Source organism: Mytilus edulis, chromosome 2 (genome assembly GCF_963676685.1).
Source record: "Mytilus edulis chromosome 2, xbMytEdul2.2, whole genome shotgun sequence".
NCBI lineage: Eukaryota > Metazoa > Mollusca > Bivalvia > Mytilida > Mytilidae > Mytilus > Mytilus edulis.
The window spans coordinates 92,698,250-92,842,428 of NC_092345.1; the positions used below are offsets into that span (position 1 = coordinate 92,698,250).

Genomic DNA, 144,179 nt, shown 5'->3' on the forward strand with positions numbered 1-144,179 from the left:
AAACAAATCTCAGGTTTCCGGTTAACATGTAATAATTCAACATAAATCTTAAATGGAACTTTCATCATTCAACACAAATGTTAGGTTTCTAGTAAACATATCATCATTCAACACAAATCACATGTTTCGGTGAACTGCCAACATGACATCTTTCAAAAGCAATCTTGGGTTTCTGTGAACATGCCATTATGCAACACTTATGTTGTGTTTTGGTGAACATTTATTTTCATCATTTAACACAAATCTTATGTTTCTGGTGAAACTGTCATTATTCAACACAAATCTTAGGTTTCTGGTGAATATGTCATTATTCAACACAAATCTTAGGTTTCTGGTGAATATGTCATTATTCAACACAAATCTTAGTTTTCAGGTGAAACTGTCATTATTCAACACAAATCTTAGGTTTCTTGTGAATATGTCATTATTCAACACAAATCTTAGGTTTCTGGTGAAAAACTGTCATTATTCAACACAAATCTTAGGTTTCTGGTGAATATGTCATTATTCAACACAAATCTTAGGTTTCTGGTGAATATGTCATTATTCAACACAAATCTTAGGTTTCTTGTGAATATGTCATTATTCAACACAAATCTTAGGTTTCTGGTGAAAAACTGTCATTATTCAACACAAATCTTAGGTTTCTGGTGAAAATGTCATTATTCAACACAAATCTTAGGTTTCTGGTGAATATGTCATTATTCAACACAAATCTTAGTTTTCAGGTGAAACTGTCATTATTCAACACAAATCTTAGGTTTCTTGTGAATATGTCATTATTCAACACAAATCTTAGGTTTCTGGTGAAAAACTGTCATTATTCAACACAAATCTTAGGTTTCTGGTGAATATGTCATTATTCAACACAAATCTTAGGTTTCTGGTGAATATGTCATTATTCAACACAAATCTTAGGTTTCTGGTGAATATGTCATTATTCAACACAAATCTTAGTTTTCAGGTGAAACTGTCATTATTCAACACAAATCTTAGGTTTCTTGTGAATATGTCATTATTCAACACAAATCTTAGGTTTCTGGTGAAAAACTGTCATTATTCAACACAAATCTTAGGTTTCTGGTGAATATGTCATTATTCAACACAAATCTTAGGTTTCTGGTGAATATGTCATTATTCAACACAAATCTTAGGTTTCTGGTGAATATGTCATTATTCAACACAAATCTTAGGTTTCTGGTGAAAATGTCATTATTCAACACAAATCTTAGGTTTCTGGTGAATATGTCATTATTCAACACAAATCACATGTTTCGGTGAACTGCCGACTGACATCTTTCAAAAGCAATCTTGGGTTTCTGTGAACATGCCATTATGCAACACTTATGTTGTGTTTTGGTGAACATTTATTTTCATCATTTAATACAATCTTATGTTTCTGGTGAAACTGTCATTATTCAACACAAATCTTAGGTTTCTGGTGAAAAACTGTCATTATTCAACACAAATCTTAGGTTTCTGGTGAATATGTCATTATTCAACACAAATCTTAGTTTTCAGGTGAAACTGTCATTATTCAACACAAATCTTAGGTTTCTTGTGAATATGTCATTATTCAACACAAATCTTAGGTTTCTGGTGAAAAACTGTCATTATTCAACACAAATCTTAGGTTTCTGGTGAATATGTCATTATTCAACACAAATCTTAGGTTTCTGGTGAATATGTCATTTTTTACACTCATGTTAGGTTTCTTTGAACATTTAATATAATGACTCTATTCAACACTTATGATAGGTTAATTACGGGTAAACATGTCATCTCAGAGCATGTCATCATTCAACACAAGTCTTAGGTTTCTGGTGAACATGTGATCTTTCAGCACAAATCAGTAAAAGGTGTCTGGTGAACATGCCACCAATAAACAAAATTTCAGGTTTCTGGTAAACATAATTCAACACACATTTTAGCTAAACACGTCATAATTCAACACATTGAAATGTTAGTTTTCTGGTGAACATGTCACCATTTAATTTTAGGTTTCAGCCTTTTGGAAACATCATTGAATAGGTAATGTATGATTATAAAGCGTGTCTAGTCCTCAAAGAGACTTGATATCCTATATAGAATAAAACAGTTATTACATTTAAACATAGAGGTAAAATGTACTCGAGAAAATGTATAAAAGCTGAGACTACTAGAACACAAAGTAGTCTCAGATTAAAAGGGCACTATAGCTACGAGATTTATACAAGTTTAAATTATTTTTTTTTGCCAGTTTGCAGTCTGGCCAGTTTGGTTCAACCATTAATTAAAGTGAAATGGTCAAATATTTATTTGCTGTTAGCAGCCAGCGTGGTTCAAGTTCGTCAAAATAAGCTAAGAAATATTGAAGATGAATTATTGAGCATGTGAGCATGTGAGTTTTTTTGTTGCTAAAGTGTAAATTATAAATTTTATAGTCGACGCCCGGTGAATAATCTTCAATAATTGAAGGATCGCTATAAAGATCTATAAACCTAAAGAAGAAGAAGAAGAAGAAGATATTTCATTTATTTGGTTGGATGAAATCGAGTTGAATATTGGCGGGAAATATACTATCTCCCCTTAAACTGTCGTAATATATTGAACTATAACTAACTAGTTATATGTATATTTAGTAATACTCTATTTTTGAACTGCTTATTTTTGTGTTAAAATGGAAAATTAATAATAATAAAAAAATGAAAATAGATTCAAAAATGAAATTCTTAATAATTACGACAATACCGAATTTCAGCAACTGGTTTCGGTTTGATTTTCTTCAATATTTTGTTATGCCTTTTTTTATTGGGTTAGTAACTGCTATTATCAAACACATATTACTGCAATAGACCAAATCTTGCCATTGCTGTAAATAGCCACACATAATCTTTAGCTCAGCTCCTTGAACAACTCTGGACCATAATTTTCTAAAATGAAAAACGAACAAAAATACACCTCAAAAACTACTTTGTGTACAGACTTAATACCTGTTCAGTTGGGAAAGTTTAAAGGGCTCGCATCCACTAGATATAAAAAAAGTTAAATGCATTTTGCATTTCAGAAAGATAAAATCTTTTTTTGATTTTAAGGTTCATCTGACATAACCTTTTGGCTAAAATGGCCGTATTTACACCCCAAATTTTACTCTGAGTACAGACTAACCTATACACCTGCAACAGTTTTAAGGGATGGCAGGAACTAGATATATAAATTTTAAATGCATTTTATGTTTCAGAAAATTATAAACTTTTCTAGATTTTGCTATCCATTTTTTTTCGTTCCTGCAGAAGGTGCAAAAATTAACTAAGTAGTGAAAACGATTGAGAAGCTCCCCTCATATAATCAATGTTGTGAGTAGTATTGATTTAAATGGACAATAGATGGACAATAGACACCTGTAAACAATAGGTTATTTAACAGGTTTAAACTGTGTAACTGAGTGGACCGTATCAAATGAAACTCAGGTGTTTGTTTATTTTGCTATCTTCTGCAGACTGGAAAAAAATGAACATCAAAATCCAGGTAAGTTTTTAATTTTCTGAAACGTAGACTTCATAAAACTTTTATATATCTAGTTCCTGCCATGCCTTAAAACTTTCCTGGATGTACCAGTTTGTCTGTACTCATAGTAATTTTTGAGGTGTAAACACGGCCATATTTTTGTCGAGCCTGCAACTTTAGTTGCAGAAAGCTCGACATAGGGATAGTGATCCGGCGGCGGCGGCGGCGGTGTTAGCTAACTTCTTAAAAGCTTTATATTTTAGAAGGTGGAAGACCTGGATGCTTCATACTTTGTATATAGATGCCTCATGTTACGAAGTTTCCGTCAGTCACATGTCCAATGTCCTTGACCTCATTTTCATGGTTCAGTGACCACTTGAAAAAAAAGTTCAAATTTTTTGTAATGTTGAATTCTCTCTTATTATAAGTTATAGGATAACTATATTTGATATGTGCGTACCTTGCAAGGTCCTCATGTCTGTCAGACTGTTTTCACTTGACCTCGACCTCATTTCATGGATCAGTGAACAAGGTTAAGTTTTGGTTGTCAAGTCCATATCTCAGATACTATAAGCAATAAGGCTAGTATATTCGGTGTATGGAAGGACTGTAAGGTGTACATGTCCAACTGGCAGGTGTCATCTGACCTTGACCTCATTTTCATGGTTCAGTGGTTATAGTTAAATTTTTGTGTTTTGGTCTGTTTTTTTCATACTAATATGCAATAGGTCTACTATATTTGTTGTATGGATTGATTGTAAGGTGTACATGTCTAGCAGGCAGATGTCATGTGACCTTGACCTCATTTTCATGGTTCAGTGGTCAAAGTTAAGTTTTTTAGTTTTGGTCTTTCTATCTAATACTATATGCCATAGGTCAACTATATTTGGTGTATGGAAATATTTTATGATCTTTATGTCAGTAGCACAGGTTTCTTTTGACCCTGACCTCATTTTCACGGTTCATTGCACAGTGTTAAGTTTTTGTGTTTTGGTCTATTTTTCTTAAACTATAAGTAATAGGTCAACTATATATATTGTATAGAAGCATTGTTAGCTGTACATGTCTGCCTGGCATGGTTCATCTGACCTTGACCTCATTTTCATGGTTCATTGGTCTTTGTTTGGTTATCTTGGTTAATGTTAAGTTCATGAGACAGTTGTAATAAAGCTTTATACTTAGGACTATCTACATAATATCAATGATTAGTATAGAAGGCGAGACATTTCAGCGTGTGCACTCTTGTTCAATTCCTTATGATGAACCTTAATGGCCTGTAATAGTGGTCACTTTGTTTACTTGTATATATTGAATATTCTATTTTTGTGGAGAAATAGGTTAATACTAGTATTACTTATAGTTCCGTAACTCTTTCTCTGGAAACCGGCCATGAAATTATTCTTGTTAGGACTTCCTGCTTCTAATCTTGCACGTGCCTGTCATCCGGCCCGGCCAGGCTGGTTGTCCCTAGGAACTATAAGTATGACGTGACTCACCAGGTTCGGTGCAGTCCACACTTAGGATTTGAAATGAGCAGACGCTCATAATGTTTGGCTTTAAATATGGAACCTTTATTTAAACAACAAGTAGACTAGCCACCACCGTATATTTTATTCAGTCTTCTTATATGTAATCGTATGTTCAACCATAATGTATGTCTTCAAATAAACATCTTGTTAATATTTACGTGTTTTACGTAGTTTGTCCAATATCCCGGAACTTGGGGTAGACAACGGGATACGAAGCCAGTGGAAACTCCACTCCTGTTACAGGGCATTTTTTTTTCATTCAAGGTGTAAAAATAAACTGCTTTGTTCATTGTTGAAGGCTGTACAGTGACCTACAAATGTATAGTTGTTAAGTTCTGTGTCATTTTGGTCTCTTGTGGAGAGTTGTCTCATTGGCAATTATACCACAACTGTCATGTAAGTTGGGATACAACTTTGAGGTGCTCCCTCTCAGGTATTAAACAACTGTTTTGTATTGTATTCAACTTTGAATTTGAACTGTTACTATAATTGTATACTCAGATATGAATTTACATGTATAATGATAAGCCAACTGTAAAAGTCTTAGAACATTTTAATTATTTTTTAATAGTTTTTGAGAACTTAAACTTGTCAATGATAAAGCTATGAAAAGTAAAGAGAGAATATATTCGCACAAAAATTTCAATGCCAGGCTAATATCTCGAAAACAAGCATGGTGACCTATATATTTTTTTTGCTCTTTGGATTCCTTTATTAATCCCCTATCAATATTAACTAGTTATTTGAATAGTTAACATTACTTTGAAACTGAGAAGCGAACTCCTTAACTAATGCTCTTCTGACTTATAGCATGTATAGTATCAATTTTAAATTCTAGATTTTTCTAATTTCACCAAAGTACATCTTTAAAGACTCACCTTTGTGCCTGAAACAGTCCAATTCATCATATGATTTATTGTCATAAGTATGTGAAATTATTAATACTGAGAAATAAAAATAAAAAGTTGTCTATGGGTAAGAATTATTTGAATAATTGCATGTCTACAGTTAAATTAAAAATATTTTCAACTAATAAGATCAAATTTGAATCTTTTCCTGAATGATCACCATGTCTTTCAGAGTCATGCCTGCATCATTTTCCTCAAACAACTTAAATTACTTGTTAGCTGAAACTCTTGATATATTGAAAATAATATTTATGCTCATTTACCTTATCATCATTAACAAAATGGTGTTTGCACAGAACTTAATTAAAGTTCAGGAGCCCCCCAGAATGCAGGATTTTGCACCATTTAAAAACAAAATCTGGGGCTTAGAACGGCCCCCAGACCCCTTGCCATGAGGCTATGCAGTCCACAAACGTTGCCTGCTACTTTTATTATTTATCCTGCTACTTCAAAACCTAGTGATATCCCTGGTATTGATTGTCCTTGATTGACACAGACAATAGATATCTTTTTTTAAAACGTTACTAATTATATATTTTATTGCACACTATAGCTGTTAACAATTTGACAATAGATATCTACACATCTAATTATAGGTCAGTTAAAGGGTGTAACTGAGTGGACAGTATCAAAGGCAATTCAGGTGTTTGTTTATTTTTACACCTTTTGCAGAAACAGTATAATTTTTCTGAAACACAACATGCATTTAACTTGTATATCTAGTGGATTCCAGGCCTTAAAACTTTCCAAACTGCACAGGTCAGTCTGTACATGCACAGACTAGTTTTTGAGGTGTAAATACAGCCGTTTTTTGTCCGTTTGTTATGATGAACTTTAAAGGGATACCCAAGACTCAGTTGATTAAAGACAGACCAATATAAATATGTCTCGCATATAGAACTTACAATTCTTAGTTTTTTTTAATGATAATAGTTATCAAAGTTACGAGGATTATAATTAAGTACGCCAGACGCGCGTTTCGTCTACATAAGACTCATCAGTGACGCTCAAATCAAAATATTTATAAAGCCAAACAAGAACAAAGTTGAAGAGCATTGAGAATTCAAAATTCCAAAAAGTAAAGCAGGAATACAAAAAATCTAGGGAAGGAACTAAAGTTTTGCAGTCGTATGAACACTGGAAAATAAATTCTGACACATGTATTGGTTGGTGTTTTTTTCTGCCATGATCTGATCATAAATGATCTCTAATTCATGGTAGCAGGAACATATGTATTAGATGTACGTTTCTCAGATGGTAGTTGTATCCAATGTAGCCCAAAACCGACATATTATCATAAACACTGCTGCTGGAGATCATTATTTATACTCCCTTTGAAATGGGTCATCATCATTTAGAATAATGCTTTCACTTAACATTTGTTGTCTTAACAATCAAACACATAAAAAATTCCTTTTAATAAAATAAGTGCCAGGTTATTAGTGTTACATTCATGATGAATTTGTACAGTGTTTTCCTAGTGCTTTGGGAAAGGGGCCATGCAATTGGAAATAAATGTTCACAAATGTTGGCTTTGGGGAAAATACATGAGTCCCTTTTTTACCGAGGGTACACATCATCAGCAACTTGCTAGGGGGTTTGTGGACATGCCCCAAAGAATTAAAAAAAAAAAATCAGGTTTAAAATTCTGCATTCTGAGAGGAATAACTGTTTATTATAACTGCATGAATTGCAAACAAGATTTAAGAGATTTGCAAACAAAATATCATGATATGACACCAGTAAAATCTTGCAATGATGTCTATATATGATTGTGAGTTTTAGAGTTGTTATTTGGAAAAAAAGGATATTTTTCTTTTGGATTTGGGCCCAAATTCTGACCCAAATGAGGGTAGGAAAATCCCTGTTGTACCTGCATTGAGACATTTCATACCTATGCAATTTCACTCTGTGATGAGTCATTATGTTCATACTACCTTTTGAAGAAAACGTCTAATGTAAGAACTTAGAGTAAGCAAGTAGGTAGCAATGAAGAACTTTGGTGGTGTGTAAGAAAACACAAAGTAATTTCATCATAGAAAATACAAACAAGCATCTTAATTTAACATAAATTCATTATTACTTCAGTGAAAAAACATAAATTTTAGATACACTTCCTGATTGAAAATAGCTCTTGGAATCAATTTCAATAGAATAACTACTTGATATTATAGTGGTCCAGCTAGGATTTGAAAATAGAGGGTCACATATTTAAAAATGGCACTTCAGTGCTCTGACACAGCAATCATTTATTCCATAAAATTCCAAAGCAAAATGATCACATATTTCTACATTGCACCTGAGAGAACACCAGAAGAAAGTTATTCTCAAGGAGCACTCATAAATGTTTAGGCTATCTAAAAGTTTATTAAAAGAAGCACTAGTGCTGAATTATAAAACAAAAATAAGTCTTGTCTTTCATTTCAACATTGTTCAAATATTTTGTAAAATTTTGCTTGACCTTAGTTCAATTTCACTGTCAATATTTTGGTGAAAATTTTGGTTTTATATATTTAACTGTCATGACAGTACAGAATATTAGTGACTGATACCAGTAATGATATCAATGAATAGTTTTTTTTTTTTTAGATATAGTTGTTATATTATAATGTTTTGAAAATGTCTGGAAGTGGAGGGCTTACTGCTGAACAGAAAAGGAAGATAGAAGAAAATAGACAGAAAGCTTTGGCTAAACGAGCCCAGAAAACATCGCCAAACAAATCTCAGTATGGGGTCAATAATAACAGGACATCTGGAAATATACAAAAAACAGTAAATTTTCCACCATCAACAAACAAAACATCTGTTACAAGTACCTCTAAACCAGTGTCTGCAACAGAAGTACAACATTCTGGTAATTTGTTTAAAGGAAATAATGTACCAAGGCAGACCTCTTACTCGTCATCCTACAATAAGAATAGCCTTAGCAATCAAATTAATAAACATAGTGCGCATACTCTCTTTAATCAAAATGTAGTTAGTTCATCGAGTCAAAACAGTTCTACAGGAACATATAGACCATATACTGGTACTAGTGGTGGGACTTCAAATAATGCTAGTTCAAGTAACAGTTCAAATAAACCATTCTGTGGCACTTCTGAAGGGAATAATGCTTCAGGTTCTGGTCTGTATAAACCACCTTCTTCAACAACCTCACACATTACCGACTCAAAACCAACACAGAACTTTACAGGAACTCTTCCATCACAAGAAAAAACTGTAGATAAACAGAGGAATATATTTGGTGCTGGTGTTAAGCCAATCAAAGGACAATGTATATTGATATCTAGAGAGAGATTTGAAGTCAAAGTTGGTTATAGTCAGCCATTGATTGAGCTGTTTAAAAAAATGAAGACCAAAATGTATGGTAAGGATACATTTATAATTGTTAAATAATTGGAAACCATTTAAAAAAGTATTTTTGAGCGTCAAAACTAAATATCAAAATAAGAATTGTCACCATAATAATGTTTATTATGTTCTAAGATGAATTTAAAAGTGATCAGTGAATTACATATTATGAACTACTAGTATAAATGACATTTAGATGAGCATTTATTGTCTTATAAAGTCTGGTTTATTTAACTCCAACTTAAACTCACATGATAACAATCTGCTTTTGAAAATATTCATCAATTTTCATCTGTTTTACACTTGATGTTCCCCTTCATACACATAAATTAAGATGAAAGTATGTAAAGAAAATTAAATACAAGCAGTGTTTGATTTAAATTATGCTATTTGAATTCCCAATAAATTGCTGAAAAAGGATCCCAAGTTGGCAATACAAAACCATAAGTTGAAGAAAGACAGTATGAAATATAGAAAATTAATAGAAATAAACAATGAACAAAATATTACACATAAACTACAGTTGCTCTTGGAAGAGTGTTTTGTTTCTGCTACACCAGTGGCTACTGTCATGTTGTTGCACATGACAGCACATGACAAGTCTAAATTTAAACCTGATGGTTAGTCACATTGGTTTTATTAAAAGGAAAGTAGGATGGGATGGGGGCTACTGCAAATGAAATTAATTTACATATATTTAGAAACAGTCAACAGAATCATAATGATCATGATGAAGTTGTTAAACTTTCCAAGAGATGACATTACCTTAATGATACTCCATCTGCCTGCTGGTGCATCATAAAAATAGAAAGTTTGCAAACAGGAAACATGAAATGACGTCTTTTGTTGTAAAGTTCAGTTTATAAACAAACTCAATATAAAAAAGAAGTTGTGGTATGACTGTCAATGAGACAACTCTTCACAAGAGACCAAATGACACAGAAATTAACAACTATAGGTCACTGTACAGCCTCCAACAATGAGCATAGCCCTATATACCATATAGTCAGTTGTAAAAGGCCAAGAAATGACAATTTCTAAATATGTACTTTAAAATATGAAGCAAACCAAAACTGTATCTGTGGTATCCTCTTTTTAATTTTAGTGGAATATATTTGATAAACCATAATTGTGATACATTATGTAGAAATAACCTAACATTGGATTATTTGTTGAATGTTTTCTTTTGTCATTTTTTGTTGAAAGTTCGAACTATTCTGACATTCTTATGATGTCTGAAATCATAGAAAGCTGTGTAATTTCAAAATTATCTTGATACAAAAATGTGTATCTTTGCTTATAATATTCACTGTATTTTTTAGATGCTGTTACCAAAAAATGGACGTTTAAACTTGAAGAGTATGAAGCATTCAGTAAGTTACAAGATTACATATATTGAAGGCCATTCTTTTGCAGCAACTTTCAAATTGAAAAATATCATTTAAAATACGAAATAAGCAACAGGAGTTACATTGAAAAAATTCTCTACAAACAACAAAATTATTAACATTTACATGTACCTGTAAATAATATTCCATTGCAAATGTCAGAGTTTTTTTCAAGCTTATTGTTGTTTTTCTGCAATTGTTTAATATTTCACAGCAGTATAATGCTGTTAAATTATTCATGCCTTATTCTATTGATTTGTAATTACATTGTATCATAGATCAAATTTATTCATTCAGTGTATGTTCACTTGTGTAAATGTGTCTTTTGCTTGGGTTAAGCCATTTCAATTGATATTTTATAGTGTGTCTTTTTTATGTTGTGATGTTACACTATTGTTTCAGATACGGGTGAAGGTTTGGTACCATTAAAATGCTTAAACTGGCAATTGTTTGCACCTGTCCTAAGTCAAAAATCTGATGTTTAGTAGTTGTCATTTGTTGATGTGGTTCATAAGTGATCTCGTTTCTCTTTAATTTAGTACTTTTGTTTATATTTTTCAGTGAAGGAAGTGACAGTGTTCAGACCACATGTGACAATAGAGCCTTTACCAAAGGCCATTTTACAGGTGTTCAATTCCCAGTTAAAAGGCAATTACACCAGTAAAGACATCCCTAATGCTGACCTGTCTGAAGTAGACGTATCACTGGTCAACTCATTATTGTCCTTTCAGAGGGAAGGAGTCAAGTATGATTCTGTTTTATTAACCTGTATACTTTAGCTCAGAATTTTCTTAAAAACATAAAATGCTCTATACCATTTATACAGAAAATTGAAATATGAAATTTATAGATTCCTCAAACAAATGAATAATAGTAGATGCACAACTTCAACAGTTTGTAGCCTTATGTCCCACTGATGAGGAAGAAAACAAGTAAGTAAGTAACTTCAACATATGTGCAATATTCCCTTGAACATGTTGAAGTTTCATGGATCTGGGTTCAAACTGTAGGAGGAGTTGATGACACAAATTAGGTACCTACTTTCCTAGCTCACCTACCTGTCATCAGCATATTATAAGCTGGTTTTGGACCCTACCAAAAAAGAAGAAATTTATCGGTTGCTAAACATTTGCTGAAGACATGAAAGAAATAACTTCACGTTCAAATCTTAATTCATTACATAAAGCAAGATTTATGATTAATTCTTATTCCAATATTATACTGAAAAATAAAAAGTAAACATATTTTTGAAACCTTAGACTTGCACGAAGAACCTTAAAATACAGTAATATTTTGATTCTGTCTTGTGCTTTTAGTTTTAGTGTATCAAAGAATGGAAGGGTGTTGATAGCAGATGACATGGGACTAGGGAAGACAATACAGGCTATTTGTTTGGCATGTTACTACAGGGAGGAGTGGCCATTACTAATTATAGTACCATCTTCTGTTAGATTTGACTGGGCACAGGTTAGTTTATCTTGTAAAACAATTCAAAAAGAAAGGAGAGAGGATGAATGTACATGAGACAAAAGTACAATTTAATATTCAGAAATAACCAATAAATCAAAGGCTTTTATTGTAGCTTGAATTTTTTAGTGATGTCTTTAACTGCTCATGCCTTATTGTAAGATCAAACTGTTAGCTTCTATCAACTGATTGATATTCACAGGAATATTTGTAGGTTTCAATTATCAAGAACTGTTTTAGTTGATCTGTGTAAAACAAATTGTATATCATGTAATGGTTAATGGAAGTATACAGGATGGTAAACTTATTCTTTATTTTTTAGCAAATTAGAAGATGGGTACCAAGTATAGACCCACAGGAAATTTCTGTAGCAACAACAGGAAAGGACACATCATCTAATCGAGTAAACATTGTGACCTATGACCTTGTGGCCAGAAAAGCTAAATATTTACAAGATAAACATTTCAAAATTGTTATTGTGGTAAGCTTTGCTTAATATTATGGAACTGTTAATTCATTTCTTTTTCAGATGATTTTGTTATTGCGAAAGATTGTGACAGTGAAGATTTCTTAAAAATAAGAATGAATCATGACGGAAGAATTGGGTCATATTATTTGAGATGTGTAAATGCTTAAACAACTGCATACCAAATATAATTGATCAACTTTTAGTGGATCATATGGAAACTGACCTACAAAATGTAGTCACACAATTTAACAAGTCAACTATCCAAAGTTTCATAGCCAATAGACCATGTTTAAGGTGACATGGCCAAATAATCGCAATGGAAATGAAATGTGCCAATCCAAATACAAATGCATATATACCAAATATTATTGACTTATCACTAGTGGTTCCTGTTAAACTGACATAATCACAAACTATACATTGTTGAAGTTAACACCATTGAAAATAGCATGCCTTTGTCTAAATTCAAGTAAATGAAAAATAAAATGACCTAACTGATTGTGAATTATTATTGGTATAACTGAAACCTAATTTATATATTTTCAGGATGAATGTCATTTACTGAAAAATTACAAAACAGCAAGATGTAAAGCAGCATTACCTATTTTACAGGTACATTTATTTAATTGGAAGAACAATTTTTATTGGACAAGAGGATTATAATGATTTTACATCAGTTTGAACTTCACTTTTGTCTTAAAAAAACCTCATATTTTTGTTTGCCCCTGCTGTAAGTGAGGGGGCATTAAGTTTTACCCTCGTCCGTCTGTAAGTATGCATGTTTGTACATTGTTAAGTTGGTTTCCTTTCTCTAACTTTAGTTTATCAGCTTTAACACCTGAATGTTATGAAACTGAACAAAATGCTTATCACCATAAAATACAGATCAAGATTGACTTTAACCGCTCTAGAGTTATGCCCCTTTACAAATGGAAAAAAGCTTAAGCATGCCTCAACCAAATGATATGAAACTTATACACAATACTAATTAACACAAAATCAGATTCAGTACAAATTTGGATAGGGACACTTTTACCATTCTTCGGTTATGTCCCTCTGTATAACTTTATATGATATACGAGCAGGGGCATCATCTGTGTCCAATGGACACATTCACCATTTGTATTTTGCTAGTTATCAACCTGACGAGTTAAGACCTTTTCAAATTATTTTTTTACACTGCTTATTACCACAAAACACAGATCAAGTTTGAATTTTGGTGGTGTCACTTTTACTGTTCAAGAGTTATGCCCCTTTAAAAATAGAAAAATTGCTGATCTTTTCGTTTCCATTCACTAACTTAATAGATATAGAAAGATGTGGTATAAGTGCCAATGAGACAACTTTCCATCCAAGTCACAATTTATAAAAGTAAGCCATTATATGTCAAGGTATGGTCTTCAACACAGAGGGTTGGCTCACACTGAACAGCAAGTTATAATGGTCCCAAAAAAAATACTTGTGTCAAACCATTAAAACAGGAAAACCAACGTTCTAATCTATATAAAAAAAGAAAAACGAGAAAAACTTATTAACCACATCAACACAACAAACGACAACTACTGAACATCAGATTCCTGACTTTGGACAGGCGCAAACAATTGGAGCAGTTTTAAACATTTTAATGGTACCCAACCTTCACCCTCATCTAAGTTTGCCATAACTAAATGCTATTAAACTTATACACAATGCTTATTACCACAAAACATAGCTCAAGTTTTAATTTCTGTGGTGTCTATTTATCAGTTTCAGAGTTATGCCCCTTTACAAATGGAATAATTGCTGAAGTTTTCAATTCTTCTCTAACTTAAGTTATGAAACTTACACACAATGCTTATTACCACAAAATACAAATCAAGGTTGAATTTTAGGGATGACACTTCAACTGTTCTAGAGTTATGCCCCTTTACAAATGTAGAAATTGCAAAATTTTTATTTTCCATTCTTTTAACTTAAGTTTGCCACAACCAAATGCACAATGCTTACTACCACAAAACTCAGATCAAGTACAAATTTGGGTAACATCAATTTTACTGTTCTTCAGTTTGGTCCCTTTATAACTATATATGATTTGCATTGGAGGACAACATCTGTGTCCCATGAACATATTCCCCATATATTATAGTTTGTTCTTATGTTGTTTCTTTTACACCTCTGTCCAAACTAGTTTATCCATGGTAGCCTTTAAATATTTGAAAAAACTAAATAGTGAATCTGTAACCTATTTCCTATTCATAACTATTTTACTATAAGATCTTCAGCCTTTTTTTTTAAAGTTGATAACTGCTCACACATACAAAAAATAATTTTCACCCCAAATTATTTTAAGATCAGATGATTCATGAAATAATAGGAAATGTTAAAGGTTTTATGCATTTATGAAATTTGCAGTACAATTTGGGCTTGTTGTCTTTTTATCATGAGATTGCTTGCATTTTATATTGAAGGGTTAAGCTGCATGAAAGTTTTTTCTTACACAAACGTTATATATATATATAACAGTCAAGTTATAGCAAATGGACAAAAAGTGACAAATTATCAAGTAATCAGTTAGTAATAATCATTTCAATTTCAGAATGCTCACCGAGTGATATTACTTAGTGGTACTCCAGCACTTTCCCGACCATCAGAGTTATATACACAGATATCAGCTATTTCGCCATTCATGTTTAAGTTCCAAGATTTTGGTATTCGATACTGTGATGGTAAACATGTAGGTAGAAACTATTTATTGAAAATCTGAATCTTTAGAATTTGAATTTTAAAATTTTAAGTTTTGCATTTAGATATTGATATTTATTGCCCTTCCCTATGCCTATATCATCCTGCTCTGTCGATCCATAATTCTCGTATCAAGGCTTCAAAACCAGACAAGGCATTATCAGCAACGTCACAAGGTGAGAGGAGAAGTTATCAGCAAAGTCACAATGCAAGAGGAGACGTTATCAAGCTTGCTTTCGTCAAGCGTAAAACTGTCTTAGGCAGTGGGAAAAGACCGATTTTAAACAATAAACAGATAATCGGGTTGTCTTCGTATAGATATCCTAAAATATCAGCCGCGAGCCACAATGTGAACTTTTTTAGATATCAATGTGTAGAAAACCTGATAATCTATACATATTGTTTAAATAGAAGCCTGTCAATCTTTTAGATATTTGAAGATATAAATGTAAATACATTATCTCATGTACATCCACCCTGTATCCTATTTCATTAAATATTCCTTTTTATGACCCACCTTAAAAAAAAATAGCAGAGCGTTCATACTGTTAATATGACTCAAACTTTAACATGTTTAATAATAACCTTTTACAAACTCAAATAAACATGTTAATTTACTTGTTGACCAAAGACTTAAATTTCTATTGTTATACAAATTACAAAACTTTCTACAACAGTATACATGTATTTCATAAACGATTTCTGCAAAGTATATGCCTTATGAAAGTTGAAATAAAAATATTTAGAAATAAGATGAAAGAAAACTATTTGTTTATTCAATGTTAGAAATAATATTTATAGAAGTGTTTGTTGTTTTCAGCAACCATGGGGCTGGGATTTTTCTGGTTCCTCAAATATGGCAGAACTCCAGATACTATTGGAAGAAAAAATTATGATCAGGTATATTTTGGAAGATATTTACACAAGCTTCAGTGGGAAATTATAATCAGCATACTTTTTTATGTTTAGTCAAGAAAGGGAAAACTTGAAATGAAAATTGTTCTTCTGTTATCTTAACTACAAAATTATAATTTATTAAGTCTCCTTTTTTTTCCAAAGAATTATTACAAATCTGCCAGAAGGCAAGTCAGAACAGTTTGTAATGTTGCTGTTTGACACAAGGGTTGCTTTTTCATGAATTTACTTGATACAACAATGTTACAATTGTTGCACACTTTTTTCTCCCTTAAAGAGGTCATGCAGTACCATCCGTTCATGTTGGTTACCTTCTCTTTCTCTTTTTATTTAATTTATTTCAACATCAGTAAATTACTGTTGCCTTTGTATACACACTAATAAAACCATCTATAGAAAATATAAAATGGATAATATGAGGAGTTTGATGCATTGATATTTACTGAAAGGGGAACAGATTATATGTGGAAAAGCCTCCATTTTCACTTGATTCCTGATTTATCTCTACAAAAACATGTTTCACTCAAGAAAGCACCCACAACCAAAAAGTAGATGCGCTATTTGACCTTGAACTTGTCCAAAAGGCTACCATGACATGACAATTGGCAGACCATGGTTAGATCTGCTATTGCTTGCAATGGCAAATCTAGTATTTATTATTAATACTTTTAGGAGATTAAAGAAGGATGTTCTTAAAGAATTACCAGCTAAAGTACGACAAATGGTACTTTTAGATCCTGGTGCAATTAAAAGTACTAAAGATTTAAAGAAGGCTTCAAAAGTGATGGACCTAAAAAGTTTGAAGGTGAGGAAATATATGCTAATTGTAGATGGAAACTGTTTTCAGGAACACATTGTGGGTCATTGAAATGACACAAGGAGTTATTACTGTAGAAATAGCTGTATTATCTGTATACCTGACAGAAGTTGATCAGTTATTATGAAGTTGTTTTTTATGTTTGACTGGTTTTCAACTACTATGTAATCATCAATTTATTTCGTGGATCAAACAAGTCAACCCTGAATGAAAATAAATTATAGGCTTAAATGCAGTCTTTGCAAAAACACAAAAAAGAATATCCACAAAACTGCAAATTGTTCTCAATCCACTAAAACTAGTACAAACAAAAAAAATAATCCACAGTAATTAATTTCTAGCAAAAAAATATTTGTCAAAACAGTACATGTATCAAAACTAAGTAAAAGTTCTTCTTAGCAAAAGATTGACAGAACTACATTGTCTGCATATATATATGTGTGTGCAAGTGTGATGGGTAAATTAAGAAATAATTCATGGAAGCCATAGATTTGTTGGAAATTTACACATGGCCTGGGCCGTGATATTCGAATTTTATCCTGAGCGTTAGCGAGGGATAAAATTAACGAATATCACGGCCCAGGCCATGTGTAAATTTCCAACAAATCTATGGCTTCCATGAATTATTTCGATTCTAATAGGACAAATACGATCATTAAAAAACTGAAGCGACAATGGGTATACCGTGTGTGTGGCTGTTCTATTTTACCCACTGTTCGATAAATGTAAAACAAATTTAATAAACCTGCATGAATGATTTCTTAACTAACCGTTAGAAAAAAAAATGTGATTCCTTTTGTTACTTCTCAGTAAACCCAACATTTGCAATTTTAAATTTACATTTTTTATCGTAAGCTACCGTCAAATTCACTGTTGACATGTTGTAACCAAGGAGCCGCCATGTTGACTTGCTGAAATCAGTAAATGTGCGAATAATGCAATAGAATAGAAAACAAGCAACACCTACCTCAATAATTTATTTTAATGCAATTGTATCCGAGTTTAGAAGGTAAACGCAATAGAAAAACCTTCAGCTTTGACGTTTTCATACGTATGACGTCATGTTTTGAAATGACGTCATGTTTTGAAATGACGTTAATGCGCCAAAATCATTACTGGAATTTCGCGGAATTTTAATTTATTTTGTTTTTGTCCATTTTTCCGTTCTCTAATGTGTAAATTCTTTTTGTTATGCGTCAGAATCAGAATAAATGTTCTGTAGGGTTTTATTCAATTGTAATTGTTAACACAGCGAAATCCACAACCGTTTCCACATAGGTTACGATACATGTGGATTTACGTGGGAGGCATATTTAAACAGCCATTTGTGTACATCTTGGAGTCTGCGCTAAGTATAGATATATCGAGAATTTTATCACGGTGTTGTTTACAAAGCGAAAGAAGCAAGTCATATTAGAATTTGCATTTAAATATAAAGATAAATTAGTTAAATAATCAATTGTATGTTCTCTCAAGTACTTATTTGATGAATCATGAAAAGGTACGAAGCTTTAAGTGTTTGACAGAAATTTACTGGTCCTTCACAGATTTTATGTATTTCGTTTGTTTGATAAGTAAGATAGTTAGTATAAAGATAAGGAGCATCAACATCTGAAGTATTTTGTTGTGTGGTGTTTTGCCAACTACTTATCTCCTTCCATGTTCACATTGGTTGGCCTGACTCCCGTTTGATACAGAAACTAAAGAGATCAAAACAGGATCCACTAAAATTTTGTGTAAGGCTAAAAAATTCTTAATTCCTGAATAAAACAAAACAAAACACACTATATGCATGCCAGTGTATATTATTCATACAGAAGATCAAAACTGACAATTTAATCAAACCGACATGATATGATATGGTGTCAAAGATGGCTGAAAGTCATCTACTTTACTTGGATTATGTCATATTTCAGGGTATGGAAAGAAGAGGTGCTCTGTTAGAATATTTCCACCATACAGGAACGGCCAAAATACAAGCTGTAAAGTAAGAATTGTAATAGATTTTATCTGTTAGAATATTTCCACCATACAGGAACGGCCAAAATACAAGCTGTAAAGTAAGAATTGTAATAGATTTTATCTGTTAGAATATTTCCACCATACAGGAACGGCCAAAATACAAGCTGTAAAGTAAGAATTGTAATAGATTTTATCTGTTAGAATATTTCCACCATACAGGAACGGCCAAAATACAAGCTGTTAAGTAAGAATTGTAAAAGATTTTATCTGTTGGAATATTTCCACCATACAGGAACGACCAAAATACAAGCTGTTTTAAAAGTAAGAATTGTAATAGATTTTCTCTGTTAGAATATTTCCACCATACAGTAACGGCCAAAATACAAGCTGTTTAGTAAGAATTGTAATAGATTTTATCTGTTGGAATATTTCCACCATACAGGAACAGCCAAAATACAAGCTGTTAAGTAAGAATTGTAAAAGATTTTATCTGTTGGAATATTTCCACCATACAGGAACGACCAAAATACAAGCTGTTAAGTAAGAATTGTAATAGATTTTCTCTGTTAGAATATTTCCACCATACAGGAACGGCCAAAATACAAGCTGTTAAGTAAGAATTGTAATAGATTTTCTCTGTTAGAATATTTCCACCATACAGGAACGGCAAACATTCTAGCTGTTAAGTAAGAATTGTAATAGATTTTATCTGTTAGAATATTTCCACCATACAGGAACAGCCAAAATACAAGCTGTAAAGTAAGAATTGTAAAAGATTTTCTCTGTTGGAATATTTCCACCATACAGGAACGACCAAAATACTAGCTGTTAAGTAAGAATTGTAATAGATTTTATCTGTTAGAATATTTCCACCATACAGGAACGGCCAAAATACAAGCTGTAAAGTAAGAATTGTAATAGATTTTATCTGTTAGAATATTTCCACCATACAGGAACGGCAAACATTCTAGCTGTTAAGTAAGAATTGTAATAGATTTTATCTGTTAGAATATTTCCACCATACAGGAACGGCCAAAATACAAGTTGTAAAGTAAGAATTGTAATAGATTTTCTCTGTTAGAATATTTCCACCATACAGGAACGGCCAAAATACAAGCTGTTAAGTAAGAATTGTAATAGATTTTATCTGTAAGAATATTTCCACCATACAGGAACGGCCAAAATACAAGCTGTTAAGTAAGAATTATAATAGATTTTATCTGTTAGAATATTTCCACCATACAGGAACGGCCAAAATACAAGCTGTTAAGTAAGAATTGTAATAGATTTTATCTGTTAGAATATTTCCACCATACAGGAACCGCCAAAATACAAGCTGCTAAGTAAGAATTGTAATAGAATTTTTCTGTTAGAATATTTTCACCATACAGGAAGTTTTCAGTAGAGAATATGACAATAACAGTTTGAACATATCTGTATGTGGCCTACCCTACCAAATAACTAATAATAAAATAACAATAAAACTGAAATTGTTGTCAAAACTATTTAATTGCTGACTTTCATTGTGATAAAATATGTAAATAAAAAAATATAGTTGCAGAAAAAGAATAGAGAATTAACTACAAAAGTGATTCATAATTTCTCAAATTTTTATGTCCTTCTTTATATGATATTTATTTTTGTGTCATTTAGATTAAAAAAAGACAAGATAAGTCTTTCCTTTACTTACAGTAGAAACACTAGTTGCTAGTTGATTTTCATTATAAGTGTTGGAAACAGAGTGTCAAAGATATAATATGTACTGTTAGTGGAACAACTTATTTGAAATTATATTTATTTGACAAGTTTGTAATTTATAGTATTGACATCAATATGATAAAATATTTCTCTATTTTTATTTCAGAGATTATTTGACAGATTTATTTGAAACAGACAGAAAATTTCTAATGTTTGCCCATCACCAAGAATTTTTAGATTCCGTTGAAGAATTAGCACAATCTAAAGTAGGTAAACTTATATAAGAAAAATAGGATAAGTCATACCCATTTTCAAATTTGTATTCACTCTCATAGAAATATCATGCTATAAATTTGCTCGCAAATGATCAATAATAAAAAGACATCTTAAAATTTGACAGACAAATACATGTTTTTTGCAAATAAGACCTTGCAGAGTTTTTAAATATGAACTAATTTCATAACAGTTTTTCTTTTGATTTAAAAACAAATTGGAATTCAAAATATGAAAATTATTAAGAATTAATTTATGCTGTTGAATTGTTTTATACAGCTTGGAAAATACTATATCCGAATAGATGGAAAGACATCACCAGAAAATAGAAATATTTTCTGTAAGAAGTTCCAGGAAAATCCAGATTATAAACTGGCTATTTTATCCATCACAGCTGCTAATGCAGGCATTAATCTATCAGCAGCTACTTTGGTTGTGTTTGGGGAACTTTTCTGGAATCCTGGGGTTTGTATTTATAGAAATTGTTATCAAATAGATATAAGAAGATGTGGTACGAGAGCCAATGAGACAACTCTCGATCTAAGTCACAATTTGTAAAAGAAAACCATTAAAGTCTTGTTTAAGATGGGTTTTTTTACGGTCAAGTCAACCGTTTTATTCTAAACATTAAGGAACATCTCAGATTCTTATGATTGTCTTGCTTTAAAACAAACAAAAGGATTGAACTTAAATAACTTTCCTATAATGTTCTCTTAATCTTCTCATGTTTGATATTTCCCTTGACTTATATGCGTGTTTTTAACAACACAGAAAATCAGAATTAAATAGTACTTATATTTAGTGTTTTTATGAATTTAGAAACACGTCAGAGGGAATTCCCCAGTTTTGATCAAATGTGAGAGTTCCGAGTCTGAATTCCGATAAATCTATTTCTGTCATATAAGAACTGAAGTGGAGTTTTTCTTATATGTCACCGTTATGAAACTGATATTTGATATTGTACTCTCATAAAGAAATGGAGAACCATCTAGGTCGTTTAATTAATATACATTCTTGCTCCAAATCACAAGTCTAGGGTTTGTTTATGTTATTATGCGCATGCGTATAGTTTTCTTGACTTCAAGGGGTATCAGATTGAATGGTTGCTCTGGATTCCCCTCTCCATCGATTAATTTGAAACTCATGGGATCCTTTCTATGTTTGTCTGCTATTGAGGGTTATTGTTGTTGCATAATTTTAAATCATACTAGAACACACCCGTGATATCGCGGGTCCGTGACTGAATTAAAGTATATAACTATGCGCAAGCCTTATCTTAGTGTTAGTACTGTCATCTGATAAAGTCATGCCGATTATAAGATACACAATTTTCTCTGCTTTCAAATCACTTTCTGTTTGAACCTGTCGAACTGGAACTTATCAATTATTGGTAATATTAAATATTCGGAAAACAAAAGGTCCTTGAATGGAGTATTTTTTAATCAACAGCATTGTCCTATATTAGTTTTAAATAAAGTTGAATTCTGTGATTCGCTGTTTTAAGTCATGCCCGCTAACAAATTGAAACTTAAAAAAATTATTTTTAGTCCAGATTTTTAGTATTCGTATTGTTATCTTAGAAAGTCTTACGGACTAAAATACTACAATAGGTAACAATTTGACAATTTAGTAGTGTCAACCCTGTGATTATGACCCGTTTATATAGCATATAAATCCTGAAAACACCGTTTGGTGGTGCGCCTGTCAGATGCGGAACGTACAGATAAGGTAATAGGTAACAGGTGATTATACTATTGGTATCGATATCGGACTCGACCCGGAACTTCCTAATTATTGGCGATATTAATTACGTGGAAAACAAAAGGGCCTGGAGTGGTGTAATTTTTAATCTACACCTTTGTACTATATTAGTTGTATATAAAGTTGAATTCTTTGATTTGTCGTTTTTACGTGATGACGGCTGACAAATTGGACCTCGTAATTTTAGTATTATAGTCCAAAAATAAAACACAATCAGTACATTGTTCATACACTTGTATCCTGGATTGGCTATTTTTAGATTGAGTAACTATTCAGATTATGTAAATTACATTTTACATATGCAGTTGAATTAGTTTTGAAAATACATGTAATACTATTCAGCTATACATGTCTTCTATGTGGTTAATCTGCAGTAGGAAATTCCATAACGCAGATATACTGTGTGCGTGTGTCAACCAGTACACGCCAAGTTAAAAATAACAAAAACATGTGTCAATGAAAACAATGGCAATCGTATCCCTCAGAGCAATCTGCTCTTTGATTATATTTGCATGAAAGGACTTTAAAACATAATGATCTTTTCAGAAATCAAAGCGAATGAACAGACTATGTGAGCTTGTGTTCTAATGTAAAATATATAATTCTGCTTAATTTTACTATCATTTTTTGAATGGAATAATTCTATCATCCCACATAGAAACACACATGAAAAATACTGGGTACCCTGGATTCATAATTATTTGTAGGAAAACAATGTTTTGTAGATTTCACAGTTAAATGTAAACCATGCAATTTAATGTTGAACAAAGTAATTCTTATACGACCGCAAATTTTGAAAAAATTTTCGTCGTATATTGCTATCACGTTGGCGTCGGCGTCGTTGTCGTCGTCGTCGTCGTCGTCCGGCGTCCGAATACTTTTAGTTTTCGCACTCTAACTTTAGTAAAAGTGAATGGAAATCTATGAAATTTTAACACACGGTTTATGACCACAAAAGGAAGGTTGGTATTGATTTTGGGAGTTTTGGTCCCAACATTTTAGGAATTAGGGGCCAAAAAGGGCCCAAATAAGCATTTTCTTGGTTTTCGCACTATAACTTTAGTTTAAGTTAATAGAAATCTATGAAATTTTGACACAAGGTTTATGACCACAAAAGAACGGTTGGGATTGATTTTGGGAGTTTTGGTCTCAACAGTTTAGGAATTAGGGGCCAAAAAAGGGCCCAAATAAGCATTATTCTTGGTTTTCGCACAATAACATTAGTTTAAGTAAATAGAAATCAATGAAATTTAAACACAATGTTAATGACTACAAAAGGAAGGTTGGTATTGATTTTGGGAGTTTAGGTCCCAACAGTTTAGGAATTAGGGGCCAAAAAGGGACCCAAATAAGCATTTTTCTTGGTTTTCGCACCATAACGTTAGTATAAGTAAATAGAAATCTATGAAATTTAAACACAAGGTTTATGACCATAAAAGGAAGGTTGGGTTTGATTTTGGGAGTTTTGGTCCCAACAGAATAAGGGGCCCAAAGGGTCCAAAATTAAACTTTGTTTGATTTCATCAAAATTGAATAATTGGGGTTCTTTGATATGCCGAATCTAACTGTCATGACTGTGTATGTAGATTCTTAACTTTTGGTCTGTTTTCAAATTGGTCTACATTAAGGTCCAAAGGGTCCAAAATTAAACTTAGTTTGATTTTGACAAAAAATCAATCAGTTAGGTTCTTTGATATGCTGAATCTAAAAATGTACTTAGATTCTTGATTATTGGCCCAGTTTTCAAGTTGGTCCAAATCGGGGTCCAAAATTAAACTTTGTTTGATTTCATCAAAAATTGAATAAATGGGGTTCTTTGATATACCAAATCTAACTGTGTATGTAGATTCTTCATTTTTGGTACTGTTTTCAAATTGGTCTACACTAAAGTCCAAAGGGTCCAAAATTAAACTTAGTCTGATTTTAACAAAAATTGAAATCTTGGGGTTCTTTGATATGCTGAATCCAAAAATGTACTTAGATTTTTTATTATGGGCCCAGTTTTCAAGTTGGTCCAAATCAGGATCTAAAATTATTATATTAAGTATTGTGCAATAGCAAGTCTTTTCAATTGCACAGTATTGCGCAATGGCAAGAAATATCTAATTGCACAATATTGTGAAATAGCAAATTTTTTTTTAATTAGAGTTATCTTTCTTTGTCCAGAATAGTAAGCAAGAAATATCTAATTGCAAAATATTGTGCAATAGCAAGATTTTTTTTTAATTGGAGTTATCTTTCTTTGTCCAGAATCAACTTAAATCTTTGTTATATACAATATACAATGTATATTCACTTTTTACTACCAACTGATAAATTAAAATAATCTTTACCATTCAGTGATAACAAGCAGTTTTTTTACATCTTATTTCCTTATCTTATCTAAAATGTTTTTAGATAATGTATGTTGGACATTTGCCAGACATGACTATGATGTCATTTTCTATTTTTATTTGCCCATTACTTTATGTAAATAACTTCATTGGAAATTTGCCAATATAAAATGTTGCTGATGAAGTTTTTTTTATTGTTTTATACAATAAACAATGTATATTCACTTTTACTACCAACCAATCTTTACCATTCAGTGATAACAAGCACTTTATTTTACATTTTAATATTTTATGATGTATTTAAAAGAGTAGTTATTGTTGCAAACTCCATTAGAAATTTGAATTGATATCAGTTTTGGAAAAAAGGAAACGGGGATGTGAAAAAAGGGGGGTGGGGTTAAATTTTTCTCATTTCAGATTTCATAAATAAAAAGAAAATTTCTTCAAACATTTTTTTGAGAGGATTAATATTCAACAGCATAGTGAATTGCTAAAAGGCAAAAACAAACTTTTAAGTTCATTAGACCACATTCATTCTGTGTCAGAAACCTATGCTGTGCCAACTATTTAATTTTAGATTTAAAAAGTTTGAAGAAGAAATCTTTAATTGTAAAATTTGTAAAATCTTGACATTTGTTTTGTGTAAAAAAAACCCATGTAATGTCAAAAATTTGATCACAATCCAAATTCAGAGCTGTATCACGCTAGAATGTTTTGTCCATACTTGCCCCAACTGTTCAGGGTTCGACCTCTGCGGTCGTATAAAGCTGCGCCCTGCGGAGCACCTGGTTTCTATTGGTCTGTTTTTCTATTGGTCTGTATGGAGACTTGTTATTTCTATTGGTCTGTATGGAGACTTGTTAAACTATTTCTATTGGTCTGTATGGAGACTTATTAAACTATGTTTTCTATTGGTCTGTATGGGGACTTGTTAAACTATCAAATCAAATATCCACAAACATACATTCCTCTATCCACAAAAATAAATGAATCCACAGTAATTGTTATTTTCTGCCCCATTTATGGGCATTATGTTTTCTGGTCTGAGTGTCTGTTCGTCCGTGCGTCCGTCCCGCTTCAGGTTAAAGTTTTTGGTCGAGGTAGTTTTTGATGAAGTTGAGGTCCAATCAACTGGAAACTTTTTACACATGTTCCCTATGATATGATCTTTCTAATTTTAATGCCAAATCAGATATTTTCTCCCATTTTCACAGTCCATTAAACATAGAAAATAATAGTGCGGATGGGGCATCCGTGTACTGGGGATACATTCTTGTTTCTTAATGAAAAATACATGAATTACCAGATTGACTTTATTTTAGATACTTGTACAAGCTGAAGACCGAGCCCATAGAATGGGACAACAGGACATGGTCAGTGTACATTACTTAGTGGCTCAAAACACTGCTGATGACCAAATATGGTATGTCAAGTAAAACGGAGATCATTCTATTAAGTGGAGTATAAGAGAAAGTCAATAGTTTGTGTTTTGTGGATATTTTTGTTATATTTAGATAAACTTAATGGCTATATAATGTGTCTTTAATAGTTATGGTTTTTTGCTGTACATCAATCATATTTGTTTTTTGTTTATTGTTTTGTACATACATAAGGTCATTAATTTTTCTCATTTGAATTGTTTTACATTTGACATTTTGGGGCTGTTTATAGCTATAAAAATATATTTCTACATAATTATAGATATATAAAAAAAAACAAGTTTTAACAAAGTTCAAAATGAATATGTTGAAGGAATATTACTTGGCACTATCCAAACAAATGATAAGTGACTGTATAAAAATAATGAAGAAATTAATGTGTTGCTCAATGGTAAAAATTCTTTAATAATAAGTGACATTTTACTATATCTTCTTATTTATAGGCCCTTGGTACAAAAGAAATTAGACGTTTTGAATAAGGCTGGCCTCAGTAAAGATGACTTTTCATCTGCAGATACAACAACATTAGTACTGAAGGTATCTACAATTCAAAGTATCCTTGTTTTTGGTTTCTTTGTTGAAGTTTGTAATTTTATTCTTCAATGTTTTTTATGTTGTGGGGAGAGGTGGCATATTGTTGACCCTTTGTCCTTCCTGTTTACTGCATAGGATAACTTACAAAGTTTTTATAATTTTTTATATTTCACATGTCATGAGTACATATATAGTTATCAAAGGTACCAGGATTATAATTTAGTACGCCAGCAAGCGTTTCGTCTACATAAGACTCATCAGTGACGCTCATATCAAAATAGTAATAAAGCCAAACAAGTACAAAGTTCTAGGGTTGAGGATATTATCAGATATATTATGATTTTTGTCAAACTTTTCTCAAATGACACGATGAAGTGTGTGATTTCTATTTGAATGTGTGCAGGCTACAGTAACAGTATAAGTATTGTCTGAATTGAGATTTCATTTAATAACTATTTTTCTACAGGATAGCAGGCAAACAGATTTGATGCAGTACTTTGAGGAATCCTTTATAGAAGAGGATGACAGTTTCATTGCTGAAAATGTTGACCAAATAGAAGGACATGATGACAATGGTGGGTTTTTATGTAGTCTTGATTCATAAGATACTGACAAAGTGAACAATTATAATCAAAAATAAACATCTACATGTCACAATATTGTCATCAAGGCACTCGCTATATTGCAAGCTCTAATTTGCTTCAAGTTTGGACAAGTTATTAATATGGTTTCATGAATAAACATCTGACATCAACATTAAGTTTTAATTGGACAAAAAATATGTACAGTTAGCCACAACTTACTTAAATAGAAAGTTATGATAAAATGACGCTAAAGGCATCAGTCATCTTTCATTGTCCATTTGTACTCTTGAACAAACTTGATTGGACATCCTATTTGAAAACAAAACAGAACTTTGAACTAAAGCTGCTATCTAGACATATAAAAGAAATGAAAAATGGATGAGAAACATTTTTTTTTTATAAATATTATGTATAATATGCTTTTTTTTTAAAGTTTTAATTTGTAATTTTCCATTTCCTTTTTATTCATTTCATTGCCTACCAGAATAAGAGTTTACGTTCCCTTTTCAGTAGTTATTTTTCTTTGCAAAATTTGTGTAGGTAATCACATTGATAAGGTTTTACCAATAATCGGGAATTTGCAGTAATAGATACATTGTTTTATTTCTAAACTCACTTTGAAGAACCGATTAAAAATGAATTTATGGTTTACTTTCTGTTGAACTTTTTTTTATTTATTTCAGTGGTTGATGATTCACATTCCAAAAAAGATGGATCATTACTTAACTATTTTTCCAGTAAGAAAAAGGGTTCTTCTAAAAATGTGCCAGCAAGTAGTTCATTAAAAAATACTAATACTCTACAAATGAGTGGACAATGTGTTAATATTGAAGGTCAGAGTTCAAAGGATGATTTTGAAGATGACCTTGAACTGTTAATGGAGGATGATGATTGGGATGAAGAGCCACAACAAAAGAAATTTAAAACTTAAACTAATATTTTGATTTTGTGCAATAATCAAAAGATCTAATGAAGGTGCTATCTGTTTTTGGTGATACATGAAAAAAACAAATACTTATAATAAAAATGTTCATTCAGTAAAAGGGACTTTTTTCAGTTATATGAGCCTCTGGCCTTTGTTAGTCTTGTATGATTTTTAATTTTAGTTTCTTTTACATATTTTAAAATTATGACGTCCATTATCACTGGACTAGTACACAGGTTTGTTTAGGGTTCAGGTGAAAAACGCCTCGGGGGGTGGAAGATTTTCTCGCTGTATTGAAGACCCATTGGTAGCCTTCATCTGTTTTTCAGTCATTGGTCAGGTTGTTGTCTTTTTGACACATTCCCCATTTCCATTTTTGGAAAGTTTGCTATAGCTTGCTATTGCTACTTTCCTTAGGCGTCGGCCTCAAACTTCCGGTTGACAGATTATCACAATATATTCTGCTCCGAGATAGTGTAGTACTAGTGTTTGAGGTCTGATTCTTGGAAGATTCTTTTAAAATTTTGAGTAACTACTGTTTTGACTGAAAATATAACAGCTTGAATAAAAAGAAATGAATATTCACCGACGATTCAGATGAATTTAACTTCATTTTAAAAATGAGTATTACAAACACTACTTTGCGGATCTGCCATGCGCTGTAGAGAAAATCACAAGAAATCTTGCGTTTTCATTCATTCATGAATATTTCATGAATGAACATTTCCCCGCTCTACTTTTACCTGTTTACTATATACGTAAACGTGGTAAAATCCCGAGTGTATCGAAAGAATCACCAATGACTGATTAAAATGCCAGAACAAGTTGACATTTTGACCAAGCCGTCGGATAATTAAAAAGTGATAATGGTTTGTTTAAACAAAACACAGGTGAAAGAATATAAAATACTGGATAATTATATTATATGTCTCACGTCTCACACCAAGCACGAGTAAAGGTAAAAATGACCGGCTTTAATAAAAAAAAAAAAAAAAAAATGCATTGTTTTTGTCTAAACATCGATCGGAAGATTTTGATGCCAAAAATCATTTGAAAACTTAATTCCGTATACTAATTGTTTCACATTCCAATGTGGATATAAGGAACTTTACTCGTTCAGCATACTCAAGTGGATCAAACTGACAGCAGAAAAACATTGACCCAACGTCAGTTCTTCTTCAGTCTTCTTCCAATAATTTACATCATACCACTTCTGGTGTGTTATTGTAAATTCGTATCATATAGCATCCGTATTAAAAGCAACCGAGTCAGCAACTACTTCTTCGAATATTATAGCTCAGGGTATCAAGACAAGTTCTATAGAAATGATTATAAGGTTCATGATGTGTACCCTTTGGCTAAAATGGCTGCATTTTCACCTCAAAATTTAGATAGATTACAGACAAATAGCAACCTGTGCATCTGGAAAAGTTTTAAGGCATACATGCCCTATATTAATAGATTTCAATTGCTTTGTCACCCAAACACAGAGGCAATGATTACCGTAATATATCAAATGAATGGCTTAAAACAAAAATTCTCAAATGTTCTTAACTCATAAGACAATGCTTAATTTCACAACAGCAACTAGATGTGTTACAGGTTATAAGCACCTCTATGAATCTAGTGTATATAAACTTTTTATTCCTGTGGTCATACTGCTGTTGTTATGCTCCCACCGTATTGAGTTTTATCCTTGTTCTGCTGTAAGTATGTATGTCCTTCCCTTACTTGTACGTACATGTACCTCCGTACATCCCAAAATTCGTTTCTGTTCTCTTACTTTAGTTTGCCTGAACCAAATTGTATGAAACTTATACGCAATGCTTATAACCACAATTCACAAGTCAAGTTTGAATTTAATTGCGTCACTTTTACCATTCTAGCATTTTTTGCTACTTTACAAAAAGGAAAGTTGCTTGAAATTTAAGTTTTTGTTCTCTAACTTTAGTTTGTCTTAACCAAATGCTATGAATCTTATACACAATGCTCATTACCACAAACACTGATCAAGTTTGAATTTTGGTGGCGATAGTTATACCATTTTAGAGTTATGCCCCTTTACATATGTAAACCAGGTGCTCCGCAGGGCGCAGCTTTATACGACCGCAGAGGTCGAACCCTGAACAGTTGGGGCAAGTATGGACAAAACATTCTAGCGTGATACAGCTCTGAATTTGGATTGTGATCAAATTTTTGACATTACATGGTTTTTTTTTACACAAAACAAATGTCAAGATTTTACAAATTTTACAATTAAAGATTTCTTCTTCAAACTTTTTAAATCTAAAATTAAATAGTTGGCACAGCATAGGTTTCTGACACAGAATGAATGTGGTCTAATGAACTTAAAAGTTTGTTTTTGCCTTTTAGCAATTCACTATGCTGTTGAATATTAATCCTCTCAAAAAAATGTTTGAAGAAATTTTCTTTTTATTTATGAAATCTGAAATGAGAAAAATTTAACCCCCCCCCCCCCTTTTTTCACATCCCCGTTTCCTTTTTTCCAAAACTGATATCAATTCAAATTTCTAATGGAGTTTGCAACAATAACTACTCTTTTAAATACATCATAAAATATTAAAATGTAAAATAAAGTGCTTGTTATCACTGAATGGTAAAGATTGGTTGGTAGTAAAAGTGAATATACATTGTTTATTGTATAAAACAATAAAAAAAAACTTCATCAGCAACATTTTATATTGGCAAATTTCCAATGAAGTTATTTACATAAAGTAATGGGCAAATAAAAATAGAAAATGACATCATAGTCATGTCTGGCAAATGTCCAACATACATTATCTAAAAACATTTTAGATAAGATAAGGAAATAAGATGTAAAAAAACTGCTTGTTATCACTGAATGGTAAAGATTATTTTAATTTATCAGTTGGTAGTAAAAAGTGAATATACATTGTATATTGTATATAACAAAGATTTAAGTTGATTCTGGACAAAGAAAGATAACTCCAATTAAAAAAAAATCTTGCTATTGCACAATATTTTGCAATTAGATATTTCTTGCTTACTATTCTGGACAAAGAAAGATAACTCTAATTAAAAAAAAATTTGCTATTTCACAATATTGTGCAATTAGATATTTCTTGCCATTGTGCAATACTGTGCAATTGAAAAAACTTGCTATTGCACAATACTTAATATAATAATTTTAGATCCTGATTTGGACCAACTTGAAAACTGGGCCCATAATAAAAAATCTAAGTACATTTTTGGATTCAGCATATCAAAGAACCCCAAGATTTCAATTTTTGTTAAAATCAGACTAAGTTTAATTTTGGACCCTTTGGACTTTAGTGTAGACCAATTTGAAAACAGTACCAAAAATGAAGAATCTACATACACAGTTAGATTTGGTATATCAAAGAACCCCATTTATTCAATTTTTGATGAAATCAAACAAAGTTTAATTTTGGACCCCGATTTGGACCAACTTGAAAACTGGGCCAATAATCAAGAATCTAAGTACATTTTTAGATTCAGCATATCAAAGAACCTAACTGATTGATTTTTTGTCAAAATCAAACTAAGTTTAATTTTGGACCCTTTGGACCTTAATGTAGACCAATTTGAAAACAGACCAAAAGTTAAGAATCTACATACACAGTCATGACAGTTAGATTCGGCATATCAAAGAACCCCAATTATTCAATTTTGATGAAATCAAACAAAGTTTAATTTTGGACCCTTTGGGCCCCTTATTCTGTTGGGACCAAAACTCCCAAAATCAAACCCAACCTTCCTTTTATGGTAATAAACCTTGTGTTTAAATTTCATAGATTTCTATTTACTTATACTAACGTTATGGTGCGAAAACCAAGAAAAATGCTTATTTGGGTCCCTTTTTGGCCCCTAATTCCTTAACTGTTGGGACCTAAACTCCCAAAATCAATACCAACCTTCCTATTGTAGTCATTAACATTGTGTTTAAATTTCATTGATTTCTATTTACTTAAACTAATGTTATTGTGCGAAAACCAAGAATAATGCTTATTTGGGCCCTTTTTTGGCCCCTAATTCCTAAACTGTTGAGACCAAAACTCCCAAAATCAATCCCAACCGTTCTTTTGTGGTCATAAACCTTGTGTCAAAATTTCATAGATTTCTATTAACTTAAACTAAAGTTATAGTGCGAAAACCAAGAAAATGCTTATTTGGGCCCTTTTTGGCCCCTAATTCCTAAAATGTTGGGACCAAAACTCCCAAAATCAATACCAACCTTCCTTTTGTGGTCATAAACCTTGTGTTAAAATTTCATAGATTTCCATTCACTTTTACTAAAGTTAGAGTGCGAAAACTAAAAGTATTCGGACGCCGGACGACGACGACGACGACGACGATGACGACGACGACGACGACGACGACGACGATGACGACGACGACGACGACGACGACGACGCCGACGCCAACGTGATAGCAATATACGACGAAAATTTTTTCAAAATTTGCGGTCGTATAAAAATTGCTGACTATTTTCGTTTCAGTTATCTAACTTAAGTTCACTCAACCAAATGTTATGAAATTTATACAGTGTTAATACTTTTAACAATAAAACAAAGATCAATCTTGAATTTTGGTGGAGTAATTTTTACTGCTCTAGGGTTGTGCCGCGTTACAAATGGAACCAGATGCTCCACTGGGCACATCTTTATACGACCACAGAGGTCGAAACCCTGAACAGTTGGGGCAAGTATAGACACAACATTCAAGCTTGATAGCTCTGAATTTGGATTGCGATCAAATTTTTGACATAATATATAGGTTTCTGACACAAAACAAATGTCAAGATCTAACAAATCTATTGCGCAATACTGTGTAATTAGAATGTATACACAATGCTTATTACCCCATAACTCAGATCAAGTACACATTTTGGTAGCGTCATGCACATTTACAGTTCTTGAGTTGTGACCCTTTATAACATTAATGCTAACGGGGGCATCATTTGTGTCCCTATTTTTGATAAAAGCCTTTAATATAAATTCACTTTCATTACATTTGTATTGATTTAAGTTACTGTAACTGTCTTATTTATAAAAAAGGATGTGGTATTTTTTGCAAAGAACCAATGCTATCCAAAAGAGTTCAAAGGAGGAAAATGTATTAATAACTATAGGCCACCATATGGTCGTCAATAATGAGAAATATCTGTACCATATACATGGAGAACGCTATAAAAGGCCCCGATAGGAAACATGTGGAGCAATTCAAACAAAAAAACTTACGTGTTAATTGACTAAAAACAAATATGAAGGATCTAAACCAAAATACTAATTCACAGGCCCTTGATGTTGACATGGCATGGGTACTTAAAAAGAAATCATCAGAGCTTTCTGTATATTTCAATATTTTAGATCTACATTTTAGGTTGCAATAGAAAATATCAAAACTTTTTATGACAAACATGAAAAAAGTGATTTTTGATAATTACTGACAAGACAATGGTTTAGTTTAAAACATCCAAGCTGTGATGAAATACATTTTTGAAATAATACATGTCTATAACCTTTTTGGAATAATACACAGCTACAGTTGCAAACTTTCCAGAGGTGCTATCCAGCACTTTGATTAATTTTATTTAATGTCCTATTGTGGATTCATTATTATTCGTTGGATACCAATTTTCGTGGTTTTCTATCAGGTTGTATGTAGATTTTGGCAAATCCACGAAATAACATCGCCACTCAAAGGCACACAAAAATTGGTACCCACGAAAAATAAATGAATCCACAGTAAAAACCTTTTGTAAATACCACAACATGAAGGGGGTGTAAAAATATGCAACTTTCGCTCAAACTGGTGATCTGAAATGCATGTCAGATTGATTTCAAATTTCTGAAAGCCTTGATTTATTGTTCCTAAGACAAATTGGACAAAATGTCACAGAAGGCAATTAATTATGTGCAAGAATATATATGAACAGTACATGTATTAGTATTGGTTAATAGGAAGTTGTTGAGCAATGAATTTTAAAATACATCACACATGAGGCTCTGAAGTATTCTGGAGACAAATGCGACAAAACAATCATGGAATTGACAGAAGAACATAGAAATATACTGATGGAAACACAGAAGAGGGAAGGAGGATAAATATTTGCCTATATGGATACTATTAACAGTGATTTGGGTCTTTCTTATTGTACAGTCAAAACTGATTTCATAATAAGTGAATCAATACCAAGAGTAAACAGCCAAATTAGTAATGATTGATGGGTTATTCAAGGAGAGATTTTAAAGTTTCCATTGAATCAACTCAAAGGAAATAATAAGTACAGTATAATTCAATGGAGATTCCTATTTGCAAGAATTTAAATTGCTAGGTAAACACTTAACTGATTCTGGGGAAAGAGTTTATTTCTTTCTCAATAATACAAACATATATATATATATATATATATATATATACAACTCGTCTAAACATCAACCCAACAATGTTAGATCTTTTAAATTTGCTTTCGCAAATTTTTGGTTCTTCCCTTCATTGATGGCGATCCGATGGATACATCTGTTGTAGGGTTGTCACTGACTCAGACGTACTTATATATATATATATATACACACAATGAACTGTCTTGCCTGTATTACTTATAACTGAATTTATGTTGCAAGTCTGAAATATGAAGATTTATCTACAGTTTCTTAGAAACTTAGCATTATCATTTGTCAGTGATCAATGTAAATGAGGTCACATTGAGTTGAACCTAACCAGACAGACATGTTTACCTTACAATCAGTCATATGCCAAATATAATTGATCTAATGCTTTTGGTACTTGATAAACTGACAAAACCATGTAAAATTAACATAGACCAATGAACCATGAAAATGAAGTCAAGGTCAGATGAATCTTTTAAGACATACATGTAAACCTTACAACCATTCCATATATAGTGGCTAATAGCTTGCTTATATAATTGGTAAAATATAGTATATTAAATATAAACCATATCACAAAACACTCAACATTGTCCAATGAACCATGAAAATAAGATCCCAAGTCAGATGAAACCCGACAGTAAAACATCTACAACTTACTATAATTTCTTACACCACATATAGTTGACTTATTGCTCGTATTATTTGAGTTATGAACTTGAAACCGAAATTTAACCCTGATCAGTTTTCCATAAAATGAAGTCGAGGTCCATTAGCCCTGAAAGACCTTGCAAGGAACCCATATACCCAAGAATAGGTATCTTCTCAATAAGTGAGTATTTTCAAGCAGTAACTGATCCATGATAAACTGTAGATAAAATAACATGTCTTGCATTTTGTACTTTTGATGGTAAAATGCAGATTGAAATAAAGAGGCAATATCTAAGCATATCATTCAAATTCAATGAAAAATGACTGGAGGTGCAGGGCCAAATAACCTCCATGGAGATGTGAATGCAAATGGTTTTATAACTGCATACCAAATAGCATTGACTTATCACAAGTGGTTCCCTTCTGACTAACTTTACAACAAAATTTAAGTTGAAAGCTATGTGTTTCACTGAGGTTGTGGGGCCATATAATCACCACAAAAATGAAACTTGCAAATGATAGTTGAACTGCATACCAAATTTTATTGACTAACTGGTAACATTATTGGTTCATCTCAAACTGAACTAGTCACAAACTGTTTACATGTAAAAAATGCAAGACATTCAAAGTCCATGAACTAGTACTGAGTGGGCAGCCAAACTATCACCATGGAAATGAGATATGCCAATGCTAATACATCCGCATACCAAATATCACTGACCTACCTCTAACAGTTCTTACATAATCACAGACTAATACAATTGTACATGTAAACTAAAGTTCTAAAGTCAATTGTCCATAACTGAGGGGGCAGGGCAAATAAATCTCCATGGAAATGAAATGTGCCAATGCTAATACAACTGCATACCAAATATTATTGACCTATCACTAGTGTTTCCCATAACCTGGACTTTATCACAAACTAATACATTGTTGATGATGCTGACAAAAACAGAATGTAAGGCTAGTTTTTTTCAACATCGTCATAGCAAGAAAAAAATGAGATCAAGGACAATAGACGCAATTCAACACAAGGTATCTGCACACAAGATTTGAAGCATCCAAATCTTTATAACTACCCAGTCATTTTCTGTATTTGCTTGTTCCAAGCCGGGCCCCTGTAATAATTTTATACACTTTATAATAATATCATCACGGTTATCTACAATTTTACTTTAGTGACAAACATAAATGATGTAAACAAACCTAGTGAAACTGAGTGTTCCTCTTATTTAATGCTTATTGTAATTTATTGTTACTGTATTGAGAATTTTAGTTTGAGAGTAAGAAATAGCTGTCTGAAATCAGCTGTACATTTGTTTTTCAAAATAATAAAATGATGCAGAAACTATTTTACAATCTTATTACAGATTATTAAATTGAAAACCACAAAAAGGGAACACTCCTGGAAATGTATAATGATAGACTTGACCAGCTGTCAGTAATACTGACTCAGTATTGGATTTCAGAAGATTTTAAAATCTTCTACCACTAAAAATGAAGGGGATTTAAAGGAGGATATAGCACAATTATAGGAACTAGATCAGAGAATATTTCACATCAAAATATAAAGTTAAAACTATATAAGATATTTGGCAACATGTTTCAAAAGATTGAGCCAGTGATTTGTTAATAGTCTTTTAATATATGTATACATCATTTTCTGCATAACACTGATTTTTTTCAAACATATCACATACATTAGTATCATAATTAATCAGCTGTAACAAATAAATTATAATTGTAACAATAATTGTTTGTTTTCTTTTAGAATTGTACTTAATTCATCAAAATCACAATGCTGACTATTAATAACAAAGGTATCCATTCTAGAACACCACTTGTGGTCTGTAGTGAGGTTGAAATTTGTTTGCCTTTTTACCAAGTCTTAATCTGTGCTTATTCTTAAGTCTCTGCATGTAACCAAGATCTTTAACTCTTTTCTGTGCCACCTCACCTAAAAATAAAGAGACGTCATATTATATATTATTCTATGTGACAAATTTAATTCTATAACACAAGTTTTTTAAATCATGGAATTTTATGTGTGAATTTTTGTATAGATGTAACATTCTAGCAATTTACCAATGAAACATTTATGACACAATTACAAAAAACTTTGGGCAATTTTTTTTTTTTAAATAGCAATTTAAATGAAACCTAATTATAAATGTTGGAGTACTATCAAAGAGGACCAACACCTTCTACATCATATGAAATACAAATGGGATACCTGCTTATAACAAAGATCACACAAAGTAAATTTAATGAGCAAGCTCACACACCCCACTTTCTGACAAAATAAACATGGTACTTTCTTTAAAGTAAAAATAAAGGCTCTGGCCTGGGGACATAACAATTCATATCGTCCCATGATTGCTTCCTCGTTTAATATTCTTCTGATTATAGTACTCCTCCAAAGTAATGAATAGAAATACAACATGAACAGACTGAATTGCTGATCCTTCAAAAGCACTTCAGTTGATGCCAGGTTTTAGGTGAGTTTTGATATTTAATGGTTGTTGTTAGTTTTTTACCTCAAACAGGCTGTTGGTTTTCTCTTTTGAATTGATTTACATTTGTTATTTCTGGGCTTTTTGTAGCTTGCTTTTTATCTGTTTAACTAGTCAAGTGAAGTCCTGTGTATAATGGACACATGACCTATTTAACCAATCAACACTTGTGTATATTAAATAATTACCTGTACAACCCGTCCACCCAAGTGCCTTGTACTGAGCCAACATTTTAGGTAAAACGCTCTTGTTCTGGCTTAAGTCTCTGTGTGGTAAATTCTGTTTGTAATATTTCATCAATGACCTATGCCCAATAGTTGCACCTGGAAAATCAATGAAATTAAAATTTATTGAACTCTTTGAAATATATAATTTTATTGAAATACAATTTCTTTGCATTATATTAATAAGTATTTGTTATGCAGAGACACACTGCAGTTCTACAGTTATACATCCAAGTACAATTGATTCTTTAAACTGTCACTCATTTGAATATATGTGCCACTTAATCAACAATGGCCATTCTCCAACATTAAAGACTAGAATATAAATCATGATTTTGAGGATCATAATTGTTGTTGATAGTTTCTCTCTACTATAGTTTAAGCCAAGAATATGCAAAAATGGATAAAAAAATATCATCATTCAAGGCATGTCTCCTATAAAATGTCCCCTATAAGGAGAGTCTTGACAATATAAACTCAGTAACTCATATATATACTGAGCCAAAAAAGTTTAGCAACAAAAATGTGAAATCTTATTTTATTACAAAATCATAACAACATATAATTTTAATAATAACAAAATGGAATTATTATATGTCAGAAGCAACATGAATGTTTATCAATCAGACTCATTAGGATTTTCTTTGTATGGAGCGCGAGAGGGTCAAAATGCGTAAATGAGTATAGTGTTTCTCAAAATCAATTTCTCAGCCATACCCTAAGTGCACCAATGAAGGATTAGCAGGCACACCAGCAGCTTCCCTTAGTCAATGCACTACTTTTTTAGCCGAAAAAAACTTGTCACATGTGACGTAGAGCGAAGGAAGCGCTCCTTCCTTGACAATAGTTTTTTTTTGTCTAGGAGATATCGACCGTTCCTGTGCAGTTGTAATTTGTCGATATCTGTTTGTTAGTCTCTAAACTGTTGCCTTGGGCACATTAAATCGAGCCATGATGTCAGCAACCCTCATTCCGGCTTCAACCATTTCAAGACCTTTCTGACTGCCATTTTCGGGGAGGCCTGGTTGACGCCCCATGCAATTTTTTCAAACGTGTTTGTGTTTTCCTTACCAATGGTGTGTTTCTGAACGTTAGTGAAAAAGAAATTTTTAATATCGTTTTAAAAGTACAGGTACAGAAGGTAAAACATCATTTACACATGCAAAGCCAAAATGGCGCGAAATCAATCAGCAGGAAAAAAGTACGACTGTTTTAAATTACAGGTAAAACTTAGGATTATATCAATGATGTTTAAATAATTTTTTCCAAAAACAACAAAAAAAATTTATAAAAAAAAAGTGTTGCTTAACTTTTTTGGCTCAGTATAAATCAAATCTTAATTATAATTTATGCTGTTAGATGTTTCTCTTTACCATTTTTTTTTTTATTCAACAACAAATTGCACTTTCTGCTGTCAACAATGTATTTCACTAGTCCAGCATTCCAGCAAAAAGTCGTTCTTCTATGGACATCAAACCAATACATGTACAGTTATTGTAGAAACACCAAAATGAAAATTTATAAAAGCAATGTGATATCAGTGTTGCTATATGGGTCAGAATGTTGGAAGATAAGCAAGAGAGATGGAGATAGACTTAACACCTTTAACACCAGGAACTTGCTACAAAAAGCCAACATGTGCAGCATAACCAACACCATTAAGAACAGGAGATGGAGTTTGATAGGTCACATTCTGAGGATGGACCCATGGAATGATTGTAGAATCGCTTTGACGTGGACACCACCAGGAAAGAGAAATGTAGAAAGACCAAAGGAGACATGGAGACGAATGGTAGATAAGGAAAGAACAGAATTTGGATAGAGAACATGGAGAGAAGTATAACAAACAGCAGCAGACAGACTCCGATGGAAGATTAGCGCCCTATGCAACACATGGCGCTAACAGTTGTGCTTGTGCATTCCAGTGAAGAGTCCCTGTTTGTTAATTCTGTTTACCTACTATAGTTGTTTTTTTCAAAGCATAACAATGGTAAAAATCCTCATTTAAGGCATTACACACCTGAAGGTAATACCAATTCATATCCATCATCAAGCAGAACTTGTGGGTCAACTTGTTCAGAATCCACTTCCATACTTTCCTCACCCCCTCCTGCAGCTTCATCAAAGTCTGGATAGCTGCTCCTGTAACAAAAAAATCAGATTACTTATAGAGAACAAGAACAGGTGATGAAATTATTAGCTGTCATGACCTATAAATGCAGAGCTTGAAAAGTCTGTTATCAACAGCACTGTTAAGAAATTGAGTGGACAGAGCAATAGACCCAAAAAAAAATTCAGAGGAGTTGCACTATTTCTGATATAAAATCATATACAGAAAAAAATATACCAAGAAATATTTCATTAAGAAGGCATATCTACAATTTTCTTTTTTAAATTGGCTAGAGGTATAGGCGAGGGCTGAGATCTCAAAAAAAATGTTTAACCCCGCCGCATTTTTGCGCCTGTCCCAAGTCAGGAGCCTCTGTCTGGCCTTTGTTAGTCTTGTATGATTTTTAATCCTAGTTTCTTGTGTATAATACAGAGTTTAGTTTAAAGTCCATTATCACTGAACTAGAATATATATTTGTTTAGGGGCTAGCTGAAGGACGCCTCCGGGTGCAGAAGTTTCTACACTGAATACCTGTGACCTTCCGTTGTTGTTTGTTCTATGGTTGGGTTGTTGTCTCTTTGACACATTCCCCATTTCCATTCTCAATTTTAATTGATGGTCTCCTGCCAGTTTTACAATCTCACCTGTAATCCTAGTAATCAGCATATTCAAACATTGTATCCCCATCATGTAGAAGTTTATAATCTTACCTGTAATCATAGTAATCAGCATATTCAAACATTGTATCCCCATCATGTAGAAGTTTACAATGTCCCTTGTCTAACATGTGTTTCTGTACAGCCTGTACTGAGTGGAAAGCCTTCCCTTTCTCATTACACCACAGGCAAACATGACCAACTCCTACTTTTTCACCTACAAAATTTAAATATATAAAAGTAAAAACATTGAACAATAATACATTATTTTCATCATTTTCTTTATCCTTCATTTAATAATGTTTTTTTTTTCAATTTTTGTCTCAGAGATCTTAGGTAGCAATATACAGTTTTATTTCCCATTTTGATCTGCTGATTTTTTTCAATTATGAAAGTTATTGTGCCATCAACTTAATTTTTTAGACAGCCTACAAATAATAAAGCCTTCAAAGTGGTTTATATGAACATCAAGATTATCTTTTGCATGTGTTTTTGGCCATTTTCTAATTGACATTCAGTTGTTTCACATCAGTACTGGCCATAAGTACAGAAACTATTATAGTGTTTACAAACAATTTGTTTACACACTAATGCATATATGATTTTCCTTTGAACTCTTGATAAATGGTTTCAGGAAAGGTGTCACTCAAATGGATAGAAAATCAACTTCAGACTATTTAAAATGACATTTTCGCCCCCCTTTTCAAAATATTGTGAATCATATTAATGTTACCTAGGTACACAACAAGTCCTTCCAAATCAGCAATAAATCCTGCATCCGGTAAGAAGAAGCTATGTTTCTTAGTCATGTGATTGACATTTGACTCTAGAGATGAACTGATATGTGAACAGAATAAACATTCCTCGATACCTAGGGCATTTTCTTCCCAATCCTCCACGGATTCTCCATCAGAATCATCTATAAAAAGTAAAATAAATAGAGATCACACAATTATTAACCTAATAAATTTCAAATATCTTTCACAGTATTTTTTTGGTAATCTGTTGACTTTTATATATTATAGAAAATAAGATACAGACATAAAAATACTTTAAGGATTAAATGGGAATCTCTTATTATCATGCACGTTTTACAATAGTAAATCCTTAATATTCAAACATGTCATTAAGACATCTCTCCTTTAAAAACTGAAAAGATTGAAACTTTTCAATTGAGAAGTATTGCATTTTAACCATAATCCTAAATTTTCTTTGGTGAACTTTCCATTTTAAAGAACTTCTATTTTTGCAGATGCAATTTTATGCTGAACCAGTGATTTTTAATAGTAGATGTAAATACCCTTTACTGTATTACACAATAATGGTAAAATTGAATATGGGTATATGGGTTTATCAAAGGTAAATGTATGAAGTTACCGTCATCAGATATTTCCATCTGTGTTTTGTTACTTCCAGGTTTAGTTTGATCTCCCTTGCCACTGGCAGTAGCTGATATTTTGGTTTTCAGTGCCATGTTTACACAATCTTTCATCAATCTTTTTTCATTTTCTGGCAAATCAGAATTATCTGTTCCTTCTGCATTTTCTGTGATTTTTTCTTTATTTTTTTCTATTTCTTCTCTCAGCTTTGAGGTGTGTTTTGTAACAACATCTTTATGCTTTTTAGATTTTAAATGATTTTCATACTGGTTCTTTGAGTTGAAATGTTTATTACATATCTCACATGTAGCAGTGGTGGCCTCCTCATCTTCAATAGCCTGTTAACAAACCAAATCAAACTTAATGAAACATTGCTGATACAATTTTAACTTGTTTCTTTTGAATACTGTTGATTTTACTTCTATATAATTGTGTGTGTATGGAAGCACCAAAGTCCCTAGTTCAAAAGTTTAAAGTGAAATCAGATAATAATTCCTCTCCTTGAGAGATGTAACTAACACAAGGTGATCTGATAGTTCCTGAGTAAAAAGCTGAGGTTTATAGAAATCTTATTTTTGGATCATTGTTAAGAAATGGACTACCATATAAAATGCCTAAACCACAAAACACTTGTACTTTTAAACAAAGTACAATGTATTATTTTGATTTGCATATTTTTTATTTGATTTTTTTAAAAATTTTACTCCATGTACCTCTTGACCAGTTTTATCTCTTGATCAGGTTTAAATAAAAGTTCATTGTAATTTGAACTACTTGTCTGCTACCATGTGTAATTTTTTCAAGATTTTTATGTGAGGGCCGCAAGAAAGATTAGTTTATTGTAACTAATGTTACAGCTGTGTTTACCCTCTTTAAATAAAGAATTTATTATTATTATTATTATGCTTTTACTAAATTCAATCCTTGAATAGATATTCTGATATGTTTTTTTCATAAGATTTAAAATAAAAAAACATACTTCCAGCTTATTCATGTTATTTTTTAAGTTCCTAATGTTAAAATTATTTCAGACATACATTTCATTACTTTACCTTTTCTCTCTGTGCAAGTACTTTCTGTTGGAAAGTATCTGCAGTGACTGGTGGGAGCTCAGCTACTTTTCTTTTTAAGTTATATCTGTGCCAGTCAGTTTTATAATGTCCTCTCTGAAGATCCAATGTGGAAAATCCTACTCTGCATGTTATACATGTATACAGGCCCGACATGACATCAACAGTTGTCCTAAAATAGAATAGTCCTGTAAATCAGTCAAATGAAACATGACAAAATACTGCACTTCTGTAATGCAGGGTTAATATTTATAAAATAATTGGGAAATGTGTACGTGAGACACAGATGATGCCCCTCCTTGCATACATGTACATGTATATGATTATAGAGGAACATAACTTTATGATAAATTAAGAACGATAAAAGTGACACTATCCAAATTTGTACTTAGTCTGTGTTTTGTGGTAATAATCATTTGCATATCGTGGTAATAAATATTGCATAAAAGTTTCAGAATTAATGTTCGACATATTGACAATGGACGGACGGATAGAAGGTCGGACAAACGACAACGGTAGGTATCGTTGTTCTGGCCCTAAGTCGATCCAGCCCAAAGTCGATCCGGCCCCATAACTAATTAGTAAAATTAGATAATTAAATTATCACCTTGATAAAGATGTTAACAAAAAAATACAATATATATAACTTATAGAAAGAAAATGCTAGTTACTGCTGATTAATCATTGATGTCTGTTGATTGTACTAAATTCTGGTATATACGTTTTTAATATGGGGACGATGTCTCCAATAACAGTAGAAAAATCAAAAAAAAAAAATCGGGAAAATTTTCCTGAAATTTTCATTGTACTAATGAACTCAAAATCGTTCAATTTTTTTATGTCATGGTTTGAATTCCCGCATCTGCGCAGAAATCTATAATGTACTTCCTTTTTCCGGTTTTGTGTGTATGAAACTTTGAGTAAAATATATATTTATCCATCTAGTATAAAATAGGAAGGAACGCAATACCAATTTCATTTTTAATAATTCCTTGAAATGAAAAAACGTTACCTGATGATAGCGTTTCTTTGTTTACATTGCATATATGACGTCACAACTAAAATCCCTAACAATAGAACCAAAATCTGAAACATTACGGTATTTCTGTTTCTTTTTTTTTAACAAATAAGTTACAAAAAAAAATCATACAGACTTCGTCCCCATTTACAGGTAATGCCTGCCTCATATTATAATTATACCCAATAATCTTGAAAACTTGTAATGAAAACATGATTAACCTAGTTGTTTTATACTCATCTAAAGAAAATATTTGTCCAATTCAATTTTTTTTACCGTACACCTTTTACATTATATGGAGACGAAGTCCCCAATTATGGTAGAAAAATCAATAAAAAAAAAAAAGAAATCGGGAAAATTTCCCAAATTTTTCACTCTACTAATGAACTCAAAATTGTTAATTTTTTTTTCAGATCTAGTTCCTGTTCCGGTTTTCCCCACATTTGCGCAGAAATCTACTTTCTTTTCTTTTCAGGATCGACCTGGGGCTTGATCGACGTTGGGCCAGATCGATTCGGGGTTGGATTGACATGAAAGCCAACGGTATACCATAAAACGTCCCATAAACAGGTTTATAAAAAGTGTGGCCAAATCAACTTTAGCCACACTGGTAGTGTGGCCAAAAAGACTAAAAACGAATATATATATCTATATACGTTGATAGTGGGTATTCCCATGAATAGAAACGTGCCTGTGGCAAAATAAGCCAAAATATAAACAAATCAGAAAAATATGCAGAATACAGCAATGAAAACGTTATATACCTTCTACTCCTTCAAATAATATATCCGAGTTTTCTTCGAGACCTTTATGAAAGCTAAATGTTAAGAAATTACCTGAACAATATTTATGTCAAAAGATAACTTACAACGTGTTTTGCAATCCTAAAATCTGTACATACTACTTCCGGTTTGAATATCCGAAAACAAATATTTGGCAGTAGGAGAAAGAGAAATTATTTAAAGTTTCACAATCAATATATTTAAATTTTATTAAATGATAATGTACAAATTCAATTGATCTACAATAAAATCTACACATAATCGACTGTCAATCATGTTATAAAAAAAAATCTGGTTAAATCAAAAGCGTGTCCGAATCCGGAGATGTAACCGTATTTCCCTTTCGCCAGCCTTTTCCGCTTCCTCTATCCAACTTTCAGCCTTCGAAATGGTACATGCCAATTAAAATCCATCTTAATCTATGCCATCTTGTTACTTTTGAATAAATTTAATACATTACACTGTTAGAGGAATATCCCGAATGTCTATCAATCATTTAAAAGCTTATGAACGGCTGCAATAATATAAAATTTACCAACGGGTTAAATGTCTTGTCTAAATTTCTTCACTAATATTCAGAAGTTTACCATGTTTTCCTTCCCTTTCCAATTGCAACCCACATTGTCAGTTCTGTATTTATTTTACATTGTTTTTTAGTTGTATAAATTTCTTAAAATACTGTAAATAGTTGATAGGCCGGGTCGCTCGGACGAATATAGTTTCTACTGGTCCAAAAATGAACCATGGCCATATAGGGTCACAAAGCTCCTTAAATCTTCGATATTTACAGTCTTTAACTACTTTGACATGTATCTGTATAAAACTGTCTTATTATGAGAAAATAAAGGTTGGCAGGTAGGTGAAACTTACATAAATGAAGAGATAAATGAAAAAATGAACAGATTGGTGCCCGATTTATATAATTCCAAGGCAGTCAGTCGACACGAGAAGCGACGAAGCAGCGCATCTATTTTGGGTGGGCAAATATCCACTTTTTGATATGGGACGAGTTCTGACGTCCCACGGCCCCAGCTTGTCTGGCAAAACAGCCGTTGGACGTCAGAGTAATCTCGGACTAGTGTAAGAGTAAAGAATGAAAAAGCAGAGAACTCAGAATACTTAACAGGATAAACCTAATTATACAGGCTTGACAAGTGCATCACTTTTGCATGTCATCCTCAATAAAACAAAATACATTTTATATTTGTGTCTTATTGTTGATGTTATTTTTTCAGGCAAAGAGAACAAGAAAGGTTGGCATTACTGGAAAGTATGGTACCAGATATGGTGCTTCACTGAGGAAGACCATCAAAAAGATGGAAATTGAACAGCATGCCAAGTACACATGTCAGTTTTGTGGAAAGGTAAAGCAATAAAAATATGAGTTTGTTTTAATATAAATTATTGGGTCAGTAGCTTATTTTCTTGGTCTCATTTAAAAAATGAGCTGTTATAACCACTATATTATACATATTGTAGAAGCACAAGAAAGGACAATATAATTCCATTTAACAGAATAATTCAAGTTAAAAAAAAAATCTGGTACTCCAACCTCCTCTACCAAAAAAGGTGACTGCCTTAAAATAGCACAAGTGTTGAAAGTGGTGTTGTACACCAATCGTTCAAAATGACTGTGAATCGGTCTGAACCAAAAACTTACTAGTCTGAACAAAATTTTTCTAGTCTGGGGCATCAGACTAGTGGCTAACCATGCAGACTGGTGAAGGATGTTGATTTTGTGACGTAACTTCTGTTTTCTACAAAACGTTATATTTTAAATTTTGTATTCTATAATTTACAGGACGCTATGAAAAGAAGAGCTGTAGGAATCTGGCACTGCACCAAGTGTATGAAGACTGTTGCAGGAGGTGCATGGATATACAGGTACATGTTCATGTGTTTTTTGTTAGTTTACATAAAACTACTTTCCCAATCTCTATACACTAATAAAATTAAAATTGAGAATGGAAATGGGGAATTGTGTCCAAGAAACAAACAACAACCTGACCAAAGAGCAGACAATGGTCGAAGGCATTCAATGGGTTTTCAATGCAGCACTGTTCATAAAAGTCCTCATATCGACAATGCATAGTAGTGTTTCTAGCCTTGCCTCAACCAACCAAGTCCCAAAAGTAAGCCTTGGGTGGTGATGGAGTAGACAAGTATTATTGCTTTTGCTGAGTTTATATGCTAGTATTCATGGTTGTTTGACTCTGAAAACTTGTATTGTTTAAATGTTAATAGATATTAGAAGATTTGGTATAATGAGACAACTCACCATCCAAGTCACAATTTGTTCAAGTAAACCATTATAGGTCAAAGTACAGCCTTCAATACAGAGCCTTGGCTCACACCGAACAGCAAGCCTTTAAGGGCCTAAAAAATGACAAATGTACATGTACATGTTTAACCATTCAAACAGGAAAACCAACGTTCTAATCAATATGAAAATAAAGGAGAAACAATTATTACTACAGGTTCCCGACTTAGGACAAGAGCAAACAAAAGCAGGGGGTTTAAACATTTTGATAGGTGCCAACCTTCACCCTAACCTTAAACCAAAGTGGAACATCATCACAACATAGAAAGACACACTATAAAATATCAATTGCAATAGCTCAACTCAATCAAAAGATGTATTAACAAAAACAACTGAACATTCTTTGATTTTATTTATAACACAATTTATATAAAGTCACTAAAAAGGGAACTACTTATTGCTAACCCAATTGTACCTTTCCATAGATTCATCTGATAGTTACCTGTCTATTTCAACTATATATATATACAACAGGTATTGTTCTCTGTGTAGTTTATTCACTCAGACCTTTAAATTTCTTGTAAATGTTGTAAGAGAAATCTATCACTCATTGATTAATCTACCTGAGTAAAAAGTTTATCTGCTAAATATATAGAAATAACAGGTCTACCATTAAGAATGCATGTGATTTTGTGCTTATTCAATTCTAATAATATTTTGTTTTCAATCTGTTCAAAATAAACACTAATTTAATCATAAAATGTAAATTTTTAAAAACATAAGTATTGTTCCAATCAAAATTTTCATTTTTTTTGTTTTTGTTAACCCTTTCGCCGATGAGTCCCGGTTTACCGGGATTCACGCTTCAGACTGCTGACGACGAGTCCCGTTTTACCGGGATCGGAATACATCTTTTATATTTCCCGCTCAAACAGTGCAAACATGAGTTATCTTTCTTTGATGAATAACCCGGATGAAAGTGTAAATATGGGGCTTCAGTTTGTTGAAAACCGTGTCAAAATCAAAGGAAATTTACGGAATTTACGAGAATTTGAAATGAGGAAACAATTTTTTGGAAAGAATATGGAAGAATTGAAGCCAAACTAGTATACTTTTTTGACATAAAATGTCGTTTTATGTTCAAAACACTTGGAATGGACATCGTTCAGTGTGAGGAATTTGTACAGCCTCATAATTTTTTTCAAAGTTTTGCCGTTTTGGGTTAAAAAAATTACGATTTGGGGTCAATAAGCAGAATTTTGAGAATTTCACTGAAATAATGCCGAAAAGTTATAGCATACTTTTAAGAAGGCCTTAACATAAATATCATCATTTTTAGGGTTTTTATGTCAAATGTTTTTTGAAAAGTAAGAATAATGTTGAAAATTGTGTCAGAAATCAACTTTTATTTATGTTTGCATAAGTGTTTACATTCAACAGATTGAATATACAAACTCACATGCAATTTTTATACGCCCGTCAAAATTTTGACGGGACGTATTATGGTATACAAATGTCTGGTGTCCGTCTGTCCGGCGTAAACATGTCGCACCGTAACTTGAAAACAACTTATCCAAATTTCATGAAACTTAATATAGTTGTTTCTTATGATGGTCAAATGATCTGTATACTTTTTGGTGAAAATAAGATTTAAACTTTTTGAGTTACGGCACTTTATAACTAAAACAGGGGTGTGTTTTTTTCACATGCTGCACTGTATCTCAAAAACGATTCTTGATTATGACTTAAAACTTTAAACACTTTTTAGTTATATTAATCTCAATATCTGTATACTTTTTGGTGATGATTCAAAATTATATTTTTGAGTTATTGAGTATTTTGTAAAAAAGGGGGAGGGTTTTTTTACATGTCGCGCCAAATCTCAAAAACTATTTATGATTATTGCTTAAAACTTTACACATGTCTTTGTTATATTAATCTCAATATCTGTATACTTTTTGGTGATTATTCAAAATTTTATTTTTGAGTTATTGAGTATTTTGTAAAACAGGGGAGGGTTTTTTACATGTAGCGCAGTATCTCAAAAATAAGTTATGATTATTGCTTAAAACTTTACACACTTCTTTGATATATTAATCTAAAGATCTGTATACTTTTTGGTTTTGATTCAAAATTTTATTTTGGTAATATTTAGTTTTTGTAAAAAAAAACCACGGTGGGGGGTTTCACATGTCCCGCCGTGTCTCTAAAACAATATATGGTTATTGCTTAAAACTTTCTCATAAACTATTAATGATTATTGCATAAGACTTCCACATAAGACGTCGGGCGTATCATGCGCTCATGGCGCAGCTGTTTATTTATAATGGTAAACCTGTTATTTCTATCTATTTAGCAGATAAACTTTTTACTCAGATAGATTAATCAATGAGTGATAGATTTCTCTTAGAATTTTTTTTTTTTGTCTTAGTGAATAAATTACACAAAGAACAATACCTGTTGTATTTGTTAGATTTGACAATAGAACATCCAAAAGTTTAAATGGACAGGTGAATCTATGGAAAGGTATAATTGGGTTCGCAATGATATATATGCGACATGTAAGTCAACAGTATTATTAGAGTTATAGCCCTTAAATGGTGAACTGACATAATCAAATACAACAAATGATCATCAAGACAAGAATAGAATTGATTTACATTGCTGAAACTGTGAATTGACTGTTTATTTGAGTTGTTTCTGAGTGATGAACTATATGAAATATTTTCAAAGTTTTTGTCAAAACAATAATGGATAGAGGAATTGTAGAGATCAACGTTAATAAACAAGAAAATTGAGGATCACAATTGATTTCAATGATATGAAATATTTTCGGTGCAATTTGATTTGGGGAGGGAGTCTCAAAGATATTTTTATGCCCTAGCCATAGGGAAGGGCCATTAAGTTTTACTCATGTCTGTTCGTATGTCCCATAATTGGTTTCCATTCTCTAACTTTAGTTTGCCTTAACCAAATGGTATGAAACTTATACACAATGCTTATTACCGAAAAAAAACCAGATGAATTTTAGTGGTGTCACTTTTACACGCTTATAGAGTTGCGCCCCTTTACAAATGGAAATTTTGCTGAATTTTGTTTCCAATCTCTGACTTAAGTATGCCTCAACCAAATGTAATGATCCCTATACATAATGCTTAAAACCACCAAACAGATCAAGTCCGAATATTGGTGGCATTACTTTTACTGTTTTAGAGTAAAGCTCCTTTACAAATTGAAAAATTGTTGATTTTTTCCCCCCTTCTGTACCTTAAGTTTGCCACAACTCAATGCTTATTACCACAAAACTCAGATCAAGTACAAATTTGGGTAGCGTCATTTTTACAGTTCTTAGTTTTAAATATCTTTTAATATCCAAGTAACATATTAATAGAATACTGGCACTGAAGAAAGAGAAAAAATTATGGCTTTTAATTTCATTTGTGTGAAGAATCTTTTTTGTCTGCTATCGAATGGGGCTTTAGGTTTGCACTCTGTCTGTCTGTCCATCAATCAGTCTGGCAAATCAGTTTTCCAAACTTTTTTTATTTCATGCTTGTTATTTTTGAAAATAAATTGTAGACAAACAAGTGAAAGAGATTACTAATTGGCATATTTTCTACATGGAGTATGGTGTATATTTTATTAATGTGATACATGTAGTTGTTTTGATATCTTGTTTAAATACTAATAATTTTATTTCAACACCAAATTTCTAATCTTTTGTAGTACAAATGCTGCAGCCACAGTCAGAAGTGCAGTTCGACGTCTTAGAGAAATGAAGGAACTTTGAAGTGTCAAAAATAAAATATAAAAAAACTATTTGTTATGAATATTTCAATAACCCATAGTCCCTAGCTATTCTATTGTGTGAGTCATATTATAATCCAGCTGATGAAAACACTCAGGTTGTCTTGGATAAATCCTGAATTTATCAGATTATTCATATTTCTTTTAATAAAATTGAGAAAGGAAATGGTGAATATGTCAAAGCGACAACCACCCGACCATAGAGCAAACAACAGCCGAAGGCAACCAATGGGTCTTCAATGTAGCGAGGATTCCCGCACCCGTAGGTGTCCTTCAGCTGGCCCCTAAAATATGCATAATAGTACAGTGATAATGGACGTCATACTAAACTCCGAATTATACACAAGAAACTAAAATTTAAAATCATACAAGACTAACAAAGGCCAGAGGCTCCTGACTTGGGACAGGCGCAAAATTGCGGCGGGGTTAAACATGTTTATGAGATCTCAACCCTCCCCCTATACCTCTAGCCAATGTAGAAAAGTAAAAGAATAACAATACACACATTAAAATTCAGTTCAAGAGAAGTCCGAGTCTGATGTCAAAAGATGTAACAAAAGAAAATAAATAAAATGACAATAATACATAAATAACAACAGACTACTAGCAGTTAACTGACAAGCCAGCTCCAGACCTCAATTAAACTGATTGAAAGATTATGTCTTCATCATATGAATATCAGGTACAATCCCTCCCGTTAGGGGTTTAGTATCATACTATCATAAAATATATGAGAAGAACATAACCCGTGTCATGCCAACAACTGTTTTTTTTAGAAATAAATGTGTTTAGTTCCGATGCAAAGACCCTATCAGTGAATCAATGTTAAAGCCAAAATATGCAATCTTTAATGACCTGACAACAGTATCGTAACTATATCCCCTTTTAATAAGTCTATTTAAAGGTTTTGTTAGTTTCTGAGGAGAATACTGACATTTTTGTGCTTTATAAAGAATATTTCCATAAAATTTTGGATGTGAAATACCTGAACGTATAAGATGTCTGCATGTTGAGTTATATTTACGAATTATTTCCTTATACCGGTGATAAAATTTAGTAAATGTTTTGACCAGTTTGTGATATCGAAAACCCTGGTGTAATAATTTTTCAGTAATACATAAATTTCTCTCGCTAAAATCTAATACATTGTTACATACACGAGCGAATCGTAAAACTAGATCCAAAAATTTATTTCTCATCAGGAAAAAAATTAACTTGGTATATAAGTTCTATTATAGACCATGTCGGACATAATTATGTGCATTACATGTAACAAAGTTAAGTATTCATATTTGTATCTGATTCATTGGGAAAGTATTAAAAAAAAATCCATTGCTAGGGGTAGGAGTTCCAGGTTTAATTGTCATTTGCTCTACTTGGGGAGATGTACACTGTATCAATTTTATTCTAATTTTTGTGCATGATCAGTCCTATAAAATTATGTAAATTCAGCCACCAAAGAATTTTTGTTAACAACTTTCGTCTCGAAAGTGAGACCGCGATCCTACATTGTCATGGTCCACAATTATTCACTCAGTGGTTTAATAACTTTCTTAATCTATCCTGGATTTCTACTAAACTTGGACAGATTCTTGTTTGTGATTATAAGACAGTATCCAGATGTATATTCGTTAAAAAACACCACCCTGTTTTCCGTATTTTACTTATGATGGACTTGTCTTTTTCTGCCAATTAATGATACATTCACTCTGTGGTTAAAATATTAACAACTTGAAGGTCTACTATACTTAGTTTATGGAATGAGGATAATAGTAGGGTGCCCAGTATCGAAAAAGACGTCTAGTTAACGAGTTTAAGTTAACGGATAACATACGGCTATATTTATATGCAAACGATTGGAAAATCATTATATTTTTTAATCATGAATGTCGTCGTATGCTCCCGTGGTCACGTTTTTCAAAATTTTGTGGTTTCTTAGGGTACCCACAGAAAACTCATCATACAGACCATCTTCAACACGAAAACAAAATTTATTGCTTTCTATGTTATTTGTTCAAATGATACTCATCATTTAGCTTAAAAATTAAATTTATCATATAATGAAAGCTGAAAAGATTTATATAATTTAAAAATAAGTATTTCATGATTTTAGTATGGCTATTTTTTTAGCTGAAATTTACCACATTTTGAACAAAAGAAAATTTATTACGTGTTACTTTCACGGGATTTTTACTCTGATTACATTAATAACACGTGGTTCATATGTGTGCCAAATATCTATTGTGTAATGTTAATCGGTGAGAAGAAAATAGCAATTTAAAACACAAATTTAGTGATCATTCTGCCTTGTTTCAAACACGCCTTTTCTCGTGCCGTTAACCGTTTTGTAGCTTACACCACCAGGTCATTAACTAGGACAATTTTCACTAACTTCATTTCTATTTTTTGCTTGTCGTATGGTCAAATTGTATATTTGGAATAGTCCAGTCAGTTTGAAGATCGTTGTTTTGTAATTGGAAATATTTTTTGTTGGTTTCCATAACTTTAATTGGTTTTTTTTATTGATAGTTTTGTTATAATTGTAATATACAAATCAAATCCTTCGATCACGTTTCGGACCCGGAATATGGCACACATTTAGAGTCCTGTTAAACTAAGCTAATCAAACCATAAGCGAAGTAAGAATGAAATACAATGGGATAAGTGTGTTATATGTCAAGGTTCTTTTACTGAATTGCTTATTAATAATTGAGTAATAAGAACAAACAAAAGCTTTATCGAGGCTATGGGAGCACGGAAATATTTGAGTTTATTGCCTAATACTTCAGACCTAGACCATTTTCGTACTGATGATTACAAAATGTTGTAGCATCATTCTTGCTACAAATCTTACACTAGCAGACACAACTGAAGTTTTTTTTTTAAAGCTGAATCTAGTTCTTGATCGTCTGTTAAAGTGTTTCAGGACATAACATATAGAAGGTCGTCAAATTCCTGCCTGGAAAAAGTTTTTTTGAGTCAGTGAGATACAGCAGGCCTTAATCAGATTTCTTGGGGAATCGATTGTTCAGCATCATGGTAGATCAACAGTTACTATGAAACACGAGAAAGTCATATTCTAGCTAGCACTTCAAAGGACCCTAAATTAGCTCAGAAATAGTATTTATGTTTTAAGAATTATTTGGTACTCCCGATGAAGTAGATACTCGCATGATTTTACATATGCATGCTATTCATGTAGACAAAGAGATAGGTGTGAAAGGAATCAAGGATAGGATAATAACAAAGTCACAAGATACATATGTTTTAATCTTATGCGTTCCTTACATCCACTCCATGCAGCATACACATGAGCTATGGTTTCAAACAGACACTATTACTTGAATACAAGATTTTCGCATCTATATAAATATAGGAAGATGTGGTGTGAGCGCCAATGAGACAACTCTCCATGCAAATAACAATTTAAAAAAGTAAGCCATTATAGGTCAATGTACGGCCTTCAACACGGAGCCTTGGCTCACACCGAACAACAAGCTATATACTAGTGTAAAACCATTCAAACGGGAAAACCAACGGTCTAATCGATATAAAAAAAAACGAGAAACAAGAAACACGTATAAATTACATAAACAATTGACAAATACTGTATACCTGTCCACGAAATATGTAAAAGTCTCGGGTTTGCTATCTGTAACTTTCTACCACACGTGCTGTTACATGATGCAATACAACGTATTGGACCCTGTTTAGGATCAGTAGTCTTGAAGGACAGCCCAGATGATTTTACCGATTTGTCAAACCTTTCTTATTGTGACATCGCTGGACCTATAGATGCAGATCGAGATCTTGTTGTCAGGTTGAATGATCTCAAGTCAAAACTAAAAATAGATCACTGCGACCTAAACAATTTGAGCGTAAAATTGGCTACAATTTAAAATTTCTCCCTAGTCAAACTTCCTGCTTGTGAATCTACTTTTAAACAATATGTAATAATAGTTTCACTTCAGACGTAAATTTGATGTCTTCCCGTGTAGCAGAACTACACCTTAGCATTCTTCAAAATGGGCAATGACTTGTTCCTTTCTATCTCGGAGGTCATATGTCATCCGAATTTCTGCAAGATTTAGTTTCTACTTGTAAGGGGAATTCTGTGTTTTCAAAGGGTTGCATTTGCTTTGATCAAAATCTATCATGTATAGATGTATGCCCATGTCAGGCAAATGACATATGTCAAAATGTAAATACTCGTGTGGTTGTAGTTAGACACATTGATGGCGACGAAGATGACGATGTATAAGATTTCATTTTTCTGTATGTGTCTTATAAATCATTGTTAGCAATCGAATGAAAATAACGCACTCCATAATATTTTCTAAACAATATATAAAACATCTTCTCAATTTTGAAATCGTCGGAAATATAGTAATAATCTATCTAGTGGGGAAAGATATGTAAAAAAATAATAATAAAAAAACCTGCAATATGTTCTTTGACGTTGGCCGGGGAACTACAGGAGACCATAGAATTTAGTGTAGGTAATACTAACCTCGATCATAATTTTCTATTTGCATTTCTTTTTCTTTTTCGTGTTTTTGCCATGCTGAAGTCTGCTTGTCTTCAGTTTATAAGTTTTTAATGTTCCTTTGGTTTCTCACGCCTATTTTGTTTGCAATTGCTTGTAAAATACATTAATGCTGAACATAACCCTCTCCCTTATTATATTTTTGGAATACTTGTAAACATTATAGCCAATTGTTGCTTATTTTGTCATCTGTATATGTAGGATAGGGTGTTTTACCTGTTTCTAATACCTGTTTTGTTTTCAAAACTTTTTCCCCTCCCCCTTTTTCTCTGTTTGCAGTAATTTTTACTTCTGTAAAGCAAAGCTATACACAGAGCTTTATATTCAACCAAATGTGATGTTACTTTTGAAACAAATCATTTATATATACTCTTTAACACACAATAACAGAAATTTGATTTTTACCTAGAAATTGACGAACACCTTACTATCAAAAGACGTGAAAATCACATTTTTTTTTCGACAAATGATTAAAGTTAAGATCTAAAAAACATCTTTAGATCGTACTTGTAGCGAATTTAATACAAAAAAATTAAATTTAGAAATTGAAATAGGTCAAGGTCACTGTTATTGAACAGCTATTCGAAAATTTCAAATTTGCACCCTATATGCAAAAAAGTCAATTTAAAGTCATTTTTGGCGATAAAAATATAAAATAAGTTCTAAATGTAGATACAAAAGATATTTTTCTCTAAATTAGTTGTTTTTATTTTCCTCCAAACGCATATATGTAGGAGAAACTAGCTATCTAAATGTGACTGTGCATTTTTCTTGATTTTTTGCTTTGACCTTTGACCCTGATTAAAAAAAAACGTGACCACGGCAGACAACGACGACAACGCTATTTCGATGAGGCTTGTTCTCCTCTTTACAAGGATATAAAATATAGCCGTATGTTATTCCGTTAAGGCAAATCGATAAAATTTGTTGATTGGGCACCCTACTATAAGGTGCACATGTTAAACTAGCCGGTGTCATCTTACCTTCAGCTCATTTTCATGGTTCAATGATTAAAGTTCAAGTTTTTTTCGCTGAAAACTCGACAGGGAGGGTGATCTTGCGGTGTTAATAGCTATTTTCTTAAAAGCTTTATATTTTAGAAGTTTGAGGACCTGGATGCTTCATACTGTGTATATAGATGCCTCATGATATGAAGTTTCTGTTTGACCTTGATTCAGTGATAACTTAAAAAAAAGTTAAAGATTTTTTGTAATGTTGATTTCTCTCTTATTATGAGTAATAGGATAACTATATTTGGTATGCGTGTACCTTGCAACCTCCAGATGCCCGTCAGACAGTTTGCACTTTACCTCATTTCATGGATCAGTGAACAAGATTAAGTTCTAGTGGTTAAGTCCATATCTCAGATATGTCTTGTATATTTGGTGTATGGAAGGACTGTAATATGTACATGTCCAACTGGCAGGTATCAACTGACCTGGACCTCATTTTCATGGTTCAGTGGTTATAGTTCAAATTTTTATACGACTGCAAAATTTTTCTGCGGTCATATATTGGTAAGTTGGCGGCATCATCGTTGTCCGAAGACAAATTGGTTTTCGCACTATAACTTTAGTTTATAAGTAAATGGAAATATATGAAATTTAAACACAAGGTTTATGACCACAAAAGGAAGGTTGGGATAAATTTTGGGAGTTTGGTACCAACAGTTTAGGCATTGGGGGCCCAATTAAGCATTTTCTTGGTTTTTCGCACAATAACTTTAATAGAATAAGAAAATAGAAATCTATGAAATTTATACAAGGTTTATGAACACAAAAGGAAGGTTTAGATTGATTTTGGGAGTTTTGGTTCCTACAGTTTAGGAATTAGGGGCCAAAAAGGGCCGAAATAAGCATTATTCTTGGTTTTCGCACAATAACTTTAGTATAAGTAAATAGAAATCTATGAAATTTAAACACAAGGTTTATGACCATAAAGGGAAGGTTGGGTTTGATTTTGGGAGTTTTGGTCCCAATAGTTTAGGAATAAGGGGCCCAAAGGGTCCAAAATTGAACCTTGTTTGATTTCATCAAAAATTGAATAATTGGGGTTCTTTGATATGCCGAATCTAACTGTGTATGTAGATTCTTAATTTTTGGTCCCGTTTTCAAATTCGTCTACATTAAGGTCCAAAGGGTCCAAAATTAAACTTAGTTTGATTTTAACAAAAATTGAATCCTTGGGGTTCTTTGATATGCTGAATCTAAAAATGTACTCAGATTTTTTATTATTGGCCCAGTTTTCAAGTCGGTCCAAATCGGGGTCCAAAATTAAACTTTGTTTGATTTCATCAAAAATTGAATAATTGGGGTTCTTTGATATGCCAAATCTAACTGTGTATGTAGATTCTTAATTTTTGGTTCTGTTTCAGAAACCTATGCTGTGTCAACTATTTAATCACAATCCAAATTTAGAGCTGAATCCAGCTTGAATGTTGTGTCCATACTTGCCCCAACCGTTCAGGGTTCAACCTCTGCGGTCGTATAAAGCTGCGCCCTGCGGAGCATCTGGTTATAGTTCGTTCTTATGTTGTACTGTTATACTGTCCTAGGTTAGGGTGAGGGTTGAGATCCCGCTAACATGTTTAACACCGCAACAATATGTATGTAAGTGCCTGTCCCAAGTCAGGAGCCTGTAATTCAGTGGTTATCGTTTGTTTATGTGTTACATATGTGTTTTTCGTTTATTTTTATACATAAATTAGGCCGTTAGTTTTCTCATTTGAATTGTTTTACATTGTCATTTCGGGGCCCTTTATAGCTGACTATGCGGTATGGGCTTTGCTTATTATTAGGCCGTACGGTGACCTATAGTTGTTAATTTCTGTGTCTGTCATTTTGGTCTCTTGTGGATTAGCAATCATACACCACCTCCTTTTTTATATTTACATAGAAATATATAGAGCTAAATTATATCTTTATATTATGGATTCATTTGGTATCTTTTAAAATTCTTTAAGGTATATAGTTAATGCTTTTTGACATTAAAATGCCTTAAAATATTTACCCGATTAGTTAATGAATAGCAAAACAGATCATAAATCTTTATATATTAAGAATTCCTTTGTAGTTCTAAATTCATTGTGAAAATATAAAAACCTTATCCCTCGTGATGGTAGACCTTTTTTTTATAACAATTCACATTTTTTGCTGGACTTACTTCCCGAGTGTTTAATTATATATAGAATAAAAACATTTAAAACAAGAATGTGTCCAAAGTATACACGGATGCTCCACTCGCACTATCCTTTTCCATGTTCCATGGACCGTGAAATTGGGTAATAAACTAATTTGGCATTAAAATAAGAAAGATTATACTATAGAGAACATATGCTGACTTTACTAACTTTATATTAACCTGAAACTCCCACTTTCATTTTCTATGTTCAGTGGACCGTGAAATTGGGGTCAAAAATCTAATTTGGCTTTAAAATTAGAAAGATCATATCATAAGCAACAAGTGTACTAAGTTTCAAGTTGATTGGACTTCAGCTTCATCAAAAACTACCTTGACCAAAAACTTTAACCTGAAACTCCCACTTTCATTTTCTATGTTCAGTGGACCGTGAAATTGGGGTCAAAAGTCAAGTTGGCCTTAAAATTAGAAAGATCATATCATAAGCAACAAGTGTACTAAGTTTCAAGTTGATTGGACTTCAGCTTCATCAAAAACTACCTTGACCAAAAACTTTAACCTGAAACTCCCACTTTCATTTTCTATGTTCAGTGGACCGTGAAATTGGAGTCAAAAGTCAAGTTGGCTTTAAAATAAGAAAGATCATATCATAAGCAACAAGTGTACTAAGTTTCAAGTTGATTGGACTTCAGCTTCATCAAAAACTACCTTGACCAAAAACTTTAACCTGAAACTCCCACTTTCATTTCCTATGTTTAGTGGACCGTGAAATTGGGGTCAAAAGTCAAGTTGGCCTTAAAATTAGAAAGATCATATCATAAGCAACAAGTGTACTAAGTTTCAAGTTGATTGGACTTCAGCTTCATCAAAAACTACCTTGACCAAAAACTTTAACCTGAAACTCCCACTTTCATTTTCTATGTTCAGTGGACCGTGAAATTGGGGTCAAAAGTCAATTTGGCTTTAAAATTAGAAAGATCATATCATAAGCAACAAGTGTACCAAGTTTCAAGTTGATTGGACTTCAGCTTCATCAAAAACTACCTTGACCAAAATATTTGACATGAACGGACGAACAGACGGAGGCACAGACCAGAAAACATAATGCCCCTCTACTATCGTAGGTGGGGCATACAAAAGGCAAAACATCATTGCACCAATTTAACTCAAGGAATTAACCATTTTCTCTACAAACTCTATAAAAAAAAATCTGTATCTAAAAATGCACCCCAACATACCTAAATATAAAGCAAAATGAGCTAAATCAAGTAACCTGACATTGTAATCTACAATATGACCACACGACTTCAAACTAAAGGATTAATAACCGATAGACTACCAAAACAGGAAGACTGCTCTTCTATCATAATTATTGAACTATTCGTGGTTGATGGTAAAGGTTCACTCCGGTATTTTTTTTCCATTGGTGTAAGATACCTAGGAAATAACATTCATTAGATTGTTACTTAAATAAAAGACAACTTTGTGACTACAAATGATTTATTAGTTACGTTTAAAAGTTAAACATAATAAATTGGACAACAAAGACAAATTGGAGTATCAATTAGTCTCCATACACTTCATCCTTCTGTGCAATTGTTTATACCAAACAAGCCTTGTATGTTTCATATACAACATCATTCTTCGATGGATCATCATTGGTGAGAAATACAAGCCAGTCTTCAATGTATTCCTGTATCGGAACCATACCATGGCTTGGTTTGTAAAGTTCGAATGCCTTCCTAATGAGAGCCTCGTTGTCATGACCATATACATTATATGCCTTGACGTAGTTATCCAGTGAAATCATTTTAGTCTTGTCTGTATCCAGAATGCAAATAATGTCTTCACACAAGGCTTTCATTTTTGCGATAAAATTTTTCTTGTTTTCGGTATACCCTTTTTCTAAATCTTTTAAGAGGTCAGCCTTGGTTATTTTATTATTCCCTTTAAGGATGTATTTCTCCCACCATGCTCCTATTTTAGCAGCTTCCACCTTTCCCTTAGATTTGCTTAGGCCTTCAACTAGAGGGAATTGCTTGAGTGTGTAGTCAACGTCAGCACGTGTGATAACCCCGTCATGATTCACATCAAGAGTGCGATACCAGACATTCCACTTTTCTTTCAAGAACTCAATTCCAGACACCACTGTAAAAATAAAATAGAAAGTAGTTTTTTCTTTTATTGGGCGTTTCGCTATCTATTGTTTAATATATACATCCTTTTCCAGTTTGGCCAAGGATTTTCCTGGTTTGAAATTTTAAGAAGAACATTTTTTATTAGCTAACCGCAGTTGCAAAGTCCGGACCAATACAACACGATGAACACAACTGAAGACGTTGACTATTCTAGTTGAAATTTAAAGTCATTTTAAGTTAAGGCAACCACATCTGATGTAATTAACTAGTGGTATAAAGATATTGTGAGAAGGATGATCTCGGTGTTGTTAGGTTGCTGATGTAATTAACTAGTGGTATGAAGATATTGTGAGAAGTATGATCTCGGTGTTGTTAGGTTGCTGATGTAATTAACTAGTGGTATGAAGATATTGTGAGAAGGATGATCTCGGTGTTGTTAGGTTGCTGATGTAATTAACTAGTGGTATGAAGATATTGTGAGAAGTATGATCTCGGTGTTGTTAGGTTGCTGATGTAATTAACTAGTGGTATGAAGATATTGTGAGAAGGATGATCTCGGTGTTGTTAGGTTGCTGATGTAATTAACTAGTGGTATGAAGATATTGTGAGAAGGATGATCTCGGTGTTGTTAGGTTGCTGATGTAATTAACTAGTGGTATGAAGATATTGTGAGAAGGATGATCTCGGTGTTGTTAGGTTGCTGATGTAATTAACTAGTGGTATGAAGATATTGTGAGAAGGATGATCTCGCTGTTGTTAGGTTGTTGTCTCATTGACTCTCACCACACCGCCCCCATTTATACAATGTGACAAATTTGATATTTATATATCCAAAAATTTTAATAAAAAAAAAGTGAAACTCTTTACACTAAAATAAAACGTTGGAGAACAATATAATGTAAATGCATAATACGAAGACTCACCTGGAGTAGTTTTTGTCGGTATAGGTGTAGTTTTCTCTGGCGTTATACTTATGGTAGTTTTCGTCGGCATAGGTGTAGTTTTCTCCGGCGTTATTGCAGTTTTTGTCGGAAGAGTGGTAGTTTTCTGAGGCGTAATTATAGCTTTTGTCTGAATAGGTATAGGTTTCTCCCGTGTTATTATAGTTTTCTCTGGTGTAATGGGCGCTTTCGTCGGACTAGTGGTTGTTTTCTCTGGTGTAATGGGCGCTTTCGTCGGATTAGGCATAGTTTTCTCTGGTGTAATGGGCGCTTTCGTCGGACTATTGGTTCTTTTCTCTGGTGTAATGGGCGCTTTCGTCGGATTAGGCATAGTTTTCTCTGGTGTAATGGGCGCTTTCGTCGGATTAGGCATAGTTTTCTCTGGTGTAATGGGCGCTTTCGTCGGATTAGGCATAGTTTTCTCTGGTGTAATGGGCGCTTTCGTCGGACTATTGGTTGTTTTCTCTGGTGTAATGGACGCTTTCGTCGGATTAGGCATAGTTTTCTCTGGTGTAATGGGCGCTTTCGTCGGACTAGTGGTTGTTTTCTCTGGCGTAATGGGTGCTTTCGTCGGATTAGGCATAGTTTTCTCCGGCGTAATGGTAGTTTTCGTTGGCAAGGGGGTTGTTTTCTCTGGTATTATGGCAGCTTTCGTCGGCTTTTTACTAGTTTTTTCCGGCGTTATGGTTGTTTTTATCGGCATAGGGGTAGTCCTTGTTTGCATAGGGGCAGCTTTCGACGTCATGATGGTGTTTTTCGTCGCAATATCAGTTGTTGATTACGGAATCTGTAAATGAAAAAAAATATAGTAAAATTAAAAAAAGATCTTGATTTGTCAATGGAATTAAATAACTCCGTTGTAGTTTGTCTTTCCTCGGGATGCGAAAACATTTGATGTAAGCAGATCATTTTGCATTCATTGTAAGAAACTTAGAAAAAAAATCTTCTCCTCTACAACAATTCATCTTTTTTGTGTATTTTACAAAAAGAAAATATAAATATTTCATGGCTCTGTGTGTGTACCCATAATTAAAAAAAGAGCAAATCATTGCTGCGGTATCTTATTGTAGCCGTTGGAAAAAAAAGATCTATTACGTAAGAACAAGATGAATTCATATTTACACATACAGTTTATCAAGGAGGATTCTGTTATTTGACCACAGTTCATGCAGTTCCTCTATTTTTTTTACAATTATATCGCTCTTTTTTTTTCATCAAAGATATTTTTACAAAATTCAATTTGCAATATACTACATACATATGAAAAAACACAAACTTACCGAAACTGGTAGGGATCTGACCTAAATGCATAGTGAAGACATCAATTGCGCTTCATATTATATACTTTTATGCTGAAGGTACTTACCTTGAAACTGTAAGTTGTTTATGTACAAAAACCTCAAGGATGCAATATCATAAGGGCAACGTGTACTTAGTCAAAAACTTCATATCACCCTGTATTGTCATGGTGTACAAGATCTTTGCTATAATTAGACACAAAATATTGTAATTTTAAGATGAAAATGTAAGTGATGACACAATCATGCAAAAAAGTGTTTAACGATAGAAATTTTTAAATAGAATTACTTCTTTAACTGTTTTAGTTGATTTAGTAGTATTAAAGTTGCAGTTCTAAAGTTTTGGTAATCATTTTAAATTCAAGAATGTATGCCTTCGTACAAAACTCTCATTTCTTGTCCAGGTTTGGCTTTACATTTTATTATTTTTTCGTATTATCAACATAACGTTTGGATGTCATATATGTCTATTATTGCCTCAGACGACTTCTTTTCGAAGTTCTTAATGGTGCATTATTAATGGTATCAATCCTATTGATATGCTAAAAACTTAAATATTGTTTTGTTTGATGTGTAAAATTCTATTCAACTATAGGCTATAAGAAATCGCGTTTCTTCTGATCAATGTCTCTTATTTATTATAGTGTTGATTACTGGCAACTCAATTGCTTAGGAATAGCTAATACAGAACAGGTAAAAGTCGTGTTCAGCCATTAATAGGAAACGATTGTCAACATTTACAGTAATTCGATCCACAATAAAGCATTCTTATAAAGGTAAAAACATAAAAAAAACTTATATTTTTTACCTAAAACATGAAATCGAACAGACCTATAAAAATCCAATTACACGAGGTCACAATTTACTATACTGCCCAAACATCAGGCGCAGTTCGGTCCATGGCCTAACTCACCAACGTCAGGCGTTTCGATGTTGTGCGAGCATCAAACGAAATTTGGTATTCGTGAGGCAATCGTGCGACTGTATCACGAGTGTCTTGCGACAGTCGTGAGACTGTCTTACGACCGTCGTGCGACAGTCTTAAGATTATTTTTTTTATCAAAATTGTTTATGTTGGTACACGCGACAATGTATTTATCGCACGACAGTCCCACAACTGTAGTGACACTCTTACGACAGCCACAAGACAGTGACACGACAAAAAATCGTGGATCAGAAAAGGTTCATGTCCGATTTTCGTCCCACGATGTAATGACCCGCGATTTGACAAAATTTAATGTCGTGGAGCTGCATATATATGTCGTGGGTTCGTTATGACCGGGCGGCTTAAACATGTCAAAAATAGGGGTACATCAGTCAACATTGTGTTATAACCTTAATCACTATGAAAACAAACATATATGTAACAAAGAAGCACAAAAAGGCATATAGACAAAGCACATTCGCAAAAATGAAAGACAAGAATACAAATGTTTTTACCATAGAGCAATAATACTATGACGGGGTGTTTAAGTACAGAGCCATTTGAAATAGATATCACCAAAAACAGACTGTACAGTAAGTGATATTCATAAAGGCAAATAAAAGAATACTATAACACGTTTTCTAAAAGATGTTAAACAACGTCAGTACCCTGAATATATACCTCAAGACCATGCAATTTGACCATAGCAAATCATTTGTCTCTAATAAAACTAATATATAAAGGATTTACAGTATACAATTATTGTACGTCAAATCAAAAGCTGCAAATAAAAAAAACCCAATATAATTGGTTAATCGCTAAGAGACAAAGAAACACTAAACCTACTCATGACAACCAATCCAGCACTTCAAGTAAAATCGAAGTACATCCGGGAATGACTCGTGACCATCAAATAGTCATAGCAAATATACATATGAAAGCCAAAACATAAAAAAAAGAAACCCAGACTGGTGCACCTTTTTAAAAAGGGCGATATTAATGGACTCGAAGAAAACTACGTTGGAAACCTTATGAAAAACAAGGAAGAAAACACTGTAAAAGAAAACTGGACATGCTTCAAAAATGATCATACTACAAGCAACTACAGAATTAATCCGACAGAAAACGATAGGTAGTAAACAACGTGTGCCATGATCTTTACACATATCAAAAGACTGATACGACCTAGACAGCAAAGTTAAAAACATAACACCAAGAAAAATTGGAACAAATAGACACAATAAAAACAAACGGTCCAGATGAACTAGAATCTTGAAAGAAGCACACTGCGAAATTGCACCGTTCCTAACAAAATTCTATGAACATTCCTATGCCAATGGAGAAGTTCCTTAAGACTGGCAACAAGCAAACATCACAGCCATCTATAAAAAGCAAAAGTCAAGCAGTAAACTACCGACCCGTATCTTTAACCACAATATGTTGTAAAGTCATGGAACACATAATCTACAAGCACATCATGGAACATCTTGAAGAACATCAAGTCTTATACGACTTCCAACACGGATTCAGACGTAACCGATCATGCGAAACTCAACTCATTAACACCATTGAAACAGTTACAAGAGAACTGGACCATCGAGGACAAACGTACATGCTTATCCTTGATTTCTCGAAAGCGTTCGATACAGTTCCCCACCAAAGACTTCTAAAGGAAATGTTACACTATTGGATAACATCCAACACACTACAATGGATTTCGGCATGGCTCACTCAGCGACACTAGAGAGTATGTATAGATGGACACGCCAGTGAGATCAAGAGTTCAACAAGGTACATTATTGGGACCACTTTGTTTCCTAATATACAGTATAACGGGTCTGTTTCGCGTGTGTTTAATTTCCGCTTTGTTCGCGCTAGCGATTTAATCGAATCACGAATATTAATCCCAGCAAAAATTTCCCTTAAAGTGTCGGAGTTGTCTCTCTATAAACATTCCATATACGGTCATGCGGGTAAGTAAATAATGAAAATACAAGTATGTGAACATTGTTTTAAAAAACTGAAGGTAAAAATAATTATTATACCCGTATTTAGTCAGTAGTATGTGTTGATCAAATTTGTCAACATGTCTTTGCTTAACTATCTAGTTACTGACAAATCCAAACTCCCACAAATGAAGAATTTGAAGTTGCCAATGAATAGATGCAAAGGCTTTTCGAAAGCCCTAAGCCTTGTTGTCGTGGGAAATATGCTACATAAAGTCCAAGTCAAAGACTACAAATGGGAAAATATGCTGCCGAAAATAGCCCTAGCTAGTGCCACGGTTAGGAAATTTTCACCGTTACTGTCGAGAACAATAAACAAAAGCACAGTACGTGGTTTTAAAGGGGACCTTTTAAAAGAACTTAATACACGAACGGGTAAATGATATTTTTATATGATAAGTTGCAATATTATGTATCAACGATATAAGAGAAACAATCTCATCAAAATCAACCCTATAGCTATTTGCTGACGACTCGCTGCTATATAGATCCACCAATGGTAGTGAGGACAACTTACAACTTCAACAAGATCTGACAGAACTGACCAAAAGTGCGGTGAGGTGGCAAATGACATTTCTTCATCTAAATGCTACACACTGATGGGTATCAAGAAAGAAAAACTAAACAATAAAAGATTATCAACAGTTCACCGTCCAATATCCATACTTCGGAGTCGAATTATCAGAAGGCATCAGTTGGGATTCTCACATCTAGAAGTGACCACAAAACCCAACCGAGTAGAAGGATACATAAGACGCAACATCTGGGAGCGTCCACAAGACACCAATGCGCAGGCCTACATATCGCGAGTACGCCCATATCTTTTGTTCGCCTCTGCAGTTCGGGATCCGTATCGAAAACATCACATTGACTCATTAGAAATGGTCCAAAGAAGAGCTGTCAGATTTGCGACATCAACATACAGTCGGGAACCAGGCACTGTTACACATATCATGAAAACCTTAGAATAACAAACGCTAGAATCTTAGTAGACTAATATACAGTAGACTTTGCATGTTTTCAGGGCCACACATGGAAAGGCGGCAGTCAACATACCATCATACGTTAGAAGACCATCCACCCCAACAAGTCAATACCATCCAGATTAATTCTCTCGGATCAGTACCTCCGCAGATGCCTATAAATAGATCTACATACCACGCACCATCTCCGACTGGAAAAGCCTGCCTCTTGACGCCTTCCAAGCTACATCTATGTAATGCTTCAAGAAGCATCTCCGGAGACTACAGATGTATTCAGAAACCACCTATTTTTATCCAATTTAAATTGCACTTACACGCAGGTTACAGTTTGCATAGCAGTATCTGCGTTATGAATTTTCACTGCAGATCAATGATATAGATGTAGATGTAAAAATCATGATTTAAATGCTTGAATTAAATATTTTCCCCTAAATCCCTTAAATTTGGACTTTGTTATAACTATGTGGGCTTTATCTTTTATATTATTTTGACATGTATCTCAGTTTCAATTTCTTAAAAGTAAATTCACATCTCCATATTTCGGTTTTAATAGGGTTACTTCACTTGACAAAAGAACTCTTAACGTGACAACAAGTATTTGTTATATTATTTTGTAAAACCACATAAGACTTGTATTTTTTGTGATTAAAGATTATTGATATACTTAAATGAAAAAGCGTCCAACCGTCAGAAAAAAAAACCCTAAAATAAAGTCGTATTCAATTAAACACTGACAATTTTATATAACAACCACGCTTTGATTGATTGATTTGATGATTGTTGGTAGGTGTTTTGCGCCACTTTCTTCACTGTTGGTTTTGTCGTGAATGCCAGTTTCATTTGGTGGAGAATGCTGGAATTTCCGAAGAGAACCACTGGACTTTTACAGAAAAACTTTCAATTTAAGTTAGTTAAGAGCACATACCTTGTACGGGTCTCGAACTCACAACCTCAGTGTTGATCCGAGTGAGTGTTGACAGACTAGTGATCGTTGTATATGAACTACCTAAACCTCTTGAGCCCCTTCAATATTTGTAAAGTCCCGTATCTTAAATCGTTGAGAATAAATGTACACAGATTCTTAATATCTGTCTCCAAATAGTTATTAAAGGTACCAGGCTTATATCTAAATCTTATGTCTAAAATCACGGCCGACACTCGGCTAACCGAGAAATTGGTCGGTTAATCTATATTGAGTATGCGGCTATATGGGAGATTGGTCTGTTAATCGGGTTGGTTATACGTCTGTTAAGAGTAAAACGTACAATTTAATGTTAAACTGTATCAAATATACAGATTTTTGGCATATTATAAGAACCAAATAAAAAAAAAGAAAAGTGTCTGACAAAATGATATCTATCATAGAACATTTTCCACTTGTAAAAACATTTCAAAGTCTACGCAGTTTTCAGTAAAAATAAAAGGCGTCGCGCAAGTATGTAGTATTTATGCTTATACGCATAGGAATTTTTTAATAAAAGTCGAAACAAACAATTTTAGATATCATTTAAAGGACAAAAAATAGTACTTTGGGTCTAAAAAATAAATTTGCATTGGTGAATATTTCATAATTGTAATATAACGTGAATATTACCACGTTTTAGTGAAAATTATGGGAATAAAGTCTGTTAATGGGTTGGACAATTGAAATTGTGTCAGTTAAGAGTTATTTAGCCACAGTTATTTTTGCTACCTTTATATTTTCCCATAGAAAAAGTTAAGAATGAGATGTTCCTAAGTAATAAAATAAAATGATAATACGGTGCAACAGTATCCTACGGAAGCGAATTACCGCCACACTTTTTTTTTAAATTTTTCTACATATATTTGCGTTATAACGCAAACCTCAAATATCTTGATTGCAATTGTTCATTAAGTTTTGTAAAAAAATGTCCGTCTGTCATTCATTTCGGTTGTGATTTACTAGTAAGAGCATTTTTATTTTGACTTTCTTTGCATTTTATTGAAGGATGTCACTTCAATATAGCGTGATATAAATTGGCTGCTGGAATATGCATGCATTTATTATTAATGTTTTCAATCAGCCTCAATTTTTGTGTCTGTTCAAAGTAGCACGTTCTCAAATCCGACTGAAAGTGTCTTTCTAATACAACACAGGGTACCGGTAATATCAATATAAACTGTACATCTGTCCAGTGCATATAACGTGTTGTCATTCTCATATGCACATGATATTTGTCACTGGACGAAAAACCCTAATTCTTATGCATCCTCCAATTGGTTCTTTATTTCTATTACTTAATCATATGTTGTTTACAAAAAAAAGTAAAATCACAAAAATACTGAACTTAGAGGAAAATCAATTCGGAAAGTCCATAATCACATGGCAAAATCAAATAACAAAACGTATCAAAAACGAATGGACAAGAACTGTCATATTCCTGACTTGGTACAGGCATTTTCAAATGTAGAAAATGGTGGATTAAACCTGGTTCTATAGCGCTAACCCTCTCACTTTAATGACAGTCTCATAAAATTCCGTTATATTTACATTGATGGCGTTAAATAAACAGACACAATAAATAAAATAGTCAAAATATGGGTACATCAGTCATCATCGTATAACAATTTTAAAAGGAACAATTTAACAGAACACAAAAACATCTACTATCTACGAACACATTCATTGATTTGAGTGTCTGACATCAGAACATTTTATACGTCACATAAATTTGTTGTTCAATGTGCATACAAACGATTTTAAAATTTTACATAGGCAATGTTAGTCATTCTCAAGAAGTAAATGGAAAAGAACGAATGCAGATACATTTGGTCATCTTAAGTTTTAATACATTTTATTCCGTTTAGTATCTTTCTTCATAAGTGTAGAGGAGAACGGCAGTTGTCCGCATGTAAAATTCTAGCATGTGTCACCAATATGAGTACATCGCAATCCGTTACTGTTTCAACACCCAGGGGTGTTTCATGTGTGTATTCTTAAACAATTATTATTTTTTCTCTCTTTTTTAGCAATGCATCACTCTCTACTGTCCTTATCTATTATTCTATATTCTGCTACTCCATCCAGATTATCGTGTATACCATGAGGGTTCGGATTGGGGGTGTTGTTTATTTCTGTATTCTTTAAATTGTTATGTCACGTTTCTTCCGTGACGTTTTTTCCTTTTACCTTTTATTTATCTTACTCATTATTCTTTCTCTATTCTTTATATTTTAGCATCCCAATATATTTTACTTACTAATGTTTAGTTACATTACGACGTTTATCTCTGATTTATATACTGGTTACCAATGTAGATGACAAGTTGGTGTCATGCATGACAATTAAACAGAATCCACATGACATATGCGACCATTCTTGGATGAAATTAACATTACTTTAATATTACAATTTTTGAAACCGTTTTTATCAATTTTCTATTTCCATTGTTTAAATTGTTCATTGTTCACAGTGGCGGATCCAGCCATTTTAAAAAGGGGGGTTCCCAACCCAGAGTAAAAGGGGGGGGGGGGGGTTCCAACTATATGCTCCCATTCAAATGCATTGATCGGCAAAAAAAAGGGGGTTCCAACCCCCAGAACCCCCCCCCCCCCCCCCCCTGGATCCGCCACTTGTTCATGTGTTGTTTCCGTATATTTTATGTTTCATTGCTCATGTGTTGTTTCCGTATATTTTAGCCGCTTGTCTTGAGCCTACCCATTTGATCCGATAACACCACATATAGCAATAAAATTATACTTTTATTGCCAGTCATAACTCTTAACAGACCAATTATCAGACCGGGTTTTATACATCCGACCCATTAACAGACCATGTTTTAATTAAAGATTGATTTATGTCACTAAAATACAGATTTTCGTGAAGATTTTCACACAATGATTTCAGTATGGTTAACAAACATAATGCCTGTCTTTTTTCGATGTTTAAAATATTGCATGCACGTAAATTCAACCAACGTGTCATTTTGTGTACAGTTTGTGTGTAAAATGTGTATAAATTTATTGATGAGTAACCCGCCTTTTCATTTTATACATCGTACATTGAAGCTAGAAAAATAATAATTACACCACTGGATTCAGTACATTGAATTGTTTTGTTAGACATGAATATTTTTTATGATGAAAATATATCTAGAAAGTTATACAATGAAACATGCTGAACTTTCAATGATTTTCTCGATAACACCTGATTAACAGACTTTAGCCAACCCGATTAACAGACCAACCGCCGATATAGCCGCATACTCAATATAGATTAACCGACCAAACTCTCGGTTAGCCGAGTGTCGGCCGTGAAAATGTATTAAAAAAAAAGGAAGACATAGACGTTACGCACGATATTGCGTCCAAATTGGTAACGTCAAAATTCGACGTTTTACGTCGGTAATCGAGTATACTTTGTTCGTTTTGATTGTAATCATTTTTGATCGATATGGATACTTCAAAGTCTTGAATATGTACGAAATATTTGCTACTGGTAGATACGCAAGTAAATGAACTTTTCGGACTTCTGATCCGGCTTGTGTTGTATTTTTCTTTATATGTATTGTAACTTTTATTTTTTTGCTCTTTTCTTTTTAGTTTCTTTATCTCTTTACAATATTTAATTGTCTCTGTCTCGGATATGAAATTCTTTTGTTCTGTAATTAATATTTTACCTATATATATTTACAAATTACCATATGTTGTTTTTTTCACTTTAGATAATTATTCATTTTCTATTTGATTATAACTACTTTTATATATTGCAGTTCTTTAATATCGTGGTTTCTATGATTCTATCTATTTTCGAAATTTGTAATTTGGTTATTTTGTTTTGTCCTCTGATCTTAAAACATAAAATCGAACCGTACTTGTTATTTAAAAACAATGAAATATCGTTCACATATATGATAATACGAACTGCTTTCAAATTCGATGGCCTAGGAGGATGATTGGCCTAATGAGTTCATATAAAGGGATAAAAAGCATGGTAATTTTAAGACACGCTCGTGGCGAGATTTGTTCGACTCCGATGCTAATCGACAGTTATTGCATGATGTCCGGCTTCTACCTTTGATGACAGATCAATAAAATACAACAAATGTCGCTTATACATGATGTGGTGTTTAAAACCAAAACAAAGAACAAACTTTTAGAAATAATTTGAAAATACATATATGTATAGCGTCCCGAATCGAAAACGTTCAAAACGTAAGAAAATTGCTCAGTGGACAAACTTGCAAGACATTTGATTTGTTAAAAAACGAAGTCATTTCGACTTAACAGCTTATCAAAAAGTGTGTTATCGTATTGTAGGGTGAAAGCACAATTTCGAAAAAGCACTGTTTTATATGCTACAAATTAAATATTTAATAAAATGACGTTGAAACTGACAGTGTTTTTGTAAAAAGCGGCGAAATTCGACATTGGACAATCTTGCAAGACATTTTCCCGAGGCCAATGCGTTTTTATTTGCGGTGCGAGTGCTGTAAAATTCCGGATTTGAAATGGTCTATCTAAGCACATTTGTAGGAATAATTTATAAAAACAAAATTTTATATCATCTGATATTTTAAAAAGCGATAAATTTTGATAACTTACCATTTTCAGAAACCTGACAATGGCGAGGATTATTCATTTTTGAAAAAATAAATTTTTACCGTTCGATCAACACAAAAAGCAGCAATGGCGTCATAAATTATATTAGACTTTTATCATTCATGCGAATTTTCGCGGATTTTAAACTTTTTATTAGACCACAAAATTCCAGCAAAAGTTATTTTGCGAATAATTTGTTACGTCTGACACGCATATTTTTGACGTTTTGGTAATATTTGTATCATTATTTGAAATTATTATGAAAAGTTAAAGAATATTTTTAATATTTTTGTAAACAGTAATACTTGCCTAATCTACGGATATAAATTTCATAAAGCTGAACTAGTTAGTTTTCATAGAAGAGCTATTTATCAAATTGCTATGTCGCATTTCACGGCATTGACGCAATAACGTGCTTAACGTCAAAACGTTAGACAGTCACTAATTAGGTACCCGACTTTTAACAGGCACAGGTGTAGTTAATCCTATACGGATTTATTTAATCTCCAACTTTTTCATTTCAATCTTGGTCATTTAAATGTGTTTGTAAGACGTTTTTTGCTCATCCCGAAATCTCAGGCGCTTGTTGTATATTCCAACTTTTTTATTATCTCTTTGTTTGCTTAATTTTTTGAAGAAAAAAAACCGAGAATGTAATCCGAATATTAAAAAAAATATCATAATTAAATCGATGCTAAAGGAAACAATATGAATAACTGAATGTATTAATTGTTAGGAATTATTTGTTATACCGAATACAAAAGGAATAGATGGGTGCTTATCGAAGATACGATAATGGTAACTCACAATCGGATACGTCTTTACAACTCAGTACATACAATATGAATATGTGTGATGTCAAGGAGGATTCTTGAAAATTCCGTCAAGTTGGGAGAATTTAATTTTCAAAACTGACCTAAAAATCAAATTCATAGTTTTGGTTAAGAATTATATTTACCCTGTATATACGAGAATGAGATAACAGCATGTACTATTTAAACTATATTAGTTTCAAGTTGACATTCGTTTTCCCAAAATTCCATCTAATTGATTCCTTTTGTAAAATACAGATGTTCTATAATTTTTTTAAACATTTTTTCGTCTACTAGTAACTTATTGTTCTTGCTTTTATCCATACGATATTACTAAAAAAACGGTTTAAATATGCGTTTCCAATATCCTTATTTTCCACAAATTAAATAGAAATAGGGACAATAAGTGAAGTATTCAATGTTTACATGAATACTGAAAAAAACACTTCAGCAAAACAATTCCATGTTAACCTTCCCTTTAACACTATTCCACTATTAAAGCAAATGTTTTATCTAAACGATCTTGTATGAAGATTAAAGTTATCAGCGACTGAAGTTGCTACTCAATCATGACATAATTTACGATAAGTAATTCAGAAAACCACAAATGATTCAGTAGTTGTATATTTAGTAGTTTACTTAGTCTTTTTGAAATCATTTGTAACGAAATTATTCTTATCTTGAAAATGAAGCTGGTGAACAATATACCATGAATAACATTCAGTCTGTTAATAGTTATCAAAGGAACCAGTCTTGTAATTAGATACGACAGACGTGCGTTTCGTTTACACAAGACCCATCAGTGACGCTCAGATCAAAATAGGTATCAAGCCAAACAATTATAAGGTCGAAGAGCATTGCGGACCCCAAATTCCAAAAAGTTATGCTCAATACGGCTAAAGGTAATCTATGCCTCGGATAAGAAAATCCTTAGTATTTCGAATAATTCATACTTTTTCAAACAGTTAATTTGATAAAAATGACCATATTATTGATATTCATGTCAACACCAGAGTGCTAACCACTGGGCTGGTGGTACTTTATGGGACGAAACGTCTACCGGCAGTGGCATCGACTCAGTAGTGAAGGTTTTTAATAACATTTTGATACGCTTAGATCACATAATGTTAAATCATGTGTTTAATTTCTTTTTCTTTACACTACTAGTATTATTTGGTGTACTCAAATGCCATACGCTTCACTTCAATAATTCTATTATTTGAATATTTAATCATTATTACAGTTATTGCATCTGCAAGTATTTGATAGATTATATTTTAAAATGTTTATCAAATAAATTGTACTAATGCATGCAGTATGGGATGTACAAACCATTACAGACTCATTCGGTAATAAACCAATATAGTATCTGTCTATTTACTTTTTTGTTCATTTAAGGTAATGTGTACAAAAAAAGGCACCGGTCATTTTTTTATATGCGTATTTCAATTCAAATCATTGGAAAGTATTATAAAGAGGACAATTTCTACTAAATACTAATTGGTCAAGTTATCAAAATCGTTCTGTTGAATCTTTTTTTGGGTGAAATTCGGGTGCATTTGTTTTTATCTATAGTCTGAAGTCTTTTATATCCATCAAGTTATGGCCTTTAGACGCCGGACAAACAACCGTCAACTCGTATATTAATAAGTCTGTCACTTTTAAACATTTTAAAGCGAGTTGGTTATTGAAAATTAATTGAGAAACCCTTAAAAAATTTATCTTAAGTACTACTTAGTAAGCTACCGTTTGATTAACACAATCTTGGATAGTTCATCTAGAGTTATAGGACTTCTAACGTGAAAAGCAGTAACATCAATATATAAAGAGTATTGGGACAGGACAATAAACCACATCAACATCTTCAAAAATAAAGGTACAAACAAACAACAATAATAAACATGTGGTCAAGATAGCAATTCTTGGTACAGACGAACAATCGTTCTCTTTTACCTGTCTAGACCATATGTCGGAGAGTAAAAAACAAAATGAAATAACACCACTGCCCAACAATTATTCAGGATGACCACTATAACATGGCGGAAAATGATATAAGTTTTAGGACACAGCTACATCAACATAAAAATGTGATGTACATTATTGTGCAAGCTTGTGATTTACATACAGCTGATTTCGACAAATTGTTTTGTATCCACTGATACGATGTCCAGTATAAAATACGACATACTACGTGGACAACAGTGTAAAAGTGTGCTTGCATTTTCAGAATACAGTCAGGATAGCCCAGCTGACGGTTGAATACTGTAATTGAATACTGTAACCAGTTGAATTGCATAAATTAGTTAGTATATTTCGCATGTATTATTTCTTGTTGAAAGATGCAAGAACCTTTCCTAGTTTTAATATGTTATTTCTTTTTCAATGTTGAAGTTCTTTTTACGACATTATTCTTGACTAGATGTGTGAGTTACAGTATCTGTTTATGAGACGCATTATGATACTGATAATAACTGTCTGTCGTCGTATCTGTTACCCGCCCAAACCGTCTAGTAGTTGTGAACTGTACACATGGTTGGATTCGGGGCTGAGGAAAAAAAAGCTGTTTTCAAAAATGTTAAATTTATGGTGATCAGGGCAAAATTAAAATTGTTTGCGGAATTTCAGTTCATATTTATTTTCACGTAATGTTTATTAACCATTGCATGGTTTTCTGCCAGGATCCATCCAGACCGGGGTCATTGTTTTTGTTTTGCTGTCATACATGTTTTTGTTAGAAAATTGAAAACATAGTACTGAAACTATAGCCCAGTATGGAACAACTTCGTTTGTCAAAAAGTGTTTGCTGATCTGTTGCCCTCTATATAGATATCAGTCATGTGGAAAACATCATATGATATGATTAATTTTATCAAGTATGCTTTCCAAACTTGTTTTCTTATAGGAAAACAAAAAATATGTGATATCCATCCATGACACAAATTCAGTACATGCACAGCAACAAACTCAGGAAAGCAAAACAAAAGAGCATTTATTGCTGTTCTTCATCTCAAAGTCAAAGTGAGGCCCTATAAACACGGAGTAAAATAAGCTCCCACTTCACTACCAGTTTAAGACGTCCACTAATATTGGTTTGAGCAGAATATTTCACAGACTTTGCAAGATATGTCGACACCTAATAAGGCCCGGACAAAGAAGAACATACTAGAGAAGAACATATTTAAGACAAAATTGATCCTACGCAAAGGTGTAAATATAAAACTATGTAGAACATATTCTAGTTTACTAGAAACACATTGTTGGTGGTACTTATATTAGTTCGGATATAAAATATGTTTAAATTTCAAGCTGTAAGTACAGGAAAATACCTTCATTTTTGTCGTCCTTACATTATTTACTTAATAAATAGTATAAAATATTTACAAAATAAAACAAAAATTAAATCAAAGCTATTTTGATGTTTTATAATGCTAAAATGCAAAATAACAAGTGTTACCAAGAAGGACCAAATGAATCCATCTCGGAATATGGCATGCAGCGTACCAAACTAGTACATTTTTAAATGATTTATTACATAAGTCCATTTTTGTACACATCATACACACAATCAGGTTTTGATTGGTCGTCATTAGCAATAAAAACAATCCAGTCATAAATATATTCCTGGATGGAAATCATGCCATGACTAGGTTTGTAATGCGCAAATGCTTTTTGAAGTAGTTTTTCGTTGTCAAGACCTACAGTTTTGAAAGCTTTCACATAGTTATCTAAAGAAATCATTTTTGTTTTGTCGGCATCAATTATATTTGTCATGTCTTCGCATAAGGATTTAATTATCGCTATGAAATTGGATTTACTTTCTGTATATCCTTTTTCGAAATCATCAAGGAATCCTTCTTTTGAAACTTCATGCTTTCCTTTGAGAATATATGTATTCCACCATTTCTCTATCTGATCATCAGCAAGCTTTCCCTCTATTTTGCTGAGACCCTCAACAATAGGAAACTGTTTGAGTGTATAGTCAACATCCGCCTTTGTGATTTTGCCATCGTGATTCACGTCCAGTGTGTCAAACCAGTAACTCCACTTTTTCCGCAGGAATTCTATGTTATCAGATGTCACTATGTATCAAAAAGAGAAAGCTATGCTTTATTGTGTATGAAGTAAAACTAAACAAATTAGCTAATGATACAATAACTATATTGTATTTTTCTTCACTTTTGAACGACACTATTCATTAAAATCAAATAGACTAGTGCTTATAGTTTTAACAAATTTAAAAATCTCAAGCTGGTTGTTAATTAACATGTAACGGAATGGACTCATTTGACTGGTTCAATTTATTCTATTTTTATTTAGGCTCGCCCTCTCCAAATTAAACCCCAAATGTAATGATCGACAATAGATTAATACTTACTTGTAGTGATAGTGGTTGTCTTTTTTTTTTTTGCATAAGCAGCAATGCTTTCAGTCTGTAAAAAAATAAATGTGGTAAATATTATGAGGTAAAAAAGACAAAAAAAAAACATTTTGGTATTGTGACTTTCTTGAAATACCAAAAAAATATGTACCAGGGTCATAACCTTCGGAAGGTGGACTAGAGCATAGCTGTTCCTTTAAATCATATTTCTTTTCTCGGTAGATAACCAACCGTTTTGCATGCATTCTTTTAGTCCACCTTAGTAATATGTATAATGCAGGATCCAACAAATGGATAGTATTTATCGTATTTAGTAAATCACCCGATAATTGTCAACACGTGCAACTATAAATAAATTATCACACATTTGTTTATTAAGTCTTTCCACTTTTCTGTGGAAAGACTTATTGTTTTTCTTCTGATTATTTTTTTTTCTTCCGCCAAATTTTGTTCTTGCGATAAATGTTTGTTTCGCGCTTTTAAATTTTACCCTGCTAATGCAAACCATTTTCTTTGTAAGAGTTATCTCCCTATTCACTGTTTAACATGTGTGTGTATCTCCTTCGTAACAAAAAAAGATAGCGACAAAAATCCTTTTACAAATTGTTCGTTACACCCTCAGGAATTTTTGGCTAATTTGGATCGAATCGATTCGATGATATTTTATAGGAGTTATCAACCCCTACACAATAAATTTGTCGGTATGTGTTTTCAACTCATCAACCGTAAACCTGGGATATTTTTATTTGAGGCCCCTATGTCCTAATTTAGAAAATGAGGTCAAGGTCAAAGATCAAGGTCAAGTTCTCAATTGTGACTTTTGCTTGTTTTTGCATTTTCTCAGACACTTTGAAAGATACATAAAAAAGAACAATTGCAAAATGTCTGCTTTATTGTAATGAAGATATGCTGCATTCAGTCTTATACAATTTAATGGCATCTTATAAGAGTTAGTGCCCCTGAAATGTCTTGATATGAGGTTATTTGAATTTAACTTCAACTAACTTCATTATAAAGCCATTTGACCTTGTACAATGGTTAGGTGACATATGACCTTGAAAAATTACTACCGGAAGTGACCTTGAGAAAACCGGAAATAGCCTTTTTTGCAAATTTTTCATATAAAAGTACTCAGAATCCATATATTTTGTCATATAGATACATAAACTGATTACTGAAGACTAAAAATGACTTCCAACAAACCGGAAGTGGCCAATTATCTCCCAATCTACATGCAAAAGTATATAGAAACTATATATTTTTGGAATCAGTGTGAAAGAAGCTATCATATGAGACCGGAAGTGACATTCATTTCACCGGAAGTAGCATATTATCTCCCTTATTTCACTCAAAATTATAATTACACCTTTATTTATAGCATCAGTAAGAAGAAACTATCTTATCAAAATTTCTTTGATGTGGAAAGACTTTCAATTGTTCTTTGAACAATTGGTTTTTAATTATACATTTTTTTTCTTTTTCGATTGGAACAATTAATTAATGTTGTCGAGTCCATTTTAAAACAAGACGATCATTGTTGAATGAAGAATTGTGTTTCTAATTTAAAATGATTCGTCTTATAACTATCTTTAACTCGATACCCTTTGTTCTCCCACTTTTGGATTTCTAATAAAGCCTTCATTTATTCACAGTATGTTGAACCAATAATTTCCAGTACTGAGGTGCTAATTGAAATGTGTAGATGATAGCATAGGAACTAACAATATAATTTCTCGGTTTAGCAATGTAATTTTTGAGAGCATCGTGAGACATGCGAAATTTCAACATCATTAAATAATTTGCAAAGATATTTGATATGGTGCATTATTTTGAACCCTGAAATAGCAAACCAAGACATTTCATTTACATTTCTGAGACAACTTGTGTGGACCAAAACGCAAATTCAAAGTTAAGATTCAATATAACCCTAAACTATATTACATCAATTGTCGAAGGTAGTTTACTATATCAGCTTGCAATTTATGTAAGAAAAACATGCATATCATGAAAATCCATTACCATTACCGTTTTAGTCCAAATACTTTAAAAAGTTATTGAGATTTGAACTAGAAAAATAAGGCATTAATCTAGGATATTAACAGTTATGATAAAGACAAAAGTATTATACTGCTGTTCAATAGCCATAAATCTATCAATCAAAAATAAATCCGGGTCACAAACTGATGAAAATCATGATACGAAATATATAACATTTACTTACTTTAACTTGTGCTGTATTGTCAAATGCTAACAAACCTTAAGCTAAACATTTTTATATACTAGCAATCATGTTATAGAAAACAACAAAAAAACAACAATCCAAGGACACATTAAAACAGATAACGTTAGCGAATTTTAGGTCGAATGTCAAGGCATTTGATGGATACTAACGACGCTTTATTCAACACCTTTATAAAGACTCTTGTGAATACAAAGCATAACCTCTTATTTAATACAAGTCAGCTATATAGAAGACACAAAACGGGAAATTGTAATCATACTAGAAAAAAGTTTGCAAAAAGAAAATCACAAAAAAACAGAACTCAGAGGAAAATTCAAATCGGAAAATCCCTAATCAAATGGCAAGTCAAAAGCACAAACACATCAAACGGATGGATACCAACTGTCATATTCCTGACGTGATATAATTAAAATATCTTATGACTGTTTTTTAATCAGTTTTGAATATAGAGTCTTAAACTTAAAACTTTACATCGTCTCAAACCAGTAGAAGTCTCAGTCATGCGTATGCAAAATTAATGTTATAATTAATGTTAACTTGTAGTTATGACATTTCGACTGATATATATTTAACTGCCGAGGGGAATGTGAATGAAAGTTACTGACCGTCAAAACTGTGTAATATATTGTTAATTTAAAGTTTTATAGTTTAATATTTTATAGAATTTAATAGTATATGTTGGGTCCAATTGTATTTGTTGTTTTCTAACAAATTGAGTTAAAATAAAAATAAGAGCATATGAAAGAAAATACCCTACATAATTTAACCTTCTTAATAGACAAACATCACTTGGATAAAAATGTGCAGTCAAACGACGATTTTATGCAACACATTAATAACACCACTTCAGTAAAACAATATCAAGTGTTATATAATGTCAGGTGGCTTGTATTTAGTACAAATCCTTGTTTGATTGTTCAAATATAAATCGTATATATTCCTCAATTTCCAATTAGTTATTCAGTATAATGCTAAGACAAATCGAATTTGCAAATTTTCTAAATTTTCAACGGAAGCAATGGATCAGCTTAATCTTTCCGATAAGACGTGTATGTTAATATTGAGAATGAGGAATGATACAACGAAGGGACACAATAATGCAAGGAATTGTTTAGTATGAAATGTAGTATTAATAATTCTAACAACAGCTGCCTTAAAATGTCTGAGGTCTGTTCACTTCACCTTATGAGAAAATCATATCAAGATTCTATCCTATAATACTAATCTGCTTCTGAAATTTGCATTAAATTCATATACAAGGAAATTGTCCCAAAAGAGTACAGAATGTTAGAACAGGTACTTCCTGTGGGAAGTTGCAATGTACACATATTCAGTCTCTGGCAACTCAAACATAACATGAACGTAGGGAAATTAATCAATGACACATTATAAGCTTTTATACGATAACAAATTGCCTTACATATCTACGACAGTTCAAATGTTTTTTTTTATATGCAATGGTCGTATTTATATATCATGCTGGACCTAAGAATTACGGTAATGGTGTGAATGTCTGGTGTGTCACATTTATTTGAACGTAGTTGTAAATGTAGTTTGTTTCAGTTAAAAAAAATCGTACAAAAAAGGTTTTCAAATGAAACGAAATGAGCTGACAAACTCATCATTGATGGGACAAGTATTCTCAAATTTGATTAATAACATATTAAAAGGTAAATCCTGATTGCAAAAGAAATAATAAACAGAACATTTCGTGCGTATTTAAGACTAGACACCATCGCATACAGGAACACTAGCTTCAAACTGGACAATAAATTAAAATACGATTTCCTTGTTTCAAATAAATGTAAAAGGGGACGACCATTTGATATTCGGGGGGGGGGGGGGGGGGGAGGATTCGTTTTCGATCGGTTATTTATTTTTGTAAACTAAGAGGACAGATTATTAATTTTCTGCACTATTGACGCAAGATTTTTCATTAAAGCAAGGGACTGATTATTCATTTTCACAACTATGTTTATGATATTTGAAAATATACAATTTTTTAATGATTTGTTTATTATAATTTGCAAACATATTTCGCCGAGTAGAGCGATGCAAATTTTTGTTGAAGGGTTTTGCAGCCACTGAAGGCCCAAGAAGCTATAGAACAAATGATGCAAAACCATGCTTTCGGGGTGTTCCAAAGACCCTTTCATAACCTGAAAATACAAGTTTTGTTTAAAAAAATGTATAAATTCAGTGTAAGACTTAAGTTTCTAGGGACAACATCAGAAGACCAAAGTGCATGTCAGATTAAGTAAAAATGGAATTCACTTAGTTATGTCTAAGGCTGCTGTTTTTTTAAACCCATGATCAAGTTCATAACAAAATTACTAGATTACAAAAGGAATGCAACCCTAACAAAATACAGAAGGGCAATCAACGAACAAAAGACAAATAAATAAGAAACATTGATCCCGAAAAATCAGGGCTACGTCTGAGGGAAAACAGAACTTGGTTTTTGCAAGGCATTCGCCATGAACACAATGTGATATGGAGACAATCGTTTCGTTTTGAAATTTCCTACACGAGGCATTTGCCTCAATGTAGTTACGACCCTGTTAAAATAAAAGTGAGGTAAGGTTTCCTGAGACAATATACCTCAAATTAAATGAAACCAATTTTCAGACATTTCAAGTATATTCAAGTAATATTTATACTTTTATTATTAAAAAAATTTGACAATTGTTATGCCCCACCTACGATAGTAGAGAGGCATTATGTTTTCTGGTCTGTGGCTCCGTTCGTCCGTCCGTCTGTGGTTCCGTTCGTCCGTCCAGGTTAAAGTTTTTGGTCAAGGTAGTTTTTGATGAAGCTGAAGTCCAATCAACTTGAAACTTAGTACACTTGTTGCTTATGAGATGATCTTTCTAAGTTTTAAGCCAAATTAGACTTTTGACCTCAATTTCACGGTCCACTGAACATAGAAAATGAAAGTGGGAGTTTCAGGTTAAAGTTTTTGGTCAAGGTAGTTTTTGATGAAGCTGAAGTCCAATCAACTTGAAACTTAGTACACTTGTTGCTTATGATATGATCTTTCTAATTTTAATGCCAAATTACCCAATTTCACGGTCATTGGAACACGGAAAAGGACAGTGCGAGTGGGGCATCTGTGTACTTTGGACACATTCTTGTTTTTGGGAAAAAAGATGAGCTTATGAAGAATCTGGTGCCATCTCATACTTTCGATTAGACCTGCTGAGTTATTTATTTTCAATACATTGCAAGTCAGGTAATTTATTTTCAAACTACCACAGAACAAACCATTTATTTTCGTGATAATCAAGGGTGAGTTATTTATTTTCAAAATCCTCCTGCCCCCCCCCCCCCCCCCCCCCCCCAGAATATCAAATGGTCGTCCCCTAATTCAACTCATTTTAATAAATTTTCAGGCATTGGCCTGTAGCGGAGAAAGTTTTGCATGTGTTCAGCATGTGGTAAATTCATTTAAAAGAAAAGCATGTCGTATTGAAAAATGAAACAAGGGAGACACATACAAGGATATCCGTTTTATTGAATAACCCGGCATTTAATTCTTACATTATTAAGATAAGACGTCGTAAGCCGATACAAATATTCTGGTAAAAAAATAAATACAGACCAAAATTATTATTTAGATATTTGAGGGAAAAAAACGGTAACTGCAATTGAGCTATTATTCGGGATCCAAGATTTTGTCTGTCATAATGCACCACTTTGGCACATTTTTGCGCAATCATAATTCATATCGTTATTACTTTTATTGATGTTCGGCAAATGTGTCATCAATGACCTTTTACATGTACTGTTCTCACTTACTTAATACAATAACCTTTAAAATAAAACGACAAAATGAATGTTTTCTAACTAAATAGAAATACAGTTGAAATAGTTTATATGTTACCATATCGGGTTTGACATTATTTTTGAGTTTCTATCACATTTCAGCAGGTTTTGTACACAAAAGTTTGAACTACAACTGAAGGTAGGATAGAAATGTTTACATAATTAAATTTTGGGTGTTAAAAGGGGAACTAGCTGTCAAAGTCATGTTCACTTATTTGTCTCAAATTCTCATTATTGATTTATAACATACTAAAACGTAAATCCAAATAACAGTAATTCTGAAAAAACTGCTAAGAAAGCATGTACTCGATGATAAATATCAGAATTTGTGTATTTCAGTCAAGACACCATCTATTTAACTATTGAGATGACCTCTCAATACTGACGATGGTCACATAACCCGATATAAACATAAACATAAATATAAATAGATTGCGACATCGTGCAATAGGATTTGTATAGGTCTGTTTGATTTCATGTTTATGGTTAAACAGAAAATAGAGTAATTAAAGTTTTCACCTGTATATGAATGATTACTTGTGAGTCGAATCTGTAAATGAAATTGTTTACCTTTGTTTCACTTTCAATGTTGACATTCTTTTCTTTTTAATGGCTGAACACGACTTATGCATGTATATCCAATCTCTAGCCAATGGATTAAACTGAATGTCACATGAATACGGATTTAATGAGGTCAAATTATCCACTTGCAGGTGAATAATTCTTCAGCAATATTACTTTGCTTATTTTGACAAAATTGTACCAAATTGGCTGCTAAAACAAACAAGATGAGGGGTATATCTTCAAGTTGGTAAACTCAAGTTTATACTTGTTATTATATCACAGAAATGTTGTATACACCCGCCCGAAAGAGTACAGGTATTCTTATGATTGTCCTCCGTCCTTCAATCTTTCGTTTTCCATATGATAAATAGAGAACCGTTGTTTTTCTCTTAAGTAGTTGAAATTTAAATGGACTCCTTGGATCTGTTAACACTTCTTAAATTCCAATTTGGTTCATTTCACTTTTACATGTAATGCTCTTGATTTATGTCACATGATAGTTTGAAGTATTCAAAATTCACTGTATTTCCAAACTTTAAAGAGGGTGGTAAAGGGTTATTTTCGTGCAACGTGTTTTGTCACTATTATTTCTCGTGCAGTCGTGAAAAGGGTTCGTTATTCACCGTGTTTCGTGAAATCGGTAAATAGATCAACGTGCAAGCAAATGTTTTTATTCATTCATCATGACATGGCAATTTTATTTTGCGTTCTTCCGTGCAGATACACTCTCTTTACGCCCTTTTTCAATTTGATTTATATTTTAATCGAATATTTTGGATAACTAAGGACAGCTTTAGATCGATTTATGTCGTGTTAATTCTTACTGTTCCAGAGTATTGATACTTGGCTGTTCGAACAATTCAAACTGTTAGGATTTCCAGATAATAAATGAACCACAACTTCTGAAAATTAATTGAAACTTAAAAGGAACGTGTTAGTCCATTAATGATTCTCTTTGTATCGATTTTATTGCTCTAAATTAATAATAATTCATTGGAAACTTTTCAAAGTTGTTTCTGAAATTAAATGAAGAACCAATTAAAAAACATATTGGGAGAGCACAACAAACCACAATTTCAAAACAATGAACAAATAAAGACAAACAATAATTGTCAACATATGGTTCATATAACTCTTTTCATACGAACACTCATCCGTTTTTGTCTATCTAAATCATAAGTAGTAAACGAATATATACCATCAATAACCCTACACACTCCAACTATCAATCAGGATAACACCGATTGTCACATTTTTTAAAAACATTTTGTTCAACAGCAACAAACACTCTGTTTCAAACTATGTCACAACATACTGGGTTATACTGAAATATTGTAAACATATTGAACAAGGACGACAAACCACTTATTTTGAAGTTTTTACTTTGAAATGCCAACGCGGTTTTTTTACGCCGAAAAGAAGTTATTATGGAAACTGATAAAAACTGATAAAATGCTGTAATATTTATTCATATTGATGAAATATTCAGTACTGTCAGGAAGGAATACGGCAATATTTTAATTCAAACATTTATTATAAAGGTACTTTTATTTCATGACAGAACGGACTAAAAATAAAAAAACTCGTCTCGTGGGTACTGAAATCTGTACCAAACTTTTAACAAAAATCATCCCTTCGTAAATTTTACGGACGCCATTGCGAGTTGGTTGACCGTTATGGAATAATCATTTCACAAATGATATCGGATATGTTCCTTACGTCGTAACTACAATCCCCTTCCCTTTCATGAATGTGACCTACCGAATTAGACTATTTAACGGATTTGTTATCACATAAGCAACACGACGGGTGCCACATGTGGAGCAGGATCTGCTTACCCCTCCGGAGCACCTGAGATCACCCTTAGTTTTTGTTGGGGTTCGTGTTGTTTATTCTTTTGTTTTCTATGTTGTGTCATGTGTAAATGTTTGTCTGTTTGTCCTTTTCATTTTTAGCCATGACGTTGTCAGTTTATTTTCGATTTATGAGTTTGACTGTCCCTTTGGTATCTTTCGTCCCTCTTTTAGATCACTATTTGCTGTAGTTAGATGGCCCAACAGGGATCCATCCAAACTAGGGCCAGTGTTTGGTTTGGTTTTGCTATTATACATTTCTTTGGTTAGGAAATAAATAGTATAGTACTGAATCTATGGGAACAAATTTGTATGGGAAAGTGCTGACATTTAGTTGATCTGTTGCGTTCCTTATTTATATTTATGCTGTTGAAAACAACATATGATATGAATAAATGTATAAATTTTGGCTTCCAAAATTTTTGTCTAGTTTACTAGATGTAGCTTGTACTGAAATTAGTACACGGCATATGTTTAAATTACAAGTTGTCAGCACAACAAAAATTCATCCATTTCTGTGTTTCGTACTTTATTTTCTTAGTATAAAATAAAAAGTATAAGATACAAAAAGAAAAAAGAAAATAAAGCAAAGTAAAATTAATGTCATTTTAATGTCTTTTAATGCTAAAATAATAGAAATTACAAATGTTAACAAGACGGACCAAACTCACTCATCTCGGAATATGGCATGCAGCGTACTTTTTTTGTAAAATAGTTATCATAGAAGTCCATTTTTGTACACATCATACACACAATCAGGTTTTGATTGGTCGTCATTAGCAATAAAAACAACCCAATCATCAATATATTCTTGGATCGGAATTGTGCCGTGGCTTGGTTTGTAAAGCTCAAATGCTTTTTGAAGTACTTTTTCATTGTCATGGCCTAAAGTTTTAAAAGAATTCACATAGTTGTCTAAAGAAATCATTTTAGTTTTGTCGGTATCGATTACATTTGAAATGTGTTCAAATAATGATTTAATTGTCTCCAGGAAATTTGTTTTATTTTCTGCATATTCTTTCTCGAAGTCATCAAGGAATTCTTCTTTTGAAATTTCATGCTTTCCTCTGAGAATATATGTATTCCACCATTTCTCTATTTGATCATCAGCAAGTTTTCCTTCTTTTTCGCTGAGACCCTCCACAACAGGAAACTGTTTGAGCGTAAAGTCGACATCCGCCTTTGTGATTTTTCCATCGTGATTTACGTCCAGTGAGTCAAACCAGTAACTCCACTTTTCCCGCAAGAACTCTATGTTACCAGAAGACACTGTATGGCAAAAAAAGAGATATTTTTCTATTTGTAAGTAATGAAACTTAAAAAAAAAAAAGAGATAAAGATACAACCAGAAACTTTTGATTTGCCATCGTTTTTGGACGACACATGTTATTAAAATCTGAAAATGCAATTTAAATTAATCTTAAGTTTTGTCATTTAAGTTGTACAGCTGACATATAATGTCATGGAATCCTTTTTGAATGCTTAATATTTCCCTTTCAGAGTTTCTTTCTCCAAAAGTAATAAAATAGTTGTCATAAGAAAAGATAGCTCCAAGTGAAATTCATAACAGAAAGTACTTTATAAAATTGAAAAAATCAAAAAATATCAAAAGCTCAAACGCATATAAAGAATGGAAAATTAATGACTTGGTACATGCTCTTTAAATAGAAAATGGTGGATTTAGCCTGATTTAGCCTCTCCCTAAACAGTCGCATATAATTTGATTATATTGACAGCAATATGTGAGTAAAACAAAAAAACAGACATAATAGATCAAAACGTCAAAAATTGGGTTACAGCTATGTTCATTGTAATATAATCTTAATCACTATAAAAACGTATAGCTGTTTCAATACAGAAACCAAAAATGTCATATAGGAAAAGTATGTTAGCAATTATAAAGGACAAGAAATAAAAACTGAGCATAGGACAAGTAACAATCCAGATCATAAGTAAAAAAAACGTTTAAAATATACAAGGAGAAAAACGGGATCTATATCACGGAAAATATATGATAAATAATGTCAGTACCTAGTACCTAGAAGTCGAATCTATACTTCAAGACCATCATGTATTATAAGTGAAGTTGAAACGCATCCAAATGTACTATTTGACAATGCATAAATACTTACTCGAAGTGATAGTGATTGACTTTGAGCACACAGCAGTGTTTTCTATCTGTTAAAAAAATAAAACAAGTACTAACAGTCAGTATTATACAACAAAGACTTGGTAAAAGTTAAAAAAGTAAACAATTGTATTCATGTCCTTTGACTTCTGTGAAATAAAAGAAAATATATATGAGCCAGGCCATCATTTTTTTAAAGTTATAATAGTAAAATTGAGAATGGAAATGGGGAATGTGTCAAAGAGACAACAACCCGACCAAATAAAAAACAACAGCAGGGTCACTAACAGGTCTTCAATGTAGCGAGAAATTCCCGCACCCGGAGGCGTCCTTCAGCTGGCCCCTCAACAAATATATACTAGTCCAGTGATAATGAATGCCATACTTATTTCCAAATTGTACACAAGAAACTAAAATTAAAATAATACAAGACTAACAAAGGCCAGAGGCTCCTGACTTGGGACAGGCGCAAAAATGCGGCGGGGTTAAACATGTTTGTGAGATCTCAACCCTCCCCCTATACCTCTAACCAATGTAGAAAAGTGTATACTTGTTAGCTCAAACCGTTTTTATTATCGGTAGAATATCAAAACGTTTGAAAGAAATCTTTATACACAGCAGTTAATGTGTAGTTCAAAATAATAGTATTTATAGGTTGCATTTATGTGAATGTAGACAATGCAATTCCCCATACAACTTCCCTTTACGGCTAAAACTGTGCCACATTTACTATGAAGTTTCGTGAATAATTATATCCTAGAATTGATAGAATAGAATATTGATATGCACTACTATTTTATTGAAAGGTCAAATCATAAGGCTGTACGGCATATTTTCAACATTTATATACCCTAACTTAAAATCACAAAAATACTGAACTCCGAGGAAAATTCAAATGGAAAAATCAAATGATAAATAAAGGCAACAGTAGTATACCGCTGTTCAAACGAATGGACAACAGCTGTCATATTCCTGACTTGGTACAGGCATTTTCAAATGTAGAAAATGGTGGATTGAACCTGTTTTTATAGCGCTCAACCACACACGTGTATGACAGTCGCATCAAATTCCGTTATATTTACAACGATACATGAGCAAAACAGACATAGTAGTCATAATTGTCAAAATAAGGGTACAGCAGTCATCACCGTGTCACAATCTCAATTAGAACTAAAACAAACAAATATTTAACAAAGAAGCACAAAATAGCATATATCAAATTTAACAACCACATTCGTTGTTACTAATATGAGTATTTTAAATCTATCCATAAAGGATTAAGGTCATGTGACTGAATGACAAGGTTCACATCAACTCTAGTGTACAGTCCCGTGTTTAACGTCAGAATGTAGACGTCATACAGGGAGAGATATAAAATTACTCTGTCGTTCTAAGTATTTTTAAATTATAATTAAACAAAAACAAAATGGTATTATAATAGAACAACTACATAATGACGGGATGTTTAAAAGTACAGAGCCACGTCAGATTGATATACTCGAAAACAGATCAAACAGTAAAAGTTATATTAGCTAATAATAGACCAAAGACAAATAAAAGAACAATATAACACATTATTAAGATGATAAACAACGTTAGTACGCTGAATCTATACACATTTATTTTTTTGTGAATTTGATACGAAAATTTATCAACAAGGTCTTGGTACGAGACGTAAATTCTCACACATTTTTCCATATCTCCCTTCAACAATTTTTTAATTGAAGCAATTATTAAATGTTGTCGAGTTGGTTTTAAAACTAGATATCTTTGGTGAATATAGAATTATGTTTTAAATTTTAGATTAAAATATGTTTTTCTTATTACAACAAGATAACTTGATTCGTTTTTGTTACACTTCAGTTTAATCATGTATATCTGTTATATAGTCATTTTATAAAATTTACTGTTTGCAAAACTATGTATTATTCTTGATAATAATGATGTTTTGTCCCAGGCGGATAACCCTGGTCTCATAACTTTTTGGAACTTTTGGTCTTCGGCGATCTTCAACTTTGTAGTTGTTATGGCTTTCAAACTTTTTACATCTGAGCATAGTTTTATGTGGACGTAGCGCGCGTCTGGCGTATAAAACTATTTTTTAACCTGTTACCTTTTGATGGATATTATTTTAGTATTCGTTTGTTTCTCTGTCCAATATTTTCTCCCATGATTCTGTTTATTTATTGTAGCCCTGTCGTGTTTTAATGTTATAGTTTAACACTGCCACTAAAGCGGGGGTTTGGCATGGCACAAAACCAGGTTCAACCCACCATTTTTTCATAAAATGCCCTGTACCAAATCAGGGAAATGGCCATTGTTACATTATAGTTCGTTTCTGTGTGTGTTACGTTTCGGTGTTGTGTCGTAGTTCTCTTATATTTGATACGTTTCCCTCAGATTTGTTTTTTCTCTATCGATTTATGAATTTTGAACAGCGGTATACTACTGTTGTCTTTATTTGTACTGAACTATTCAAACATTGTTATAAAATTAAAATGGAAGACATTTGATATGGGTCATTATTTAAACCGTAAAATTTTAAAACGAGATCGTTGAGACAACTAATTTTGAATACACGCAAGTTCAAAATAAAAATGCAATATGACTTACAATAATAACATAAAGTGTCTTTGGTAGAACACTATATCAGAAGGCCAGTTATGTAAGACAAACAAACAATTTAGAAATTGCATTACCAAACGGCAAGACGTTTTAGTCTTTAGTTTTTTTTTATATATTTTATATTTAAATTAGAAAAATAAAGCATTAACAAAGACTATTAACAGTGATTTAAATAACGAAATAAAAGAACATTACTTACATGAACTTGTGTAGCATATAGTTAAGTGTCTAATACTGACAAGTCTTAAGCGAATAAATAAATTTTATATTGTGTTATGTATTCAAACAACAATAAAATCCAAGGACACGTTAAAACAGCTGGCGTGAGGGAAATTTATGTCGAATGTCAATGACATTTGATAGATATCAACGAAACCTTGTTCAAAACCTTTAAAAAGCATCTAAAGACTTCAAAAATAAACCTTTCATTTAAGGCCTAGCCAACAACACAGACGGCACAGAACGCGAAATAACAATCATACTAGAAAAAAGTCTTAGTAATTCCGATAGCTGACGTCTGTTTGTCACTCAGCTTTAAAATAGTCAAACTTATACTAACGACTTAAGTAATAGCAATTCAGAAAAAAAGTCTGTCAATAGAATTCAAAGACAAAACTGATTTGCAAATTTTCTAAATTTTCAATGAGACTAGCAATTGATCCGTGTTAACTTTACCAAAATACGTGTATGATATTATTGAATGGGGAATAGTGTAAGGAATTGTCCAGTATGACATACAGTTTTGATCAAACTAATGATTCATGCAACAACTTGCTTCAAATACTGAATTCTGATCTTTTCATCTTATGTTCAATTCAGATTATGGTTTATCTTACCTTCGACAACTGCATTCCGTGATAAGCTGGTGCAATTCAGATACAATGGAAATAGTCCCAAAAGCGTACGAGATGTAGGTACAGGTACTCTTTGCAAGAAATTGCATTGTACATATTCTCTTTTGGCAAGTCAAACATATCATGAATTATGCAAATTATTCTACTATTTTATTCGATACCAAATTTGCTTACATAGCTATCTTAGTTCAGAAGCTTTAGTTTGCAGAGGTCAAACTAATGTTTAATCTCACATCAGACATACACCTTACTGTACTGTATAATTGGGAATAGTTTTAATGAAGTTGTAAATGTAATTTGTTTCTTTTTTTTTTTAATCACACTAACATGGTGTCAATTAAAAGGGAATAAGCTGTCAAATTCATCACCGATTTGACTTGAATTGTCATATTTGAATTCTAAAATACTACAGCGTAAATCATAATTACAACAAAAGCTATGATTTTATTTGTATCCGATAATTATAAAACCGGAATATAAAAACAATATTTACGCCAGACACACAAATCAATATATGTGTTTGTAGGTGGATGTGTTTTTGTGTTCTGTTGGAATTGTTATACGATGATGACTGATGTATCCATATTTTGACTATTTTATTTATTGTGTCTGTTTAGTTAACGCATCAATGTAAATATAACGGAATTTGATGAGACTGTCATCAAAGTGAGAGGGTTAGCGCTATAAAACCAGGTTTATTCCACCATTTTCTACATTTGAAAATGCCTGTACCCAGTCAGGAATATGACAGTTCTTGTCCATTCGTTTTTGATGCGTTTTGTTATTTGATTTTGCCATGTGATAATGGACTTTCCGCATTGATTTTCCTCTAAGTTCAGTATTTTTGTGATTTTACTTTTTGCTAAAAGCAGTTTGTTTCAATTATGTCACATTCAGCGGGCAAAATAAGGATCGTCGAATATATTATATGCTTGCAAGTCAATAACTCATCTCATTTGAATACGCATTCATGCAACCTTTAATTTGAAATGTAGTGGGGAATAAATCGTTTGTTTTCAGCATTGGGTTGGTTTATTAAGAATAAATGCATATCAGCATTGCAAAATTGAAACAAAGGAGACACATGCAGAAATAACGAATTCGTTGAATATCTTGAAATAAGACGACATAAGTCGAACAAATAAGTGCTGGTGACAAACCAAAATGATTGTTTAGATAATGATCAATAGAAAAAAAACCCACAGGAATTGAGCTTTTATGTCTGTCACGATCCAACACTTTGGTGCAATTTTGTACACATTATAATTCGTTTCGTTATTACTTTTATTGGTGCTCAATAAATTTGTCCATAATGACCTTTTTATATTGTCAGCCCCCCTCCCTGACCTAATTCAACGACATTTTAAAATACAACTACATAATGCATATTTTCTCACTAAACACAATCAATTGAAAGAGTTTACATGTTTACATTTCGTGATTGACATTATTTTTTTTTAATTTCTATCACATTTCAACAGGTTCTGCAAACAAAAGTCTGAACTACATCTGAAGGTAAGATAGAAATATTTTCATTATTATTTTCCGTCGGGGAACGTACATTTATTTTGCAAAATTTAGATAATATTAATTTTAATTACACCATGCAAAGAATAATATCCGAAGTGTAAAATCAATTAAAAAAAAATCAAGAAACTCCTCTTATTTTTTCAAACTACTGTAAACTTATATACTGGGACTTTTTGTCTTATCAATTTTTTAGTCATACTTCTCACAAGGAAGCTATTAAACCAAGAGTTGAAATCATCCCTTCGTAAATGTTACGGACGCCATCACGAGTTGGTTGACCGTTATGGAATAACCGTTTCACAAATGATATCGAATATGTTCCTTACGTCGTAACTACAATCCCCTTTCCTTTCATGAATGTGACCTACCAAATTAGACTATTTACCGGATTTGTTATCACATAAGCAACATGACGGGTGCCACATGTAGAGTAGGATCTGCTTACCCTTCCGGAGCACCTGAGATCACCCCTAGTTTTTTGGTGGGGTTCGTGTTGTTTATTCTTAAGTTTTCTATGTTGTGTCATGTGTGCTGTTGTTTGTTTGTCTTCTTCATTTTTAGCCATGGCGTTGTCAGTCTGTTTTAGATTTATGAGTTTGACTGTCCCTTTGGTATCTTTCGTCCCTCTTTTATTAAAAGACCATGCCAATCATATGCACCCATACAAAAGCATAATTTGTCAAACAGAAAGGAGTGGTTCCAACTTATGCACCCATACAAAAGCATAATTTGTCAAACAGAAAGGAGTGGAACACCTCCCCCACCCCCACCATTGATCCTTCTTAAACTGGTCCGCCGTTCCATCTATTGCTTCGCACCGTGAAGCGATAAGTGATCACAACAGCGGTCCACTTTAGATCCTTCACTGAACATTAAGATAAGATCTTCAAATATGTTTATATTACTGAAATCTCCTGATATTCCCTTTAAGTCGATATTTGCGCTTTTCATTATTTTCAATTAACAGGCAATTAATATGTGTTAAAGCCAAGAAAAAATCTACAAAAAAATGAAATAAACCGTGAGTGAAGTCTTTTTTGGACTAATTGTCTTTTTAATACGACAGTGATCATCAGTTTCTAAAAATAAATTGTTTGTTATGACTTTAATTAATGTGGTTCATTTTACAAAATTAGTAATTCAGACTCCTGGGAGTCTCTAGTTTAAAAATAGTCGTTTAATATGCAGGTTAAAACAAACAGTAAAAATATTGAAAAAGAGGCTCTATTGGTTCTTAGGATAATTCTCTTGTGGTAATAGTTGTTTCATGTTCTTCTTTTTTTTTTTTTTTTTTTTTAGAATTATCCTCTTTTATCATTTCAAGGTTAGTTTACATCTGTCTTTTTTTGGGGTAAACAGCTAAATCGTTTTTGGAAATGTCCAATGGATTTCCTCTTTTACGTCTTGACATGTACTTTTCGACAAAATTTCACATAAAATACATTTACTTTTGCAGAAAATGGATTTTCTAAAGACAAAATGGTCTTATTGGTTTACTCTTCTAGATGTAAACCATGACGGTTTAATAACAAGGGACGACGTTGGTCAAACAGCCGGTGATTTCCCAGGTGAAGAGAATCTAGATGAAACGTCTGGGAAACTTGCAGCTAAGAAAATTTTACAATGGTGGGAGAAATATATTTTGAAGGGTAAAACTTCCCTTACAAAAGAAGATTTTCTTTGTCGTCTAGAAAAGGAATATACCGACGACCAGGAGAAATTTGTCACTGAAATGAAGGCTGTCATTAAGGATGTGGCAGAAATTGTCGATACAGATAAAACAGAATCTATCACATTAGACAATTACATCAAAGCCTTTAAAGTATGGGGTCATGAAGATGAGGCTAAACTTCAAAAGTCTTTTGAACTTTACAAACCGACCAATGGTGCCATTCCTGTTAAGCAATATGAAGCTGATTGGGTTACTTTTTATTCCAGTACTGATTCCGCCAATCCGGACCCGGTATTGAAATCGTATGAGGCTGGATTTCTATAGAACAAGCAAGTGAAACCAATACAAATAACGTTTTAAGTTATAATAAACAATTAACTTACTTACTTACCTGAACTATTGATAAATGTATATACTAGTATGTATACCAATATAGCCCTGTCTTTGATGTTTGATGTTGATTGTTGCCTTTTAGTCATATTTGTAGTTTTCGTTCTCTTGAGAATAAACCCTTTTACTTATTCTTTTTTAAGTGTTTATCTTATATATTTTTGTGTCAACCCGCTTTTATGTTTTTTCCTACAGTTTCGGAAATAAATCATTACTACTGTTAATTTACCATTCTAGTGCGGAAACTTACACGTTTGATAGTTGCATATACTTCATTCACAAACCTTGAACTTCCATAAGTGTAAAAGTAATTTATGATAAACAAAGTCCTCGTCTCAAACAAGGCTAGTATAGCATTTAATAATAAAATGATTATTCTCGATTGTTATGTAACATTTTATGAGGTGTATTAAGAGACATATTACGCATAGTTTCTACATTCAGTAATTGTAAAATGGTATGATGCATGTAAAAATGTATATACAGCAAACGTCGGATTAGTGTACCATATTAGTTTTAAATTAATTTCCTGCTTCAAACGTATATTTGAATTTGTGTGTTGTTTAATACATTTTTATTCGAGTATGAATGAGGAACAAATTTTAGTACCCTTACAATAATTATGAATTTTCATCAATACTGTCCGGCCCAGACAAGTTGACAGTCCATCCTATAATTGATCAAAACAATTATAATGCATCTGTTCATCGATTAAGATTTGTCGTCACAGTGTTCTTTCATTATAAAAGATTTTTTGACTTTGCAAAATCGCAGTTTTAATACAAAAGATGTGGTATGATTGCCAATGAGACAACTCTTCACAAGAGACCAAATGATCAGAAATAAACAACTATAGGTCACTTTGTACGGCCTTCAAAAATGAGCAAATCCCATACCGCGTAGTTAGCTATTAAAGGCACCGAAATGACAAATGTAAAGCAATTCAAACTGGAAAACAAACGGCCTAACTTATGAACAAAATAATGAGCGAAAACAATTATGTAACATAAACACAAACGACATCCACTGCATTCCATTACAGGCTACTTAGTGGGAGTCAAACCCTTCCCTAATCCTGGGACAGGTGTGCATCAGAACACAAAACAACCAACGCATATGATAAGCAGCAACAAACAACAACCTCTCAATTACAGGCTTCTTACTTGGAACCTGCACATTTAGAATGTGGCGGGGTTCAACATGTTAGTGGGCGCCCAACCCTCCTACCAACCTGAACAGTGGTGCAACAGTATAACATAAGAACGAACTATAAAAAAAAATCCGTTGAAAAAGGCCTAACTCGTTGGATGGATATAAATAGAAATACATCTAACAAAAACACAGAATGGACGTGGCCGGATATTAGTACATCCCAACAACCAAAAGTTACCAAGAACAGATCTGAGAGTACTTGCAGTTATTGACAGCTAGTTCAAATTCAATAACAACTCATAAAAAAGTTCATGCATCTATGACTAAATCATCAATCAGTTTACATCAAACATCCAATGGATCTAGTTTAAAAGACGTCATGAACAGTCAGAGAATAAATATTGTGCAATGCCAAGATACAGATAGGTATCGAAGATTGTAGTCATGAATGTGTATTTGTATATGACAATAGTATTCAGTTTGCTTTCAATTTACTGAAAACAAAATCAATATAAATACCAATTATTAAAACAATATTCAAAGAACGAGTTACAGTTTTCAACAGATAACTTGTAGAATAATTTTATTTTTAAGGATCGATAAGTTTACCATGATCGTTTTTCAAAGTTTCCGGTCAACAACATGTCCGTAAATATGAGAATGTGCTTTCCCGTTTGAAATAACTTTTCTACAAGCAAACCAAACTACAAAACCAAATATTTACATCTATGAAACAATTTAGTGAAGGCTTAAAGTTATTTGTGGTAACGAAATCCCTGACTTAACAATTTACCATTAATACATAGGTAACGTTCATTTAAATTGAAAACGTCACAACAGTCGCTTCCATTTATAGCTAAATGTTCCTTCCCACTTTCAGCGTATACGTGATGATACCTCATAACACTATTTCGCACGGACACTTGATAGTTCTTTTTTTCCCTAACCATTAGAGTAAAAGTTGACTGACATATCCTACTTTTATGCACTTATACCTTTTTTTCTTTCAAAACAACTGCGTTTTTATCTTATTTAGAACAGCACATATTGTATTACCAAATTTACTTAGGCATCCAATTCATTGTTTTCTTTTTTGGAAGAAGGTAAGCAATTTTTATTTATTTTATGTCATTTTCTGAATCTTAAAATTTATCAAGCATAAATCTCTTGAAGAACTGAATTGAAAACGTCACAACAGTCGCTTCCATTTATAGCTAAATGTTCCTTCCCACTTTCAGCGTATACGTGATGATACCTCATAACACTATTTCGCACGGACACTTGACAGTTCTTTTTTTCCCTAACCATTAGAGTAAAAGTTGACTGACATATCCTACTTTTATGCACTTATAACTTTTTTCTCTTTCAAAACAACTGCGTTTTTATCTTATTTAGAACAGCACATATTGTATTACCAAATTTACTTAGGCATCCAATTCATTGTTTTCTTTTTTGGAAGAAGGTAAGCAATTTTTATTTATTTTATGTTATTTTCTGAATCTTAAAATTTATCAAGCATAATTCTCTTGAAGAACTGAAAGAAGACTAATACACATACAGACTAGGTTATTTTGGATGATGTTTTATTCTATATTAATGAACATTTGATGTTAATTTCTGAATAATCAAGTTCATAAAATGCCGAGACATAAGTTGGATATTATTAATGCTGACAATAAATGATAACATATAAAAGTTAACGACTGGTGATTTGTGTAATTTGTTAACCATTATGAATATGTTCTTCAGTAAGTTATTTACTCGTTAAAAGTTGACTGTTTCTCCCTGACATTCCGATTTCTTTCATTGTGTGTGTAAATGATATACAGAATAGCAAGTGTCGTGAATATCCATCAAACATAAGATACTGTCTATACCTCAATTACACCCTCTTAAACACATTAAACGTACAAATTTTGTCCCCTGCGAACGCACCCCTCCGTCTGTGTGTCCATTCGTCAGGTCTTGTTGGCGCTCTAACATGTACAGTTCTTACCAGAATTTTTTAAATACATCAGCTTTATATCAACAATGTTTTGGATGAGTTCCAAAATCAGTGCCTATAGATTATTTAAACCAGTTACTAGCATGCCCTTTACATAGATTATTATATGAAAGAGGGACGAAAGATACCAGAGGGACAGTCAAACTCATAAATCGAAAATAAACTGACAACGCCATGGTTAAAAATGAAAAGGACAAACAGACAATCAACAGTACACATGACACAACATAGAAAACTAAAGAATAAACAACACGAACCCCACCATAACAAGGGGTAATCTCAGGTGTTCCGGAAGGGTAAGCAGACCCTGCTCCTCATGTGGCACCCATCGTGTTGGTTATGATATAACAAATCTGGTAAATAGTCTAATTCGGTAGGTCACATTTATGAAAGGGAAGGGGGTTGTAGTTTCGACGTTAGGAACATATCCGATATCATTTGTGAAACAGTTATTCCATAACGGTCAACCAACTCGTGATGGCGTCCGTCAAATTTACGAAGAAAATTGCATCGTTAGCACTCCCACGTTTACAATTCTAGACCGATTTTTTGAGTTGTATCATAGGTTTTTATCAGCAATGTCTTCGACACTTCTAAAAATAAGTGCTGATCAAATATTTTGAAATTGTAATGCCCTAGGAAAAATTAATTATAACGGAAATTACATTGCATTTGCCCTGAAGCCTTCATTTCTCTGAACAAAAAGTGTTATTGCCCTTGGATAGTATAATATGTGCAACGCGGGAGACATCAGAACTCTGTTCTTGTATTGTCATTGATCGACTAGTTGGTTCTTTCACAGAAAAACATGTATTTTCTAATGGCTTAAGTGTTTCAATGTATCGTCATCGACATAAACATGTAGGCTGATGCCTATATTCTTACTTCCATGATTTCTAGACACTTTTACAGATTTACAGACCCATTCTTCATGTAATTGGGATACGTAAGAAATGTATTGATGGTAATGGTTTATTCATTTTAGGATTAAACAATGGAGTTTTTAAAATACAAATGGTCTATTTGGTTCACAATTTTAGACGTCAACCAAGACAGTTTCATAACGCATGCAGATGTGGAACAAATGATCAAAAACTTCCCAATAGTAGAAGGTCTTTCAGAAGAGGATGCCAAATTAGCCTGTGATAATATCGAAAAATGGTGGACTGTTTATATATTGAAAGGCAGGGAAATTCTTACAGAAGAAGAACTAATCAAAGATTTTGAATATGAATACACATTGAACAAAAATGCTTTCATTGACAAAATGAAAAATTGTCAAGAAGAAGTTCTAAAAATTCTAGATACCGACAAAACTAATTCAATATCGGTAGATAGTTATGTGAAAGGGTTCAAGGCATTAGGTCATGATAATGAAGAACTTCTCCGAAAATCCTTCAAACTTTATGAATCGGCTAACCACTCTATTCCAATCAAGGAATTTATCAACGTTTGGCTTTTCTTTCTGACTAATGATGACCCGACAAAGCCAGACACAGTGATGGACACCATTGAAGCTGGACTAATGGAATGTATGTGACAATGACCTCAGATATTCACATGTTTGATCACTATGCTATGCTATAAACCGAAAATCAAATCAGAGTGATTATATAAACATTCATCGATAGTATATCAGTTGCGCTTAAGAATGGGAGTAACTGAATAAACAATAAAAACCGAACTTAGTTTCGTTGTATTCCTTGACCTGCATATCTTTCTTTTTTAGCCATCGCGTTGTCAGTTTCGATTTAAGAGTTTGACTGTCCCTCTGGTATCTTTCGCCTCTCTTTTACAGTCTTGAATTTAAATGGTTGTTAGCATTTTTATTTTTTGAATTTTTTTAATGATTCAAGGTGTATAAAACGCAATTACGGCGTTTGTGAACACGGTTACAGAGAGGTTTAACATATGAAAGGACATTTAAGACAAATATCATTATACATGTGTACAACATTGAAAACCAAAGAATGAACAACAAGAAAGAAACCCCAGGGGCTCCAGAAGGGTTAACATATCCTGCGCCACACCAGGAATTATAATATGACCAGGAATGCAATCAATGAATAAAAATAAATAGCAAAATTTGCTTCCATTAAAAACTAATTGCTGAGAAGTAAGAGTAAATTTTGATTGCATAATATTTCAAACATTATGTATTTAGATTTATCATTATACATGATTAATGATAAATATGTTATTTTGCAATATCAGATTTGAACCTTCATATTGTTGTATTACTCTTGCTAAGCAAAACGATATTTTGAAGAGGTAAGAAGAATATACACCGACCTAGAATCAGATACAACTTGTGCAGTCTTTATCTGTGAACAGTTTTATTACCTCATAAATATACATAACCACTTAGAAAAGGCATGCATATATATATTACATTATAAGACAATTAATAAAAATGTACCAAGCAAAAAATACAAAAAGGACTAATAAAAGTAAGGAGATGTGGTATATATATACAACTCTTGTACACAGCCATGTATCACCATCATTGATGGCGATCCGATGGATACATCTGTTGTAGAGTTGTCACTGACTCAGACGTACTTATATATATATATATACAACTCGTCTAAACATCAACCCAACAATATTAGATCTGTAAACCCATGCTACTGTGATATCGTGACACCAAATCGCCTGCACTGCAGCCGTCCCGCTAGACCACACGACCACCTGGGCTCTCAAAAAAGTGCTTTCGCTGGCCGTGTGTTACCTTTCTTCGTCAGTTTTAATCTAGCGGCGTACTACAGTACATGATATATAAGACATGAAGATGTTATTGTTACAGATCAGCTAAATTATCTATAGTAAAGGATCCTACAAATTAATGTAAGATACAGTCACAGAAAATAATTATATTTATAAGTACGTCTGAGTCAGTGACAACTCTACAACAGATGTATCCATCGGATCGCCATCAATGATGGTGATACATGGCTGTGTACATAATGTATATACAACTCGTCTAAACATCAACCCAACAATGTTAGATCTGTAAATTTGCTTTCGCAAATTTTTGGTTCTTCCCTCGCCGGGATTCGAACCCATGCTACTGTGATATCGTGACACCAAATCGCCTGCACTGCAGCCGTTCCGCTAGACCACACGACCACCTGGGCTCTCAAAAAAGAGCTTTCGCTGGCCGCGTGTTACCTTTCTTCGTCAGTTTTAATCTAGCGGCGTACTACAGTACATGATATATAAGACATGAAGATGTTATTGTTACAGATCAGCTAAATTATCTATAGTAAAGGATCCTACAAATTAATGTAATATACAGTCACAGAAAATAATTATTATGATTGCCAACTATCCACATTAATGTTATATAGCCACACACGCACAAACTTGTATTTTAAAGGGGAAAACACACTACTTGTATTTTATTTCCCTTTTTAAGTTGACAATCCTATGGAATAAGTTTTTGGAAGCGTCATGCATTCTGTGTGGCACTATAAACGATCTTATATGAATAGTTTTCAAGACTTACATTGGTACCTATATTTGATAAACTTATATCATTATAAGCTGTGCCTTAAATATCGAAGGCTTATTCGTTACTGTTTGATGTTTCTTTGCATTCCAACATAGCAAAAAACCCAAACTGAATGGTTTTCCTCTATGACTAGTTATTTACTGTCATGCCCATAGCGTCAAATGATTTTTTTTCATTATCTAAATCTTTCACAGAATATCGTAAATTGATCTAGACGTTAAACAACTTTTAGAACATATATATATGGACATTATTGTGGAAATTCACATGGAACACTCCATTTATAGAAAAATATACCAAGGGACATTCAAAACTCATTAGTTGAGAGATGCTGACAACGCCATGGCTTAATGCTGACAACGCCATGGACGACAAAATGGCAAACAAGTTAACAAAATTATACAAAATATAGATATAGAATTAATTGTATAACAGTGTGGTCGACAGTAAAACGTTTGTAGGTTGTAACTTGTTTGTCAACGGCTATGATTTTATGCTCACCCAGTCTGTCAGAGGCCTTCAAGTGGGGATTGAAATATTCACTTGTTACACATTCCGATACATAAAATGAAACTTTCTTTTTACAAAGCTTGAAAGGAATTTGTTTTAAATATTTATTATAATCATCACATACAACCGTGTCATTTATAAGAATAATAATGTTCCGAGATGATGTTATTTAATAATAATAAAAAAAAATAGGTTTATCCATTGTAAAAAAAACTATTAAGTTGATGGGGTTAATTCACAAAATATCTCATTGATTAAGAGCACAACTACTTCTACGGTGTGATCATTTAAGAATGGCCTACTATTTATTCAATGCGTATACATGTGGGTTTTGTTTGTGAAGAGTTCTGGATAATTAAAAAATCATTTGATTTCTTTGTTTAATACCATAAAACGATTCATTCTTTCAGATATTTGTCACTTTGCCTTATCTTCAAGTCCAACACAATTTTTCACGTTTCTTACAAAACTTATACTCTTGTAATGTATTCTTTTGTTGAAAAAAAATGTATAGATATAGGAAGATGTGGTATGAGTCCCAATGAGACAACTCTCCTCCAAAGTAATAATTCATAAAAGTAAACCATTATAGGTCAAGGAACGACCTGCAACACGGAGCCTTGGCTCACACCGAACAGCAAGTTATAGAGGGCCCCAAAACTACTAGTGTAAAACCATTCAAACGGGAAAACCAACGAGAAACGAAAAACACATATGAACTACATAAACAGACGACATCATGCATTGTAACTTTTAAAGCCAATTAAGTAAAAAAAATAATCTGAAAGAACGTGCGATATCATATTAGGAAAATTGATGGTCAAACCATAACAAAAAATCAAGTAAAGAATTTTAAGTATTCAACCTTTATACAGCTTGCTGTTCGGTGTGAGCCAAGACTCCGTGTTGAAGGCCATTTTTATTTATTTTCAAATTACAAAGGTTATTCCTGATTAATATTTTTAATTATTTTATTTAGGCGTTTAGAACCTTTGGTGACCTCACAGTTTAAATTTCTATGATACGTACGTCGTGAGCAGTGGGCATTACAGACGAACGTTCACCTAATTTTCCCCAGTCAATGAATGGCCATAGCTACACTGTTATGAATTTCGTTCTAAGAAGATATGGTATACAATGAGTAACACAACCCCCACCAAAAACCGTGAGTGGTCTCAGGTGTTAAGGAAGACCTGATTTAATTTGTTTTACTTGAAGTCATGTTGCGCCTTTTTATAAGTTTACTATATGGTTTTCTCATTGTTGAAGTCCGTTTGGGGAACTAAAGCTGTTTGCAACCTTCTCAATTTGATTTCTGATAGTTGTCTCATTGGTAAGCCTATCATATATCTCTACTCCCGTTACATAATTTTTACTTGACATGAATCTACAATTTGCGTTAAAAAGTTAAACTGTAATTGACAAATTCGGGACAAAAGCGTAATATTAACTTACACTGAAGTCAATATTTCTGTTTACTGCTTAACATTTTTATTTATTTTATTAATGTACACTTTTTGTCCATGAACTTTATCCAAAATGCATAGAAAAAAATACACATATTTTCGAGTTTTTAAAAGAAAGAAAACATATTTGTATCTTGTAAAAAAAAATGTTGATCATCTTCGTAGGCATTGGTCAAGATTTGTCGCTCGTTGACTGGTGTAATAAGCTGCTTTGAGTAAAAAAAAATAATTTAACGAAGTAAAACCAATACTTTTACAAATGTCATATTACTTTTGGGAGTGGTTTTTGAAGATTTTTTGTCTTAACTCACAAGACATACAAGATGAACATAATTTGTGTACATAAATAGTCATTAAAATGACATACCAGTTAAGAGGAAGGAAAACGCTTTTGTAAATGGTAATTTATAAATTTCATTTGTAAATAGTAAAGAGTTTTATTAGCAAGGCTGGTACGACTGCGAAATAAGGGACACGCGTTGATATTAATTTCTCATCTGAGGGATCACTTAGGAAAACTTTTCATAACGCTAGTTAGTAATATGAATCTCATCCGATCTGGGGATTTTATATTACTTTAAGTTTTTATTTTGCTGAACTAATATTACTAGTATGTTATATACATATATATATTCATGGATCTACAATCTGTCGATACCTGTAACTTGGCATTGCACAAGGTCATGTTTTTTCTCTGGCTGTTTATGACGTCTTTACACTAAATCCATTGGATGTTGGATGTGTACGGATTGATAGTTTAGTCTTAGATGCATGATTTTTTTTATTAGTTGTTAGTGGCTTTGAACTAGCTGTCAGATAACTGCGAGTACTCTCAGACCTGTTCATTGTGTCTTTTTGTGTCGGGATGTATAAGTACCCGGCCACGTCGACTTGTACATGTATGTTTGTCCATCTGATGAGTTCAGCCTTTTCAACTGATTTTTTTAGTTCGTTCCTATGTTGTACTGTTATACCACTGTCCCAGGTTAGGGGAGGGTTGGGATCCCGCTAACATGTTTAACCCCGCCACATAATTTATGTATGTGCCTATCCCAAGTCAGGAGCCTGTAATTCAGTGGTTGTCGTTTGTTTATGTGTTACATATTTGTGTTTCGTTCATTTTTTTTTACATATAAATAAGGCCTTTAGTTTTCTCGTTTGAATTGTTTTACATTGTCTTATCGGGGCCTTTTATAGCTAACTATGCGGTATGGGTTTTGCTCATTGTTGAAGGCCGTACAGTGACCTATAGTTGTTAATGTCTGTTTCATTTTGGTCTTTTGTGGATAGTTGTGTCATTGGTAATCATACCACTTCTTCTTTTTTATAGGTTAAATAAACACAATATATTGGTAAAACAACTGTGTTATATTTTTTAACAGGTTTTATCATTACGAGAGTTTAGAGATGTTATTCCCTATTGTTTCTTTAATTAAGTGCAAATGTTTACGTTAAAACGAGGTGTTGTGAAAACAGAGCTGAACTGCAGATGTGTTCAATTATCTAAGATAACATACAACAGGAATGTGACGTTTTGCAGATACAAATTTTATGATACAATATTATATAGAATCAAATTGTTAACAACTTGTAAGATATTTATGAATATTTCTAAAAAATGATTGATTATTTGCAGTTTAGATAAATTAGAAGAAATGGATCTTTTAAAAAAAAAATGTGCGTGTTTTTTCACGAAAAAATAAATACGCTTAACAACATGTTTATATCAAAGAATTTTCTTTTCTTCAAGTTAAGCATATTTTTTTTTGGTGTAGTCTAGCACATTCACTATTTTTTATTTTGAAAACTAATATTTTTGCTTAATTAAAATTTTCACATAATTCAAATGACTTGAATTTAGTTGTGAGTGCAATATTTCTGCCCTCTGTTTCGGTAATGTTTTCAATTTTGTGTTATGCTAGTATGTCTGAATTGAGTAATTGGCTAAGTCTTAATTTTTGTTCAACAGCACGACAGGCGAGAAAACACTTTCCGCCAGTAAGCAGAGAAAACTATAACACATGTGATCGTTAGAAAGGCACACTTAATAATGAACATGAGGCGGTAAACAATAAAGGGAAATAACCCATCAATCATACATAGAGTAAGGGAGATAATACAAATCAATACATGTGACAATCAATACTATACTTTGGCGTTCCTGTTTTTCGTTTTTTTTCTGGAATTTTTAAAAAAACATTTGAGAAGCATATCATATTCTTTTTTTTTTTTTAATTTCAACGATGAATAGCTATCGAGACCTGGCCTTGCGGTCATAAAACTTTCGAGTACGATTTTTGTACTCAGACTCGAGAATCAACCAATCAAAATGCTTGATTTCATGTTTCGAGCATGATCTTTATGCTCCGAGCACTGAGCAAAGTTTTATGACTTCAACCCCTGGTATCTATGATGAGTTTATTTACCTTTAAATTTGGCGTCTATCTGATTACCGCAAAGAATGATCATAAATAAAGCTAACGTGTTCCAATACCGTTCGGGCGAATGTGCATGTCATAAGTCTTGAACCAAGTCAGAGGCTGTCTTATGCATATCTTCATGCATTCTTTTTATACTAAGAAAATTCTATATACAAGGGTACAACGTTGATACTCAAGTTATGTTTTTCAAATTTTTAGAACTCTGAAAGATTTAAAGTTTGGCATTTTGCATTAACACCTATCTATTCTTGAATCTTTGTACCGATGTTATGCATTCGCTGTTTGAAAAGTAAGATGTCCACATTTTTAAAGAGGATGACCGTGAGGGCATTTTGGTGTATTTCTATTGCCTAGATATCCATTACGTATTATCAGAGATATGTCTCTGGTATTATTCGTTTTGGGTTTTTAACCGATCTATACTGACATGATGAATACGTAGACATCATCAAGTGCAAACTAACATTCCTTATCGCTTTTCATAAATTCATTTTTAATGAATACTCATCTAATACTTTTTAAAGAAGATACATTAATGATATTAAAATGTTTTGTTATAATGATATGTATAAGTAAAAAAATCATTAGTATCTATGCACACGCATGCGGAAGAATATCTCAAGAACGTTTGCAATCTCAAGGTACGATAACTCTGCATGGCTGATTAACCATTTGTTGAGGGAAAATATGAATGCCTACACAAATCTATTCTGTTAGAATAATCGAGTTATTTCAGAAGAGTGTCCACCATGCACTTGCACAGCACTTTTATTAATATAGTAGAATAGAATGATATACAAATGCATGAAAATTATATATACATGTAACTGTGATATATAGTATTAATATACTATATAACGATAAACCAGAGTAAACTGATTTGTATCACTACAATATAATAGACTATAGTCATTACGGTGAGGTTGAATTCCCTGTCATCAATTTATCATCCAAGCACGAACTTGTCCCAGAAAAGTTATTTGTACATTAACCTCACTTTCAGGTCTAGAGATTTTTTCTGAGACAAGTGCTTGTAACCATTCACAAGTACTTGCAGTCGTCCGATGTTCAGCACTTCAGTACTTTAATTATCTATTGGCAAAGCTGTTATTTTATCTAAAATGTGTTTTGGTTGTACTGCTGTCCAATTAGTTTTAATTCACAATTGAAACATTTGTGTTTGGTTATACATCTAAATACTTACTATATGACATCTTTTATGAGATTTTTTTTATGTCTCTGATTGTCTAAGCCTTAAAAGTTGCTCTCATGAAGTAAAGCGTTGTTTGTCCTTAACTTTAACCATATGTTGTAATAATTATGGTGTTTTTTGCCCGTTAAGTTGCTGTATGTCATTGACGCTTGCAACACGTGCCTGCTCTTGTGTACATCGTAATGTTTCAAGGCCTGCATCTTGTGCCGTTCTGTTAATGTAAGACTTTAATTTCCCTTTCTTCAGATTGTCGACTACCATTTCATTCTTGTTTCATTTAATGTAGCAAACTGGTATTGTTTTCTAATTGTGTGAATGCTAAATTTATTTTTGAAAGTCGTGCATAAACATCTTAGTGCATGGTTTATGTGGAACGTTTTCTTTTAAGTACAAACAGTTTCATGTTGAATACATTTAAGAATAAGAGATGAGGTATGATTGTCAACGAGACAGATATCCACTAGTATTCAAATGAAATGATGTTGGCAATTATAGGCAATCGTACTGTCTTGAACAATGAGCAAATCCCATACTGTATATCCAGACCTGAAAAGTTTGAAAAAAATGAGAAAAAATGAGAAAACTAACGGCCTAATTTATAACAAAATTATGAAATCAAATATGACAGGCACGAACCTACGACAATCCCTGAACTACAGGCTGCTGACATGGAACAGGAACATAAAGAATATGGCGGGGTTAAACATGATTGTGAGCGCTGAACTCTCTCCTAACCTGGAAAAGTGGTGTTACAGCACAACATAAGAGCAAACTATAAAAATCAGTTGAAAAGGGCTTAATACATTAAATAAGAAAAAAAATATTATAAAAACAGACCACACCTTACGGGCAAGGTATTTATACATCACGTAAAAAAAAAAAAAACCCTCACAAAATATAGAGCTGAGATGTACTCACTATTACTATCAGTGAGTCCAAAGCCTATAAAAAAAAATCATGTATCTAAAACTCTAAAATGCCATTAAATCACAGAATTGAATGTCAGTATATTCGAGCTATTTTTGATGTAACGTTGCAATGATTTTTTTTTAGTATAAATGGTGTCAAAGGAGAAATGTCAGAGTTTATTAATCCCGGGATACAACGGTGCAGTTACCCTTCGTATTGCTAAGCCATTACTTTTTTTTATGTTGATTTGTATAATGTTGCGTGTCTTTTTTTTTGTCTTTTGTTTGTCATGGCGTTGATAGTTTCTTTTTAATGTATGCATTTGAATGTTCCTATGGTATGGGTACGTCGTAGCTACCAATTCTGGCTTTTATACATATATATCTGTCACATATCTGTCACCTACTTACTAACAATAGATATTTTTAAGAAATCTAATGAACACATCTTTTTTTTGTGGAGATATCGAAGAGAAAACAGCAGATAAGAATAATATATGTTATAAGTACAGGTCGATGTGTCTTTCTAATAAATGTTCAAGAACACGTGCACTAAGGTCATAAACATTGTATTACTTTGGGTATTGCAGCGTATTATTACCAGTACAATCAATTGAACATGATGACGTCGTTTGGTAATCAGAATTTCCTATAGCTGCCAATACACAAATTTTATCATATGGTACCGATCAACATCACCAAAAGATGTTTCAATTAAAGGGAGGTCTCGTAAGTGGTGTAAGATGCTGAGAATGGCAATTAGTCATTACATCGACGAAGAATATGCTTATCAGACAACGGCGTTATTATTTATGAAACTTTCATAGAGAAAATTAGAACATTGACATGATGACTTTCTACTTACTGATCGTGTGAACACTTATCATTATCTAGAACGCCACAGATAACTAAATAATGACATCGTTACATGCATTGTCATTATATAAAAATAATATATTCACATGTCTTTGTTGTTTTAAGATTGGTATTACCATTATATTTATTCTGTCAATTTGTCAATCATTTTTCCTTTGTTCTTGTTTCAAAGTCATTTCGACTTTTTTACAATTTGATCTAAATTGATGTACTGGTACTATGTGCCTTTCCTAAGCAATGTTCATGATTAGTTGTGTTCTCTTTAGTTGCTTTCAGTCACAATTGTGTTATGGTTTATATTATTAATTTAATCACATTAACGGTACCAATTTTCCTGCACCAGATGCGCATTTCAACAATACATGTCTCTTCAGTGATGCTCGTGGCCAAATTAGCCCTTGACTTTCTATTCCATAAATCCGGATTTCTTTATTTTAATACAAGTACATGTATACGTGGTATTGGTTTTACTAACTTTTTAACCATTATTTTTAATTTACAACTTTTCCCTTTAGTTTTTGGTGGAAATTTGTCTCATTTGCAATCATACAAATACGAAGTTGCTAAAACAAACATCAAAATTGACAGCGACTAATAACAATAATTCTGGCCGGGGAAATAAATAAAATAGCTACTTTCCTGAGCGAGGTCGGAGTAGAGTTATTAGCCAATTGTGAGTGGCCTACTGGTCATGCAAGTTTCATTGTCTTTTCTCTATTTTAAAAGAACATTAAGTTAGTAGCTTGGGAGATGTAATTTATAATAAATAATATACGGTTATCATTAGAACGCCAAAGATAAATAAAAATAATGAACAACGTTACATGCATTACCATTATGACGTAACTCACGGTATTGCGTCGCAAGACGTAACATGTATAATTGACAAATGTGACGCCATATATTAACTTTGACATTTTGTTATCAAGAGCGAAGTACCTACTCGATCGACTTTCATCAAATAAATACCATAACCTGAAGAAATTCAAAATTTATCATGTATAAGGCAATTAATTACGTAAGGATAGTTTCTATTTTCTGATCTGTGATTATAGATGAAAACAAATGCAAATTTTTCCAATTTTATTTTGGATAGAATACATAGCACCCTTTACAAAAAATATTGCTTCCGGAGGGACACATGATAAGATAAAAGCCTGAACATTTTTTTGACAAATTGAACATAAAAATTTATGGTATTTATTTCATAAAAATCGGTCATATAATAATTCAGTAATATTTCTTTTTATAATGATTTTAGTTGAAATGATTTTTTTTTTAGATTGAACTCAATTTTGTCCAATATCTGTGCGAGTTTTCAGACTATTTCTCGATCTTTTTAGCATTGATGGTTTAATTTTACAAATACGTATTTATATAGTTGTTTAAAATGTATAAACCTTTATAACTCGGATTCCAATCGGTTTCTAATCTACAAAGGTGTTTTAGATTTGCATGAAAACTTTTGTCCATAACAAATTATCCCTCGGCCCATCCTCCTTTTCCCCTGTGTCTATAACGGGTTTATTTCTTATGTGTGTATGTTTTTCTAATCTGAGTGTTATTTTGATTCAGCAGACCATTTTGGAATAAACATTTCCCGGCATCATTTTAACTGCATAAACAGTTCGTAAATAGTGTGTATTTGTATAAAAGACGCCACTGTGCAGAAACGTCAAAATGACACCCTTGGACATAATGGCTAGACATAGGGAATACTTTCCGAAAAAAGTTGTAAGGTCATCATGTTTGTGAAAACACCCGACTCATTTAGCCATTTGTATGAACTTATAGTTTGTATCTTATAAATATGTTAGTTTTGTATTATAAATGCACATTTAGTATTAATACAACATGTTTCACCTAAGGAATGGACAAAAATAACGTTTGGACATAGTGGCTAGACATCCGATTTTTAAAAAATCTGCTTAAGAAATGGGTTTTTTTTACATTTGAAACTTTGAAAATGTTTATCTTTTTCTGAACTTTCTATTGAGTATAGTTTTAATATGATTTGATTATTTTATAGGGATAATAATAAAACTGAAATTTTGATAAACTTTCCTCAAAACTCATTAAGACAGGTTCCTCTGCTGAATATTTCGTTGAAAGCTTCGTTCAAAGTTCAGCCAATACCCCAAAACGGGTATGATGTTATAATATAAATCTAGTAGGAAGCTGATATACTAAATTTCGCAGATTTTATGAGCAAAATTACAACGGAACATAAAGAAATGCATTTAATTTAATCTGAAATGTTACGCCGGACATACAATTTTCAATGCAAAAGTAAGATTTGTCAGTTCAATAAAATAAATGTATGGTGCAAAAATTTATAGAACTTAACTTAAAATAAGAAAAAAATGTCCGGGCCTTTCTGTAGATGTATGGATGTTGGTGATTTAATTTTTTATAGGCAAATGGTTGCTGTTCTAAAATCATATAATAACGTAATTTTAGAAAAAATTTTATGTTCACATGTCTTTGTTGTTTTAAGATTGGTATCACCATTATATTTATTTTGTCAATTTGTCAATCATTTTTCTTTTGTTCTTGTGTCAAGATCATTTCATTTTTTTTTTACTCACGGTTTGATCTCAATTGATGTACTGTTATTTAGCGCTGTCTCAGGTATTGGTTAGTTGCTTTCAGTCACAATTATATTATGGTTTATGTAATTAATTTAAATCTGGCCCTTAGCTTTCTATATTTGAACTGATACCCATTCCTTAAATCCGAATGCCTTAATTTAATACATGTATATCTGGTATTGGTTTTGCTCATATTTCATCATTATTTTTTATTTTACATCCATTTCCTTTAGTTTTTGGTGGAAACAGTTGTCTCATTGGCAATCATACGATTACAAAGCTACTAAAACAAACATCAAAACTGATAGCGACTATTAACAATGATTCTGGTCGGGGAAATACATAAAATAGCCGCTTTCCTGAGCAAAATCGGAGTAGAGATGTAATATATAATAAAGTGTGAATGATTATGAAAAACACACAGAGAAGGAAACATGTTTTATCTTACCTCCTATACATTTCCAGGAATATGATTGGTTAAAAGCGTCCGCGTGCAAACCGTGTATATTTGATATTAGGTTAGTAGGGAGGCGGGGTTTATCTCATACACGGTTAGTAGTGGAGTTACGTCCCTTTATATTCCTTATTAGGTAAGAAGGGGGCGGGGCTTATTTAATACACGGTTAGTAATAGTGTTATGTCCCTTTGTTAAAAACAAAACGGTACTGAGAAAAAATCTTAAAAGTTCCAACAGACGAAGAAATTGATGATTCAGATTGAAACAAATTCATAAAACACATTTATCCAAGTCGTTATTGTTGGCATCTGTTTTTGTAGGATTAATGGAAGTATTTTCCTAGCGCTAACAGTATTGAAGACTTGCTCGTTTTGAGAATCACTAGTCTTAATTTCAAACGTTAAGATAGTCGGTAAGATAAATTCGTTACATAGTGTGCTAGTGACGTAATACGGTATATATGGGGTCAGTAAATTCCATATGGGGATTCGAGCTTCGCTCTCACCCCATATGGAATTTACTGACCCCATATATACCGTATTAGGTCACTAGCACACTATGTAACTAATAATATGTGTTTTAAATACGATACAACAATTTTTTGATTTTATAAGTTTCATCGTCAAGTATTATACATAAAAATCGTATAATTTAAGCAAAATGAGGATGTTACATTTGATGTATGCCTTTTTGTGCTTCTTCGTTACATTTGTTGTTTTTATAGTGATTAAGATGACAACACAATGTTGACTGCTGTACCCCTATTTTTGACATTTTTACCTATTGTGTCTGTTTGTTTTGTTCACGCATCGTTGACAATATAATGGAATTTGATGCGACTGTCATACAAGTGCGAGGTTTAGCTAGCTATAAAACCAGGTTCAATCCACCATTTTCTACATTAGAAAATGTCTGTACCAAGTCAGGAATATGACAGTTATTATCCATTCGTTTGATGTGTTTGAACATTTGATTTTGCCATTTGATTGGGGACTTTCCTTTTTTGAATTTTCATCGGAGTTCAGTATTTTTGTGATTTTACTTTATACATGAATAATTAAGATACTGTAAAAAGACCAAATATAGTACTTGAAATCTCTTGAGGAAATCTTCAGTCCTTTCAAAGTAATACGAATTTTATTAAAATAGATCCTACAGTCAACTTATAACTTTAGTCATTTCTTATATAACTCTAACGTCATGATAATATGATGTTCACTAACAACTTAATAAAGGGGGGAAAATCACCCATACAACTTCTTTGTATTGATTAATCAAGCTATTCTTTTCGGTAAGATGTACAAATACCTAAACCAAATATCTACTACAAGTACGTTAAAAAATGTTAATACTAATACATTGTTTCTTGTGACAATTATAAAAAAAAGATTGAACTGAGATACCAAAGGGATAAACAAAAATCAGTCGAACAGAGAACGGCTAAAATCATGACAAGAAACGAAAAGACACACAACAGTCTATAAAACACTAAATTTAACCTACAGACTAAGCAAGACGGACCATACAACAAATACCAGGTGCTCCTGAAAGGTGATCAAAGGTAAGCATATCCTTCTCCTGTGGACCTCGTTGTTTTTGCTCATGTGAAGTAGAAATTAACGTCTCACTCGGCGATGTAATATCCGTGGTCATCTATGACACATATAAGTCATTGTTGTCAAACAACTATTTGTGGCAGTTCAGGGGACTTTGTTGATTAATTTATAAAAATTGGATTTTAGAATTCATGAAATAAAAAAGCGGCGTTATCAGTCCTCTGTATGATATTTCAAAGTAACATCTTTTTTAATAACTCTGTGTATTATTTTTCTCTTTGTTGAAACTGCCATTTTGGATTTAAGCATATCAGTCAAATGACGTTGTGCCATGCATTAATAAATCATATGTTATCTTTCCAGAACCGCTTGGTGAAGAAGTCAACGATCTCTCACATTCAAGTATATCAAGTAATATAAATATTGTTTATGTAAGATAAGAGTAATTTGTGATTGAGTTATGTCTAGTGGTATATGTTAACATGATCAACATGCTTATTAACATTAAGAAAAAGAATGAATTGGCAGATAGTTTTGAACAGATAGAAAAGACGTATTGGAGTATTGGATAGGGTCCGAGATTTGGCAAGAGCGATAGGTCCCCTGCCGATTGGCGTTGTTTATGATGTCAAAATTCCATATATGTTTTTGTAGAATTGAAGACAATTTGATTTTAATAGGTAAAGTTTTGAATTATGTTGCGACAACAGACTTTTTGGTACTAGTTTTGTGTTTTTTGTTCAGCTACCATTTCAGGAAAACCTAACATGAATACATTAAACTTGTTTTCATCTTAACTTTATATTACCTAATTATGCAATTATGAAAGTATTAAATTGTATTGAATAAAGAGCACATATTTCAAATATTCGAAAAACAGCCCACAAAACATTTTTACAAACAAATGATGCATTGTCTGTACTACCACATGTGTTAGAGGGTATTCCTCATAGCTTCATGTACGAGTAAAAGCTAAACTTATGGTTTGTACACTTGTCCATATTATTTAAAAACCATATATTTTTATTTTCCGATATTTTGTTTTTCTTGATGGTGTTGTTTTGTTGTGTCTGTGTGACGTATACCAAATACTGATGGTCACCTATCCGCTTTATTCACATTCTAACGAATATTCTTATATGACGTGCTTCTTTCCCTTTATGAATAAACCCATGCTCTAAATCCAACAATTTTTTGTTTGCACATGCGTATATTGTCTACTGCAGAATAATGAATTTTATCAAATTGGCAAGCATTTTAATATATTTCATTAACTTAAAACACTTCCAAACTCTTTAAAGATGCACATGTTGTTACTAATTCATTTATTATTTGACTAATGTGTTGCATTCCGAAATTGACATGTTTGACCTAGATGCGACAACCGTTCATGCTGGCTGTTCCAAACTCCTCCCTTTGAAAAATCTTCTTTACAAACAAAAGAGGGAGGTTCATGGAAGAGCCTACACAATCGCTTAATCCTTATACACATCGGACATATAAATTACCTTAATTTTCCTAATCAGAATCGAAATAATTGATGCAAGCTATACTTTATTGTTATTTTAACATTGGTATGCATTATATTCGTGTTATTTTAGCCCTCACTATCGCTCGGACAAAAATATAATGCTTACCCATGTTAAAACTACAATCAATTATTTCTTAAACAAAACTGGACATGGCATTACGGGTCACTGCACATCCTATTCAAATGACACAGAGCAAGCTGCCTTATCTAGTGAAGGCAATACACACAAGATAACACAACCAATCAGTGTAATTCTTTCATTACCCTCTTAGTTACCCAAATGATTAATACAAGTATCCAAACCCAAATTTAAAAAAAAAGAAAGAAAAATAATTAATACATAAATTTGATTTTGTCGTTTGATGTAATATCGATTTCTGTAATTAAGTCTTTCCACTTTTCTGTGGAAAGACTTATTGTTTTTCTTCTGATTATTATTATTTTTTTTTTTTTTCCGCCAAATTTTGTTCTTGCGATAAATGTTTGTTTCGCAATGTGTCGCTTAAATATTTCTCATATGGTATCGTATAGTTTATGCGCTTTTAAATTTCACCCTGCTAAGTCGAACCATTTTCTTTGTAAGAGTTATCTTCCTATTCACTGTTTATGATCTGTGTGCATCTCCTTCGTAACAAAAAAAGATATCGACAAAATTCCTTTTATAAATTGTTTGTTACATCCTCAGGAATTTTTGGCTTATTTGGATCGAAGCGATTCGATGAAATTTTATAGGAGTTATCTACCTTTACAAAATAAATTTGTCGGTATGTTTTTTTAACTCATAAACAGTTAACCGTATAACCCTGGAATGTTTTTATTTGAGGCCCCTAGGTCCTAACTTACAAAATGAGGTCAAGGTCAAAGGTCAAGGTCAAGTTCTCAATTGTGACTTTTGCTTGTTTTTGCATTTTCTCCAACACTGTGAGAGATACATATAAAAGAACAAGTTCAAAATGTCTGCTTAATTGTAATGAAGATATGCTACATTTAGTCTTATACAATTAAATGGCACCTTAAAGGAGTTGGTGCCCCTGAAATGTCTTGATATGAGGTTATTTGATTATAACTTCAATTAAGTTCATTATAAAGACATTTGACCTTAAACAAAAGGTTAAGTGACAAATGACCTTGAAAAATGGCTACCGGAAGTGACCTTGAGAAAACCGGAAGTAGTTTGTTTTGCAATTTTTTCACATAAAAGAACTCAGAATCCATATATTTTGTCATATGGATGCAGAAACTGATTACTGAAGACTAAAAATGACTTCCAACAAACCGGAAGTGGTCAATTATCTCCCATTCTACATACAAAAGTATATAGAAACTATATATTTTCGGAATCAGTGTGAAAGAAGCTGTCATATGAGACCGGAAGTAACATTCATTTCACCGGAAGTAGCATGTTATCTCCCTTATATCACTCACTAATATAATTAAACCATTATACATCGCATCAGTATGAAGAAACTACCTTCTTATCCAAATTTCTTTGCTGTGGAAAGACTTTCAATTGTTCTCTGAACAATTGGTTTTTAATTTTAAACAATTATTGTTTTTTTTTTAAATAATTTTAATTTGTTATTTTATACAATAATAATCTGATCAAGCCCTATTTCAAAATACGCTGTAGAAGTAATAACGAATATTTTTGGCAACTATAACCACTACCAACGGCTTCTCATAGTTAAAATGTGGGAGCACCTGGTAGCAGTTGATTTCTTACATAACGATTTACATTTTTTTTCAAAAACTGTTACGTCTAACATGAATACACTTTATTACTAGAAAGAATGTAAATTGTATATCGTGATGTTTAACAGCGATGCTAACACCTCTTTGGTAAACTATACATTGCCAAAAAAACATATATTAAATTAGCATATGCAGAGATGTTTAATTGGAGACAGCGTTTGGTACACTCATCACAAGCCGCTAACAACACTGAAAACAGTTACCTCAAATATTTGCATTAGGTGACAATCGCTATAATATTGGCTTTCTTTGAGTCAAAAGCATTTTTCTTAGACAAAAATAAAATTAGGCGAGGAACCAACAGGGCAAAATAATAATGTTGTTTATCATTTCCTTGGCCTTTTTTCTTACTTCCAAGTGAGCCAAATGTATCCCAAAAGACTTTCTCTACACTAATTCGCACTTTTTATCGCACTTGGTAACCATAAGTTCACATCTGTTTCAATGGTATGCGTTCTATTTGGCTCACAACTTCTATTTCGAATGTGTTAATGACTATAACGTTTGGTGTAGTACAAAATATATCTGACCTATCTGTCACATTGTAGTCATAGTTACCCTTAAAACAGGTTATATCAGTTTCCGAACTGAAAGTTTCCCCTAATGCAATGATAGAATGATTCTACACTGTATTCGAATACTATTCGTGATCCTAAATTATATAATTCTTCATACTTGGCAAATTATTTCTAATTCAGTTTTGTTTACAATAAGCCTTTTTTTTTTAAAAAAGAAAATGCTTAGATTTAGTTGGTTTCTTTTTCTTGTATTTTTTAAAATGAAAAAAAAAGAAAACCAACAAGATTAAAAAAACGCTCTTTTTGTTATTTCGAAGTTTAGAAGACACATACCATTAGTATCAAAACATACTACGCTACTATAATACAAATATAAGCAGTATTGTTTTTGGAATATTCATTATAGTATTGGATTAAACGCCTTTCTATATTAAGGAAATTATTGATGTACAAACTCGACCAATTCACTTAAAACAACTAAAAGTCCAGATGACTTTTATGATATGTTCGTAAGAGACTTAGTCTAGTTTATGATTCTTTAAAATTGGAGATCATGAATATATTTTTCTACACTCCTAACCTCTATCACACGTAAATTGTATATTTTTGTTAGTGGAATGGCCTGGCACATGAAGTATATTTGTTGGTTAACGCATAAATATGTACTCCATGACATTTTCTATCTGATAATTGATAAACTACAAACTTAACTTATTATCATTCGAATGAATTAATGTTTTGTGTTTATTATTTTATTTAATTTTTAACGCGAAGTAAAAATAAACATTTTTAACGTTGATTATAACGGATTGTGGTATTATCGCCGCCATCTTGTTTAATATATTGGTTACAAAAAGTAGTATGGTCAACGTTAACCGACTAATCCAGTCGTTATATTCCAACTACCTATCGAGAGGACACTGACCGATAGAGGGCGCTGAATCATTCGAGTTAGGTCAACGTCGTTTATCGAATATTAATAACTCAAGAGTCACTACCGGAAGCCCTCTCGACCAATCGTATAAACGTACTCCCTAGTATGCAAATCATATAAGAATTATATAGATTTATAAGGTGTAAACTGCAAGAATATATATAGATGAGTAAATGCATTCCTGTTTTTATTGTATCTATGTTTAAATATATATCTACACGAGATTAACTCACATTGAGTAGTAAAACACTTCAAAATGATATTTAGAGACCATATTACAAAATTCTTTGTTAGATTTGTTTAAGTATTGACAAAAGCCTTAAACTGAGGACCAATTGTAAAATGTGTTCTAAATAAATGTACAGAAAACTGTTATACAAGCCAGACAAAAAAATGTCAAAAGAATTTCAGAAAATACAAAAAGTTGTAGTATCCACGAATAACGATGACGACTTTGTGTATGTAATGTTATTGAATGTTTTTGATTGTCCTTGTTGTTTGTAGCTTAATTGTTACTTCTCTGTTGGAACGTTAAAAGTACTGACTTTGTCTGTTTTAATTTTGATTACTGTTATTTTAATTTTTCTCTATAAACAGCATTTTCAAAATTGTTGAGTTTAGATTAACCGTTTTTTTCTAAATTTTGGTGCAACTAATACAAGGTGTTTAAAAAACAAGTGGCGCAAAAGTGTTTTTGCGCAAATGAGTTATTGCACAAATGGATGCATTTTTTGGCGCGACCAGATTTCTTCCGATAGAGAAATTTGCTAAATATATGAATATAAAGCATTATGTAGAAATATTCCCCGTCTCTTCTTCTTCGATTGCATGGTTTTTATTTTCGTAAAATCATAACAATCTATTTCGTTGTTCCTATATAGAATCATATTCATAACAGCGTGGACAACCGCAATTCTTATTTTGTTAATAATACTGAATCCTTTACCTTTGTTTGTAATCGGCTATTGGTAACAGTGATTGTATGCCCACTCAGTCTTTCAGAGGCATTCCAGTGGGAATTTATATAGAATAAAAGAGTAAAGTACATGCAGGTGCACCAGAAGAAAAAAAGAAGAAAGTTTACTGAAGTATTCAACAATTAAATCAACACATAAGGTTAAGTCCTCTACTTGTTACTTGTACTATTAAATTTAGGCATTTAGAACCTTTGGCGACCCCACAGTTTACATGTCTATAACACGATTACCATATGACAAGTTGAGGTTATAGACGAACGTTCCGTGACCTAATCTGACAAAGTCAATTGACAACCTGACCGCGCCAAGAAATGGTCTTGTCCATGATGTTATGAAAATGTCTCTCTATATACCTTTACATATAAGAAGGTGCTTAATTTTCTTAACTTTCAGATATAACTAATGTTTTAGATATACATATTCAAATTCTTTCTTGGTATAACATGTTTAGCTGAGAATATTTTTAAACCAATTTCCTAATGCTTTCAAAACATAAACAAATTAAACCTAGTATTACATGAGTGTCAAAAAAATAATACCAGGTCTTGATAACTGTCGTGTTAAATGTTTCATATGACATTGATACAAAAATAACTTGGTGCACATTTGTGAGATTACTTTACAGAGAAAACAAGCGGTTAATTTTTTTTTCGAAAATCTTTGTGATAATTCTGTTCCACCATATTATTAAATACTTCATAACCAAATCGCAAAGGCGTCTGCTTTAACCTTAGCTCGATACATCTATACACTAATATCTCGGACCCATAATCATCTGTAAAGCCCTAACCAGACTCACAGACCAACAAGACCAAAAGAAACATAATAGTGCAATGGCAAACAAATGGAAAACTATATCGTTAACAAAATGACACAAACCGTGAGCCGACCAAGAATCTATAATAAATCAAGTCCATCCTGTATATTATTTGTGAAGTAGACACTGAATAATTTCCTATAAGGTCTCGGTACTTGCCAATGAGCTTTTTTGAATTTTGCATCATCTAACATGCTTGAATTCCTTCAAAATACCGGTATGATCATCTATCTTAAGTTTCACTGGTGGTAAGCGGATGGTCGTAACTTTTTCCATCGGAGATGGGAGACAACTCTAGGGATAAGTTTTTCTTTTCCGATTTTCGTGTAGTAAAAGGTTTATTTGAGCAAAACCGCTTGTCTCATATTCACTTATCGTGAGTGCGTTGATACTGAAATCATATTTGATAGATAAAATCATTCCAATTTTCGTAAAATAGTCATTAAAAAATTCGGGCATTATGGTCGTAACTTTAAATGTGTGATGGTCGTAAATTCAACTATGGTATTTTGGACGATGGTCGTAACCGAAACAAGATGGTCGTAAGTTTGAAAGATGACCGTAACTCGAGTATTTAAACAAACTTTTATGAATGTGTAACGTGTTTGGCTTATGAACTATATGTTCGTATCCGTTTTCACAGAATCTGAGATACTCCAATATCAATCTTTTAATTAACTCAAAAACCCAACTACAACTTGGAGGCTTTACTTAAAACTACAAGACCAACTTTGAAACTTAATAAAGAAATAACACTATTTACACAAATAACTTTGTATCAAAAAGTAGTCTGAAAACTAGAACCTCAATTTATCCTTGATCCTTTCACTGACTCCGAGGTCCCAACTGATTTGACAAACAATTATAAATATTAAACTTAAGAATAAGCTTCAAAAATCCTAGGTTCCTGAAACACCTAGTTCTGAGACACCCAGTCTCTGAGACAACCAGTCTCTGAAGCACCTAGTTCCTGAGACAACTAGTTTTGAAGCACCTAGTCCCCGGAGCACCTAAGTCACCAGATTATTACAAGCTATCTGTTCGAGGGACTGCGACCATTCCCGAGAGAAATTACAGTTTCGGAACAACGCGGTAGCTTGCAATAATTGTAATACTTAGTCTCCGAAGCACCAAAGTCACCAGACTTTTACAAACCACCTGTTCGAGGGACTGCGACAATTCCCGAGGGAAATTACAGTATCGGAACAACCCGGTAGCTTGCAACAATCGTAAAGACTTCAAAAACCGCTTGCTTCAAAACCACAAGCTTTCAACTCAGCTAGGTTTACAAACTTTCCTTTTAAACTACTTTATTGGCTGGTATTCACTTTCCGATGTTCATCCGTCGACGGCCAATTAATAAATGAGCGACTTGACAACAAATGGAAGTTTTTAACGACCTTGACTGGCTATACAGCCCTTGCACGGTCGGTAAGAGCGACTTGCAATGAATCGATGTCTTTATATACAAATACAAATACAAATACAAATATTTTATTGGCACAAACACAATTACAATAATTGGCAATGGCCCATACAACTGGTATACAAATAGTAATAATGCATAGAATAGCAATAGGCATATTTAGAACAATATCATCGAACGATATCAATATCATCAACAGTAAATGATTAAAAAAAAATATATCAATTACATAGTTGGTCAAACATATTAAGTATTGAAAATAATGACAATATTAATATGTAATATTATGAACAATGATTATTAGCAATTTTATAGAGTTTGTTCTGCTTTACGCAGGTTCAAACTGTCTGAGATGAAAGAGGAAGTTAAATTTAGGATTGTGTATGAATTATTATTTAATAAAAAGATTATATTATTTTCATGTTTTTGAAATTTTGTAGGATCAACGATTATATTTGAAACTTTATGGTAAAATATGTCCCTCTTAGTTGAGTATTTTTCACAATGTAAAAGAAAATGTTTTTCATTTTCAATTTGACCAGAATTACATACAGAGCAGTATCTCTCATTTCTGGGAATATTTAGATGTCTCCCTCTTTCAATCATCAGTGTATGAGCGCTTATACGGATCTTACATATTGCAGCTCTGTCACTTCTGTTTTTTAATATATCAACATAGGGTGGTCTTCTGCCCATTATGTAGACACTTTTGAAAAAGTCTAACTTTTTGGATTCAAATATATTTGCATTTTGAACTTGCAAACATTGGTCATTCTTTGTTTAATAGAATTTAAATTACCTTTAACATAATTAAAGTTATTGATGATATAAGACATTCCAAGTTCATTCAAAAGACTCTTGACCTTTATGACCCAAGGGTTTGAATCTATAGATTTAGTGAATATATCATATGCCAAAGAATTTTCCGAAGAAACTATATGGTTCAGGTAGTTGAATATTGAATATAATATTTTATTTTTCAAGGGAATTCTATTAAGTTCAGCTCGACATCCATCATTAGATGCCTTACAGTGAACCCCTAATATGTCTTTGATAAATTTAACATGAAGTTTTTCAAATGGATCAGAGTCTTTAAAATGTGAATCCACCCCCCAAATTTCACTACAATATGTAAGAATGGGAGTAACTAAACAATCAAACAATTTTTTCAAACAAAATATACCAAGAGCGCGGACCTCGAAGAGAGCACCCTAGCAACAATTAACGCGTCTCATAACAACCAAGGATAAAAGACTGATTTTATATGTATAATTCGTTAACGCATTGTTCAAACGGGTAATTTATTATGGATAACAATTCAACGATAAATTACAAATATTGTCTTATGCCTAAACTGCATTTTTGTCACAAATGTATTTTAAAAGTAAAAGTAATCAACTCAGATGTCATATATGATTTGCTATAAACAATAATATGTGTTACTCTGATAATGGTATGCAGAAATTAAGCTAAAGAATTATTAAATACAATATACAATACAATACAATATGCTTTATTTCAAAAACACTCAGTCACATTGACATGTGAAACAAGAGGTAAATTACAAAATAATATCACATACAATTAAAGAAATAAATAAAACAACTTACAAATGAAATATGTAGAAAATTACTTTACTTTATATTATAATATTTTAGTTAACTTTGAAATGAATAAAGACACATTTTTAAGTACGTTAATATTAGTCAATGACAGTAGTCCTTTCATTTTTGCTTCACTCGGATATTTCACATAGTACTCTAGAATATGCTGATTTCTGATATTTTTTTACTAATAAAGAATTGCATTCAAATAAATATAAATGGTATTCATTGCCAATTGCAGTTAAACACAAATTACATGTCCTGAGACTAAAAAGAGCTTTCTGTGCTTGTTCGCTAAGACGTTTCTTCGCTGTTGCAAATAAACCATTGAAATTAAAGGTTAGTCCTAGATATGGATAAGAATCTTGAATTTCAATAGACTGGTTAAATATTTGAAACTTTGGTAATGTTCTTGATTTCCGTTTGCAGAACACAACAACCTTTGTCTTCGATAAATTAACGTTTAACTTCCATTGGACACAGTATCTTTCAAAAACATTTAAGGCGTGTTGCATTGATTCGGCCGTTTCAGATATAATTATAGTGTCGTCGGCGTACAAAAGAACGAAAAGTTTAATATATATATGTAAATGATTGTGGCAAATATCTACATGGTAAACATACACAGTTCTGATGTATTCCAAACGCTTATCATTTAGGAGCAACAGTGAACACTAATCAACTCGCATTAAGCCAAAAAGTATGTTAGGGTTGAGTATCAATATATTTTTTACTGTACGTTAAGGCATTAAATTATTAAATGCACACACGTATTCCCTCATATTTGTTTTAAGTTTTTTTTTAATTTACGACTTTTCATTATCTGCAATCATGTCGGCAGATGAAATAATGAAATGTGCAATTCTGAACAATCATCTTTAACTTTTAAACAGCTATTGCAGTTCTTATAAACTATTGGCCTTCAAATATTAGGCTTTTGGTCATTCATGCGGAAATTAAATCCGCAAATGCACTTCGGAGTCCTAGATTTTCTAACGTGAACTATCTTTATTTTTCATCGGTAACATAACGATTATATATATTTGCCTCTTGGTTAATTTTATTAATTTTATTCATTATATTTTCAGTATAATTATATGACTGTTCATTTCATTTCATTTTGTATTGTTTCGTTCCATTCGTTCCAATTTTCATCCGTTTCGCACTATACAGGTACCCCTCTCTTCACCCCTTTTATTTTTTTTATTTGGTGAAAACAACTTCTCAAATATATAATATAATATATTCATATAACAAAAGACATGTTCAAAACTTTTGACTTGCCTTGTTCGGTCAAAAACATTTAAAAAAATTAGAATTTTAAATCAAAATTCCCCCAAAACTAATATTTGAAAACTTTATAAAATTGACAAGTGTTACAAGGATTGAATTTGCTTTATTATACGTTTTATGTAAAAATAAAAAATAAATCTTCAGAAATGCATCGTATAATATATGCATATAAGACACATTTAAAACTTTTGACTTGCCTTATTCTGTCTTATTTAAAACAGAGCTACGACCATCACAAATTTACGTTACGACCATCCTTAACATTTTTGATTTATAGTTACGACCATCATGTTCGAATTTTTTAATGACTATTTTACGAAAATTTGAATGTTTTAATGCATCAAATTTGGTTTCAATATCACCGAACTGCCAAATGGCTCAAATAAACGTTTTACTGCGCGAAAATCGGAAAAGAAAAACTTATCCCTAGAGTTGTCTCCCATCTCTGGATGGTCGTAACTTTTAGTAACTTTTAGTTACGACCATCCGCTTACCTCCAGTGAAGTTTACCGTTGTCTCTCCGGCTTTTAGAGGTAGCGTGTAGCACACTAATTCAAGTATGGTTTAAACGATTGGCACCACATATCACCATAGTATGGCCACATGCCGTGATCATTTCACTTTTTAGCATTCATTGAATACCATATGAGTTACTAATGCTTACATGGACACGATCTCAATCCTCATTAATTTATTCAGTGAACAATTCACTGAAATGTAGTTAATACAAAAAGATGATAATGATACACAAGACCCAGTTTTTTTAATTGCATGATGTGGATATTATTTATTATATTATATATGCACATTTTTATAGATTTTGCTTGTGTATATACCGCAGGGAATGTAAATACTTATAATTTTCATCATTATTTTATTCAATTTTTGGTTGACTGTTATATTCTAATATGTTTTTAATTTACATCATTATTCTATTTAATTTCTGTTTCATCCTTATGTTCATAACATCTTCATGCCTTATATATCATGTACTGTAGTACGCCGCTAGATTAAAACTGACGTGGAAAGGTAACACATGCCCACCGAAAGCTCTTTTATTTGAGAGCCCAGGTGGTCGTGTGGTCTAGCGGGACGGCTGCAGTGCAGGCGATTTGGTGTCACGATATCACAGTAGCATGGGTTTGAATCCCGGCGAGGGAAGAACCAAAAATTTGCGAAAGCAAATTTACAGATCTAACATTGTTGGGTTGATGTTTAGACGAGTTGTATATATGCATTGTGATATATATTTTCCTTAAATTTTATATGTTAAGCACTTAGTGTATTATGTTTATTAGATAGGCGCTATATAAAAGCTATGTTAGAATAAAATAATAATAAATTACAGGTTAGATAAAAAGCTATTTTAGCATAATTAACATAGTACTAATCGGCAGCTGGCCAAAGGAGTTGGCATGTTTGGTGCAGGCGTACTACAAGCTGGTCAGAATAGCTGGACGCAATATTGCGTGTTAAATCAGATCATCGAAGTATTATACTGACACATAATACTTCCATGATGAGAGAAAACAGCATGTATCTTGTGGAAAGTAGTCAGGGTTATATACATTTTCACGGACAGTGTGTTAATTACAAACGTATAATACTGCACTAATTCGTTACATTGATTACAGGCCTATTTGTGTGATATTATTACACATTCTCTCATCTGGTAATATGTAATTTATTCTCCGTAATCACCAATAATAATAAAACAACATTTAATTACCCTTTTTCATAAGTCAGTTCCTAGTATTAATGGCTTTTTACTATTTCACATAAAAAAAGATAAAAGTTATGTGCATGCCTGTAACACAATCACAGATTGCATATTTTTTATCATTTGATGACAGCCCAGGCTCTCGCATTCACCTGAGTGGAAGTCAGAGGGCCTGATACCCGATCGTTACGAACGATAGACTTTAAAACAAGAATATGTCACCTCTGACATGAACGAAAAAAAAAAAGGATTTTAAAAGTTTGTATTTCTATAGAAAACTAAGACTTGCAACATAAGAACTACCTAGGGCAATCTAACAGAGTCTTTAATTTTCAGTTTGGTACTTATCTGCTCCAAACGACAAGACTTTGCAATTCAGGAACAAAGCATGTTGTAAGAAATTTAAATTTCAAGGTATATCTAACAAAAATTAACGTGACTGGAATAAAACCATCATAAGAATGAGATTTTGGGGTTAAACTCAAAGTAAAATATCTGATAGTTTGGAAACCGTGTAAGAGATATGCTACTCAGTTGCCACACTACCGAAGGTTTTTTCCTGAAAAGATTTTCACTTAAATATCTAAATAAGGCTAATGTTTTACAACAGACATTAATGGACATAAAACCACATACACACTAAATAAATGGACTGAGTAAATCACTACAAGTTCCTCGTAGAAGACAGATGCATACAATATGCTGCTCTTATATAAATACACTGCATGTGAGGAATATAAAATCGATTGCATGTCATCATAATTATCTCATTTCCCAATAAACCTTTTCAATATCTCTCGAAACCGACTAATGACACCTACAGTTTACAGGTAAAATGGATGGGTCGTCTCAAAGACAAAAAAACATCCCGCTTCTCATTGCGTAACATATTGGATTGGCGGTTATATACTGAGTTAACTATATATAGCTTCAGGATATATTTTAACCAAATAAATAAATATATATATATTTATATATCTATCATATAATCTTCTTATTTTGTATGTATTTAAAAGAAATTTCATGTTGAATTGATAAAAAAAATATACTGCAATCAGTATGCATCCCTTCAATTTAATGATTATGTGAGTCTTCACCAAATATTTGACGCATGCTAGTAATGATCGTTGGTGTAATAGGTTTTATGAAATTTTTCAAAATTTGTAAAAAATAATTACTTTCAAGTCTGTCCGTCCGTCCGTTTCACACATATGAACACGACCAACTTGGTGTTTTTTCACCGATCTTCACCTTAGTTGATGTACATATTCAATTTCTAGAGCGAAAATCACATAATGATTGTTAAAGTGGAAGGAAAATATCACATCTATTTTTCATCGACGGACTTCTCCGCTTCAAGATATCTTGTGAGAGTTGATGTTTTTCCTTGATGAATTTTGAAAAAAATATATAATTGACTTCTCGTTTCAAGGTAACAACATTTAAGAAGTGCATTTTTTTTGGTACATAGTTGCGTATGATATTAAATTTATATTTTAAGTTGTTGGTTTATACTATAGAGTTTGTTTAAAACATTTCAAACTCATTTTGGACAAGAAAACAGCATACCTTGTCCCTCCGTCGTAGTGTCCTTCCCCCGTTCCTGAAAATGACCTTTTGGTTTCTTACAAGAAGTTGAAAAAATTGTGTTGATTTTTTTTATACTCTGCCATTGCTATATTTTGTTTTGTTTTCATCGGGTCAATATTGTTTTCTCTATGTTCAATTCCGGTATATAGTTTTGGTTATAGAATAAAAAAGAGAAATGTGCCACAGAGACAACAACCCGACCATAGAGCAGACAACAGCAAAAGGTCAACAACTGGTCTTCAATTCAGCGAGAAATTCCCCCACCCGGGGGTGTCCTTCAGCTCGCCCCTAAACAAATATATATATACTAGTTCAGTGATAAGGAACGACATACTTAACTCCAATTTGTACACAAGAAACTAAAATTAAAAATCATACAAGACCAGAGGCTCCTGACTTAGGACAGGCGCAAAAATGCAGAAAACTTAATCGAGTGATTGGTGAATACAGAATTGAAGTGGAACATCAAATTGGTGAATTGAAAAGATACAAAGTATTGAGTACATTATGGAGGCACTCAAGGCCAAAACTGACAGACATTGTGGAAACATGTGCTGCCCTTGTCAACAGACATAAAACATTGTTTGATTAAATATTTACTAAAATAAAACGTGCTTTGTTCTTTTCATTTTTCCAAATTTCAACAGGACAGCTGAAAGCTCAACGTCTTAAAACATGAAATGTGACTTAGATAAATTAAAAAATCCATGTCATTTGGACTCTGTAGGAAAGTTGTATCATTGTCAATGAAAGCAATAAAATCAATAATGATCTCCCTTTTTTAATTTTTGAGACGACCCTCACATTTTACCTGTCGTAGTCGTTCTCAACTGTAGGTATCGAGAGATATTGAAAAGGTCTAATAATCACGATATCCATTGTAATACACTATCCTATCTAACGTAACTTATTTCTAAAAACACGTGTGTTCTTCAAGCACGACAAAACATTTCAAGTGGCACTTGCATTAGTGATTTACTTTGCTACAGTTTAATTCTTTGTGTTATATATTAACTAACTTTGGCGTTATAACAATTGTGTGGACACCGTTTTTGTAATCATCTGATACAAACAGAGAACTTCAGAAGAGGAATTTGTAAAAGATAACATATTCACTTGTTTTTTAATCCTAATAAAACTGTCGTAAAATATTATTACAAAATAAGCATCTGATAAACAAATTTAATAATACTTTTAGATATTTGGATGATATTTTGGCTCTCAATAATGACAACTTCAGTATGTATATTAATGAAATTTATCCTGTTGAACTTACTTTAAATAAAGCTAATACTAACAATGACCACTGCCCTTTTCTCGATCTTGATATCTATATCACTAACGGAAAGCTTAATACTAAAATTTATTATAAAAGGGATGATTTTTCATTTCCTATCGTTAATTATCCGTTTTTAGATGGTGACGTTCCCTTGTCACCATCTTACGGTGTTTATATATCTCAACTTGTACGATTCGCTCGTGTATGTAACAATGTTTTAGATTTTAACGAAAGAAATTTATGTATTACTGAAAAATTATTACACCAGGGTTTTCGATATCACAAACTAGTCAAAACATTTACTAAATTTTATCATCGGTATAAAGACATCATTCGTAAATATAGCTCAACATGCAGACTTCTAATACGTTCAGGTATTTCACATCCAATTTTTTATGGAAATATTCTTTATAAAGCACAAAGGTGTCAGTATTCACCTTAGATGCCTGATGTTCATATGATGAAATCATAACCTTCAGTCAGTTTAATTGAAGTCTGGAGCTGGCATGTCAGTTAACTGCTAGTAGTCTGTTGTTATTTATGTATTATTGTCATTTTGTTTATTTTCTTTGGTTACATCTTCTGACACCAGACTCGGACTTCTCTTGAACTGAATTTTAATGTGCGTATTGTTATGCGTTTACTTTTCTACATTGGTTAGAGGTATAGGGGGAGGGTTGAGATCTCACAAACATGTTTAACCCCGCCACATTTTTGCGCCTGTCCCAAGTCAGGAGCCTCTGGCCTTTGTTAGTCTTGTATTATTTTAATTTTAGTTTCTTGTGTACAATTTGGAAATTAGTATGGCGTTCATTATCACAGGACTAGTATATATTTGTTTAGGGGCCAGCTAAATTACTATTACTAATATCCCGTAATCGTTCATTGTCCAAAGACAGGAGCCTGTAATTTAGTGTTTGTCGTTTGTTGCTGTGTTTGAATTGTTTAACATTTGTTATATTGTTATATAGCTGACTATGCGGTATGGGTTGTTTATTTCTGTGTTATAATCCATCGTTCTTTGTTTTTTCTATTATTCTTAATCGTTTTTCGTACTTACTATTAAAAGAGGGACGAAAGATTCCAAAAGGACAGTCAAACTCATAAATCTAAAACAAACTGACAACGCCATGGCTAAAAATGAAAAAGACAAACAGAAAAACAATAGTACACATGACACAACATAGAAAACTAAAGAATAAACAACACGAACCCCACCAAAAACTAGGGGTGATCTCAGGTGCTTCGGAAGGGTAAGCAGATCCTGCTCCACATGTGGCACCCGTCGTGTTGCTTATGTGATTACAAATCATGTCATCGTTCCTTGTATTCACTATATACTCCAACGTTTTTTGAATTCACCTATCATCCATCGTTCTTCGAATTCACTATCATCCATCGTTCTTCATAGGTCATCGTTCTTCGTATTCACCTATCGTCCATCGTTCTTTGTATTCACTATCATCCATCGTTCTTCGTATTCACTATCGTCCATTGTTCTTCGTATTCACTATCATCCATCGTTCTTCGTATTTACTATCATCCATCGTTCTTCGTATTCACTATCATCCATTGTTCTTCGTATTAACTATCATTCGTTGTTCTTCGTATTCACTATCATCCATCGTTCTTCGTATTCACTATCATCCATCGTTCTTCGTATTCACTATCATCCATTGTTCTTCGTATTAACTATCATTCGTTGTTCTTCGTATTCATCTATCATCCATTGTTATCGAATTCACCTATCATCCATGATGATCGTTCTTCATATTCACCTATCATTCATCGTTCTTCGTATTTACCTACCATCCATCGTTCTTCGTATTTACTATCATCCATCGTTCTTAGTATTCACTATCATTCATTGTTCTTCGTATTCATCTATCATCCATCGTATTCACCTATTATCCATCGTTCTTCGTATTCACTCAAGATAAATCCCATGATTTTTTTTCACGTGAAATTCACATGAACTTTTAAATGTAATTAAAGTTATCGAAATAGCATCCAAATTTTCAAATTAGATCCAAATCTCAATTCATGTGAAATTAACATGAAAACTTTCACGTGAGATTCATGTATAAGCTCGTTTGATACCAATCTTCCATGAAATTTATCACTTGAATTTTATTGCGAGATTAATGTGAAATTCACGTGAGCAAAATTTGCCTGTATATATGTGCCTGTCCCAAGTCAGGAGCCTGTAATTTTTTGGGTTTACGTTTGTTGCTGTGTGTTTATTTGTAAATTGTTTTGTATATAAAAAGGTCCTTAATTTTCTCGTTTGAATGGTTTTTAGATTTGTCATACCGGGACCTATAGCTTGCTATGCGGCATGGGTTTTGCTCACTGTTGAAGGCCACCAGGTGTACTGTAGTTGCTTACTTCTATATCATATGGTTCCTCTTATTATTATATTTACACCTGTCAAAGCTACTGCACAGTTTCGTGAAGATCAATTGAAAAATGTATGTACTCTAGTGTACAAATATCAAACCATCGGAAGTACGATTCGTTGTTACAGATAAATGTTGTTGTTTCTTTTTTTTTCGAGTGCATGGTCTTTAAATATTGGGGTTTTGTATTTTGTGTAAACGATAATATGAGGATGGAGTTTTTCTTGTGTAGTGATATCCTTTTAGTATTCCTTATGTTGTATACCATATGTACCTTTAACTTATATTAAGGATTCCAGGAAGATTAGTTTTGTAAATCATATTATCCTCTTTGATAAATATTATATTATTATTCATAGCAATTTCTTATACTGGTGAAAATATGTTTTCGTCTCATCACTACGCGTTTTATTTCAAAGCTTCTCGAACTAAAACTTTGATGAATAATGCCAACTTAAATTATATATACATGCAAACATAATCTTTCAATCAGTTTGATTCAGGTCAGGAGCTGGCATATCGGTAACTTCTAGTAGTCCATTGTTAGTTAAAGCATCATTATCGTTTTGTTTAGTTTCTTTTATTACTTATTCTGACATCGGACTCGGACTTCTTTTAAACTTTTTGTATGTGTGCGTATTGCTGTGTGTTTCTTTATTCTACATTGGCTAGAAGTATAGGGGAGGGTTGAGATATCACAAAACATGTTCAACCTCGCCGCTTCTTTGCGCATGTCCCAAGCCAGGAGCCTCTGACTTTGTTAATCTTGTTTTTTTTTTAATAATTTTAGTTCCTTAACATGCTTTTTGCTGTTTAGTATGACGTCCTTTTTAGCTCACCTGGCCCAAAGGACCAAATTAATCCAAACTTGGCCACAATCATCTTTGGGGTATCTAGTTTAAAAAATGGGTCCGGTGACCCGGCCATCCAACCAAGATGGCCGCCATGGCTAAAAATAGAACATAGGGGTAAAATTCAGTTTTGCGCTTATAACTCAAAAACCAAAGCATTTAGAGCAAATCTGACAGGGTAAAATTGCTTATCAGGTCAAAATCTACCTGCCCTGAAATTTTCAGATGTATCGGACAACCCGTTGTTGGGTTGCTGCCCCTAAATTGGTAATTTTAAGGAAATTTTACTGTTTTGGGTTATTATCTTGAATATTATTATAGAGAGATAAACTTTAAACAGCAATAATGTACAGCAAAGTAAGATTTACAAATAAGTCAACATGACTGAAATGGTCAATTGACCCCCTAAGGAGTTATTGTTCTTTATAGTCAATTTTTAACAATTTTTACTAATATTTTCCACTGAAACTACTGGGCCAAGTTCATTATAGATAGAGATAACTGTAAGCAGCAAGAATGTTCAGTAAAGTAAGATGTACAACACATCACCATCACCAAAACACAATTTTGTCATGAGTCCATCTGCTTCGTTTGTTTAATATTCACATAGACCAAGGTGAGCGACACAGGCTCTTTAGAGCCTCTAGTTTACTTAACTAGTACACATTTTTAGGGGCCAGCTGAGGCTCACCTCCAGGTTCGGAATTTTTTCGCTGTGTTGAAAACTCATTGGTGGCCTTCAGCTGATATCTGCTCTTTGGTCGGGTTGTTGTCTCTTTGACATATTCCCATTTCCATTCTCAATTTTAAAGTTTTCATGTATTCTTTTTAATCTTTTTTATTGTAGCGCTGTTTGATGTATTGATATTTTAGCGTCAGTCTTCAAATATAACATACATAGTCAGAACATATGGATGCGATACTATAGTGTTATTGACTGGCTGTTTCTGTTTTGACACTCGTATAGCTTCAAGGTTTACATAGCTAATGTTAGTGCCTTTGTGTATAATCGCTACATCAATATGTTGCTTACTTTTTTTGTCTGACTTTTCGTTGGTCGACTTGATTGTTCATGCTTTTTCATCTTATGCTTACGATTGTTCTTACAAGATGCTTCTCTATACTAGCTCGCTCATATAAAATATATCACATAATATAAAAAAAATCAAAATGATATTTCTTAATGATGCTCTATTGCATGGTCAGTAGAGGGTTATCCTCAAACTGTGCTTAGTCTTAGATATTTCTTATCATTATAGAATGTTACAGTCTTGATTATTTTATAATATTTATTTTTTCATTGTCTAAATGATAATCCTCAGTTGATTGAATTACTTGATTGGCAATCAAAGGAAGACTTGCCACTAAACATCCCATGATGTTTATTTTTCTTCAAGAAGTGAGAAAATATACCAGGGTACTTAATGTTTACACAAAGAATATCACAAGTCTAAACAGTAATTACAAGCATACATCTGACATTGCATAGTCGAAGTGGTAACTTTATTAATTATCGAGATTAGTTTCATGATAATTTACCTCAAGGACCTCCAAATCGTTCGACGACAAATCAATACTAACCAATCAGGTGTGACGTTACAAATCGGTATACCAAAGATGGCATCAAATATGATAAGATAAGAAAGTACCGATCTAATTACCAAAAAGCAAGGCCATCATTGGTCCAACTGATAATAATCTGTCATAGCATTTAAACCACCAGCACCGTGAGGGTCACTAGTCAAGTTTCCATCGACAAGCAAAGGTCACTTCATTCCTCTGACATTAGGATTTATCTACTTCCACACGGTAAGAATCATATACTTAACTTTACTAGTAGCTTATAGTTAGTGATGCATAAAAGGCTGTCAGCGTATTGCTTTGCTTAAGCTTTCATTCGATTTTCTTCATCCATTTAAACTTGATAGCATATGAAAAAATAAGAAACAATTCAGAGAATATGCGTTTAACATTTAACATGAAATAGTTTTGCAAAGATGCATGATTTTTTTAATACAAGCATATCACATGAATTTACAATATAATCTATTTTATATATGCATTAATTGTATTCTTATATATCAGTAATTGATTGGCTGTTCTTGTTCTTGCATGTATGCTTCTTTTTGCTTTTTAAATATTTAGTCATTTGCATGTTAACCCATGGACCAAAAATTATTATATTTGTTAAATTATATTTCATCCATTCTATCTCCATATCAATTTTCCATTATGTTTAGTAATTTTTCTTGAAAAGCTAAAGTCACATCTTTTGCTTTTCACTGCTCATCAACTTTCATTCTATAAAATCGCTTTGATATACAGCAAAATTTGAAGCCTCTTTTATGCGAAGACAGATGCACCCTTTTAAATCAACAGGTCGAAAGGTTGAATTGTTTCTATAATATCACATAGAATTCCCGATGACGCTATATAAAACGAGAAAAGAATTATGACCTCAATTATGTATTACTGACTATTATGTTTTAAAGGTGGTCGAGTGGTCTAAGTAGTTTATACTACTGTAATCACTATAGTGTCACTCGTGCAGGTGCATTCGACTCAAATTTTCATTGACTAGGATTACCAGTTTTCCTATCGAAGGTTGGTGGTTTTCTCCGGGCACTATGGATTCCTCACCAATAAAAACTGGCCGCCACAAAAAAGCACAAAACTGTTCTTAAAAGTTGTTAAAACACAGAAAATCAAATCAAATCAAATTAAATTTAAAAAAAGGAAAGTAAACCGTTCAAGGAAATGATCCTTTAACAGTCCGCATAAGATTTCGAGATCAGCTTTGATAAGTCGCTTATATGAAACTGGTCTATAATTCCTTGCCCTTTGGTAGATACAGAATCGAAAGTAAAGAAAAAAATGAATAGGAAACTGAATACAATGGCGTTTTTGCATATTATATATATAAAAACCAATTCTGCTGAACGCAGTACCGCATAGATTTCGACAATCTCTTAAATTTGTTTTTATGTCCGCGCATACTTACGCAATGGGACAGACAAAAAAGTCATTAAAAATTCACTGTTTTTTTTACAAAGGGGTTAACAGGTTAATGTTTGATATTGATTCCAATACAGTACCGCATAGATCATCTTAAATGGACATAGCAATCAAGAGATCCTCACGTGTTAAGTATTAACGATATATTACGAAAATCATTCAGTAAATGTGCCAAAGCATATCTTCTAATTAGATACGTGTGATGTTAATTAGTATTATAATTCAGTTATATGGAAAACTCGCACTTATTGGCACATGGTATTCGTTTTCTTAATAAATTACACCTCAAACTTGTTGAACGTCTGCCATTAAGAAAAAATGATAATACATAAACAAAGTAATTAACTGTTAAAAAAAGAAGATGAAATGCAATTTTACAGTTTAAAATCAGCTGCATCAAATAAAATGATACCTTTTGATATTAAGAGAATTTCTTTGTACGTATGATAGGTATAAACTATTTTTTTTCTAGTATGCCTTTATCCAACATAGTCAGCACTTCTGTGTTGACATGAATTATCATCTATATTGTCATAATTCAAAGTTAACTATTTACAAAACTTTGATTTTTTTCGGAATAGTAACACCTTTCTTTCCCACGAATAAAACCATAAGCTGTATTTATGTATATATATTTACATATAAATATACTTTATTTAACCTTTGATTCGACTATCGCTGACGAGTCTTTTGTAGACGAAACTCACACCTGCCGTACAAAATATTAAGCCTGATATCTATGAGGACTTTATACTTAGAGTTTCTTTCAGTATCTGTTTTGAATATTGAAAAAAATTAAATACATTTGATATTTTAATTTACAGTACATAAAAAAATAAAATATCTCAGGCTGTTGGTATTTCACACGATGGATGCTTAGATAGTTTTTTATGCATAAGTTGGACTACGGAAATATTGCAACATTAAAAGTTTACTTGTAGACCGTGTGCTTTACGCATTTATATTTGTTTTGGCGTCGATCGTGTTGTACGTTATTTGTTTTTCTTTTGGTATAAGGTTAGAAGATTTGAAAAGAAAATATAATATATCAAATTTGGTTTGCTTAATATTCAAGATACAAATTGATAAGTATTTGAATAACCTTTCTTGTCGAGAAAACTATTTCTTTTTAATTCATAAGTTGTGCGTGGCATTACCGTATGCATCTAACTTCAACTATATATTTACATGAACGCAAGGAAGAAAATTCCAAATGAAAATATACATGATTTGCTTTTATTGTGAAATACAAGTCAATGTTTAATTTTAAAGTTCACTAGCAAAAGTGCAGCAATTTTAAATTCACTAGCAAAAGTGCAGCAATTTTCATGCTTGAGTGTCCAAAGAACTTTTTTGTATAAGGATAATTTGGTCTTTAATACTTTCTGTTTGATTCATTGAGTTTTTTTTTTTTTATTATTTGGGAAGATTTACTGCTTAATATATTGTTAAGACCCTTAAGTTTTGTTAAAGGCTACAATGTAAGCGTCTAGATGTGTCGTATAGTTGCTGTTTCGTTGAATTCATTTAAAATATCAGTAATGAAAGGGAAGCGGGCATTCTGCTATTTCAAGAATATCATTACATACCCGCCGATTGTTCTATTACAGTGTTAATAGTTTTTACACTTGAACACAGCATATTGAATCTTAAATAAATACAATGCAATTTATATTTATATTTAAGAGTGCTTCACGTCCAGTAGCTTCAATTGAATGAGTATTTAGGACAAATACAAACTAACTACTCGTGTGTTTCTCATCATAATTTCATGTGCATGTAACCCCTTTTTTGTCTTGCGTATCATTTATTTTTATCCTCCGTTTCACCGTTTCCAGTTCGAAACCAATACAGCCACAGGAAATAAAAAAGATACCTGTACTACTGATTTCATAGCTTACATAATAAAATATTTCAGACTAAAATGGAATACCTCAATCAAAAATGGAAAATTTGGTACAAGTCATTAGATGTCAACCATGATGGTACAATCTCCATGGCCGACGTAGAAGAATCTCGTAGTAAATTTACGAACCTTCATCATCTTCTTGGTGACAAAGCTGAATCAGTAAGGGCCGATATGGAAAAATGGTGGAATACTTATATCCTGAAAAACCCAACGAAAGAAGTATCCGAATCTGATTTTTTGGCCGATCTTTCTGGACAGTATAATAAGGATAAAGCTGCTTTTGTGAGCACTATTTCCAATTGTTTTAACGAAATATTCGACGTAATTGATACAAATAAAGATAGATCAATTGAAGCTGACGAATTCGTGATAGCTTTCCAAGCTTTTGGACATGAAAACGAGCCTGTAGTAAGAAAAGCCTTTGAGCTGATGGGTCCCAAGGATGGCCTCATTCCACTCCGTGATATTGTTAACGCCTGGATAACATTCGTGACGTCAGATGATGCTAGCAAGCCTGATCCAGTTAAACAGGCTTTTGAAACAGGATTTTAAGAACTACAAACATCATTTTTTACCTAAACGTTCTTCCATGTGATCTACCTCACCGGTGACAACCATTAGATTAATTATGCCATTTTAAAGTAAGGAGCGCTCCGTGAAATATGTCTTCCTGGGAATTGTAGAGGTATCATGAAAGAATGAAACGTGACGTCACATTGCAAATTACTTAATATGTTCAATGTATTAACATGTTAATAAAAGCCTAGATAAAATAATTTCGTTTTTAAATCATTGATATATAGATGTTAAACTTAGGATAGGTTCATATCTGTTCTGTCGGTTATACTGAAAATCTTCGCCGTATTCTGTTAATAACATATGTAATTTATATAGTGAACACCGATCATCCACAATGCATTTATAAATATAAAGCATGGCTTACTGTATAATGTATTCGTTCTGCTTAACGCATGTATATATACGCTTTGAGATGATTTGAATATTATATCATATATATATAGTAAATGGTTTGCAATAATATTTCAGACATTGATGAAGGACTTTCTTTTGTGAAAGTAGATTCTTGAATTACACAAGTTCACTCAAACAGTATTCTTAATACAGTTAAATACAAACAAACGACTTTATCAATATACTCTCATTTTTTTTTTATGTTAGACGCATTTGGCCCAATTGGACCATGTGATCTATTGTCACCAGTTGGTGTTCGTCGTCGTAAACATTTCAAAAGTATTTCCTCTGACACCACACGACTACATTCAAACCAAAAATTCACTGAATAATCTTTATGGTATTTAGTATAATGTTTATAGATATAAGACGATGTGTAACGAGTGCCAATGAGACAACTCTCCGTTCAAGTTACAATTTTTAAAAAGTACACCATTTTAGCCTAAAGTACGACCTTCAACACGGAGCCTTGGCTCACATCGAACATCAAGTGATAAAGGTCTCCAAAATGACTAGTGTAAAACCTTTTAAAAAGTAAAACAACGGTCTAACAACGATCTAATTTACTAGTTTTTATCATTTCTTTTTAAAGTTTTCACGATAAATGACAAACACGCAAAAATTGGTATTCTTTGCAAATTAAGGACAATAATTACTATGAAGATTTGCCTGATATTTTTGTTGAAATAGCAAATAAGGTAGATTTGGATATGCTTGGCAGTTTGGTGCCCGCCGCCTTTCAGATTGTCTTTAGTTGTAACTGTAACATTCAAGATATTGGACAAAATACTTGCATCTACCAGTATTTTATATTTTTTAACTACGATGGTTATGTAAGCAAAAGAAAAAAAAACATTCAGTGTTTGTAGTTTAATGATGTGGTTCATAAGTGTTTCTCGTTTTTTTTGTTTTTCACATACTCCTTATAGAAGTGACTATCAATTTTTACCAATGCTTTGCGTTTTTCTGTTTCTTGAAAACAAAAAGAAATAGAGTCAGTGGAAAAGACACTTTATAACTATAATAGATAGAGATAAACCGGTTATGATCTAGAAATGGGCAAACACAACTGATAGCAATATAGTTGAAAATAAGCATCAAAATGGCACAGTTTTCGCAGGTTAGCGATTTAGTATCTTATGAACATAGAAGCCTCTAGGCTAGTGATGGATTTTTTTTAACTATAGGCTCTTCTTAGTATATGCAATTTTAATATTTATTTTCACCTTTGATGATATCTACTATAGATTACAAGATGGCGCCAAAACGCGAAATAGGTAGAATATACTAAACCCCTAACGGGAAGGATTGTGCCTGATGTTCATATGATGAAATCATAATCTTTCAGTCAGTTTAATTGAAGTCTGGAGCTGGCATGTCAGTTAACTGCTAGTAGTCTTGTTATTTATGTATTATTGTCATTTTGTTTATTTTCTTTGGTTACATCTTCTGACATCAGACTCGGACTTCTCTTGAATTGAATTTTAATGTGCGTATTGTTATGCGTTTACTTTTCTACATTGGTTAGAGGTATAGGGGGAGGGTTGAGATCTCACAAACATGTTTAACCCCGCCGCATTTTTGCGCCTGTCCCAAGTCAGGAGCCTCTGGCCTTTGTTAGTCTTGTATTATTTTAATTTTAGTTTCGTGTGTACAATTTGGAAATTAGTATGGCGTTCATTATCACTGGACTAGTATATATTTGTTTAGGGGCCAGCTGAAGGACGCCTCCGGGTGCGGGAATTTCTCGCTACATTGAAGACCTGTTGGTTACCCTCTGCTGTTGTTTTTTATTTGGTCGGGTTGTTGTCTCTTTGACACATTCCCCATTTCCATTCTCAATTTTATATATAGATAAAGGAAGATGTGGTATGAATGCCAATGAAACAACTCTCCATCCAAGTCGCAACTTATAAAAGTAGACCATTATAGGTCAAGGTACGGTCTTCAACACGGAGCCTTGGCTCACACACCTAACAGCAAGTTATAAAGGGGCCCCAAAAAATACTAGTGTAAAACCTTTGTTCATTTAAGGCCATCGGAAGCTGTTTGTATTTCCTTTTTCCTTGACACTACATAGCTATAGTTTTCACCAACGAAACCACCAAAATGAGTTAAACCTTCCTTATTGGGAACAACTCCTACAAGGCCATTTCGAAGGTTAAACTTATTTGTAGATCTCTTTATGTTGATCAGTTTCGGCTTTATACAAGTTTCTCTTTATAAAAAACGCAATTAAAAAAGGAAAAAATCGTCATTCCAATACTGAATCGACTGACGATTTGCGTCATGCGAACTGTCTTTATAGATTGTATCTTGCTGGTCAACACTTTTATTCAAAACATTTGTTAAAAGGTTGCTTGGTTGTTGATAATTGTATTTTCATTTGCAAATATTTCATGCACGATAACAAATTACAAAATCCAAACTAGGTAATAGGTAATGCAAAGTGGATTTGTTTAGGTTGATGACAGGAGAATAGATTTCCACTAGAGACAGATGAAATTCTTGTTAGAGAGTAAAATGTTTTCTTGGAACAGACCATTAACACACTTTTCAAATCTATTGTTAGTTTTTTTTTATTAATCATGGGGCGAGTCGTTAAAGGCATTTCCCTAATACGAAGATATGCTTGAAGGCTTATACAATAACACTTGTTTATGTCCCTCTCATTAGTGGGTGCTTAGCACTGTTGATGCCTTATATTCGAAGGTAAAAGAAAATATTACATAACAAATAAGGCAAAGTTTAATCGTTTTCAAAATCTTTTCTCAATTGAATACAACATTAATCTAATAAGAAGATGTATGATTGCCAATGAGACGGTTAACAACCAGAGACCAAATGACGTAAAGGTCACAATTCGTCCTGCAACCGCGAAATAAAACCTATACCACACAGCATGCTTCAAAAGGTATTTGCGCGACAAAATTACTTCCACCATAACACCATTGGCCTGATGTATTAACAAAGCAACAAATAAAACGCAAAACAAATATGATATACAGTAACACTATGGTATAATATAAACGTTTTTTCCCAGTTTACACAGTTTGTTTAAATGCATTTTTTTTTTATTTCCCTACAATGTACGAATATCGAATATCAATGTTTTGCCATTCAAGATTTGTTCTCATTGAGTTATTTTACTGCAATGGTCAAATCAACAGGGCGGCTTGCATTGTACATTTGTACAACACCAGTCCCTCGACACGAACGATTTGTACATTTGTTTTGATAGGTAATGAATTGCTTGCAGCGAATAATGGAGACTAAAGATAAAGATACCAAAGGGGTATTTAAACTCGCAAGTCGAAAATTAAAAGAGACAATTTTATGGCACAGAACATAAACGACGAAAAGGAAAACAACAGTACACAAAACACAACATTGAAAACTAAAAACTGAGCAACACAAACCCCACCAAACACCGGGGTAATCTAAGGTGCCCCGGTAGTGTAAGAACATCCTGCTCCACATGTGGCAAACATTGTCTTACTCGTGTATACAATTGCAAACCAATGTAAGTGGTTTGAGTATTTACATTTAATTAACCTCACGATCGAGTTAGATGTAAGATGACATGAAAGTACAAACCATTTCTTTTGTTACCTATTCTGACATCGGACATAGATCTTTTAAACGGGGTTTTATTGTGCGTATTACTGCGTATTTAGTTATTCTACATTGGCTAGAGGTATAGGAGGAGGGTTGATATCTCACAAAACATGTTTAATCCCGGTTAACTAATTTATTATAAGTTCATTTATTTGTTTTGGAGTTTAGTATGACGTTAATTTTCACTGAACAAAAGTACACACCTTCGGCTGTTGTCTGCTCTATGGTCGGGTTGTTGTCGCTTTGACACATTCCCCATTTCCTTTCTCAATTTTATGTTTATTAAGTGGCCAACTGAGGCCCACCTCCGGGTACGGGATTTTCTCGCTGCGTTGAAGACCCATTGGTGACCTTTGCTTGTTGGCTGCTCTTTGGCTGATATGTTGTCTCTTGGACATCTTCCTCATTTTCATTCTCAATTTTATTCCATATTTGAAAATTTATTCTTACAGTACGAGTAAAAAGATTTTTCTAAAATTCTTGACGCTGCCTTACAAAATGTTAAGTGACACACAGAGAACTAATTTGATAAAGAAGCATTTAGAAATATCGATATCCAGAGTGAAGGTGTTAATTGTCTGAAAATAACGGTCCTGTTTTTCTAGTGTAATTTTCTATTTGATTACCTTTCTTCATGACACAAACTCTCTACGACATATTAAAGTTGATGATCATACATTACTCTCGAAACCAAATTATGTGTAGCGCTGTGTTAAATCAATGAATACCCCAACTCGGAGCGATTTAAAAAAAACCTGTTTAAACACGTATCGGATCTTATATAGTGTTTTGTAATTTTAGGTATTATTTCAAATATGACGTTACTTGGCGTTGAGGTTTTGACTTATTCGGATGTGTCTATTTTTGTGTTGCATTTTGTCGGGTTATGTCATGTATTTCGGTTGTTTCCTGTAATTAGTCAATACTTCAGTTTTATCACTTATATCTTTTGTATAGTCATTTTATAAAATTTCTGTTTGCAAAAGTATTAATTATTCTAAATAAAAGGGATGTTCTGTAATATTATGTTGTCATTTCAATGTTATATTTAACTTTGCCATTAAAGTGCGAGGTTTGGCATGCCACAAAACCAGGTTCAACCCACCACTTTTATTCCCCTTTAAAAGTGTCCTGTACCAAGTCAGGAAGATGGCCATTGTTATATTATTGTTCGTTTCTGTGTGTGTTGCATTTTAACGTTGAGTCGTTTGTGTTTTCTCTTATTTTTGAGAAATTGAGATAAGACGTGGGACGGTACTTGTCTATCCCAAATTCATGTATTTGGTTTTCATGTTATATTTGTTATTCTCGTGGTGTTTTGTCTGATGCTTGGTCCGTTTCTGTGTGTGTTACGTTTCGGTGTTATGTCGTTGTTCTCCTCTTATATTTAATGCGTTTCCCTCGGTTTTAGTTTGTTACCCCGATTTTGTTTTTTGTCCATGGATTTATG

General features: G+C 32.6%; 8 protein-coding genes and 1 long non-coding RNA gene across 14 annotated transcripts in view; 5 read left to right on the plus strand and 4 right to left on the minus strand.

Moving 5' to 3' along the window:
- Positions 1-2,716: 2,716 nt before the first annotated feature.
- LOC139513424 (SWI/SNF-related matrix-associated actin-dependent regulator of chromatin subfamily A-like protein 1) lies at positions 2,717-28,678 on the plus strand. Its single transcript, XM_071301892.1, has 17 exons — positions 2,717-2,794; positions 8,513-9,290; positions 10,597-10,647; positions 11,224-11,407; positions 11,979-12,129; positions 12,452-12,610; positions 13,145-13,210; positions 15,174-15,311; positions 16,140-16,219; positions 16,907-17,039; positions 18,968-19,038; positions 20,878-20,977; positions 21,264-21,449; positions 26,401-26,501; positions 26,961-27,054; positions 27,518-27,626; positions 28,319-28,678. Exons 2-17 carry the CDS (start codon positions 8,543-8,545, stop codon positions 28,564-28,566), a joined length of 2,619 nt encoding a protein of 872 aa, XP_071157993.1. The 5' UTR covers positions 2,717-2,794; positions 8,513-8,542; the 3' UTR covers positions 28,567-28,678.
- An 8,553-nt stretch (positions 28,679-37,231) lies between these two features.
- LOC139513425 (cytoplasmic 60S subunit biogenesis factor ZNF622-like) lies at positions 37,232-45,995 on the minus strand. 5 transcript variants are annotated; one of them, XM_071301893.1, is made up of 8 exons: positions 45,946-45,995; positions 43,541-43,730; positions 42,487-42,826; positions 41,843-42,028; positions 41,164-41,326; positions 40,364-40,485; positions 38,308-38,442; positions 37,232-37,563 (listed from the first exon to the last, which is right to left on the minus strand). In XM_071301893.1, the coding sequence occupies exons 1-8, from the start codon at positions 45,978-45,980 to the stop codon at positions 37,436-37,438; spliced, it is 1,299 nt and encodes a 432-aa protein (XP_071157994.1). In that variant the 5' UTR covers positions 45,981-45,995; the 3' UTR covers positions 37,232-37,435. The 5 variants fall into 5 exon arrangements, with proteins under 5 accessions (XP_071157994.1, XP_071157996.1, XP_071157997.1 ...); XM_071301895.1 differs by lacking the exon at positions 45,946-45,995 and adding an exon at positions 45,445-45,574; XM_071301896.1 differs by lacking the exon at positions 45,946-45,995 and adding an exon at positions 45,413-45,515.
- Positions 45,647-51,437, plus strand: LOC139513426 (large ribosomal subunit protein eL43). Its single transcript, XM_071301898.1, has 4 exons — positions 45,647-45,749; positions 46,594-46,722; positions 47,160-47,242; positions 51,345-51,437. Exons 1-4 carry the CDS (start codon positions 45,747-45,749, stop codon positions 51,406-51,408), a joined length of 279 nt encoding a protein of 92 aa, XP_071157999.1. The 5' UTR covers positions 45,647-45,746; the 3' UTR covers positions 51,409-51,437.
- Positions 51,438-60,591: 9,154 nt separating this feature from the next.
- On the minus strand, positions 60,592-63,578 carry LOC139513427 (zonadhesin-like). Its single transcript, XM_071301899.1, has 3 exons — positions 63,469-63,578; positions 62,171-62,975; positions 60,592-61,257 (listed from the first exon to the last, which is right to left on the minus strand). The coding sequence occupies exons 2-3, from the start codon at positions 62,931-62,933 to the stop codon at positions 60,710-60,712; spliced, it is 1,311 nt and encodes a 436-aa protein (XP_071158000.1). The 5' UTR covers positions 62,934-62,975; positions 63,469-63,578; the 3' UTR covers positions 60,592-60,709.
- A 13,597-nt stretch (positions 63,579-77,175) lies between these two features.
- Positions 77,176-88,805, minus strand: LOC139513429 (sarcoplasmic calcium-binding protein-like). Its single transcript, XM_071301902.1, has 3 exons — positions 88,769-88,805; positions 78,150-78,204; positions 77,176-77,853 (listed from the first exon to the last, which is right to left on the minus strand). Coding segments are annotated over exons 2-3 (552 nt in total). The 5' UTR covers positions 78,151-78,204; positions 88,769-88,805; the 3' UTR covers positions 77,176-77,302.
- On the plus strand, positions 84,244-95,971 carry LOC139513428 (sarcoplasmic calcium-binding protein-like). The gene is made up of 4 exons (XM_071301901.1): positions 84,244-84,358; positions 92,209-92,299; positions 93,725-93,758; positions 95,230-95,971. The coding sequence occupies exons 2-4, from the start codon at positions 92,271-92,273 to the stop codon at positions 95,767-95,769; spliced, it is 603 nt and encodes a 200-aa protein (XP_071158002.1). The 5' UTR covers positions 84,244-84,358; positions 92,209-92,270; the 3' UTR covers positions 95,770-95,971.
- On the minus strand, positions 87,355-92,240 carry LOC139511083 (sarcoplasmic calcium-binding protein-like). The gene is made up of 3 exons (XM_071297655.1): positions 92,226-92,240; positions 88,769-88,814; positions 87,355-87,905 (listed from the first exon to the last, which is right to left on the minus strand). The coding sequence occupies exons 1-3, from the start codon at positions 92,238-92,240 to the stop codon at positions 87,355-87,357; spliced, it is 612 nt and encodes a 203-aa protein (XP_071153756.1).
- Positions 95,972-97,690: 1,719 nt separating the features above from the next.
- On the plus strand, positions 97,691-100,676 carry LOC139513430 (uncharacterized). Its single transcript, XR_011662444.1, has 2 exons — positions 97,691-98,449; positions 99,978-100,676. It is a non-coding gene; the product is annotated as an uncharacterized lncRNA (long non-coding RNA).
- Positions 100,677-134,859: 34,183 nt separating this feature from the next.
- The window catches only part of LOC139513431 (sarcoplasmic calcium-binding protein-like), a 12,576-nt gene continuing 3,256 nt past the window's right edge, over positions 134,860-144,179 (plus strand). The window contains exons 1-2 of one of the 2 annotated variants that reach the window (XM_071301904.1): positions 134,860-135,024; positions 138,149-138,915. In XM_071301904.1, the coding sequence (XP_071158005.1) occupies positions 138,155-138,691 (537 nt within the window). In that variant the 5' untranslated portion in view covers positions 134,860-135,024; positions 138,149-138,154 and the 3' untranslated portion in view covers positions 138,692-138,915. Of the gene's footprint in view, positions 135,025-138,148; positions 138,916-144,179 lie in introns of those variants that run through there. The other variant, XM_071301903.1, reaches the window with a different exon arrangement.

Excerpts from the sequence above, each read along its gene's own strand:
- LOC139511083 (XM_071297655.1), bottom strand. Across the intron at positions 87,906-88,768 it reads GTCAATCACTATCACTTCGA|TGTCTTCTGGTAACATAGAG; the intron begins GTAAGTATTTAT and ends TTTGCCATACAG.
- LOC139513425 (XM_071301893.1), bottom strand. The coding sequence starts at position 45,980 with ATGTGGGTTGCAATTGGAAAGGGAAGGAAAACATG. Across the intron at positions 43,731-45,945 it reads GGAAAGGGAAGGAAAACATG|GACAACTGTTGATGTCATGT; the intron begins GTAAACTTCTGA and ends ATTCTATTTTAG. Across the intron at positions 40,486-41,163 it reads GCTGATTACTATGATTACAG|GAGCAGCTATCCAGACTTTG; the intron begins GTAAGATTATAA and ends TTTTTGTTACAG.
- LOC139513426 (XM_071301898.1), top strand. Across the intron at positions 46,723-47,159 it reads CATGTCAGTTTTGTGGAAAG|GACGCTATGAAAAGAAGAGC; the intron begins GTAAAGCAATAA and ends TATAATTTACAG. Across the intron at positions 47,243-51,344 it reads GGAGGTGCATGGATATACAG|TACAAATGCTGCAGCCACAG; the intron begins GTACATGTTCAT and ends AATCTTTTGTAG.
- LOC139513428 (XM_071301901.1), top strand. The coding sequence starts at position 92,271 with ATGGAAATAGTCCCAAAAGCGTACGAGAT. Across the intron at positions 92,300-93,724 it reads GTCCCAAAAGCGTACGAGAT|GTTCTGCAAACAAAAGTCTG; the intron begins GTAGGTACAGGT and ends ACATTTCAACAG. Across the intron at positions 93,759-95,229 it reads AGTCTGAACTACATCTGAAG|AAAATGGATTTTCTAAAGAC; the intron begins GTAAGATAGAAA and ends TTACTTTTGCAG.
- LOC139513424 (XM_071301892.1), top strand. The coding sequence starts at position 8,543 with ATGTCTGGAAGTGGAGGGCTTACTGCTGAACAGAAAAGGAAGATAGAA. Across the intron at positions 15,312-16,139 it reads GATACTGTGATGGTAAACAT|CAACCATGGGGCTGGGATTT; the intron begins GTAGGTAGAAAC and ends TGTTGTTTTCAG. Across the intron at positions 26,502-26,960 it reads ACTGCTGATGACCAAATATG|GCCCTTGGTACAAAAGAAAT; the intron begins GTATGTCAAGTA and ends TCTTATTTATAG.
- LOC139513427 (XM_071301899.1), bottom strand. The coding sequence starts at position 62,933 with ATGACGTCGAAAGCTGCCCCTATGCAAACAAGGACTACCCCTATGCCG. Across the intron at positions 61,258-62,170 it reads ACCGACAAAAACTACTCCAG|TGGTGTCTGGAATTGAGTTC; the intron begins GTGAGTCTTCGT and ends TTATTTTTACAG.